Raw genomic sequence first — 144179 nt, 5'->3', positions numbered from 1 at the left:
GAAAGATACTAGAAATGTTAAAGAGAAAGTCCTCTTATGAGGAGCGATTATCCTTTTAAATAGATAACTTTGATACTTCGCAAGATACTACAAATACTTGAGATAAATTATTGTTATGAGCTAGTTCAAATGACGGAGCTTAGAAAATTTGTAGCAGCCAATAAAAGAGGCTACCTAGTGATCAAGTGTGAAACTCAGAGAGCGAACTATCATCTTAGCCAGCAGGCGATTAACTTGAAGAGCGAGTGAACGACAGATGGATGTTTTACTACAACGGTGGAATGAAAGTATTACCCAGTAGACTGACGGCCAGAAGCATCAGGGATTAATTATTTCTAAACTTAAGCAAGTGACAAAAGGAGTAACCTATAGAGGTATAGTGAGGAATTGACAAATAATTACTTGCTTGAATGCACGAATGAGCGAAAATGAAAGTGGATGGGGGTGGCGCTACCTCATAGTGTCCTTGAACCCCATTTCATTAAAGGGGAGAAACGGCATTCGATGTGAAAATAGGCGATTTCAGAAATTATTTATCGCAAGAAGTACTTCAATGCGTTAAGCGGAAGCGGAGTTATTGGCAATGAAGCACGGCCTCCGCTGCGCTCCCGTTGATTTTCATTGCTATGCACTGCGACGGCTACGGCGGCGGGGTCTGTGCCCACAACGCACATGCCGCTGTGACGTGCAATTCAAATTTCCTTTTGGCTGTTAACATAGGCGCCAGTACTTTCAGTTTTGGTGCTTACGACGCGGTAAACGAAAGCCAAACGCGGTTGTCCTCAGCGGGCCTCAGTGCGCTTAGCCAGTGTGGCGGCACCTCGCGGCAGCCGTGGTATCTGCACGGCGTAGCCGACCGCAGCTACCGGTAGAACCCGAGTACGAGAATTCGCTTTATTACGAAATAAAGCGTCCAGACGAGCGTGCGGAGCAGGCTTCTCTTTGTGAAAAGAGCGTTTGAGTGAAAGCGGAGCTCCATACACCGCGTGTGACGGCGAAACTTGGCTGATACGTTCACAGCAGCGTATGCTACCCGCGAACTATGTTATTTCACCAAGCCCGAGGGGTGGTTCAGGGCCCCTTTAACACACGTCGGCGAGATCTCCCTTTGGGTTCCTGAAGTGCCTTGAGAACATGAAAGCAATTGCACAGAGGTGACTACAAGCAGATGAACCCTGCTATTCTCATATTCTCAACTGCAAACCGGCTGTACTAGCAAAGCGTAATCACACTGAGGCCACTTTACGGTACAGGAGCGTTAAGTTATATATATATATATATATATATATATATATATATATATATATGACGATTGAAGAATGCGAAGGCTGGAGAAGCGGACGACGAAGTGGCGCGTGCTTTGGAATAGATGTCTGGCGTCTCAGCCACGCCACATATCTTACTTCTGTTGTTTATACACACACACACACACAAACACACACACACACACACACACACACACATATATATATATATATATATATATATATATATATATCTGTGTTATTTCCAAAGTAATGCTTGGTTCGCGAGCTAGACATCACTGGGTATCAGTAAATATGTATGCCTTTGCATTGGTGGCTAAGGTAGTTAGCAAGATGCTGATGGAGACTACGAATGAATCACAAGAGAGGTTACCTTTGGTTCACTTTCACTAGGGAGGACCTTGTGTGTGGAGACGAGCGTGGCCAAAGTCACCCTCATGAGGAGCTCCGAGTAACGCGATGCGATGCAGTTTCTTGGTCCGGCGCCGAAGGGTAAGTACGCCATGGGATTTATATGAGGCCGGTTTTCGCTGCTGAATCTGTTTTCAAGGAATAAATACGCCAAATAGCTTTATTTCATGCTACATTCTCGCGGTTTTCGTCTCTTGCGATAACTTGCGACACAAAAATGTTCGTTTAAGAGACAAGAAACTAAACTATACACTAGAATTAGTCAACGAAATTACTAGGTAATAGCTATAAGGCACATGTTTCAATTACAGAATTCAAGTCAGTGTGTTCTCACTGCATGTCCAGCTATTTGCATTGCCGAGATTAACATTATTTTCACGATATCTCTCCCTTTCCTCTTCAAAACTACTTTCTTTCCGCCTATTCTGTTTCTCAGTCTTTCCTGCGTAATATGGGACTAAAATAGGTCAAGAATCCATGCATATTTTAACGTTGTGCAGGATAATTCTTTTTAAAGAACCAAGCTAGTGTTAGCATCCTACTTTGTAAGTGGACATATGTCCTAAAAAAAGAATAATAAAAGAATATTAAGGAAGTCGCCTTACGGAGAAATAACCTGGGGAAATCTGATTTTTGTGTGAGCAAAGCTATGTCACCCTATGAAAGAAAAGGCATGTTTAGCGATAAGAAACGCTGAGATGTCTACCTGTGGTACTTTCGTCTAGCTAGCTACTGCTTGCGAAAGGATTACTTGCAGTAAAAGAGAAAGGAACAGGATTGATGATGATGAGAAGAGGGCGACAAAGGGAAGGGTATATCTGTCAGCTTGTGAGCCAAAATACTTGAGTCCCAACACGTGCTCCTCTAAAGATCAACAAAGGCCTTGATGGCTTCAAAACGAGATGTGCAGTCTATTCAAGGCCACAACAACAACAAGACGTGCTGTGACAACGGTGGGCTATGGAGATGAGCATGGGGAGCCACCAGAAAGTTTCTACCTTGCAAGGTTTGAGGACACTGAGTTAGTCATGTAATGATAGACGCACCATCACTTCACTGGAGCCATGCGCCGTGTTATTCGCGAGAAAATTACCACGCCAAAGTCAACTGTCAGCAACGTGCCACATTGCTAAAAGGTGTTTCAGTGTTCACCGAGTGCCACATGAAGTCATACCTGTCGGGGTCAAACTTCTCTGGCTCATCCCAGAACCTTGAGTCGTAATGCATCCTCAGCACGGGCACTCCGATAACTGTGTCTTTAGGGAAGACTTTGCCCTTGTATTCGTAGTCGTCGTCGCAAGCCCGCTGCACAAACCTGCGGTAAGATAGCAGACCGTGCAAAGAGTCAGGGTTTTATACAGTGAATTCCTGTGTTCTTTTTAATTTTCCATGGCGTTGAAGACACTCAGAGGAAGAAAGAGAACAAAAGCGCTGTGTAACTTATCGCTAGTGCATCCATCTTTTTTTGTGTGGCTGTTTACAATTCGTACCGCAAAAAAAAAGAATTGAAAAAATAGCCTATTAGATTACATGACTTCCTAATATTGTGCACTCCTAATTTAAGCGCACCAGATCGATTTTAAATCATGAACAACTACGTTCACTTTTTTTCATCTTTTAAGACGAACATGTTCGTCCTAGGTGCTCCTAGGTGTCCCAGTTGGCCGTATTGATCTCTCCTATCAATCATCATCATCATCATAATCATCATCATCCCGTTTTATGTCCGCTGCAGGACGAAGGCGCCTCCCTGCGATCTGCAATTACCCCGTCCTCCGCCAACCAATTCCAACTAGCGCCAGCGAATTTCCAAATTTCATCGCCCCATCTAGTCTCCTGCTGTCCGCGATTGCGCGTCCCTTCTCTTGGCACGCATTCTGTAGCCCTAATCGTCCGCCGGTTACCTAAGCTGCGCATTACATGACCTGCCCAGCTCAATTTGTTTTTTGTTAATGTCAATTAGTATATCGGCTATACCCGTTTGCCCTCTGATCCAAACCGCTGTCTTTCTGTTTCTTAACAATATGCCGAGCATTCTTTGTTCCATCGCTCTTTGTGCGGTCCTTAACTTGTTCTCAAGCTTCTTTGTAAGTCTCCAAGTTTCTGCCCCATGTGTCAGCCACGGTAAAATGCACTGATTGTACACCTTCCTCTTAAATAATTTTTAAATATGATGACCGCTTCTAAAACCATGCTTGAAGTTGCATAAAGCGATATTTATTGTGGAAAGCATATACAATAAGACGCTACGTGCAGCGATGCATCTTTACGCATGCGTCGGCTGCAATCTTGATACGATAATTTATTCGCATATCAGGGAAACTGACACTGGGCCAATACTTAAACGATGCTAATGGAATATGATATTTTAGAGCAGCAGCTACGAATGTTGCAGTTTTTCGGAACAGCAGAGCTTTGCAATGTAGGCACTAACTACACGCTGTGCAACAGGACGTAAACATTAACGAGCACTGACGTAAAAAAATTAGGTCAATTGCTGCAGTGCAAAATGGGTTACATGGTAGAAAAAACGGGGAACATACAAACTGAAAAAGTTTACGCGGAGACATGAAGGCAAGCCGAGAAAAAACAAGGACGAGCGCTTTCTCTGCTTGTCCTTGTGTCTCTGCGCAAACTTATTCACTACGCCTTCCAACCAACTAGCCCAACAATCTTCTCTCCTAAGGGAACATACAAAACTGGGTTATAACGGAAGGTCCGTGGAACCAGGTGGCACTACGCGTCTCGTGTTTACTTTGCGAACAGGAAGATTGTAGCTTGAGTCCGTAGCTACGGGTGTAAAGGTGGAGTGAGGACAAGAACTTGAGCTTATGACGTCACATTTCGACGCTTCAGTTTTCTATGTAACACTTGACTGGCTTGATCTATTAAAAAAAAAACACACTTGCCATTGCAGTATCTGACTCGCTGTATTGTGATATCATATGGCGCCACATTACTCAATGGTTACCCAGTGACGTCGATGTACTAGAGATGTGTGGTTAACAGCATTTGGCAGTCCAGTGCCCTTGCCTCAGACCCACGCATTTGCCCTCATTCATACATATTCTCACTTGGCCCTCTACGTCATCCACGGTCACGTGCCCTACCACAGTCCTTCCCCGCTCCGTAGCAGATCTCACTGAGCAGGTCGCTCCGTCGATGGCATACCTCCCAACACCACCGAATACGAAGTTTTCCATGTGTTTATTTTTATCACAACCCTTGCGAGAGCACATATCCTGCACTGGTATATAAACCTTTCAAAGCGGCATACCCGTGGGCACCGTCATATTTAGTCACGTGACAGCACCCGCCATTGTGCGCCTTCTGATCGGCGTTTCCTCACTTGTTTACAATGACTAGGGCGGCCGGAGGCACAGCTCAGGCACAGCCGTTATAGCCGCAGGCCTTAAGCTATCTTTGCAATCGGCCTGTGGTATAAACCGAATTGAAACAATTTCGAGCCTTTAGTGCACACATATTAATCAGTGCTTTTAAGATCAACCCACTCACGCTATAACTTACACTGCCTCCATGATCGAATCATTTTGATTTGAGAGGACGCTAAAGAATGAAGGCCGGTGAGTAATGCTGAATAATTGCATTGAAGCCTGTGCTAATCGCAACCGAAGGGCCGCGAATGATCAGCCCGGCTTTGTTTAGTCTGGTTTATGTATATTACTGATTGAAGGTGCCGTTTTCGGACTGGCGGATACCATGCCATACCTGAACTCAACTCTGGAGGGAATGGCAGCTCATTTATCCCTGTGAGTGTTTGTTGCAACATATATAGGAGGTTTCTTTTGCGCCTAACACTAGTCGAAAATGCTATTACCTGTATTAGGAAGGCCTTAATCTCATCGCATTTCTTGGTGCTCAAGGGTGACTGTCACCTTGCATACTTACCCATGAAGTGATGGATACATCCGAAGTGTTTCAGAAATCACCTGGCCGAGATATTCCATGCCACAGATGTTGTCGTACGTGATTTCGCCCTGTGTGTAAGACAATGCATCTACTTGAACAATTGCGTGGCTTTACTTATTAAAAGTAGCTGCGCATTAAAAAAACGCCTCCATTCCACCCTGTGAAAGTGACTGTACAGCGAAGCTGTTGTCGACGTTACACAAGCGCCACCGCCTCAAGCGACGAACCCCACGCGCGCACGAACCAGTACGGAAGTTCGCCATACACCGTCATTCTTGTGGGACCTCCACCTAGCGCAAGCTCGTCATTCAAATAATTGAATGTTCAGAAGTAAACTGCATGAGAAAATGCGTAGGATAGGACTTACACACAAGCTGCAGACATAATAGCTTCGGATTGCAATTCGAATATATGACAATTCGTAATTCTATTACGCGGAGACTCATTCAATCACAAAGCCTTTTTGTGCTGCCGTTTGAGGCTTTTATGAATAGCCGCGGCCGTTAGGTGGCGCTACTGTTCTTGGCTGGCATTTGCCATAATTTCGATTACGGTCACTGTGCGACAGATGCAAGGGACAGAGCGCCCACTTATCAATGATGGGCCCATTTTTCTGTACATGAAGTGTAATTACATGTGTTGTGTGTTTTGGCCGTTCAAAATACCTGCCTTTGTATATGCGTATGTGTACTGAACTCTTGCACAAAACTTTGCGATTCATCTACTGTTGCACTGGTAGTTTTTATTCATCCGGTGTTCTACTGAGTGTCATATTTTGTGTCACTATTCTCCCTTCTTACTCAAATTTGTTTCTTTTGCCAAGCGACAAGGAGTAGCCGGTGCCGCCATAAAGGCACCAACCTCTCCTAATATTCATTTCAATAAAAAATGGGCCCATTATGTGCACAAGTTCGTCACACGCGCTCGCACGTGCGCGGAAGTGCAGCATGTATTCTCATCCTTGTAGGCTCACCGCCTAGCGCAACTGCGTTATTGAACTAATTGAACTTCCCAAAGGAAAATGCTTCAAAAAGATCGTAACATACAACTTACGCACAACCTGCCGACATGATCGCATCGGATTGTGATGTGAATATACACGAAAACATGATTCTGTTACGCGGAAACCTAAACACAAACTCCTTTTTGCTGCCACCGTGGTAGCGATACTGTTAGTTTGGGTGAGCAGAGACCGTAAAATCCCGACCAGCTAGAGGCTATCAGTTTCGCTGTAAAACAAGCAACTCCGCCGTTGTGAATAAGCCACTCATAGTTTTGAAGCATCTGGCTGCGTGAATATAGTTGATAAGTGTGCTTCAAAAAAGATTAATGGTACGGATGTTATTGATGGTTAGCGGGAAGATAAGTCTCGTCGGGTCCAGCACAGAGCCATGCCCAGCAATCCCAGTAGCTTCAGCCAAGCGCCAGCGCCTAAAAGACAGCAACTCCTTTACTTGGGTCTTTGTCTTCCTGACTTCAGTGGCCAAGCGGCAGCAGCGACGCCTGGGATCTTTTCGTCATTACGCTATGATCACTTCGTAATTTTTTTCAGTGCACCTTCCAATTTGTGGCACACAAAAAACGCCATGAGCTGCAGCGATGACCAATGAACACGGGAATAAGTAACGGCGGTAAAATAAGACGAAACATATTATCATGCTAGAATTTAGTGTATCAGTGCTTACGTCTTTCTGAACTGCTTTCCGAACTTCCTCCCTAAGTCTATCTTGGACGTCCTGGTGCATAGCGAGAAGATAGGTTGCAAACGTGAGTGGTGTAGCCACGGCGTCAATCCTGTAAATTAGGCAAAATTACGACAGCGATTTCGTTTGACACATTTTTATACAGGAAAGTCATGATCAGGGACCATTTTACGTATTTCTTGCATAGAATTCCTGCTGAGTAGTAGTTATTGATCGATAGCAAACTCTAGGAGACAAGTTATTATGCAAATAATCCTGACAGCATTGGGGCCTTGGAGAGCGATCCTGCTTGCCCATCGTTGGATTTTCATTTGTTTCTCTGTTCACTTGGCTCTTCGCAATTAACCTAATGTCCTCAAAAAGGTAAGTAGTTCGCGAAGAAGAAGGCCGCGAAGTTCTGAAAAAAATAGCACTAGATATTGTTTTAACAGCATTACGCGTAATTAAGCCTAATTCCCCCAACCTAGTCTGGTGCCGTGTACCATTTTGCACACTTTTCTATAAGGAGCTTGGAAAAGATTAGCATACCTTGACTACTTTAAAGAGTAGTAAAATAACAAATTGAGTGCATGATTTGACGAGTCAACTTTCTCCAGGCTCATGTACCTACCGCGGTGGTGTAGTAGCTTTGGTGTTGCGCTTGTAAGCCCGACGCTGTGGTATCTAATCGCGGCCGCGGCGGCAAGGTTTCAATGGGGGTCGAAATGCAAAAAAAAAAAATATAAAACACTCTTGTACCGTGCATTTATTTTATGCTAAAGAACCCCAAGTGGCCAAACTACCGCGTGCGCAATAGTCATATCGTGATTTTGGCACGTGCAATGCCAGAAATAATTTTTTAAGCTCGTGCAGGTATGTGCGAAAGTGTTACGCCATGGGGGAATATCTTGTCATTGTCCTCAGGTGAAATGAGTTGCATCGCCTTCGCACGAAGGCAGTCGCGCGAGTCTTTTTAACTTAAATCCAATTATGCAGGAATCTCTAGTTTCGTAACGTGGCTTGAGTGATACATCAGTTGGATGATATCGGCAATTTTCGTAACTTTTGACGCCGGATTTTTATCTCATGTGATTATTAAATGAACAGAAAGCAACGTCACGACGAAACAGCCTAGTCAAATAAGCTTGCATTTGGACTAGACACTTGGTTATAATTGTGCGCGAGGATGTCACAGCCAGAAACAAGCATTTTGAGAAAACAGTGGGCTGTAGTAGAAGATATTCGATCAAAAAAAACTATCGCAGAACTCATCTCCCGATAAGGGTGTCGGCATAAAGGCTGTCACCACATGTACATCTCCTGAAGTTTCAACGCAGACGCCACATTAATAATAATAATAATATTTGGGGTTTTACGTGCCAAAACCACTTTCTGATTATGAGGCACGCCGTAGTGGAGGACTCCGGAAATTTTGACCACCTGGGGTTCTTTAACGTGCACCTAAATCTAAGCACACGGGTGTTTTCGCATTTCGCCCCCATCGAAATGCGGCCGCCGTGGCCGGGATTCGATCCCGCGACCTCGTGCTCAGCAGCCCAACACCATAGCCACTGAGCAACCACGGCGGGTCAGACGCCACATTAACCAACGAGATACCACTAGATGAAATGCCATATACTTACGCAGCAATTATGAATAGCGTTCCGTTAGCCAGTGTTCGTGTACGACATGTTAGGTGTACCTTCTTTTTCCCACCTGAAAAAATAAACGAGAACAGGTAGATGTGCCTTATCTGATAACCACGGTTACGATCCCATAGGGGTCGCCCACGTTGAGGATATGCTGCGTAAACTATTGCCTAAATCTTTATATGTGCTTACATGAAAATATAATTCAAAAACATTTCTTCAGTTCTAAAGTAAGCTAGCGGTATTGTGCAAATTGGGCAGTGTGATTAGCTTGGCAGAGTGTGGTCATTAGTTTTTCCCTGTACATTAGCGTAGGCCCAGAGCAAATTATTATTGACTAGTCATTAGTTTTCGTTGCAAAAGCTACCGTAGCCAACACTGATCTTTGTTGAGCTGCGATACTTATTAATGACCGAAACTGCGCGGAGTTCGAGGCGCAATGAAAAGCGAGATGATGTCACTCAGTCGGTGTCAACAAGTTACTTCATTGCAACTCGACAATATACAGAAAAAAGTAAGAAAAAAATAACCTGGAGGAAAGAGAACGAAAGCATATAGAAGTAGTGAATAGCGGTGCAGCAAACTGCCGATCTTGTTTATGTGCACAAAATAAGACACTAGGGGCAACCTTGACTTTGGAATTTATAAAGAATATACGAAAAATTCGAACGTTACGGACAATGCGAACAATTCCTTATTGTTTGAATATCGATATTTCTGGCGCTGATTTGCAGCAGTATCGGCGCCTTGAGAAATGGGGACTGCTGTTTGCTTTGAAAGCGCTAGGCTGCGCGCAAAAAAGACTGTCGCTGTTTTCAGCTCCGACCTTGAATGCGTCGACGCCACCGTTCCGACTATTGGTTTTTTTTTTTCCTTCGCAACCTTTTGTAACACTTACCGTTTTGTCTAAATATAACGTAGCCAGCTGCAAATTTCCTCTGACTTGTGTCCAGGTTTTTGCTTCGCTTTCTTCGCGAATACAAACACTCGCTTTATGATCCCACTTGAGTCAAATGATTTTAAGTGTTAGATTAATGATGGTTATTTCTATAACACATTCAGACATACTAACCTAAACCACTAAATTGAAATTGCTTGCGTAATCTTGCACCTGTGCTGAGTCACAAGCTGCTTGAAGGACCTGCTGTTTTTGAGAGTGCAACAGTACCCGCAAAGCAGTATCACTGTCGTCTGACGGCCCTACTGAGTCAACGTGTTAATTCGTGTGGTCGATGGAAACCTAGGTTCTAGTGCAAGTGCAGTAGCCGCGACGGAACATCAACTGAGTCATGCAGTGAAATCTTCGTCGTATTTCATTTTTATTATTTCATTCCTTGTGACATCTGTTACCGCTGTGAGCCAAGCTCCATAAGGGCCGGCGATTGTTGCAGCCTGTGAAAGCCATACTCATCTGTTGATTGCGACAGACTCTATGAATGCCAGGAGTAACAGCCTTCAAGTACTTGCTTGTTCAGGGTTCGGTGGTTCAGGGTTCAGGGTTCAGGTTCGACGTGTCATCCTTGCTCATCAGCAAACATCGTCTCCGGCAAGCAGGTCAAGAGGTGCTGTCGCAGACCTGTTCTTGCCAACTGCATGATTTGGGCCTCGAAACACGACTTTAAAGTCGACGGGCCACAACCTGCGTAGTGAATTTTCTCCAGTGGCGAAGCCAATCGCTCACTTCTCGAACTTCGAGCGTGTTCACGGAAGTAAGTCGGGGTCACAGGATTTTTTGAGATCTTGGTGCGTGCCTCCAGAAGATGTGGCCCACAGTCACGTTCGTGGAGACATCCGCGATGGCATGTAATGATGTTCGGCGGCCTCCTTTCGTCAAGGACAATCCAAGGACGTGAGAAGTAAATACTAGGGAGAAATCTCGCACTAGAAATAAGCTATCCTCACTTCCGTTTATGAAAGAACGCAATGTTGTTGCCCACGCTAGAGCAAACAATTTTTAAACGCTGATTTCTTTGGCGAGATCTGCCAGCCGCCCAACGAATGCGCAAGAAAAATTTTACGTCGTAACTGCTGCGAGCCACTGTTTTGCAAGTAAATACAGCTAAAACTCGACCTAACGAAACCCGATTTTACGAATTTCCCGATCTAACGAAGAAATTTTATTCGACGCCAGGTACCCACAGGGTTCAATGTTGTCATCAACTCCAATTAAGGAAACTAATTTGGCCGAACGTGATAGAACGTAGTTTTTTTCTGAAATAAATTAGTAAAAAAACGGTGATTTCTTTCTGATTTTGACACAGATGGCTTTTTTTTTTTTCAAGCGTACGCTCTAAAGCTAACGCATTAAAACGCCTAGGCGCCCTACTCACGGCCCTAGCATTATTCCGACGAAGCCACGCCCATGCACGGAACTGCGGACTCAACGCCGCCTCAGGGCGTTGGGGCAGCGTTGGTTCCTTTCGTTGTTTTATTGTTTATGCAACAGGTGGCTGGAGTAGCGGCAAATACGATGCAGCGCTATCTTTTGCGTGTCGCTACGTTGCAATCTAAAATTTCTAAGCACCGAAATATTCCTCTCTCGTTTTTACAAACTTCCCGATTTAACGAAATAATTTGAGCGCGGTCATCCCTTTGTTAAATCGAGTTTCAACTGGTATCCAGACTTTCTGTACGAATACGCCATCGTTCGAACGGGCTAAAACGTATAGCAATATTTCCGCTTACAGCATTAAGATTGAAAAAGAATGCGTTATTAGTCCGCCGTGGTACCTTCGCGTCTTTCATTCTGCCACACACTGCACGTATTGGTAATGACCTGTGAAAGTTTATCTTTGTCACAGCTGTCTTTAGTTTCCGCAAGCATACTAAAGCTTCGTAATTTGGACATCATGAATGCATGCATAGCTCCATGCTTCATTCGCCCATGAGTGGTTGTATAACTATACAAAAGATAACCTGGTGCATGAGCCAATAGCATGTGCTCTTTCATCGTTTGATCACAATAACTTTCCGCAGACCATATATCGCAGATTATTGTTAAGTCTTACAGTTGTTGTTGTTGTCCGGCTGAAAATTTATCCGTGGGCTCTCCTCGGATTCGGCGTTCAAGAGTGTCTGGAGTAGATCTGCCTTTTTTGCCTGCGTTCGGGAGAGATATTTCAATTTATCACCTGCACACCTCCACGCTTATATAGTTCTCTGTCTGCCGAATTTGCCCTGCATTTCATCATTTGGTAAATTGGTATAGCATACCAACCCTACTTATCTGTTAGACTTCCTTTCATATACACTTTCTTCACAGCGATGTTACAGGGGTCTTGCAGCATCTGTCTCCAGTCTGCCTTCTTTCAGGAGAAGCGGTAATGTTGGAGTGCTCGAGAGAGCCTGGCATATATTCTGTAACTATATAGACGAGACGTTTCTGATGTGACGACCACAGTCAGTAATAAAATGCGGCAAATCGTCGTTTGCTACAACGACCAGCATTTCACTTCTTCTTTTTTTTTAATTTTTGACACAGCCGGTACGCAGCCGCTGATTCAGGGCGCAGTACCGGTGACTTAGTTCTAAAACAGAACGCCTACCACAGGCAGCGCGCACCCTCATTCCATGTAAGTAAGTAAGTAAGTAAGTGCTTTATTGCCCATATACAACATACATTTGAATATGGACAGGTCTTGAGGAAAAAAGCTGCGTCAGCAGCTTGACTAAGTCCTAACTGTCGAACTGTTGCTCGTGATACCATCTAACTAGGAACACAGTTCTTAGCTTTGCAAAAAACAGCTAAATTTGTTCTCTCGGCCTTTTGTCCTGCATCACTTTATCAAATAATCATGAATGTTTCCTCGCTAGTGGCCAGGTCCGCACCCCCTACCTTGTCCTGTCTGACCAGAGACACTAACAAATATTCCAAACAATCTACATTTGAAAAAGTTGAAATGCCCATCACTTCATCTTACGCGCTTTGTCTCTTCAATTCTTGGATCACCCCGCAAAAGATGTAGCTGTTACCCCTTGATAATGTTCTTCAGTCTTCTGACTCCGCCTTAAAGAAATAAAGCTAGCCGTCCGGCGAAGTGATAACTAATTGTGGTTTCGAAAATAATGTTCTCTGTTGCATTTGGACACACTTCTACGTGCAAGTATGCAGTCCTATCTATTCGCCGCGCTTTTATGTGCTTAGTTTGTTTTCTGTCAGCTGCTGGGCTATGACACTGACACATCAATAAATATTGCTATCGCAATCGCAATGATAGCACGCATTATTGTGTCGATGACGCATGCAAGTTGCAATATTCTTCAGTGAGGCACGTTTTTTTTTTTAATGATTTTCCTTCCTTTCTCTAAGGATAGCTTTTCTCTTGGCCTGTGGAGGGTAGCAAACGTGACCCTTTCTTCATTAACCATTCCTTTATTCACGCCTCATTTTACTTTTTTATCTCCTATATGCCTGGAATAATCAGTGGAATGTTTCGCGTGAGGTCCTATACGCGAGGTGACTGCTAGCCTAGTCTGTAGTTGTACTAGTAATTATGATAAACACTTACTCCATCCATTTGCCTCCGCTTTTCAAAGAATGGCCCGAAGTAGGCAAGCACGGTGTCCATGGGAACGCCCCTAGAGAGGCCATACTTGAGCAGAGGCTTGAACAGGAATGGTAGCTCCGAAATCGAATCTGCAGAAATGACGATACAAATTTGCTTTTTGCGACTGCTTACAGAAAACGTAAGCTAGCTTAGCACGTACTGTGCCGAATGTCGTAAAACCTGCAGTTCATTGAGTTTATGAAGACGAAGGTTATAACCACAAACGGCTTTGTTCTAGATATCCACCACAGCTGTTGCATGCGTTTATTTCACATTCGCCGCATTTAAAATAAATACATGCGGGGTTCACGGCCTTGTGGTCACCCCATAAAGGACCTCAGCGTTTCGAAAGCTTCTCGCGAACGCATTGGTGTGCCTACACAAGAACCTTGAAATGACGCATGCTATACTTTCAGCCATGGGACAGGCTCAGATTCCGTTTTCGAGGCCTTTGTTGTGGCCGCAAGGTTTGGCAGGATTCGGCAGGCGCGGGCCCCTTCCACACTAAAATTCACCCATTGGAAAAAAATCTCAGTGTCGGGCTTGAGTACCCATCTATGCACTCAGATAACCGGTGGATAATCGGCGGACGGTCTGGGGCAGCGTGCTCTTTAAACCTGCGTCATCCCGAAGCCAAGGTGGACACTTATACCCCGGAGCTGCTGGTGTGGTTAGCCTACACCTGCCAACGGTTCGACAGCATCAGGGTGTCAACTTAACTTCGAAGACTTTGACAGCATAAATCGTGAACGATTCTGCGTATAGAATTTTGCATCTTTGCGAAATAACGTACAGTGCGTGAGGCAAGCGAGGTATAACAGATCTTTGCGTCAGTATCGCCTAGCGCGAGAAGCAGTTTTCTAGCGCCTATGTCTATAAAGATATCTGAATTTGGCTAAATCTTAAATTGAGTTTTGTTACTTTAGCGGGCATACCTACCTTTTTGTCGTGCCTTGGCTTGCAGCCGACGTTTGAGCCTAAGCGTCGCCTCACCGCGACAGCTAAAGTTAAACATGAAAAAAAATATATATTATGGGGTTTTACGTGCCAAAATTACGATCTGATTACGAGTCACGCAGTAATGGGAGACTCCGGAAATTTCGGCCACCTGGGGTTCTTTAACATGCCCCTAAATCCTAGCAGTCGTTCCATAATCCAAGCAGACAAAGCTGATGACGATCACAGTTGCTTGTCTGAGAAGCCTCGGGAGACAAAGTGAATCGCTCTAATCTTAATGAAAACCTAACTTTAACGGGGACTCACTCTCCGTTAAATTGTTTGCCCGCGTTGAAGGCGTGGGTTGGAGTGCTTTACCTAACTATATCCTAATTAAATGTGTCTTAATACCAAATGCCGTTAGTTAGAGGGTAATAAGGAAGTCTATCTTAATTAAACGTGTACCTTAATCAACCCTACCTTAATTATCTGTCTTTTTTCAATACGCCGTCATTCATTTTGCGTTAATTAACTTTGCCTTAACTGACGTCATCAACCGCCTCCATTGGCTCACTTGACTTTGCGGACCACCGTTGGCCACGCCAGCGCCGCCAAGGCCTACTTTTCCGCCTCACGAGCCATACAATGCTCCCGCATTAATAACCACCCGGGTTACGTTTCCTGCACCGCAGCACGAGCGTAGGCGAAATGCAATGGTGGCTGCCTTGGTTAGCCTGGGTAACGTATTCGCCTTCCTTGTGGGCACGCCAACACACATATGTTCATTTCCTTGGAAAAAACAAGCCAAGAGCTGTCAGTGCTTACTGATGAGCACCATCTTGGTTTCCCCGAACATGCCGGTACACTGCCGGCACTTGAGCAACAGTTTGCAGGCAGCCTCGTCTCTGCGCTGTACTTCAGTCCTAGAGCCGTGGAAGACGCCCATGGCTACGTCCATGGCCAGACGAAGCACGTGGTCGTGCATGTTGACCACTCCGCCCTGCTTTCGGGAGGCCGCCTCTATCATTTCCGAAAACAGCTTGGTGCGATCCTTCATGATCAGCACGGCCTGCGAGCAGAGACGGGAAATAGGGAACATCCTGAACGAATGTGGAAAAGTTTCGCAAGAAAGGTCCTTACGACGCTTAGCGCTGCTTAAGCCGGTCTTTGTGACGGGTCCATTCTGAAAAAAGCTGCAGCGGTCGTGCGTACTTTGATAATAATTTTGGTGTAGACAGCGCTTTATTGGATCACCGGGCATCTTAAAAAGCTAGCGGACTAAGTCATCACTGTGTTACGCTCTTCTTTGGCACCATCTCGGCGTCATATTCATCAATTCGTCTTTGTTTATACCTTGCAGTTTCAATCCCCTCGAGGTTGCTGCATTTTCACAAAACACAGGTACAGTCATCTTTAGTATATTTTTAAAACGTGATACTCCGGATGCAAGGGATCAAATATAGGAACTTGATGCGTAACTAAGTTTTCCTGTGGAGCTTTTATTATCATTGAACACTCCTGTGGATGGCATGGCATACTTAGCCCCTATGGGTAATCTTATCTAGTCGATTACTAATGTGCTCCGAGCCGCGAGAAATAAAAATGAAAGAAATATTCCCATTTTCAGCGACGAAAATACTATCATTTTACTAACGTTGCGGCTTGTGGTCTGCCGATAGCCCGGTGGCCCGGACTTCGTCGAAATGAAAGCCGGGCCGCCAGCCACGCTGGTAAATGAATAGTATTTTCGTTGTCGTTAAATGCCAAAATATTCATTTCATGCTATATATATATATATATATATATATATATATATATATGTATAGAGAGAGAGAGAGATTTTACTTAAGCACCTGTAATCGAGTTTTTCTAGCTTTAGCAACTTGGCGCCATACCTCTTCTTTTCTAAAATACCGATTGAACGTCCTCTTCTTTCAGAGGACTTCGTCGAGTCTTTCTGGCGGTGAGGACTTCTGTCTCACATTCTTCTACCAGAAATCGAGTACTCTGCGCTGCAGTAATTCATTCCTTCTGAATTTTCGCTACGCGCTTCATGAACTCGGCACGTAAAAGTAAATTGACATTGAATGAAGTGATGCTAAACACTCAACCGAGTTTCTACAACGTCGACCATATCACCCTTGTATTCAATATCACGTGCAAACCTCGGTGATGATAGTACCCCGCAACTAGCCCAGTTATAAGGCGAGGAAAGGCAGAGATAAAATATGCTTCAGATTTTCGCACAAAACTGCGATTGAAAAGACATACGATAGCAAGTTTGTGCCGCCGACGTTGGTGGTTTTCCTGGGCAATCGTTCATTTAGCGCGCGCTGGTGAACTTCGTTCAACAAAGTGTCGAAATTACGTGACGGATGTGCTTCATGTGACATCTTACTGTGCTGACATCTGTCATTGACGTGTATTGTTTCAGCTGTTCTCTCAATAATTTACGTGTACGCATTGTCGTCTTTTCCAGTTATTTGAGTGATTACTCGCATTACACACGAAATGTTTCAAATAAAGTGACAAAAAACAACGAGAACGCTAAGTATATCTCGATTCATAGTCAAAACATACTGACAGCTAAAAAACGTTATTTTTTTATCTATAATTTACATTTGTTTGATTGATTATTTGTTCTTTCCTTTGATCATGTTCCGAGCAGTCCCATTTGTAGCCTCCTCAGTGGCCAGAAGCCAGCTACCCGTACGGACCCCTATACAAAATATATCCATCGTGCGGCTTTTACATGCCACGAGGCTTCAACAGGCAAGACCATGCATGCCTTCATCACATAAGACTCAACATGGCCTACACAAACTACTTCAGGTGTACAATTCAACTCAGTGTTCTCTGAATCTAACGTCCCTGAAGACCTGCGACATGTTTTACGTGACTGCTACCGCTACGCGTCAGAGAGAGAGAGAGAGAGAGAGGCAGTCTCTGAAGGTGTCACCTAACCTTCAACTAGACTCGAGCTTGGCACTACAGCACATTCTCGGCCCGTGCGTTAGGCGCCATGAAGGCGCTGCTGACGTTCTTGCGGGTCCCGAGCCTTAATGAAACTGAAATTATCTCTATAGTGTATCTATGTGGTGTGTGACTGTACATGCTGTAAAGTGTTTATCAGTGTATATATCATAATCATCACCCAGCACCTGAAGTAGCATGTCAGGTGAACAGCCAGGCTACCATCTCCGGCATAACATTAAAGCTTGTTTCTCTCTTTCTCTCTCTCCTCAGTGGATCAGCTTCCACCATAATCTTATAACTTTTTTTTCTTGTCACTGTCATGCTTGGTTACAGTGCTGGAGAATGATAAGGCAAAGGAATATCACACCAACCTGTTTCATATAAGAACCTTTAAATGTTGGAGATATCAGGCCTCGAAGCTCCTTCCATTCCTGGCCGAACACCCTTGTGAGTCGTACTTTATTAAGTAGCAGTGGTTTTGTGACGTAGGTGAAAACCTGCAATGGTAATACATCAATGCCATAACGTTCTTGCGACAAAGTTAGCCGATCGCAATAAATTACTTACGTGGTGCTTTTTTTTTATATTGCAGACACAAATGCTTTACAACAATAATCGACAATCACAAATTGAGGCTGTTACCAATGCACTCCATAATCCATAGCTTCATTTCTCCTTCATAGGACCGACAACTGTCAAAAATGTGTTTTCAGATTATTGTGTCGGTTTGAAAACTGTGGCTCACAATGTTAACAAAAAGCATAATATTTTTTTATACATTCCTTAGACATTTCGTATGCTTTTCGTAGGGGACAGATATCGTAGGTGACACAGAGGCTATGACGTTCTGTCGTTGGGCGCGAGGTCACGGGTTCGATCGCCGACCGTGCAGGCGGTATTTCGAAGAAAAAAAAATTGTGAAGCCTTACGTGCCAAAACCATGATACGATTACGAGTCACGCCGTATTGGGGGAGATCCGGAATAATTTTTACTATTTGGAGTTCTCTAACGTGCATGTAATGCACGGTACACATGGGTTTTACAGGTCGCCCCCCATATAACGGCAGCGGTCATCTCCGACACTGTCAACTGATGTTTGTCGAAGCAATATTTTCAAGCAGGTGTAGGACCCTTCATTTAGAAATGTACTAGCTTCCTATACACAATTCACTGTGTGAGTGTATCATCACAAGGCTTGCATTTGCTGACGATTCGGCTTAAGTGCAATTGCCTCGCCTCTTTTTCTTATTAAAGGTGTTACGCGTAAATTACAGTATAGGTTTCCACTCTCTTACGGCGGTCTTACATGCAAACATGCACTGTAGTTACTACAGTGATAAAAAGTATATTCATTCTTAAGAACACATACTTTTCTATTTTTTTAATTCTTTATGGACATTCGTACCGTTCATTTAGCTTATCCCTGTTCCTCTCTTCATTAAATCTGTTCAAACTCTATAAAACGATTCGCAGCGAAACCGACATCAGGAACTAACTTTCACATAATCGCGGTTTGCGCACAGCAAATTTCTTTGCTGCAACTATGCAAGCATGTGTCCACTGCATACATTAGTAAAAGCTCCAATGTTCTACGTTGCCTTCCTTAACATTTGACGGTCTGAAATATTCCCTTTTAAGTCATAGAAAACTGAGGAGAGACGGTTTCCATGTTATAGCAAACATCGCAACGCTTTAGTTTAAGCCCATTGGTGGTTATCAAGAAAACGTTTATATGTGCACATATATTAACATATATCCTACCGAGCAGTGCCAGTTCCGCATATGTGTCGCACTAAATGCACTTTTTGCTTACCTGCCTTCCCGTAATTGTCTTGCCATCCTTCACGAACACCTGCTTGATCATTTCAGGATCACTTGTAAGCACCGCAGGAATGGACCCGTGAAAGTACCTGTCACGAGAGTAGCAACATTCGCCATCGCCATACTCAGCTAGTAACCTAACTGTTCGGCTTTCTTATACTCAAATAAAGAGTGCATGGGCTAACATAGCTAACAAAACATAGCCTAGTCGTGAAGCAGTGCAGTTAGCTAAATACACCTACCGGAGTCACACATTCTTGTCCTCCTGCGGTACTGCTCTGCCACCTCTTTCAGGGATGCGCGCTCATGTAATGAGAGGGCAAGTCGTCAGCCTAGTCCACCTCGAGCTACCCTTCCTGACTTAGAATTACCATTCACCATCGAAGAGCTCACGGCAGCAATCGGCGACGTAAACAAGCGATCATCACCTGGCCATGACGGCGTGAGCTATGAAGCGCTCGCAAATCTATGCCACACATCTCGCACACGCCTTCTGGAGTACTACAACGCCTCATGGATAACTGGGGAGGTTCCTACGGAATGGAAGCTTGCGAAAGTCATTCCTATATTGAAACCAGCGAAGCAGCCAACAAATTACGCCTCCTTCAGACCCATATCTCTGCTTAGCTGCGTAGGGAAGCTATTCGAAAAAATGATCTACAAACGACTAAATTGGTTCTTGGAAACTGCAAAAGTTTACCCGGAGGAAATGAATGGCTTCCGGCAAAATAGATCCGCAATTGATAATGTCATTGCCTTGGTCTCATCAATTGAAGAGGAATTGGTCTCTGGAAACATACCTACTGCATTATTTTTAGACATTAAGGCAGCATATGATTCGGTCTATCATAAAGCAATACTTGACGCTTTGGAAACCCTTGGTCTTGGAGGACGGCTCTACGCATGGATTGAAGACTATCTTCAAGGACGCCAACTTTTCATGTGTACCCCGGATGGCCCCACGGCGCTTTATGCCGTCGAGAAGGGAGTGCCACAAGGAGCTGTGTTAAGCCCGGTATTATTTAATTTAGTCCTCATCCATCTGAAAAGAAACCTGCCCCCTGGCGTCAAAATCACACTGTATGCGGACGACATCTGCATTTGGAGTGCGGCGCGTTCCCGCAGTACCACCCAACAACGCCTCCAGAGAGCGCTAGCAAATATATCGGCCTACCTAAATCCAAGGGGTCTGAAATTGTCCCCCGACAAAAGCGTTGCCATGGCTTTCACGCGAAGGTGTATGGAAAAATACCCACTAGTGTTGGGTGGTCGTGCCCTTCCATACGTCAAGACGCAAAGGTTTCTTGGAGTGACGATCGATAGGAACCTCACATGGTCGCCCCAAGTGAAAAAACTGAGTGAGAAGATTTCCTCGGCGTCGCACGTATTCCGATTTTTAGCCGGATCACAGTGGGGCAGCAACTGTAGATCAATGGTGCTCCTCCATAAGGCCTACGTCGACGGAACACTACGATATTACCTCCCGATCCTGCACAAAATATCTCCCACAAGCAAGAGAAAACTCGAGGCAGCACGAAACAACTGCCTTCGCGTATGTCTTGGCCTTCCGAAGGGGTCGTCCCGGTCAGGGACTGTAGCAGAAGCTGGATGCCTGCCTCTGGAAGTGCTACGTTCGCAGGAGACACTTCGGATACACCTCCGCCACGTCATTCATACGAAGACTCACTATTTAAAGGATATTTCCAGAACCCGTGCTACATCTAGCTTTGGGCAGGCCGTCGGAAGCATATCTATTTCGATTCCTGCTCAGGCGTCACAAATTATGCCGCGAAACATTTCACCATGGACACTGTCCCCACTGGAAATCGTGCCATATATACCTGGAATCAGCGCGAAAAAGAAAATGCCTCAGGCAGCGACTTATCAGATAGCTTTAGAATATATGCACAAAGAATACGCAGCCGCAACGCACATTTTCACAGATGGCTCTACAACTCCACATCGTTCATCATGCGGACTTTTTGTAACCTCTACAGGGCAACGATTCTCGTTTCGTCTTGAGCGAGCGACATCATCTACTTCAGCGGAGCTATATGGCATTAAGGAGGCCCTTGTGTATGTACTTCGACAGCAGCCGCCAAAGACATGGGTGATTTTCACAGACTCAAAAGCAGCCCTACAAAGTATCTGGAACAGGCACAAGCGTTGCAATAATCAACCAGCAGCATTTGACATTGCTTATCTTCACCACAGGGCTAAGATTGCTGGGCATTGCATAAAGTTCCAGTGGATACGTGGCCATGCCGGCATTTCGGGAAATGAAAGAGCGGACGAAGCCGCCAGAAATGGACTCCAATACCGCAAGTTCAAAAAAACATATTTTACAAAAGCCGATGCTTCAAACATGGCAAAAAAATATGCCTATCAAGAAAAAGTCCGCATCTTGAATCTGCCGCTTCACCAAGATAACTTCCTACGTTACATTGACCCAGAAATGAGACCGAAAATTCCACGACCACTTCCTCGACACTTAGAGACATTGTACCATCGTCTCCGACTGAACGTGGCATACACGAACAATTATCTGTACCGCATAGGACTTACCACTAACCCATACTGTGATAACTGTCGCAACTTAGAGACAATTGAGCACATATTACTAGAATGCCCCGCGTACCGCGACGAGAGACAATTTTTTGAGCACCAAATGGACATGATTTGCCACGAACCGTTAACGTTACCGAGCATCTTAGGTCCAATGCCCGGCCCTTCAAAACAGCGACGGGTTTTGGATTTATTGTTCAATTACCTGACAGAAATTGGTCAAATAGGAAAGCTTTAAAAATTGCATCCTTCCCATGCAAAAGCTTAAATTTACCCGCCATGTCACCTGTATATATTAATATCAGGTCCACTCGGACATTTCATATTTACTTTTATCCTTTTTTTTTCTCCAACTCTTTTCTGGAATCTTTTAATCCCATTCCCCCTACCCTATACAGAGTAGCATGCCAGCAGTTATATACGCGCCGGCAAAATTCTCTGTTTTTCCAATAAAGAGCTCTCTCTCTCTCTCTCTCCTCCTGCGCATTGTCATACGTGCAGGTAGTCAGTGTTCCCTCTCTTCCTATTTGCCTCTTTTTAGTACCCCTTCCTCTCACCCTGAGTGTAGGGTGTCAAATAGGTCGCCCGTCCTCTTGATCGCCCTGCTCCCTTTTCTCTCCTTGCTTTCTCGCTCTCTAAATCAACCTATATTCAACAGCGCAGGAGCATTAAAAGCTTCTGCAGAAAGCCGACAGGTGGAGAGTTTCCCTTGCTCGCAAACCACTGATACAGTTGTCTACTGTAGCCGTACGTCGTGTTTGGAGGTACACCCAACTACGCAATTTTCAAGATGCGCCGGGTTACGTTAGTTTCTGCGACGCTGGAAAACAACTTGCGTGGGTCGCCGGGCAGTTTTCTTTTTCTTTGCATTTTCCTAGCTACAGGCGTCCGAAGTTATACTTATTTTTTTTTCTAGCAGAGCGTGCGCAGATAGTTCCTGCGTTCTTGCATCTCCTTTCCTCTCAGATACCTCCAAACTGTTCCCAAAATAGCCGATGAACTCGGCAGGTGCGATGATGATGTCTGCTGATATCTGCGATGATGATATCTGCATCTGCTCTGAGGAGAAAACATCACTTTATCCGACAAATATGGCACTCCCTACGGTTAGAGCCGCTTCATAAATGCTGATTTTCTTTTATAAAAGTCTGCCATATGAACTATTTGGATCTTTGAACTATGCAGTCAATTCCTTTCCTGAAAGCGTTGCAATTAATGCACTGTAATAGCTATTTTCACGAATATTTCCCTGTACGAATGACCTGAAGACGCTTTCATACTTTATTTTTAAGAGTAAGAAAATATAACTCTAAAGGACGCGGACAGGAAGTATTATAACTTTCGGCCTACCCTTCTACTCTTGAATTCTACATTACAGAGAGAGAAGAAACTTTATTAATGAATGGCCGGCAGTTTCGTTGTGGTGGCCTCAGGTGGCGGCTCCAAGTCCTTGGACTCGGGCGGCATCTTTGGCTTGCCGGACGGCCCAGAGCTGGTCTGCCAACTCTGAACTTTTGAGAGCCGCCTCCCAGCGGTGGCGACGCCGATGGAGAAGGTCCCCGGCGGGCCCCGCAGCTGGGGCAGCGTCGGGGAGAAGCGAGCTCGAGGCCTCCCGTACTGTGGTAACGGCCGCGATTACGGACGCGTCGCGAACGGATGTGGTCCCATTACCGTGGTTGCCGGCACATTCCCAGAGCATATGTCGCAGCGTTGCTCGCTGTCCGCAAGCTTTACAGGCATCTGTTAGATATAAACCTGGATAGATGTGATGTAGGACCGCGAGGCTAGGGTAGCTGTCTGTCTGGAGCAAGCGTAAAGTTACGGCCTCATTCCTGTTTAACTTGTCGTGTGGTGACGGGAATGTGCGTCTTTGGAGTCTGGAGTGTTGGGTGAGATCTCTGAACGTGGTCAGGCGATCGCCCCACGCCCATTGTGATTCTTGTTGCCGCATTTCTGTTGTAGTGTCCCGATCAGGCAGATCCGATGCCCCGCTCTCGGGGGCGGGGGCGGCGGCCACATAATCTGCGGTGGCTCGGCGTGTGAAACCTCGAGCCGTGGCGTGGGCCGCCTCGTTGCCCGCGAGCGGGACATCGGTGTGTGCCGGGGTCCAGAGGAGGAAGACTGTAGAATTTTGGGGTTGCGAGGGCGATGACGAGTCGCCGTCGTCATAAATTTGGAGTATGCGGACCGCTTCCCGCGAGACGCGACCGCGCACGAAGCCGCGGATTGCCGCCTGCGAGTCGCTGATCACGATCGCAGCGCTAGGCACCGTGGCCAGTGGTAGGGCTATTGCGGCTTCTTCGGCCGCCTCCGTGTGTCCCGTGGTCACTGTAGCGCTCGCGAGGCACTTACCCGTGCGGTCTACAACCGCGATCGCGTGTGCGCTTTTCTCTCCTTCATATCGCGCAGCGTCTACGTACACCGCCTCGTTGCTGTTGCCAAACTTCTTCTGAAGGTCTCTTGCTCGTTTGTTGCGTCTCGCGGCGTGGTGCGTCGGGTGCATGTTTTTGGGAAGCGGCGGGATGATCAGGCGGTCGCGGACCGAGGCCTGAACCGCCATCTTTTCTTCATGCTGAGTGTGGTACGCGATGCCGAGTGCCTCGAGGATGCATCGACCTGTCTTTGAATGAGATAATCGTTCGTACTGAGCGATGTCGTTCGCCTCGATTAACTCGTCAAGTGAGTTGTGAAGCCCGAGCTCCAGAAACTTGTCGGTGCTCGCGTTGAGCGGAACGCCGACCGCCCTCTTAAAAGCTTTTCGTATCATGCATTCGACCTTGTTTTTTTCGCACCCTATCCACTTAAGGTAGGGGGCAACATACGTTATGCGGCTTATCGCATACGCCTGCACGAGACGGATCACGCAGTCTTCACGCATACCATTGCGTCTATTCGTGATGCGACGCAAGAGTCGGATCGTGTCATCTACCGAACGACGAAGTCTTCGCACCGTCTCTCCGTTATGGCCATTTGCCTGCAGGTGTAACCCCAGGATTCTAATTATGTCTACGTGCGGTACGGGAGTACCATCTGCCAATATAATACGTATTTTGGAGTATTCCCGTTCTTCGTCGCTCAGGGTTTTACGACCTCTTCTTGTGGGTTTGTAGATTAACAGTTCGGACTTGGTAGCCGAGCACTCGAGGCCCGTTCCACGCAAGAAATTCTGGACCGCATCTACCCCTGCCTGTAGCGTTCGCTCGACGTGACCGTCACATCCTCCCCCGGGAACCCAGAGGGTGATGTCATCCGCGTATAGACTATGATGCAATCCTTCTACTTCTGTTAATTTCTCGGGTAGACCGAGTAGAACTAAATTAAAGAGTAATGGTGATATGACTGATCCTTCCGGCGTGCCGGACGGACCCGTCTCAAATTCCGGCGATTCCTCGTCGCCAACGACGATGCATGCACGCCTGCACGCGAGGAAATCTCTAACGTAACTATACGTTCTTTGGCCAAGTCTTAACGTTCTAATTGTTTTTAAGATTGCTTCGTGTTTAAAGTTATCGAAGGCCTTTTTAATATCTAGGCCGAGGATTGCCTTAGTGGAGCTGGTAGTGTCGTCTACGATCTGGTGTTTAAGCTGAAGCAATACGTCCTGTGAGGAGAGGTTGCGGCGGAATCCTAGCATGGTGTGCGGGAACGCGTCACGATCTTCGAGAACGTCGGTCACGCGGGTGAGAACTGCGTGTTCCATGACTTTTCCAACGCAAGACGTTAGCGAAATCGGTCTTAGATTATCGAGGGTAACTTGCTTGCCGGGTTTTGGAATCATGATAACGCGGGCCCGTTTCCACGCTTCGGGAAGGGAGCCCCCTCGCCAGCACTCGTTGACGTAGGTCGCGAGGCGGGAGATCGACTCGTCGTCTAGGTTACGGAGAGTCTTGTTGGTAACCCGGTCCGGGCCGGGCGCCGATCGGGTGTTTAGTTCGAACAGGACTATCCGAATTTCTGCTTCGCTAAATTCCGCGTCCAATTTCTCGTTTGCGACGCCGTCGTATTCGGCATGTTGGATGCTTTCGGCCTTCTTAAAGTAACGATCACGTATTGCGTCGAAGAAGTTACCACCTTTGTAATCTCTTACTAGTCTACGAGTCTTGTGGCCTTGAGCGGCCCTAGTTTCCTCCGGATCTAATAGGTGCCGAAAGAGGCGCCAAGTGCTCGCCCCGGCCATCTGCCTCTCGAGGCCGTTGCACGTGTCTTCCCACTGTGCCCTGGATACCTGGAGTGCGTGTCCTTCGACCTCTCTGTCTAATTGTGCTATGCGTTTGCGCAAAGCCTTATTGTGTCTTTGACATTTCCATCTCTTTAGAAGTGCTCGCTTTGCTTCCCACATGTGTAGCAGCCTGCTGTCAATTATCTCAAGGTTCGCCTCGGGCGGAACTTCGCTCGTTGCCGCGTCTACATCCCTTCTGAGCGTCTCGGTCCACTCGTCTATGTCCGTAATCGGCTCGTCGCCTCGCCCCGCTTCTTCTCGTTTCTTGCGGAACGTGTCCCACTTCACAAGTTTGAGTTTACGGCCTTTGCTTACAGGGTTAGTCTCACGACCGCTCGGGCCCGTGCCTATCGTCATCTCGATCAGCATGTGGTCACTACCTAAATCTTCTTGCGTGTTTTGCCAGTGCGCTGTGGTTACATTCGAAACGAACGCGAGGTCGGGTAGCGTGTCGACACTCACGCTGTTCCCTCTGCGTGTTGGATCGGCGGGATTCGCGATCAGTTCAAGCCCGTGGTCTTGCGAGTCTTCCCAAAGGTGTTTGCCTTTGGGTGTTTCTCGGGCGTAGCCCCAGGCTCCGTGGGGCGCATTAAAGTCGCCCGCAACAACTAGAGGCTCGCCGCCGGAAGCCGCGCGCGCGCCCCGGAGCAGGTCCCCGAAGCGGTGCTGCAGCGTCGGTTTACTGCACACGTTAAGGACGAAGAGTCCGCGGCCACTCTTTGGAATTAATTCTACGAATACGTGAGGTATATTTACGGAGTGAAGTTCGCGCTGCGCTACAGTGACGTTACGCCGAACGAGCACGGCGGCGACCGGCAACGGGCGGGGCGGGGGCGACGGCCGGCGCGCCACCACCGCCCCTGGCCCAGCGCCATCTGCCACGTGGGGTGTAGACCGTTTCCTTCTTTGTCTGTTGTCCGTCGCGGTCGCATCTATGGCTTTGTAGCCAGCTAGTTTGACCGGATGGTTTGTCTCCTGTAAAAGAATTACGTCCGGTTTCGTCTCGCGGCTGCGTATGAATTGCTGGAGATTAGCGCGCTTCCTCCTGTAGCCCCGGCAGTTCCACTGCCAGATGGTGTATTGTTGTTGTTTCCCAGTGTTAGTGTGGTTCGTTGCGTGTGTAGCCATGATGATGCCTGTGTTTAATTTAACCCGTCGCCATCGAGGCGACTTGGTTGCTGCTGCGGTCGTGTCTCTACGTCTGTGAGCGTGCTTTGCTGCGGCTGATTGTGTTGTTGTTGTCTAGAGTACGACTTGCTCATCGTTCTTATTGGTCTACCCGCAGCTGGCGGCAGCCTCGCTTCTATGTCGTCTATGCGCGCCAAGTGCGCGGCGAGCATTTGTGTTATTTACTCAGAGAGCTTAGCCACCACGTTATTAAACATTTCGTTCATATGTGCCGTCTGTTTTGCAAAACGTTCCTCGAGGCTCTTCTCGATGCTTTGTACTCGTTTCTCTAATTTCTCGTAACGGCCGCATGGCTGTTTGGTGTCGGGTCTTGCGGGATCTAGTGCGATCCTTTTCGCGGTAACTGGACGATTAACCCGTTCATCCGCCGTCTCCATCGAGCTACCCTCGTCATCCGTGTCCAACCCGGCCGGCTCAGGCCGAGATGGAGTCGGTGATCGAGGCACCGAGGATGGCGGCATCGTCGTGTGACGTTGCTGTGGTTGCTGCGATTGTGGAGGCTCGCTTTTCAATTTGAAATTTTCCTCTCTAAGGAGCGCGTTTTCGCGTTTAAGCTCGGCAATCATCGATTCTAATGGTTCTAGGCGTTGTCGTAGTACTCGCTCTATCGCTCGCTCGAGCTCGTTCCCACCGCCGCCTCCGACGGCGGGCCCGCCAGGGCGGCCCACCGGAGCGCCTCCGCCGCCGGGAGAAGTGGCGACAGCCGCCCAGCTCACCTGTTGCCCAGTGCTCCTGTGACCTTGTTGCTGCTGCTCCTGACTTTGTTGATTGATGTGGCCGACAGCTGCGCTGCCCGGACCGGCACCACCGCGCGCCATCGACGTGCTTCTCGGCCGCTGTGGCCGGTTGCGAGAGCGGGATCGGGATCGGGATTTTCCCACGGCGCCCTTCCCGCCGCGGCTAGCCGAGCGTCCTCTTCGGTTGTCGGTGGCTAAATGACGGTCTATCTCTGGGTAATTCAGGTAGTAGCATCCGTTGCCATTACAGTCGCTGCTGCTGTTGTAACAGCTGCCGTTCTCTGCGGCCGCTTCTTCCTCTTCTTGTCTTTTTCGTTCTAGTTGGCGGCGCTTGACTATGTACGGGGTCTTGTATCGCGCCTTGCACCTGCGGTCTCCCGTGAAGTGTCCCTTGCCGCATAGTCGACAACGCGGCTCGCATCGATGGTCAGGCGACGGATTGTTGCGTCCGCATCCCCGGCAAATCTTGTCGTTGGGGTTGGGGCACACGTCGGCGCGGTGTCCCGTCCTCCCGCACTCGTAGCATACGTCAATTTGCTTTCTGTAGAGGGAGCATCTGACGAGCATAGGTCCGTAATATACGTATCTCGGTACGTGGAATTACATTACATTACATTACAGGGATTACATTACATTACATTACATTACATTACAGGGATAATTTTATTCCGGACAGTAAAGCACCGAGATTGGGAGGGTGCTAAAAAAATGCGTAGTCCTTCCCGAAAGGCCAGGCACCGATAGCGATAGCAAATTATTACACAGCTGTAAGAAGTAAGGATAATAGTTTTAGCAGCCTTATAAGCTCGTAAACGTTCGCTTACTAACCAAATTAACAGATAGAATGTGTAAGCGTGACTCAATGAGGATGTATAAAAAAAGCAAACACAGAGACAGCGCTGTCTTTATGGGTGTGCTTCTTTCTACGTCCATGTTCAGTCACGCTTACACATTCTATCGTGTATTCAAACCAACTAGCCCGTCAAGGTGTTTTAACTTAATTAACCTGCATGGTGTCATGCGCGCACAGGTAAACATGAACATATCTCGCTCAATGACAGCGGAAACTATCTGTGAAAACGTTGGAGTTTAGAATCGTGGAAGATGTCGCGAGCCAATTGACCTCCGTGCATCTGTCCCTTCACCGCGAACGAAACGTCGAAAGCACAGCGCATACGAAGCTACCGACACTACGCGCACTCTGCAAACATCGCAGATCGCTTTAAAGATGAGGCCCGCGTGGGCGCACACTTTGGCCACGTCGCAGATCGCTTTCAACATTACGAGAGTCGGCAACGCGTCACTACGGCATTCGCCAAAGGCGTATAGTATGGTGTCCGCGATGCGCGTGGCCAACGCCGTTGCAGACGCCGCGGTTGTCTCCACACTGTACGGAGCGGTGGGTGGGGAGGACATCGAGGCACCCTAGCGGCCGCCAGAGAAAAACGTCCCTCCTCCCTCGCCTGACCCCCCCCCCCCTGCCTCGCGCGCCACTGGAGAGGGCACGCGTCTGGGTGACGTTCCTCGCTCGCGCACGCCACATTGAACCGCGTTCGCCGGGTCACCCTCACACGCTTTAACCCACACGGAATGACACGGCGACGGCGACACCGACGGCAGAAATACGCCTGGAGTGTCCATATAATTGCTATTGCAATAAAAAGAACGCAAAGAAAAAGGGCGCATAAGGTTGTGCATAAGGTTGTGCGATGTAAGCAAGCAATGAGAAAACGGATTGACACTTTTTTAGGCGCTGGCAGTTGAAGAGCGTGACTATGAAGAGACGCTCTCACTGGACACTGCCTCTTTATCTAGTCGTTTCATGCATTTCTCTTGCGTCAGAATATCTGCGCATAAATAAGACCGTTACGCATTTTTTCTGTAGTTCTAAAGACGTACTCACCCAACGACATCGCCATACTTTGTGATCCAGTCGTCGAAAGCTCCAGCCATTCCCTGCGTATAAAGGGCCGCAAGCTTTTCAGGCATATCTCCTCCAGCTGCTTTGAATAAATTGAGTGCTGTTCCATCTCCTTCCGCCGCTTTTCGTCGGATCATGTCTTAGAAGGCCCTTCTAACTTTCTTGCTAGTTATATAACTATCGTTTATATTCTGTTCATAACTACTTCGAATGAGGTAGCGTGGCTTCTCGGGGTACCCGAGAGGTCAGTATAAAATTATTCTGCTGCTTCTACTATTTAATCGAGGTTGCTGATGACATTACTCTGCTTCCCTTTTAGTGCATACATCTTGCCTTATCCTCTGCCAAGCTTTCTTCTCACTGATTTCATGCTGCGGCCACCTTTTACTGCTTCTAAATCTTTTCCACGTTATAATTTACTTCATAATATCATGCCATTCATTTAAGGTGCCATTATTTATACCAAGACAGCTTTCTGCTATCTTTTGATGGCGTTTCATATTTGTGTTTATTAAGAGCCACTATGGGTCACTGCTTATGTTATTCTTTTCATTATGATGTATAGGAAGCCATTTGTTGATATTTTGGAAGGACAGCTTTTTAGTACTGGCGCTCTGTAAAGAGGACAATACAAGCTACAGCTCTGCTTGGAGGATGCAGCAGAATAGTTTAAGCGTGATTGTAATCTATTACTATTAATATCAGCGGTTCGAAACGCGGGTTACAGCCTCGCCAGAGTAACGTCATTGAATTCTTTCTCGACACAGTCTCATCAGGCTCATCACGCAAAGCCATTTCCGCAGACAGCGCGAGCGCGCATATAGAAAACGCGCACTTAAACCGGCCATGACCTAATTTTCGAGTTTCCAATATTTGAGCCCATTCGCTACAGTCAGAAATTTCTGTTTGAATTTTCTTATATCGCAGTTGAATCGCACGGCTTTATGGCAATACTGAGTGGCGACGATATGCACAGACGCACCCGTAAACGCCTCCCTCGAGTAACAGAATCCGATCTGCAAGGCCAAGCTTTTGCGCGTTCTAAACACCAGAATCGATTGCAGGAGGTGTAAATGCATCATGGCCGCCGTACGTGGTTCTGTTTTAAATGTGCGTTTAGGGCGTTTGCTCAAAGCTTTTTATGGCGAAATGCTTTTTATGGCCGCCTGCAACGGCAACGTCCTAGCTGTGGCGTGGGAGGCCAAATAGTGCGGAGTGTAACGTCATCATGTGGGTCAATCTCTTTTTCAAAGCAGACGACACAGCGCTGGGCCCTCATTTTCGGAAATGCCACAGTGCATACCCAAATAGAGGTCGCTCTCGGTTGGAGGGGTTTAGAGGCAGCGATTTGACATTTAAAGTTTGAGTTGAAATGTGCGTTGAGAGCCCAGATATATTACATGTGTAAACGTATTGGGCTCTATGCACTCATTTACCATGCTAAACTGAGAATATTCCTTTAAAAATGCCGGGGCGCTATAACGTAAAGCTATTGAAAACTTTTCTATTCCAATTCTGCAATCAGCACTCTGCGATTGGTGAAAAACTTTTTTGAACAACCCCCACTTCGCCTGTCTGTCACGTGACGTCCCGAAAACCACGAAAGCTCTCTATATGATGTGACGTGTGCACACTGATTACGCATGATTGGACCGAACGAAATAATTTTTTTTTTATCTCTGATTCGACGCCTTTTCGTCATTAGGCCTCGGCTATTTGTCAGAAGTTTTCGGGCTGCACCCACTTCACCTGCCTGTTACGCGAAGTCAGAAAACCGCGAAAACTGACCTCGTCAAAGTAATGTTGAAGAGGCAATATTATACCGAACAAAACTGAGTTTTTTTTTTCTGAATAGCCGCAGGCTGCCCCGTTCCGAAAGAAATAAAAGATGGATGCCGCCGATCACTCGGGCACTGGCTATTCGCACCTACCGGAGAGCATGGGTTTACTTGCGTACAATAAAGCTTTTTGCGTGGCCGTATAACGTTATCGAGCACATTCGGCACGTTTAGGAGGAAGGCGAGAGCCAAAGCCCTTCACAGACAATATTCAAACCATAAGGAGGCAGTCTGTACGGACGTCGCAGAGCTCTGTGATCACGATGCCTTTTCGATAGGCGTCGTGGGCATGGACCTAAAACCAATCTCAGCCGCCTCTGTGCGGAGCAAAAAGGCACACGAGGCGGAGGAAGCGGCCATCGCCCTAGCCATTATAAGCACTAAAGCAAACCTGATTTTTAGCGACTCGAAGACAGCCGTTCGAAACTTTGCAAAAGGGAGGGTCCACAAACCCGCCAAACAAATCCTAAAACCGCAAAATTTCAACGCCAGACCCATTAGAATCATATGGGTTCCGGCCCACGCGTCGCATCCTGGGAACGAGGCGGCCCACAACTTAGCCCGAGGTTTCGTCAACCGGGCAGTGGGCGAGCCGGTCCTGAGGTCGGCCAGAGAGACCTTGACCACCTACCACGAGATCACATTATACTACAGAAACAACAGAGGCACGCTCCCGCCGCCGGACAAAAGCCTTAATAAACATCAACAAGTGGCCTGGCGGAAGCTACAAACTAACACCTTCCCCAACCCCTATATATACTCCAAGGCCTACCCAGGAGTCTACACCCCCGAATGTAAGCTCTGCGGGGTCACAAAGGCAGATTTAAAACACATTTTATTCGATTGCGACAATCTAAAACCGAAAAAAGAATGGCATCTCTCTAACGAGCAAGAGTGGGAGGATGCGGTGTCTAGCTCGGACCCAGCGGTTCAACTGCAGGCCATCAGCTGGGCTTTGGAAGTCGCCGACAGACAGGGCCTCACTACCATAACAGGTGGCGCTAGAGGAACTGATCGGACGGCCACCTCACGCACCCTGGAAGCCCACTAATGTTAGCCAAATCTTTGCTGTTGACGAAATAAAGTTGTTACCACCACCACCTATGACCTCGCTCTGCCAACTCTTCTTTGCTGAGGATCCGTTTTAGCGGCTTTTTGACCTTTCGTTGCATGCCGCTGCGATTTTCAGTCAGTCACCTCAAGCTAAGTAAGGGAAAGCGGACCAATCGCAGACGCCGGCACAACCCTCTTCATGCGGTTATCGATTTTCAGTGTACTGGCTCGGCCCCATCGAATCCCTCTCCACTTGGACGTGCTTCTCGTCGCTTGTCAGCCATTTACATAAGACAGGCCGCTCACTGTAGGTAACGCTATTCGTTTTTAAAACAAACAAAAGTTACCTTTTATATATGAGGAGAAGGTTTGATTTGTCTGTTCTGACAACCCTGCGGGTCACCGCCCGATGCTTGCGTCGGCGGTTACGCAAATTTGACGACAGGACATTGGAATAAAAACGTATTGGAATAGTTTTACGTTATAGGGCCCCTGGTTACCATTACCTTTCCAAGCAGCTCTCCGAGGTTGCCATATATGAAGCTAGGTTGTGGACCCGGTATTCCGAGCCTCTTGAACAGCGAGAACCTCCAAGCTCGTTGGCCGAAGAACCTGCAAGCATTTAACGGAGAAGTTGCACAATGCAGCTCGGCCACCTCCTAAGAGGAAACATTAAGTCGGATGCTCCTATCTAAATACATGTAGAAGGAAAATTCGTTTTTCTCGGCAACCACTTCACCAAATTTGATTGGGTTTGTTGAATTTAAAAGAAAAACTTAAATTCTAGTGATTCTTTGTTTCCAATTTTCGATTTAGGTCGACAATGTTTTATTAAAAAGTGGCAAACATCGAACATTTTCAGAAAACGAAAGAATGAAGTTTAGAACTCTGTAAATTAGCAATGAAAATTGATATCACAATTCTGTAAATTGCACATAATAGTACATCTACAGCGGACAAAATTGATGTTACACATGAGTCTCAAAAATTTAAGTATTATGGAAATAAGGCTTTTGCAGTACCCTTGTACAAAAACATAACCAATTCAAATAGACATATCGAAGTTGTCCGCTTTGAATGGTGTAATGGATGCCGTTTACAGAAACAAGATATCTGTTCTTGATGAAGAGCTATTAAATTGTAAACTTCGTGCTTCTACCTTTTTCGGGGTTTCGAATTTTTCAAAATATTTTAAACAAAGTTCGGCCCTAAATCGAAATTCTTCTTCTAACAGACACTAGAATTGAACTTACTCTCTCAAATGTAACAAATTTTATTAAAAGCGATTCAAGAGTTATCTCAGAAAAGCGTTTCTATGTTTTACGTGTATCTGAATAGGCCGCGTCGGAGTTGGGCCCGAGCTAAAGCTTTCTCTTAAACAATTTGCCTAGGGATCAAATACATGAATAATAACTGTATTGTTATTACCAAAGATGCTGCAAAGGAATTCTTGAACGCTACGCACTGTCAATACAAGCAAAATATGTATTTTTTCATAGAATATTATACTCGTATGTGCCAAAAATTGTGCCCAACATAACTGATGTCAGTGCTTCCATGTTTTTGTCTATTTAGTAAGTAAAGAAAATATCACACGAACTTTAGAACTACATCAGTTCGAAACCAGCAAAGCAGTGCATGCCGCTGATATGAAAAATGTAAAGGCCATGAAATGAACAAGTTGAGGACAAATATGTTAATGAAACTTTGTCATTCAAGATCCTTGTTTACATTCTTGTACATATGCAAGAGCCAGTGAAAAATCTCAGTGACGCTGTCACTTGTTCCAATGTATTACGCAGGAGCAGCTGTCACCGGTCATGTATCGTGAGTAATTGCACCGAAATTATAGTCTCAACAGAGAGCACGTATGAAAAGCAGGAGTTCTGCAGAATATACGAGGGCCAGTCAAATGAAAGTGAGCCAATGCGAATATATGACAGACGGGGTACTTTATTTAAAAGTAGCCTCCTTGAGCATTTAGACATTTGTCCCATTGACTAACGAGTCGCGTAATTCCCGTCTCATAAAGCTCCTTGGGTTGTTGCTTCAAAACGTCTGCAACTGACTTTCACGTCATCGTCCGAGAGGAATCTGATTTCCTTGAGCTTTTTTTTCGGTTGCCCCAAAATGTGGAAGTCGCAAGGCGACAGGTCTGAGCTGCATCGCGGATGTTGCAGCGTTTCCCGCTTGAACTTTGCCAGTTTTGTGTTAACCACATCAGCGACGTGTGGATGGGCATTGTCGTGGAACAAGATGACCCCATTCGTCAATTTTTCACGTAGTTTGTTCTTGATTGCAACACGCAGCCGATCCGGCATTTCACAATATCGGAAACAATTGATAGCCTCTCAAGATTTAGCAAATTCTATCAGTAATCGCCGCTGAAAATCGAAAAACAAAAGTCAGCAACATCTTTCCGGCGGAAATGACGGCCTTTGCTTTCTTTGGGAGGGGGGGGGGGGTGAATGCGAATGTTTGCATTGTAAGCTTTGACGTCGTGTTTCCGGCTCGTAGCACTGGCATGATGGTTCGTCTCCGATCACAATTGCAGACAAGAAATCGTCACCCTTATTGTGATACCGGATCAGATGAGTAAAGGCAGCGCCGAACTTCTCCGTACTCTGGCGGTGGCTCAAAATCCTGGACATCCATAGCGCACACAAGAGCCGATAACCGAGATGTTCATGAATTATGGTGTGAACGGTGACGGTGAACCGAACCGGGACTGATGTGCACAGGCTGTGCCAGTTCATCGATGCTTATCCTCCGTTCTTGTGTCATCAGCTCATCAACCTTTGCAATTTTGTTAGGAGTGATTGCACGCTGGCTTTCATGCGGTCTGGGATCGTCTTCGCAACTTTCACGTCCTTCTTTGAACCGTTTGTTCTAACGCTTGACAGTGGCCAATGAAACGCAATGTTCAATCTTCAATAGGACTTAGTCAAGCTGCTGACGCAGCTTTCTTCGAAGGCCAGAACATTCCGGAACAGAAAATGATCAGGATCCTCGGCATGTGGTTGCAGGGCAGCCGGAGGTGCAGCCACACCCTCTGCCTGCTGAGTAGAGCAGCTGGACAAGTGGGCCGCATGATCAGCAGAGTTGCGCACAAGAGATACGGCATGAGAGAGGAAGATACCCTCAGGCTGGTCAACAGCCTGGTGGTCAGCCGGGTCACATACTCCCTGCCGTACCATGTAACCATCAAAGCCGAAAGAGAACAAGCCGAAGCAATCCTTCGGAAGGCATACAAAACAGCCCTTCATCTCCCAAGAAACACATCCAATGACAAGCTGATGCAACTGGGAATCAGCAATACGTTTGAAGAACTAAAAGAATGCCAGCTCAAGGCACAAGCGCGAAGGCTCAGTAACACAACAACAGGAAGGGCGCTCCTGACAAAGTTGGGTTGGGAAATAGAAAAACCGCAAAGTAGTAGGGCAATAATACCGGACCTGCTAAGGAAGAAACTACGTATACAACCTGTCCCCCGCAATATGGACCCCAATCTCCATACCAGCAGGCGACAGGCTAGGGCAGAATTCTACGAAAGAACGATGGGGCAGAGAGACAACACATTCTACACAGATGCTTCCCTCTATCCAAAAGAACACAGGAAACACGCAGTAGCGGTAGTAGCTAATAATAAAAGCAAACTAATCACGAGTCTCACGGCAGCGGTATCAGACATAACCGAAGCAGAGGAAATAGCTGTTGCACTGGCAGCAGAGGAAGGATACAGGATAGGAAAATCCCTCAACATCCTAACAGACTCACAAGAGGCGTGCCGAAACTATATCAGGGGTAGAATAAGCAGCACGGCACTCAAGATCCTTAGTAGAGCACCGCTCTATGAAGGACAACCTACACACAACATAATCTGGATACCAAGCCACGCAGGGATTCAGGGCAATGAAGGGGCGGACAGCTTAGCTCGAGGCTTCACCATCCGAGCGGGCGCCTCAGTCCCCCCGGGAGAGCCTCAGATTACTTGCGGGGACAGTTATTCAGAGCTGCTAAACCTATATAGGGGGCGAAGATTCCAATACCCCCCACCACACAAAGCGTTGACGAAGGAGGAAGCCGCAGGATGGCGTAGACTGCAGACGGCTTCCTTTCCAAATCTTTACGTACTAAGCAGGATGTTCCCCACACAATATTGCGGCGTATGCCCGTGGTGCGGAGCAAGGCCAACACTATATCACATCACATGGGAATGCGAGAGAAACAAGACATTCCACAAACATAAAACACCAAGTGCGGAGCAATGGGAGAGCCGGCTCACCAGCTGCGAGCTAGGGGTCCAAAGGGCCCTCATAGCACACGCAAGCGAGGTGGCCCGACTCAGTGGTGCCCTGGACTAGGGGCCCACCCAAGGCTGAAGAGGACCCAAAGTTTTCAAGAATGAAGACTTCGTCCTCAACTCGCTAATATCTTAAAGAAACAATAAAGTTTTCCATTCCATTCCATTCCTCAAGACCTGTCCATATTCAAATGTATATTGTATATGGGAAATAAAGCACTTACTTACTTCACTTACTTTCTTTACTTACTTACTTTACTTGCTTACTTACTTACTTTACTTACTTACTTGCTTGCTTGCTTGCTTGCTTGCTTGCTTGCTTGCTTGCTTGCTTGCTTGCTTGCTTGCTTGCTTGCTTGCAATGTACACGGCAGCCATACGGTCACTAATTTCTTTTTGGGAAACACCTTCAGCTGTCAAAAACCTCACGGCACGGTGCTGCTCAACTTCTGGAGCGTCCATTACCTCTCGCAACCATGTTCAACCCAATGTATGTGCGCATTAAAGAACATTTATCCTCACACCTGCGTGTCACTTTTGTAAATGAGAGGTGCCTGTGTGCTACGCGCAGGCCTTTCAGATAATTAACAGAACCATAATTGCGCAGGATGGGTGGGCTCACTTTCATTTCACTCGCCTTCGTACATTATAAATGCGAAGATACAATGGATTATACAAATGCCGAGATACAGCTTGATAAAGGGCAAAAAAGTGCCACTGGAAACAAAGTTCACTGCACGTATGCACAAAACATCGCAACAAGATATCTAAACGTACGTATAGGTCTCCAATAAATCTACGTATCTAATAAAAAGTCACGGTATATAATGGGTCAAACAAGGCAAATAAACTTGTTGCGCAATTACAGATTCATAGAATCCTAGATCCCTCCCCCATTCCATCCACTCCCCCCAATGTATCGCACGCGACGGAAAGCGGCGCGCTTGCTCCTCACTTTTCCCCCTTGCGCACACAAGACGGAGCCACCATCGTCGTCTCACCCATTGCAGCCCCCCATCCCCCTCCCTACGCGAATCGCACATACAGCATGCGGTGCGCGGTTATGATGTTATCGCCCTTGGGCTTGATGCGGAACATGAGGGCGACGGCAACGGCAGGAATGCGCCTAGAGTGTCCTTATAATTCCTATCGCAATATTATAATAAGAGTATCCGGCAGCTGAAGCGTTCCATGGCCTATTACTTTCCGCAAAAGACGAAGCAACAAAATCGAACTTTCACCATGCGACAATTCGCTGTGCTACAACAATGTATTTTTTTTTTTTTTTTTTTTGTGTGGGGCGGGGGCACCGAAATGCAGAAACGCAAAGGAAAGTATCTCCACAATCGAATCCTACTTTGGGCACCTAATTTGGCTACCGAAAGAATATCGAAGAAATCGTGAGACGTTTGGTCCACCGCGAACCATACGCATACTGCTCGGTATCCTACACCGGCTAGACAAGACTTTCTGGAGAGGTTGCGCTCAGGCGAACGTGGTGCAATCCATCGAGTCCCCACAGTGATGGCGGCGAGCGACCATTGTTTCTTTTTCTCGTCTGCTAGCTAGAAAGTGTCCAAAACTCTGCCAGGCGAAAATGCACTCGGCCAGAGAAAACCGAACGCGCACCGAAGTGCGCCGCGCGGTGGTCGGGGCAACACGAGAAAAACGCATGCGCTCTGGCTGGCTCTGGCAGTCCGCGGGTAGGGGAGCGAGAACAAAAAAATTGAAGAGCCTCAATGTGTCCTCGCGATTAAAAATCAAAGTAGAAAAAATGAATAAGAACGTAGTTAACTTGGCTGGCTTTAGTTCACTGGATACTTTGGCGCAGGTGGAAAAAAAGTTTTAATATTTTTTTATCTGACATGACGGCACGAATGAACCACCACAACGCTTCGTCTCATCGGGCCTCGCTGCGGGCTTTGTCAACTTGTCTGATAGTGTGTTGATTTGGCTTGTCTCGTTGTATGGCCCGATGTACGACTTTCGAAAAGTTAATGCGCCTTTGGCGTCAAATATTTATGGGAACATTAAACTTAGAAAGTTCCGCAATTGAAAATCTAAAGCACACGTTTGGAAATGTCAAAGCATCTTTCACTTCAAAAGTTTATGAGAACTTTATACCCATAAAGTTTAGGAAATGACATCCACGCGCTCCGTAGATTCCATGATAGAGTGTAGATTCCGTGGCATCTGCGAGATGCCCCGGCGAGCCCGTTCGCCATCAAAACGTCCTTGAAACTTTGCTCGGATGGGGCTGCTTGCGCTATGTGACTCCCGGTCCATGGGCGTTGCCGCGGAATCCAGCCCGATTTCGCAATTTTGGCGGTGAAATGGCTTTTCGAGCGTGAAAAAGACGTTCTAGACAAAATCCAGAGTGATTTCCGGCGCCGGGGTTTGCTTTGGTCGGCGGTACATGGACAGCGCGAAAAAATTTCGGGGGGGGGGGGGGCTGAAGCCCCATACCCCCCCCCCCCCCCCCTGGCTATACCCTACCATTCCTCGGTGACCAGCATGTAGAAGTGCCAGAACGTAAGTTCGCGCTGAGCTTGGTGTAATCACCCGTGCCCCAATTGTGAGGCAGTCACGATGACCTGCGAGGGCAGTCGCTCTCTGTCGGTAAGGAATAAGGTAATCTCTAGTGAGTTTCTCCTCTATACCATTCTATAGTGACTTGTATAGCCTTTGCAGGATACTGTCTTGTTGTGTTAGACGTATTATCTGAGTAGCTGTAAACGGCGGTCTCGACAACGCTTCAAACAATAGCACGTCGGCTAGTGGTTATGGCTCATCGGTGCGCTCTGGTAATGGCAATCGGCTCAACGCGTCTGTGTTTTGATGGCTCTTGCCGTGTCTGTAGATAATAGAGAGGTTTACCTTGTCCGGTATTCCGGTAAAACGCAGGCGTTGGGGCGGAGGCGTAAACGCGAGGGGTCTGCATGGTGCAGCCACCTGGTGGCACAGTGCTCAAACAGACAGAAACAGGTAATATTGCATTAACCGAGCGTATTCTTCTTCGCTGCTGGTGTAAATTTTCGGCACTGGCGTAATCGTGTTGCTGCCAAAAATTGTCCAGAAGCTTCTAAACAATTTCGTCATTTGATACGTCATTGATTCCTGTTATCTGTATACCCAGGTGAGGAAACCAATTTTGCCCGAGGAGGTTACACCCTGCTGCCTTAATAACGACAAGCGGTAATGTAAACGTCTGGTCCCTGTACGTTACTTCTATCGTTGCTCAACCGAACCCGAAGGGGCTGGCCTGACCATGTACGTAGGAGAATGTTGTTAGTCTGAAGCCGTGGTGGGTCATGTGTCCACGTGGCTTTGAACATGGCCTCACCGATGAGAGTGCAGGCTGCACCTGAGTCGACCTCATAATTCTAGGACTTGCCTTGTATGCATAGCTGAATCATGACCTTCTGTGTGCTGGTCGCGCCCCCTAATGAGTTGAGTTCGTAAAGTGCGACGTTTGGTGCTGAGGCTCTTGTAGAACTTCCTAGCTGTGAATTTTCGATATTGTTATTCCTCTTAGTTCTTGCTCGTGTCCGCATCTTTACGCACGCTTTTTCAATGTGCCCGCGTTTTTTTGCATTAGTTGCAGGAACTTGTCTGAAACTTGCAAGTGTCCGGACGATGTTGCGCGGGACAAGGCCAACAGCGTTGATTCTTCTTTTGGATGTATGTACTGGAGCTACCTTGTTTTTCTGTCTTACAGATGCTTGTGCTGGCTTCGTGAATCTCTTTAAATTCTACCTTCAGGTTTTTCTGATGTGCGACAGCGTTTTCAGCTCTCAGCGCAAAGTCAAACGCTTTCTTGAACGTAATTTCCTTTTCTGCGAACAGCCATTGCTGGACCTGCTCGGTCCGGAGACCACAAAGGAAATGGTCACGCAACATTACGTCAAGAGGCAGCATTGTCGGATTCGCAGCCGCGTCTGCGCTAGTTCCAAAATTACAACGAGCTGCTAATTTCTTGAGCGCTGTCGCGTAATCACTGACTGTTTCGCCGTGTAGTTGGTCACGTCGTTGGAAGCGTGCCCTACTTAGGACTTCAGAATGTTGCGGATGAAAAGGCACCTTGAGCATCTCGACTATGTCTTCGTCTCTACAGCCGTGGTTGGCTGCCGACGATTTATTAAGTAAAGGAAACAGGTACGGCGTAGCAGGCATTAGTTAGAGCGTAGGAGCCAGCACTGGTGAGGCGTTCGTTCCGTGAGGCGCGCTCGTGTCGAAACCACCTGTGTCTTCGCACGTGTAGTTCACCGTTGTCATCTTGTGGCGACATGTCACCTTCATTACTTTATTTATTGATGCGTTCGAACTCACCGAGGATCACAAGACGAAAGACATTTACAGAGGTGATCATAATGCATCTTGCGTTTATCTTTATAAATGTTAATATGCAGCACAGGTACGCAGTAAATTTACGTTGAAGCACTGAGAGTACAAGTAAACAATAAGATAAGAAAAAGCTAACATAGAGAATAACGCATTGTAATTACATTTATTAATATGAATTTGGTAATGAATGTGGGGCTTTTGTTTAGGTTCTAGCGAGTATATTAAGTGTAACTAAAGAGCCCGATTTTTAGTTTGCTAAGAGCATATGATGCAAAACAGACAATGAAGGCAGAGAAAAAATGGGGGAAATAACTAATATTTTACATAAATATTAGAGTTGGGTGAATACCAAATTTTCGAATACGGGTCGAATACTAACAGTAAGTATCCACTATCGTATGTAATAGTGAATAGCCAAACGCAGGTGCGTATATTTACCTTATGATTATCTCTTTTTGTATAATTTGATGCCACGTCTGCAGTGAGTGGTGCGAAAATAACAGCTCTGACAGTGAGATGATCAGTGTTAAACGGATCACCAAACTTCATTAGAAAAGTGGCATGAATGATTGCCGCCCAATAACGTGAAAGCCTGGTTGCAAAGAATGGGTGTGGTACGACTGGCTTTAAGCGCTAGATGAATGGTTGGGGAAAAAAGACGAGGCCTGCTTAGGGGACTTATTGTGATTTTTTTTTTCTCTGAAATTAGGACGAGGCGGCGTGTGGAAGTGTTAGGCCACGGAGGTTAAGGTAACCAGAAAACACTGTCCTTACCTTGTCCCGAATACGCCAGTGTACGTTCGGAGCCATCTCGCACTAAAGTAAAACTGGATTCTCTCTTTCTTTCTTTTTTTTAGAAAACAGTATGAACTGAAACGCGTTCATTTCAAACATGTGCACTCCATAAATAATGTACTTAAAAAAAAAAAAGTCGTTTCTGCTTTCTGCAGCCGAGTTACAAAGGCTGCCTTTTAAAACAGTCTGATTTATTTCGCTGTACGAACAAAACATCTTTTATGGGAATTTTCGCTTCATACTCGAAAAGCAAAGCAGATTAAGCCGCATATAGTGAGTATAATGTTTGTAAAGGGAGTCATTGTGCCAGTGTGAATCACGGTTAGTCAGTGTGTGTCAAGTGAGTCATAAAGTGAGTGAAAGGCACCTTGAGATAATTTACCTTTGTGTGTGTGTGTGCCTGCTGTTTTGTGCGTTTTCAGCTGTTGTGGTTGTGCTTCTTCTGCACAATTTTGGGGTGCGTCTTTCTTCTGGCGTGGCCCTGGTCGACCATGTGAGCTGGTGCGAAGTCCGGCTAGAAAAGTAGTGGAAGAGGAACCCGAAATTGGATCTCTTGCAACCGCTGGAATAAGGCCGCGAAGGCTAGGAGGAGAAAGTAAACAGAGAAGGCAGGGATGTTAATCACAAATGCGTCTGGTTGGCTACCTTACTCCGGGGCACGGGAAAGAGGGAATAGAAAGATAAGATAGAGAGAGGGGGGAAGAGGAGGAAAGCGGCCGCGAGCTCGCGCAATCAAGAGCTTTAATATGTGCTTAGTAGCCCATAGTTACTGATGACCTGAGCTCTAAAAACGCCTGCAATGGTTCAACGGGGTACCACAGACACCATAAGCTCAGCCACACGCTCCTTCATCGCCAATGACTCTGCGCTCTCGAAAAAGCCACTGCAGGTTTCACCATTTATTTTACTCCAACGCGCACCGCCACATCGCCGTAATCTTGCGATGTCCAGCCGCGTGTACGGCAGTTTCAGGAAAACCGCAATTTCCTAGTGCGGCATACTTCCAGCTGCAAAGTTAGTGATGTAGTAAAACTTCGGAACTGTGTGCGCGTTACTACTATGTCGCTGCCGCAGCAAGGAAAATATACATTCTGCCTTCCGTAGCTGTTTGAAATTTAATCTCATATTTGGTGTTGTATTTCCCAAGCACATCGCTGCGGACGTTTCCACACCGTAACTGTGACTGTAGAGCGCATGGGAAACTTTTTTCGCCTGCGCTGAGCCTATTGCGCTGTTGAAAGATTTTATTATTCCGATGCCCTAGCCCTCTAAAGAAGAAATTAGTCTGAATAACTTGTTCAAATGTTCATGTGTAGGTACTGTTTAATGTCTGCAGGAGACTGCAAGCACCAAATCGTCAATATCAGGCTTTCCGATAGAGTTTCATTTTGTGTGTGTGTGTCACCTTTTTTACATAAACCGCAAGAATGCGATTCTAGTCGTCATCTCGGCCCTGCCTCTGTCGTAACAATAAACATGTATGGGGTCACTGGTATTTTGATCCGGCAACCAGAAACCAGTGCCTGTCTTCGCAATCCGTGTTGCCTCATCCGCTGGCTCGGTGGTGCTGGCGATATAGGACATTCACTGAACCCTAGAGAACTAGTGCAGCATTACGAAATGGGTGGTCAAGAACTGCCGAAACTGTCACTCTTTCTCACATATAAGCAGATCATGCTCTGGCGACACTATGCGCCCTTTGGACGCTACTTTATCAAATGCGCCCTATGCATTATATCTCCGCCTTCGTCTCAGCAACCGCCACCGGATATTGTATCACATCTGATTACTACGACAAATACGCTGTGATGGGGCGCCACAGAGATGAAAAGTGAGGCACGCTTTAAGTACAAACCAATTACAGAACGAAGTTGCCAAGATTACCAAAGAGGCAATAGTGCGCGAAGTACAGGTGATTGTCGTATTTTTCATAAATTCAAGGAAGCCGCTCGTAACATTTAGCCTGTCCTCTAGGCGGAGTTTCTTCTTGGCGCCGATTAGTTACACAAGGAGGTGGTGTAAAAGTAGGGTTTCAACCGCGATATGCACACGACGTCCGAAAGTGCCAAAGTAGACGGTAAAGTACCGTGGTAGACGGTAGACGGTAAGTAGACGGTAAAGTACTGTGGCGGGGTTTCGATCCCGCTCCTTCAGGCTTAGTCGTGCGAAACCGTACGCACGACGTCGCCATGGCGGGTGGTGGTCAAACGGATGAGAAACCGGCGGTTCCTGGAAACAATGAATAGTGTGCGAAATTGAGGTATGGCAAAGCGCTGTACGAGTCACGATGATCGCTATAAACGTACGTCGACGGCATATCGGTCAATGTGGGGTTCAGCCTTTCTGTGAGCCCGTTGCCGGGCTGGAGCGAGGCAGTAGTGAGTTTTACTCCGCAGAAGAGTAGCGAAGAAGGTCGTCAAGACAATTTTTGACGGAAAATGGCGGTTTCGGCTCTTTAGAAATTTTCTAGGGTCACCACGATGAAGAATAACGTCATGAAGCAGTAATTCAGTGACATCTTCTGCAACTTGTCGGTAGTGCTCATGTTATGTCACGCCGTGTACCGTAGTCCGTTGTAATAGCTAACCACCCTGAGCTAGACAAAGAATGGGCCAAGAAGGTCAAGACCGACGCTGTAAAATGACTGTGTATGTGTCATTTGGCAGCAGAAGGCCTTCAGGCTATACAGAGGGCCGTTTCAGTCGCTGACAGAGGTCACGCGCAGTAACGTTGCGAAAAACAGAGTGGTACAGAACGGGCCAGAAAAATCGGTCCCACACGCGGTCGCATGTGCGTGTTACTCACAGGTGACCACTGGTTTATGCAACGTGAAGGCATTTGAGAACAGTAGGACGAAGATTCTTCAGGCAGACAACCAGAAGCTCCGGGCCATCAAGTGTGGTACTGCGGCGGTTGAAGAATGTTGTCGTGAAATTCAAACAAACGAAGCGATCGGTTGGGCTGGCGCTGCTTGGGGCGGCTGCAGAGCTTTTGAGCGACGTCGATTTTCTCTTCCGCGCGCATGTTGACTAGATCAGAAATAGCGTCACCGAGTCTTCAGTGTCACGCTCGGCAAGTGTAGGGCGGGCCGGCAGGACAGCGACATGAACCGTCAGCCTCTTGAAGCACCGGGCCAAATTTGTACACAACCTCAAAGGTGCACTCGAGGAGCCCTGAAGCCCGGCGATCAAGCCTTTTCGCAGTATCTTTGACTGACGAGGGTCAGCGGAGGTCCTCGTGGTCCTTGATGCTAGAAAACGGGCGGCAACTACAAACTAGGTTCCCGAAAAAAAGAGAATCGTAACAAACACGTAAAGCGTCGCCGTAGCTTTCCACAACCATCAACTACAAATCTTATCGCCAGGTATCGCATTCATAGTACGGAACGACGCGCAAAGAGAAACAGGCAAGAAGGCATGCCAGGTATCTTCTTAGCTGCATCAATTTTGTTAATCGTCTGTGGCAGAAAACACCATTCGAAACTTTGAACTAAATTACTCGATGAAGCAAAGCTTACTTCTACAACAAACGAAAACGAATAATCGCCTAATTATAAAGAAATAACTAATTTCATTTTCAATTTTTTTACTTTAAGGTACATATAAGAATTACAGAGTGTGACCCGCAAGCTCGCAAGGCATGCCCACTTAAATTATCAAGGTGACATCAGTCTCGAGATACTAATTTTCATAGAGTGCGACAAAACAAATTGTCGTTCCAGTCGCTTTTGTACTTCATCGAATCAAGCAGCGTTTTCTTTAAGAAGGTAAGTCAAACAGTGAATTTTTGCCACTAGTCTTACGGCGCATATCTCATAACCGGTGCAATCCTCAAAAATCCTTCCAAATCGATATTCCTCGCAAAATCACTACTTACAATTAGCGATGTGCAGCATGCGCTGTAAATAATGTAGACAAATAACGATGCGCGAAATTTACATAATTATTCAACTACGCGTGTCATTGCTCTTGGAAGTGATGTAAGCTTAATCGAGTAAAATAGTTCTAATGTTAGAATTGTGCTATCTGCCTCAGGCAATCTTTAAAAACTTGGTGCAGCCAAGAACAAACACCTTCTCTACGGCGATGCTTCAGTAAAGACGCGCGGCGATATTGTGCCATCAGGAACGTACTTGGGTCATAAACCACTTACCAGCAACAGAATGCCACGATCACACACAGCAGGCCTGTCCACAGTGGACCCATGAGCCAGACGGTCGAGCTTTGCCCACAGCGCGAACACTGCCTCTTCGATTCCTCTACAAAGAGATTTCCAGTCAGCGCACGATGACTTGTTATTCCTTTTGTTTCTCTTCTTCCCAACGCAGCGCTCTAGAGTTAAACGTTGCCTGGAGACTTGCACGTTGACAAGCGCCGCAGCGTGTGCAGACTATACCGGTGCCTACCAGCCTGCAAGCACCAGGGCTACTGCGCCTGATGGCCTCTCGTACGCCAAAGATGTTCGGCCGTTATTACCGTTAGGAAATGCAGTGTGTGTGTGCGTGGGGGGGGGGGGGGGGGGGGGGGGGGCGCTGTCAGCATTATGCTAAGGACACGGGTTGCGGGTTTCTATATTTTTTCTTTATTTACCTGTCGTACCGTTGCAGCCAGCGCGGGTCTCGGTTCATTTTCTGCTGCTTGCTCGCTGTTTCCGGTTGCCTGCGCTTGAACAGCACTTTCTGTCAGTTCTTTTACCTCGGCCGAAAGCACCTACGATGCCACAACGTGCGTTTCCGGCGGAGCACTCGAAACAAAAAACGTAAATTATTTTAGATAGCACACACTTCTTTTCTTTTTTCCGTGATTTGCGATAAATACCGAAATGAATATTTCAATATTTGAATACCTGAGGATTTTAGAGCAGCTCTGTACGGCTCCTCTGTACAGGCTGCTAGGGTTCTTTTAGTGCTTCCCGTGATAACATGGCGGGAGACACTCTCGGGCACGTGCACGTCATCAGTGATGAAGAAATCAACGTACTTGGGTCATAAACCACTTACCAGCAACAGAATGCCACGATCACACACAGCAGGCCTGTCCACAGTGGACCCATGAGCCAGACGGTCGAGCTTTGCCCACAGCGCGAACACTGCCTCTTCGATTCCTCTACAAAGAGATTTCCAGTCAGCGCACGATGACTTGTTATTCCTTTTGTTTCTCTTCTTCCCAACGCAGCGCTCTAGAGTTAAACGTTGCCTGGAGACTTGCACGTTGACAAGCGCCGCAGCGTGTGCAGACTATACCGGTGCCTACCAGCCTGCAAGCACCAGGGCTACTGCGCCTGATGGCCTCCCGTACGCCGACGATGTTCGGCCGTTATTACCGTTAGGAAATGCAGTGTGTGTGTGTGTGGGGGGGGGGGGGGGGGGCGCTGTCAGCATTATGCTAAGGACACGGGTTGCGGGTTTCTATATTTTTTCTTTATTTACCTGTCGTACCGTTGCAGCCAGCGCGGGTCTCGGTTCATTTTCTGCTGCTTGCTCGCTGTTTCCGGTTGCCTGCGCTTGAACAGCACTTGCTGTCAGTTCTTTTACCTCGGCCGAAAGCACCTACGATGCCACAACGTGCGTTTCCGGCGGAGCACTCGAAACAAAAAACGTAAATTATTTTAGATATCACACACTTCTTTTCTTTTTTCCCTGATTTGCGATAAATACCGAAATGAATATTTCAATATTTGAATACCTGAGGATTTTAGAGCAGCTCTGTACGGCTCCTCTGTACAGGCTGCTAGGGTTCTTTTAGTGCTTCCCGTGATAACATGGCGGGAGAAACTCTCGGGCACGTGCACGTCATCAGTGATGAAGAAATCAAAGTTTAGAATATTGAACACTTGCCTCGCTTTCACGAAGACTGGGTCGCACTTCAAGCAGATGCCACCAGAAGAATCAACGCTTTGCTCTCCTTTGCGAAGGAGGCAGGCATCCTTCCTTTCACCTAACCCCCACCTCTATCTTAAGCCACGGGCCATCCCTTCTAATAAAAGTTTCAATCAATCAATGCCTCGCTTTCTGTATTTCTTCTTCTTTTTTGTTATAGCGGCATGCGTTCTAATATTGGTGGCCTTTCCTTCTTTTCCGTTTCTATTGTCCATTTCTCTCTTTATGCGTTTTTGTGGAACTTGTGAGAAATAACTACCTTCTTCGAAATCACCAGACCGTGGTTCTCGCGCTGGTACAAGGACCGGCTGTGTTAGCTAGTATGTATGTTTGGCCAGTATCTCTATTCGGCTTATGCACTCCTTCGTAATCAGCCACGTCACCTACGCTGTTGCCTTCCACAACTGGATTCAGTGTGAAAAGAATAAAATCAACGCCCTGATAGGCCGAGCTTACAAGGCGGCGCTCGGACTATTCGAGTGTACGAACACCAACAAGCTCCTGAGCCTGGGGTACACAATACCCTCGAGGAAATTGCGGAAGCGCAACGGACCGCCCAGCTGGAGCGGCTCTCTATGACCGAAGCCAGCAGGCGCATACTTCAATACTTGGGCTTCACGCCTGGGGCGAAAAAGGCGAGTAGGGACGTTCCTGTCCCGGACGGGACCCGGCGCCGGATTTGGGTAGACCTCATCCCGAGAAGCATGAACCCGGAGTTTAACAAGGAGAGAAGAGCGGCGATTTCCAAGGCCCTCATCGACTTTCACGCCAAGGACGAGCACGCAAGGTTAGTGGATGCGGCAGAATACCAGGCAGACAGCGTGGCGTTCGTAGCTACCGTCATCGAGGCGTCCTCCGGTGCGACGAGGGCAGCGGCGAGCTTACGGGTCCGAGAGGCGTGTCAGGCGGTTGAGGTGGCCATTGCCCTGTCCATTGCCGACCTCCGGTGCCAGACGGTGTCGTGTGATTCGCGAAGTGCAGTGCAGAATTATGCCAAGGGCAAAGTGTGTGGCGAGGCTGTGCCTGTTCTGTGTTCGGCTGACCCGCAACGAGAGAACAGGTATGTTAAAATCAAGTGGTTCCCGGCGCACGCGGGCAACGATGCGTCGGAGAAGCACGATAACCACAACGAGACGGCACACGCAGTGGCGCGAGCGCTAACCAACCGCGTCGCTGCAACCGACCGTCCAACGTGGTGTAGTGCCAAGGATCGCATGACGACGTTCAACGAACTTACACAGTTTCACCGCCTGGCACAAAGGACTTTCCCACCCCCGCACCCGGGGCTGAGCCGAGCGGGGGCGGTGCTGTTCACACAATTACAAGCTGGTTCCTTACCCACCCCAATGTTAATGAATCATCTGTACCCGAAGGTATACGTGAGTGATGTGTGCCACGTGTGCCAGCGGGAGAGGGCCATCCTGATGCACATCCTATGGGATTGCACGAAGTTCCCCGACGAAGCTTCGACAAGTACAACGATTCCGCCGCGACTTGCAGCTGCGGCGGGATGCTACGACCACGAAAGCCAAACCTGGGCCGCCCAGCAGGTCTCGGAGGCTCTTGAAAGACAAAGGCCGAGCGAAACCGACGGAACGTGGCCCCTCAGGGTGACCGACCGCGGGAGTAACACGCGCTGGAGTAGGGTAGAGACCACACGCGGAGAAGACGTTAGGACCCACGTCGTGGTGCCATTTAGTGATGGTGTCGTTCTGCCGTAGACTAAATAAAGTTGTTTCTCTCTCTCTTTCCTATTAGCGGTTCGTGCGAAGCACTAGAGAAATAACTTGTCTTTTCGCGTGCCTTAAACGCCCTTTGCGCGTATATAACACTGAGCGTTTTAACACCTTTAAGGGTGTAAATCTGGTTGTCGCCACACTCTCAGACAAAGGTACACCCTTTTGGGTGTATATCTGCCACACAACAGTAATCGTCATCTGCCTTTTGCGTTTCCTTTCTTGAAAACGCTGCGCCCGCTACTTTCCTGTCGGGAATGCTATGTCATGCTGATAACACACATTCCGTTCGTTACTGGGAAGTACCGGGCTCGCAGCGTTAAAGAAAGGAAATGCGGTATCAGGAGTAGAAAGTGCAGTATCAATAGGAGCCTTATAAAACAAACCACTGTTTATCGAAGTATTCTGCTGGCCACAAGAGGTGGACGAAGTGTTTCAAAACATATTGCCAATCTCCAAATTATTTGTACTCAGCTGCGGTAATGCAAAATTAGGGCTTGCGAGTACATAAATAAGGAAATAAGGTTTATTAAATATTCCATACCGTGTTTACTAAAAGAAGCTTCCAATATGTGAGTTTCACGTGTTTTGAACACAGGCAGTCATGCATAAGCACAAGTTAAACATCACACTGCTAATGTTCTCCTGGAAGAAATGTTTGTATGATACAGTATGAATATGTTGAACATTGTATGTTAATTAATTCAACATAAAAGAAAACTGTAATGCTTCTTCTCTAAAAACGTAATTTATGCGGCAAGTCGCCTTTAGCTTGCGTAAAAGAAAAACAAATACTCTTCACGGTTAACTACGACGAACAGAGGCTTCATTGTCTGGGCATGTCGACCAATAAATGCAGCGCATGGCGGTGCTGGAGTCTTGCCCCTTGCATCAGCAAAATAAGAACACAATCATGAGAGTTCACTCTGCACACTCTACTACGATCATTTACACTGCAGAAAATTCGATAAGGCCACAAGCTCGCCATTAGTTGTTATTACGCGATTTTGTGCTCCGATTGTATGCCGGGATCGGAGTGGCTTTATCTCAAGAAATTTGAGCGAACGAAACAAACGGCCCCGGGCATTGGTAAAAATCACTAAAAGCGCAATCACCCTAGTGTAAAGCAAAGCAATGGGACATTGTAGGGAGTGACAGGTCTCGCTGGTACTACTGTTTTTTTTTTTTTTTTCAAAATTGGCTTTTTGCCAGTTTAATGGTGACTCTTCGAAAGGAGAACGCTCCCACAATCAATACGCTGCGCCCTTATCCGTGCGAACGATAGCAGTGCATTTGTGCTATCGTGAGCAATATGAGCGGAAACACGCGAACGCGTGGCAAATAACCTCGAAGCCGAGTTGGCAGGATATGCGAATGGCGCTGTCGAAAACGGAAGGGAGAGGGGGGCACTCTCCCACTAACTGTTTGCCCTCCCGCCTCGCTAGCGTTGCTATGCAACGGCAGCTGATTGCGTTTCAGCGGCCCCTAGCGATGAGGTGGTTATAGGATAAGGTGGTTATAGCACGCAGAGCGTGGCAATGTGTTGCTTATAGTTCTGCGCAAAATACCTCTCTCTCTCTCTCTCTCTCTATGACACGCGCGGAACACGTCTGGCAGTGATCTCAGCTTGATACTATAGCGCCTGTAATAGCGTTCCCGCGCGGGAGAAAGCAGTATTGTCTTTTACCTATTTTGCTTTATCCTGGTTCTCGTGAACGGAGAGTTGCACGCAGCAGTCGGCTAAAAAGTTTTTATTGAGCGTTTGATGCATGGTTATAAACTTTTAATGCCCATGAAAAAAGTACCGAATGATATCAACATCAGCTTGCCCTTTTATTGCGCGTTTGCTGGGCTAATAACGGGACATGGCTCCGCTGACTTGAATGACGGCCTCCGTTTGTTCTGGTAGAGACCCGTACAGAGCCTCGACGAAGGCTGTGTCACCTTGAGGACATTTCCACTCTTCTTCTTTAGCTTCCCACAGTCATCAGCCATTGCCAAGTCCAAGGAGAGCGTGGATAGATTAGTCTTCAGACGTGCCCAAACATGCTCTATTATATTCATGTTCGCACCCTTCACGCACCCCTCAAGGCGCATTATCCCTCGTTCATCTAAAAGATGTGATACGACCTCTGCTGTATGCCCAGGAGACAATCCCTGCTGGAATAGATGGTACCCATCCAGGCGTAGACCATTCAGTGCATATGGGATCTCGTGCTGCAGCAATGTGCAATACGCAGCACTAGTAAATCTCCCAGAGAAGCTTCCAAGGGAACTGAGGCCGTCACACAAAATAGCCGCCCACGCGTTTACGGACGTGCGTCCGCTTGCTGCCACCTCCCTGACGTTCTGCGGGCAGAAGCGGGTGTTCTCTATGCGCCACACTCTTTTTCTGCTGGTCCCAGCGGCTCGAGAAGGCAGATTTGTCGGAGAAGATGACATATATCCAATAGGCCACCAATCCGCCACTCTTAACCTTCGCTGTTCCATGCTGTAACTTAGATTTGCCAGGTCGGGGTTACGGCGCACGTCCTTCGCACTTTGAAATGGTTACTCAACTGACTGCTGCAACAATTCGTAGGTGTTGGTACATGGACGTGGCGCGGGTTCTCCTCTTTTGCGGTGCATCCTTAGTGCGTCCTTCATCTCGGTAAGCTTGGACTATATTGTTGACGGTCTTCAACTGGCAGCCTGTCAAGGCAGCAATGTTGCGCTGCCTGTAAGCTTCCTTTGACATTTCGACGACTTCTTCCCGCTTACGCAAAGGCACTCATGACATCGTTAGGTGCTGAAACACAGATCGCTGCTACGCACGGACAGCCGGGGCGCTATTCTGGACATTCCGCCATTTTCTTGGGTGCGTGACGTAGGCGCGACGCAAACAAATTGGCGCTGGTGGCCCAGTTTTGCTTACGTAACGTGACGCCAACTTGACATTTCGCCTAAGAAACTGAAATGAAGGCACTGAATGTAGCGTTATCGGTAAAGCAAAACAGTTTTCCTCCGCAGTAAAAATAAAGCAGCTATCTCAAAGCGTATGATTATTCCGTCAAAAACGCTTCTCGCTTCCGTCGTCTGCTGCGTACAAGCCGTCGTCTGCTTTAATAGCTAGAATGCGTGTCGCCGGAAAATGGAATGAGTCATCGCATGTTGGCGCCAACGCGCTTGTTTTCTTGCTTCAGACAACATACGCGACCTACCAGTGGTGATGCGCGCACGTTCTAGGCCACGTTATCGCTATCTCGTGAAACGCAAGTGACTCAGCCCGACTCGGCTGGCTGAAAAACGACCGAGTATCACCGATAGCGTTGCGCGCGCCAGAGATATCCACTAGCGCGACGCAAGCGCCGGCGCTGCCATCTCTTGTTCATTTCGCTGGTTACTCGCACCGCGGGAGGAAACTTCAAGGCGCCGCCTTGCGTACATTTCCTTTTATAAATTAGAAAGAGGCCATTGTCATAACTTTTGATTGTGCGAAAAGGCCTTAATCATTATTATAATACAAATGCAGCAGTGAAAAGTGGACAACATTGCCGAAAGTTTGCTATGTTCAACCAATATTATTTCGTATAAACGCGTTCTTTTAAAAAATGATGGCCCCAAACACAAATGCCAACACTACCCGAGAGTTATGCAAATACTATGAGCACGCGTTATGAACAAAAGATTTTCGTGGCGCCAAACGGCGGGGAAAATGTGGCGATACGCATTCCTCGCGGCTGTCATTGCATATGGCTGCTCATTAGTATAATTCGCGCGGCTCGTCGCAGCAAAAATTATGGCGGAAAATCTCAGCAATGGCGGCCCAGCGCAACGTCACGCATCGTCAAAATGACGTTTACGAAACAGCCCTTCCTATGACGCTCCTCACTAGATATTCCTTCAGCCAATCAGCAAGCTGGCATGGCGCATATCTTGGATCGCCACCACATATTCGCGCAATTGCACATGCATTGCACTGGTTGTGCATGCTACCGCTCACATTCTTTTTGAAGCGCTAACATCGCAATATAGCTGCCAAGGACCAAAAAAATGTATTAGTCCATAAAATTTGCAGCTCCACGTCACGTTTCGTAATCTTGATGAATACGCAAAATTGCATTTTGCAATACTTCCGCTTCCCGGCACCAATTTCAAAACACGTGACCTTTCAACAGCCAATCAGAGAGTAAACATGGCGGATAATGGCGGCCGTGCAGCCGCCATGCGTGTCCAGAATAGCGCCCCCGATGTCTATTTTATAAGCATATTAAAAAAATAACAGGCGTTTCGATGCTCAGCCAACACCACCTAGATATAAGTAAATTCGGCGTATCACGGAAGGCTACGTCACGGCCGATTCCTCAGTAGTTACGTAGCCTGGTGGGTCATTGGATATGGCTGCGCGCACTGATACGAACTCATATCGCTAGCGATACTGGGGATACTGCGTGGCTTCCACTGGGTACCGTGCGCGCCGCCGCAGTTTTGTATTTGCAAACTCTGTATTCAATGATTTATTGATTCATTCCATGTATTTCGTTTGATTTCAGTAAAAACACTGACTACTTACAGCGCAGAACAAAATGATTTTCCGTACGCATCGACAGAAATGTAGCAAGTGGCGTAACGAGCGACTTCCCTGCAGTTTGATTTGCGGCGCAGAAAGCAAACTCGGGGTGCCCCGCCTGCTTTTCGACATTTGAATTCGCTACTATGGAAAGAGAAGACGCTCGGGAATGTAAGTCCGGCATGCGTGGTGAGGGCGCAGCGCCGACTCGCGTGCTTGTCGATTTTCCAGATTCCGTGACATTCTACACCAGCGGTGGCAGCTACCGCTGTGCTGTTTCCGCAGGTGGATGGCGGTAACCTAGCAGTCATTGCTGACTATCGCTTCCCTGTCATTCCGGTAACCGGCTGTACAGCGCATGCGGTAGAGCTGCTTGTGTTCCCTTCACAGAAATGTGCGCATGGCAAACGATCGTAAGTACGCACACTCCTTCTGCACACTCCTTGGCGGATGAAGTTCGCGATCATTCTCCTCCCCTATTCAAGTCTCCGACGCAGTTCTTGAAGCTAACCGCAGAGGGTGTCTTACCTCTCCTTTCCCGCATTTTAGGATAAAAAAGTACAAAGCAGTTCACTGCCTCTCGTTCGAACGTTGCTGGAGCAGCGAGCGGTGGCTTCTGCAAGCATGATTTTGATGCCTAAGGTGTTTAGTGGCGGCGGGTCTTGGTGGTCCCCGGTGTGGGGTGCGCGGAATACTCCGCGTTAAATTAAGGCTAAACTAAGTGTATATTATGGGATTTTACGTGCCGAAGTCGCGATCTCATTATGAGGCACGCCGTAGTTGGGGACTCCAGATTAATTTTGACCATCTGGGGTTCTCTAGCGTGCCCCGAAATACAGGTACACATATAAGTACATATGCAAGTTTTTGCATATCGCCTACATCAAAATGCGGCCACCTGGGCCGGAGTTTGATCCGATGACCTCGTGCTTAGCAGCGCAACACTAAAGTAACTAAGAAACCACGGCGGATTCCCCTCCCCGTTAGAGGTCTGCAAGCTTATTTGTTGTATTATTGTTGTCCTGGGGGGTTTGCCCTATTTGGGAAGACAGCTACTCTGGTAAAAGTTCGCCTACAAAACGTCCCTATAGACTGGAATTCCCGAAGTCAAACACAAGGCATGAAGGAACAATCTGCCCTTTGCATGAGCTGCAGTACGCTGGTAAAGAGAAAAGTGCATGATTTGTTCGCACGTGGAACGCAAAGCCGTATAAGCCAGAGCAGGTTGTGGGACTTGTGGAAAACAAGAATTTCCTGGCAGCGGCACCATGTAGCATGTTTTCCGGGTTTCGTCTGTTCCAACTAAACTGCTACGTTTCATTGTTGCCACACGGCTTTCACATTTGTGTGACCTGCAGTGAAATGCGAAATAAGGGTGTTTTCACGCTTCACAGTTGTAGTTAGACCTCCACGTGTGAGCGTTTTCAATCGTCATCGGAAGGACGCAGCCTCCATTATAGCCTCCATTATACGCAGCATATAATAGAAGCTTGAATGGGCAGAATTTTTTTTTCTACAGACATGTTAGCATCATCATCATCATCATCATCATCATCATCATCATCAGCCTGATTACGCCCACTGCAGGGCAAAGGTCTCTCCCATACTTCTCCAACTGCCCCGGTCATGTACTAATTGTGGCCATGCTGTCCCTGCAAACTTCTTAATCTCATCCGCCCACCTAATTTTCTGCCGCCCCTTGCTACGCTTCCCTTCCCTTGGAATGCTGTCCGTAGCCCTTAAAGACCATCGGTTATCTTCCCTCCTCATTACATGTCCAGCCCATGCCCATTTCTTTTTCTTGATTTCAACTAAGATTTCATTAACTCGCGTTTGTTCCCTCACCCAATCTGCTCTTTTCTTATCCCTTAACGTTACACCTTCTTCTTCTTTCCATAGCTCGTTGCGTCGTCCTCAATTTAAGTAGAACCCTTTTCTTAAGCCTCCGGGTTTCTTCCCCGTACATGAGTACTGGTAAGACACAGCTGTTTCTCTTGAGGGATAATGGCAACCTGCTGTTCATAATCTGAGAATGCCTGCCAAATGCACCCCAGCCCATTCTTATTTTTCTGATTATTTGTCTCATGATCCGGATCCGCGGTCACTACCTGTCCTAAGTAGATGTATTCCCTTACCACTTCCAGTGCTTCACTACCTATCGTAAACTGCTGTTGTCTTCCGAGACTGTTAAACATTACTTCAATTTTCTGCAGAATAATTTTTAGACCCACCCTTCGGCTTTGCCTCTCCAGGTCAGTGAGCATGCATTGCAGTTGGTCCGCTGAGTTACTAAGCAAGGCAATATCATCAGCGAATCGCAAGTTACTAAGGTATTCTCCATTAACTCTTATCCCCAATTCTTCCCAATCCAGGTCTCTGAATACCTCCTGTAAACACGCTGTGAATAGCATTGGAGAGATCGTATCTCCCTGCCTGACGCCTTTCTTTATTGGGATTTTGTTTCTTTCTTTATGGAGGACTACGGTGGCTGTGGAGCCGCTATACATATCTTTCAGTATTTTTACATATGGCTCGTCGACACCCTGATTCTGTAATGCCTCCATGACTGCTGAAGTTTCGACTGAATCAAACGCTTTTTCGTAATCAATTAAAGCTATATATAAATAAGGGTTGAATATATTACGCACATTTGTCTATCACCTGATTTATAGTGTGAATATGGTCTATTGTTGAGTAGCTTTTACGGAATCCTGCCTGGTTTTTTTGGTTTACGGAAGTCTAAGGTGTTCCTGATTCTATTTGCAATTACCTTAGTAAATACTTTGTAGGCAACGCACAGTAAGCTGATCGGTCTATAATTTTTCAAGTCTTTGACGTCCCCTTTCTTATGGATTAGGATTATGTTAGCGTTTTTCCAAGATTCCGGTACGTTCGAAGTCATGAGGCATTGCATATACAGGGTGGCCAGTTTCTCTAGAACAATCTGCCCACCATCCTTCAACAAATGTGCTGTTACCTGATCCTCCCCAGCTGCCTTCCCCCTTTGTATAGCTCCCAAGGCGTTCTTTACTTCTTCCGGCGTTACTTGTGGGATTTCGAATTCCTTTAGATTATTCTCTCTTCGATTATCGTCGTGGGTGCCACTGGTGCTGTATAAATCTCTATAGAACTCCTCAGCCACTTGAACGATCTCATCCATATTAGTAATGATATTGCCGGCTTTGTCTCTTAACGCATACATCTGATTCTTGCCAATTCCTAGTTTCTTCTTCACTGCTTTTAGGCTTCCTCCGTTCCTGAGAGCACGTTCAATTCTATCCATAATATACTTCCTTATGTCAACCGCCTTACGCTTGTTGATTAACTTCGAAAGTTCTGCCAGTTCTATTCTAGCTGTAGGGTTAGAGGCTTTCATACATTGGCGTTTCTTGATCAGATCTTTCGTCTCCTGCGATAGCTTACTGGTATCCGGTCTAACGGAGTTGCCACTGACTTCTATTGCAGACTCTTTAATGATGCCCATAAGATTGTCTGTCATTGCTTCAACACTAAGATCCTCTTCCTGTGTTAAAGCCGAATACCTGTTCTGTAGCTTGATCTGGAATTCCTCTATTTTCCCTCTTACCGCTAACTCATTGATCGGCTTCTTATGTAACAGTTTCTTCCGTTCCCTCCTCAAGTTTAGGCTAATTCGAGTTCTTACCATGCTATGGTCACTGCAGCGTACCTTGCCGAGCACGTCCACATCTTGTATGATGCCAGGGTTAGCGCAGAGTATGAGCGCAGAGTATTTCATTTCTAGTCTCGCCGTTCGGGCTCCTCCACGTCCACTTCCGGCTATCCCGCTTGCGGAAGAAGGTATTCATTGTCCGCATATTATTCTGTTCCGCCAACTCTACTAACTCTCCCCTGCTATTCCTAGTGCCTATGCCATATTCCATGTTAGCAATGGGTGTTTTAAAAGGTAGTCATTAAAAAGGTAGTCTCGAGGTAGTCATTAAAGATGTTAACCGACTGACTTATCGAGCTACCACAGAATAATATTGCGCAGATAATGATCCCCATGACAAGAACGAAGTAAAAGTAAATGGAACACCATCATGAGGCCGACGGGCTGTCATATTGTTTTTATTGCATTTAGCCTTCTCAAGGTAATTGAAGCACCTTCCGGTATCTATGCGTGTGCGTGCCGGCCTCTAACAGTTTTCCCACCCAGTGACCTAAGTTTTCTACAGTTTTGGGCCACTAAGCTCGTGATGTTATCTGATGGACTTAAGAAGAAGCTTTAGCTCGGGGCCAACTCCGACACGGAAAATTCAAATACATGTAAAACGCAAAAACGGACGGACGGACGGACGGAAAAACCTTTAATTGGAAAAGGACCTGCGAGGTTGCCAGCCCGGGCTCAGGCCACCTGGGCATTATGTTCGGTGAGGCATAGCCTTTCCGCCGCTGCCCGGGTCCGCTGGATAGCCCATAGTTGGTCGTGTAGTTCCGAGCTAGTCAGAGCGCTTAGCCATTGCTCCTCGAGAAGGTCCGGTTCTATCTTGTCCTCTACATATACTGATCTGAGATAACCCCTGTACCGATTTTAATGGAATTTGTTGCATTTGAGAGAGAAAGTTAAATTATAGTGACCGTTGGAAGCGGAATTTCGATTTAAAGATTGAATTTTGTTTAAAAAATTTTCAAATATTTGGCGGTGTGAAAAAAATAGAAGCACAAAGTTTACAAATACATAGCTCTGTATCAAGAACAGATATCGCGGTTCAGTAAACGGCATTCATTAGATCATTCAAAGCGGACAAATTCGATGTGCCATATTATATTTTACGTGAATTTATTACGTTGTTGACTAAGGTTCTGCAAAAGCTGTATTTTCGTATTACTAATTTTTTTTTATATTCATGTATGACATATCAATTTTGTCCGCTTTAGATGTACTATTAGATGTAGTTCACAGAATTTCGATATAAATTTTGGTTGATGACTTACGGAGTTGTAAACTTGATAGCATTGTTTTTTGAAAATTTTCGATTTTTGTCAATTTTTAATAAAAAATTGACGACCGAACTAAAAAATTTGAAACCAACAGTCACCAGATTTTAAGTTTTTCATTTAACGGCAGCAAGACTTGTCAAATTTGGTGCAGTGGTTGCCGAGAAAAACGAATTCTGCTTTTACGTGTATTTAGATAGGGGCACCCGAGCTAAAGCTTCCTCTTAACGTCATGATTCTAACTTCGTCATCTGTTTCTCGCCATGTCGTCGCCGTTACGCCATCTTAGTCATATTGTCGTCATGTCATCCTAGCCACACAGCCTTGTTCTCCCCATCGACGCTATTCCTTCTTAGTCAATCCATTGTAAACATGTTGTCATTCAATTTTAAGTATGCCACTGCTGTCCCGCCGTCATCGTCATCTTGTCGTCATGGTGGTCGGGTACTTGTTGTCCTACTGTCATCATGATGCCTCGTCATGTCATCCTAGCCCCACCGCCTTGTTCGCTCCATCGACGCCATTTCTTCTTAGTCATTCTATTGTAAACATGTTGTCATTCAATTTTAAGTATGCCACTGCTGTCCCGCCGTCATCATCACCTTGTCGTCATGGTAGTCGGTTACTTGTCCTACTGTCATCGCGATGCCGTCGGGGTCATTCGATGGTTGTCATTCCAACTTCATTATCTAATTCTCGCCGTAATGTCGTTCGCAGGCCATTGTCGTTTTCAAGCCATTTTTGTCATTCCATTGACCTCATGCCGTCGTCGTCTCACTGTCATCGTTATGACATTATCATCCTTTCAGAATCGTCATCCAGTTGTCGTCATACCGACTATGCCGTCCCATTCGCGTTATTGCTTCTTTGTCATTCCTTTGTCGTCATGCCGTCTTGGTTGTGACCGACCCTGCCGAGAAACGTGTCTTAGCAGAGTGAGCTGATCCCGGATACAGTGTAGTTTACATACAGTCGAAACAATAGAAACCTCACAATGACCACTGCAGATTCCAAAGGAAGACGAATTCAGCAATACGGTGAGTCTATTCATCGCTTGAATGCTAATCGCATTAAATAATGCTAATCGACCGTCATAGTCAGATGGGTTTCGCGATAATTTCTTTTTGCAGCTGAGCAATTTGTTTATTTTACAGCGAAGCTATGAGGCCATTTTCGAGTGGCGAAGGCTGGCATGTGGTTAACAACCAAATTTGAGCAGGAGTCATAATTTTGTAATTTGAAGCATTTTCTTGCTTAACATGAAGGAAAAATCATGAGTGAGCGACGTTGGAATCGAAACTATGCTGTCGATCATAGCAGCCGGGTGCTCTAACCGTTAGACCACTCTATTTTAAAGACAGTCTTTCATAGCGAATTAACCAAACAAGCAAACGGAATAAAACATGCTTAAGCATTTACCACGTGCAAGCCAGTGCGTTGAGGCCCCTGGCGCGATTCCTTGCAATATCAGTTATCTGAACACTCCATGCGATCCTTCGCTGTCGTCGATATTTACACACACACAAAAAGAAAATAATCATACTGTACTGAAGGCACTGGGCAGTGGGCATGGTGCTGGTGTGCTGGTGCAAGAGAAGACGACGAGAAGTGCTTGCTTCCCTGTTACGATATAGCGCCGACCTGTTTACGCCTAGCGCTACAACCTATACCTAGTTACCCTTCTGCTAGGCGAACACCCCCGTTGCATTTGGTGGAGGTGCTGGGTTTCTCTTCGACATCCTGGAACTCCGCAGCCGAACGCTACCACCAGCTGTTGCAATGGATGAACCGGGACAATCCGAGGCTGCTGCTCCCGTGCCTCCCGCCATCGTCTGTTCTGGCGTCATGCGGCAGCGCGATCCGGCTATATTTAGCGGCACAGACGACCACGACGTGGAAGACTGGCTCGCCGAATATGACCGTGTAAGCGCCTATAATAAGTGGGAAGACCGCGCCAAGCTCACAAATGTCATCTTTTACTTGACTGACGTGGCAAACCTATGGTTCCGAAATCATGAAGCCGATTTTACCACCTGGTCGGCTTTCACGGCAACTTTGGCAGAGGTCTTCGGCCGTCCCCCCGTTCGCCGGCTTCGCGCTGAGCAGCGCTTGCGTGGTCGAGTTCAACGCCAGGAGGAGACCTTCACTAGTTATACTGAAGACGTGCTCTCGCTATGCAAGCGCGTCAACTCATCTATGGACGAAGCTGACAAGATGGCCATGTATGCTTCATCTGACCACTCGAATTGGGATCGCATTCTACCTTTCGTCACCTACGCTTACAATACCGCCACGCAAAGCACCACTGGGTTCTCCCCTTTCTTTCTCCTTTACGGACGCGAACCTTCATGCACTATGGACACGATTCTACCTTACCGGCCAGATGCTTCGGAGTGGACGACTGTTTCTAGAGCGGCTGCTTACGCCGAAGAATGTCGCCAGCTCGCTCGTTCGTTCACATCCCAGGACCAGTGGCGCCAAAAGCGGAATTCAAACGCCACGAGGCGACATATGTCTATGCGTGTTTCTTGTTCAAATCGCACCGACTGGCGAACAGAAGCAGCCGTATTCAAAGGCCCCAGGTTGGACAGCTTTGCTCAATTGAACCAATTGTAACGCAGCTATGCAGACTCTGCTACATGATGCCGTCGTTTTCCCCACACCTTGGTGCGTACCTGTGGGTGCGGGCTTTGTGCAGCGAAGCGCCGCATTCCCTCGCATCCAGCCAACATAGATGAGCGTGGCAATCGTCGGTAACCTTCCTGTGAAGCGCTGTGTCGCTCTAAGGCAAGGAGGGCCGGCGTACCCGCCAAGACCACCGCGGGGTTCAGACGCAGGAGTGGCGTTCTGCTGCAGGTGCGCCGCACGCTGTAGCCCTGCAGTTCAAAAGTGCGAGGTGAACGAACATTGTGCCAGCTGCGAGCATGCCGCAGTGCAGGGATGCGAACGCGACGCAAGGCGACAACCTCGACAAGAGCCTGTGCAGTTCTAGCTGATGCTACTCGCGGTCATTGCGTCCTTTCTGGTCACGTGCGTCTGGGCACGTCACGCCACGCGTGTTTACTTAGTGAGCTTACGTTTACTGCCTTCTGTGCTCCTTATAAAATTACGAGCCTTACATCGTGTAGTATTCTAACATCTGGCTATGGCAGTCGTTGCTTCACCCCGAAGGTGAAATTGTGATTCCTTTAAATTTGATAAAGGAAACTGCTCAACGGCCTGATTCGAACAGAGGGCATCTGTCATGAGGCCTGATACTGTAACCGTTAGGCAACGGACGCTTTTCCTCCGTAACGGTGCACCTCATAATCTGATCGTATAGTTTTGACATGGTACAAACCCCGCATTTTATTTACGATAATCAACAGGTAATCGTGCGTCCAAATGTGGGCCTATCGCAAAGCTTGTGCAGTCTCTAAATCTGCGCCGATGCGGAAGATAGTGCATAAAGTATTGCTGTCGCACGCTCCTCCCACTCCCCTCAAGTGAGGAGTGACACGATCAAGTGCGCCGCACAGCGACTCCGCAACTGGGCCTTACTGTTGGCATTAAATATAGTCTTTTTCCTCCTCCTCCGCCGCCGCTCTCTCACTCCAACTCCCTCGCTAAGAGTGTCTTTAATCAACTTCAACTAGAGGTGGAACCGTCTTCCAACATTTCTTTTTCTTTATTTGCTTGTAAAGCCTAACAACTTGACCCTCGTGCCTCAGTGCCTCGAACAGCCAGTCGAGCGGCAATTTCGCGTGTATTCCCAGGCTTATTTCACAGTAGGAAAAAAACGCTTTTTATGAAGCACGTATTGAGCAACAAAGCTGTATCGGGAGTTTTTTGTGTTGCTCTACAATTTTCACGTTGAAACTTTTCATCTAAATGTCATAATTGAGTTCATCAGTTAACACTAATTACCCTATTAGGCAGAATGGAAAAATCATCCGAGTGTCTCCAAGCGGCGGTAAACAAAATTACCCTGTCCGCAAACAAGCCAATTTGCACACTGGAATGTGCAAATTGGTTTGTTTGTGGACGACTGTGTGCTTTTTAGAGAAATCACTTCAACAAATGATCAAATTGATTTAAATACTTCCCTAGCTGGCATTATTGATTGGCGCAAAATGTGGGGGAATGCGGCCTAACGCAGAAAAGACGGTCTTTCTTCGCTTGTTTCGATTGTGGACCGTCACTGAGCAAAGGGCTGGCTTGACGGAGCGTTCGCTTGCGAAGGCCGGCTGCGGGGTGTAATGCTCTTACCTAACTTTTTAATTCCTCCTTGAACGCAGAGTAGCGCATCAGACACTTCCGGCGCCATGCCACACAGCTGCGCGGCGAGCGCTGTAGCGGAGCAGCAAATTACATTTCCCAAAATTGAAATGTATGGTATGCTGCATCTGCCATTTTGAACGTCGCGTATTGCAAAATACGAATAAAACTTCATCGTGCTAGAAGTTACAGCTTGAGCGATGTTATGAACAAACAATTAGGAAGAACTCGGAAGCAAAATTTTGTTTACTTGTTTGGGAGCAACTAGCGTATGCAATCCGGCCCTGTACGAAGGATGGGGGAATCTCGTTCTGCTCTCGCAGCTTGTCCGGATGTTTTCATCCAAGTTCCCGCGTAACGGCTCTGGCTTTTGGTTGAAGGTCGCCGAAAACGAGAGCTACAAGCCTTTCATGCTTAAAACGTAGCCATGCACGCATGTGTTCTCATAAAATTGTCAAAGCTCGTTCAATGTTTACCGTTGTGCTGCTTTCAATGGCCGTGAAATCAACATTTAAAGGGCAACTACGGATATTTTTCACTGTGTATAGGTAATGGTATGTTTAGGTTCCAGAGATCGTCACGCGCCTGATAGTAAAATGATGATGATGTCACGCGCCTGGTAGTAAAATTGTTCAGCGAATTCGAGAATAATCTTATATAAACAAAGAAGCGCAAAAACAAAACCGAAACCTGCTAAGCACCCGAGCGAATTTCTTCGTGTGGTGTCAAGAGTGTCCCAAGTGGGGAAGGCACGCAAGGCATGCCAGCCTCGCCCGCTGAGCCAACGAAACCAGCTAAGACTAGACGCTCAGCTACACCAGCTCTTCGGATCTGTCAAATAATAACAGTTATGATTCGGATGAATAGCCAGGAATCGCCGTTCGCATTCGACCCACCACCACGAGAGCCAGCGCTCGTGCGCTACATATCCTGCTGCAACATGAAGACCAAGGGTAACACCAATCACTGATTTTATACGGGCTGCTTGCTATTTTAGGTGTTTTACCCCGTCTAAGGGAAGCGCTTGGCATGCTCAATGTACGATGTAGAGCACGAGTTTCCGCAATTGTTTCCCGCAAGAACACCGCTGACAGTCAAAAGCACCGACCGGCACATTTGTTTACATCGGCAGCTACCTCAACCACTCCTCGTTCGTTTCATATCAAAGGCTATCCGCTCATCGGTGACATCAGTTACTGTAAGAACATATCAAAACAGGCACATTACTTGCATGTAAGCACGTTGCATCATTCTGAATCGCGTTGATGGGAACGAGGACACACCTTCGACAATATGAAGTGGGAGACCGCATTACATGAGCATTGTTATGCTGCGTACATATCATTCTTCGTATTCTTTTCATGCACAAAATATGTTCCATAAAGTAGACACAGATGAGGACATTGCGCGTATAATCGTTCAATTAGAGAAAGCGTTGGTTCGTCGCAAAAACGCTGATGCTAGTATTGATAACGTCGGCAGCTGAACGAGGCGGCTGTTTACGCTGCTATATCATAGGGGCTGGCCTACGCTTGCTGCCCATTTGGGATATGAGGCAAGCATTGTACCTCGGCAGCTAAACAGCGAGTCTGCATGACAATACGTAGAAATACACCAGGCTCGTAGTCGCATTTAATTTAGGGGAGTGCCGGCGAGGGCGGCTGGCAGGTTTCGTTGAAAACGGCAACGTACCGGTCGATGTCGAGACTGCTCCGTGTCATCGTTTCTCGCTTTTTGTGTGTGTAATTGTACCAAAGTGAGGAATGGTTTATTTCATATCCGTATGGTAAAAACTGGACTGCAGAATGAGTTTCCTTCATCCTAATGACTTAATTAGCTTCAGGTCAGACGCTCAGCTTCGCCCACAGTAGGCGCGTGAACTACGCGACTGTGACGTATAGGCTTAAACTCGGCTGAACGCGATCAGCATCGACTCAAAGTGTGTGTACAGATGGCGAGGGCTGAAGTTCGTGCAGCCAACAACACAACACACTTGCCTCCCATCTCTTGCCCGTCTACAGAGAAGGCAACTTCTCGCGGCAGCAACTTGTCACGCCATGCACTGTATATCACGATCTTTGACTCCTCGACGTTCTCGTCGCTGTCGTCTGCATGATCCCGGCATGCTCTGCATGGAACACTCCTGACGTCACACACATTGTGGCCTGTAACTGAGGACAAGCTAAGATACGGTGTTTGGGGCAATAAATGAAATTCATTTGTAAAAGGTCTCTGCAGCTTTTAAACCTGCTTTCTCGATGACATGACGGAAGTCTTCAGAGGAACGCACCCTGCGAATTTCATCGACATTCGTTCGCATCTAAAAATCGCCGGACTTGCCCTTTAAGTGAGTGATAAAGATCCGTTCGGATCAAGTTTTTAAAGTCCTTGCTGTAATCACCATCTGTAGGTAGCTTATCTGGTGCACTAGAGGAGCAGGTAATTAGCGTCCTCGAACATGCTCATATTCATGGTCCCAGGGCCAAAGAGGGGATGCTGCGCATTTGATGCGCTAAGAGAAATGCTTTGTGTACGCTGTAGCAAAGAGCGGTCGATGAATTAGGGCTTCAACACCTATGATGTGGGCCCACTTCTTGGAGGATCCATTGCTCGGTAGTTTACGCGAACCACATCGACATAAACACCTTTCTTTTTCTTTTAGGGCTTTTTCAGGCGTGACAAGCGTCCACTGCGGCCAATGGAATGACACCTTCCTCATGCTGATGCCTGAGACATACCGGGTTCCTGTGTTTATCAGAGGGGAGTAGAGGGTGCGTGCGTGCGTGCGTACTAATTTACTGGCTTGAGTTTCTGTAAAGGAAGGTCTCCATTCATTTAGGAATGCAATTTCTTTATCACAGCAAGATTTCATGTGTCGTAATTCACGCGTGTGATGTTTCCTGTGTGATAACCCATAATCTTAGCCGCTGCAGTGCCGCATGGTTTTCATTAATACAGTTATGACATTTTGAATGCACTGCAGATTATGCCAACCATTGGCCAATTCTCAACAGTGGGCACGAGCCATAGCTCGAAGTATTCTTTACCTTTATTTTTCTTGAAAGCCTTCGTAATAAATTTATTTGCCTGCACTTTAATTTACAAGTCGTTTTCATTTATTGTGTTGAGTATTGATTCTATCTTTACTATTTATCTGTAATACTTTGACTTACTTGTGCTATTTTTCTCCTCTTACTGCGTACTTCTTCCTCAGTGCCACGTACTGGGTACTGGTAGTTTACTGTGATCCAATACAGCAAGAGGCTAAGATGCCATTCCAGGCCAGCGACTCTCAGAGTGAATCGCACAGACGCCATCTCTCCGGGCCTTTCCTGCTGACTCTGGCGAGTGCGTGGTCCGGTTCTCTGTGCATGGGAATGACGCTGGGCTACACTTCGCCGGCAGCGAGCAGCGACTGGGCCGCGCTTGAGAAAGACGGCACCACCGTGCACTCCGCCACTAGCTCCGCCTGGTGAGCTATTGCGTTACCCAGCTGAACTCTAGTAGCAGGCTAGAGCACCTTAGCTCAGGCCAACCTCTCTGCCTTCTTTCAATTAAATTATCTCTCTCTCTCTCTGGCGCTTTTCAACGCGAGCTTCTTGTTACCGTCGAGTGATTCTCGCACACTCACAGGCGCTGAGACGCCTGCCGCGTTAAGTTATGGGGTTTAACGTGCCAAAACCACTTTCTGATTATGAGGCACGCCGTAGTGGAGGACTCCGGAAACTTCGACCACCTGGGGATCTTTAACGTGCACCTAAATCTAAGTACACAGGTGTTTTCGCATTTCGCCCCCATCGAAATGCGGCCGCCGTGGCCGGGATTCGATCCCGCGACCTCGTGCTCAGCAGCCCAACACCATAGCCACTGAGCAACCACGGCGGGTCGCCTGCCGCGTTAGCCCGATGGCTGTGGCGTTGCTTTTCGTAGCTCGAGCTCGCGGGTTTGATCCTGGCTGCGCCGGCCGCTTATATCGATGGGAATGAAATGAAAAAAAAAAAAACGCTCGTTTACTTCGGTTCAGGCGCCCGTTCAAGAAACCCACGTGATCCAAATTAGTCCGTAGTTCCCCAATGCGGAATGCCTCAAATTGAAATCAGTGGTTTTTGGCGCGTGAAAATTCCAGAATTTGTATATATGCACTGAGCTGTGTTGCAAGAGGGCTGTGTGCTTATGAAGCGCAGTACATCGCCTAGAACACAAAATGGATGTGGAAACTTATTTACGCAAAGGCAGAACGATTGGCCTGTTCTATCGCTAGCTCTAGCGGGCTTATCTGCACTGGGAATGAGGGATGGGGAAGGACGGCGATAATGAGTGTCGACGCCGTTCTATTTGTTGAGTCACACTGTTCCCACAAAGCGCAAAATAATTGAAACAAGCCCACGTGTGCGCAATTTGCGCATGTGTGTGTCTGTTTTGGTTCGTCTGTCCCTTCTGGGAACAGTATGTCACAGTGAACAGAACGATGTCATACGAAACAGCCCCAGTCGAAGCCTCACTGAATGAGTAATGATACTAAAAAGTGAGACGTTGGTACAATAGTGGAAAGCTGAGAAAAAATAAGTTATCTACACAGTCGTCAGTTGCCCAAACCATTCTTCATAACAGTACCGGCAAGCATGAGATGTCAAATAAATTCCACTGGAGATGGTTGCATTTGTCACAAGCAGAAAACATCGTTGGACAATGTTTTGTTTTTGCCTGAAGCTGTTTATGCTTGGCAGCACTTTATACAGTGCAGCCTTGAACTGTTTACCTGTGGAAATTAAAAAGAAGCTATAAATTACGTTTAAGACCTTTCGTATAGCAATGAAAGAATTCTTTAACGGAGCAACGAATAAATTCTGGAATGAGCGTTAATAAATTATGCAGCGTGCTAACGCAGAGTAAAGCTCACTCCCGATTTCTGTTTCTTTCCTTGATTCTTTGTTCAAGCCAGTACAATAATCTGCCATAGTTTCAAGTATTCCTAAATAATTTCTCCAAACAAACACGGATGCAGTAAATAATTTATTCATGACCTGTCAGCGCAACAGCCACACAAAAAAGAAAAAGATAATATTGTATTATGAGGGCTCTTTGCTCTTGAAACAGGCTTTTTTTTTCACGTTAGATGGCAGTGCCCTCGTGATCCTTCATTTATGTTCGTTTCTTTCTTACCTACGCGCATTCATTGGAAATTAGTATCAACGGATTAATACATCATCACTACTTGATGAAAAAAAAAGAAACCGTGTTTTCTACCCACTTGAGGGGATTTTCACGCTATTGTTCCCCCAACTTAGTGCATAAACAACAAAACCATATCATGAAACTAACATTATATAAAACGTATCACACACATTCAGGAACGCTCTTGATAGTCATGTGCTGCAAGTTTCAACACTATGTCTAAAGTGTTTGTTTCAGCGGGTTAACTTTTTTCGTTGCTTTTAAGAATGTTTTGCAGCAGAACTTTATATGTCTACCTTCCCATACGTTTTCAATGTCCGTGCCTCAAAACTCTCGCACCCTATATGAGAAAGCAAAGCAAATCAGTACAATGACACGTGCTGACACCTGCGTACCGAGAGGTAAGCTAAGAAACCACCCATACATAGTTTCTTAAAATAAATACTAGAAGGAACCCTGGCGCTAATGTCTACGGAGGCTGCAATCAGGGTGGTTCAGTCAGCATGGCAATTATGGAAAGTACCTCGATTTGCCTAAACTTCGCCTTTCTGGCTTTAAGCGCCTCTTAGACTTTGTAAATTGGTCATTTTCAACAAAGTGCTATTTCATGAATAATTAAGTAAACATTAATAAATGAACCTGCTGGGAGGATTCCAACACAGAACATCTAGCACAGAGGCCCGACATAGAAACCATTACGCCATGGACGCTTTTTTGGCTCATTTGCAAGTGCACTCATTATCAACACCAGAACTCTTGCCCCAATAATATATATATATATATATATATATATATATATATATATATATATATATATATATATATAGTGTTCCTGTAGAGTGTTGTAACATTGAGTGCACTTTCTGTACAATTGAGAAAAATTGCTTGAAGAACAAAAAATTCGTAAACGGTTCTGCAGCCATATGCTTTTCATGATCCTGAAGATGCAGGCAAGTTGATGAAATGAAATTTTCAGTGGACAAAATTATTCCGCCCTCATCGGTTTCTACTGTACATGCGCTGTGCTTGCCAAGTTAAAACATTTAGGAAGAGCCCAAATGCACTTGTATCATGCAACATGAATATTTCAATTGCTGACTGAAAAATTTCAACGATAACGAAGCTGAATAAAGCAACAAAAATATTTTTGGTCCACATTTTAGGGCGATCGCAAGCCTTGGATGTTGCCTGTTTGTATAGTAGAGCTAGAAGATCTACTCGCCACAGTGTACTGTGGAATTCACAAAGCTAATAGACCAGGATATTTCATTTTACATTCTCTCCATTCCTGCTTGCTCCAATTGCAGCTCCAATTACTACTACTACTACAATTGCTACTACTACTTTATTAAACAATGCCGTTTTTCCCTTCCTTCCCGTGGTTCGTAGAGCCTGCTGGTTGGTTTTTGACCAAATAAAGTGGGCCGACCCCAGATACAGTGTAATCCGAAGTCGCGTGGGTCACGCGTATCGCGTGGATCGTGCGACGGAGTCTCCGCGTCTTGCTGTCGGGCAGGGTGGCCCCGTATGTTCGCTGTGCCGAGAAAGGCAGCCCAGAAGGCGAGCAATCACGTGCGGATAATCACGAGACCAAACGACACAACACTGTCTCAACGGGTCAAGAACGTGAGCAGTTCTAAAATAGTGCATGACGTGTTTGTGTCCACATACAGTTTATTTGAAACCTCTGTAAAAGAGTTTCGTTTAAGACTTGTTTCAACGGGCATCTGTTTTACTTTTCTGTTCATGGGTGTACGTTCGCTCAACGTGCCGTGGGGGACAACAGGTTCATCTTCCTGCTGCCGATCGGCGCTGTTCTCGGCACTGTACTTGGCGCACTCGTCAGTCAAGCAATGGGACGCCGGTTCACCCTGCTTCTCAGCGCCGTGGTTTACGTGGCGGGATACGTCATCATCTTCGCCAACGCCTTCATCGTCACCGTCTTGTTTGGCCGCTTCGTGACGGGCATCGCCACGGGAATGGTGTCCCTTTGCGTACCCGCCTACATCGCCGAGGTTTCCTTGCCTGCTCAGCGAGGATCTATGGTATTCGATGGGGCACAGCGTAGCCTCACAGATGAGCTACGGGTGGGACTCATCTGTGAAGTTCAGAGATCTAGGTGGGGCAATGTCATAGTCGTGCTGTCAGTTACAATTTATCGTCACTTGGAAAAATATGAATTGCTCTTTCATGTCGACGTGAATGTCAACGCATTTCCCTACAGATTTTTTAGGACGCCAGCGCTGAAGCTAAACACAAGATTCCTGCTAAATATTGGCGTTCCATTTTAGTGAACACGTCCCAATTGCGGAATCAGTGCCGAGTTTATTGCTTAGAACCATAAAACGAAATTCAGCATTGCGCACTACAAGAGAAAACATTTTGTTGATTAGTTGTCATAACACCGTGATTTGGCACGGGTGCATCGTGCCCGTTTCCAAGTAATCCAGTTGATGTTGAGGAATAATTGCGTTGGCTCCCAATAAGACTTTCGTTAAGTGTGTCTTGTATAAAAATGATTGCCTGCAGTACACCGTTTTTCTGCAAGAGCTGGTCTTAATGAGCTGTCTAAGTCTCTTTCTCGAGGCGATTCCTCAAACTGAAAAGCCACGTGGTCGCTTACCCCTGTCGGTTCACTGGCCTCCAATTTGCAACCCGACGATCGATGAAAACAAGGCGTCTGATTTCAGGGTTATTGTAGACATCGTGCCGTTCAGTATACTTCACGAAAAACCCTCGCAACGGGTGCGTTTTTCATTGTTTAGCTTGTCCGCACCATTTGCTGCCTCAGCCGTCTAGCTACGAACGTGGCACTTCGGGCTCAGTCGAGGCGCCGCAGACAGCTTTCCTTGGCATGTGAATCATAGCGCTTAGCGGCGTTGACACAGAACAAAGCCTTAATCTTCCCTGATATTTCAACTACAAGCTGAAAATACTTTCACATAATTTTCACTTACCTCGGCAGACCGATGCTCCACAAAAGTCGGAAATGTGTAGAACGGTGTTACAGTAAAAGCATGTTTATTTTTTAATATACACATAAGAATAAATATGTTGAATACCCTTTCCATGAATTAACCACTGGTATCTGTATCAGTGTGTCGAACACGTGTAATTTTTATCCCGAACAATATTTCTCACCCCCTACCTGGAAGCATAGTTCAGTATTTGGGACAGTATGATGCATGCTTGTATGTAAAAAAAAATACCTGGATGATAAGAGGCATTTTATATTTCGTTGCGTAATCAAACACCTATAGAATCTCAGTATAAATTTTCTGTAATTATGGCACTATGCTTTGTCTCGACTATTGTTGGTTTTGTTTGCAGAAGTTACACGTCTGGATACCCAACTTTACCTTTTTCCAATAAATTTATATCTACAGCGTGTCTGTAGAGCCCTCATGTAATAATATTCCCTCCTACAGACTTATTAGTAAGGTAGTCTGTTCTACTGTGGTCTATTTTAGTGCATAAACTTCTAAGCGTGCCTGTGCAGTAAGTCTGCCGTGGTCAGTAGGTGGCCATCATTTTGCGGGCTCATTCTATCAACTTCATAGTGAAACGTCCATAGACGCTCAATAGGCTGTATAAATAAGTATTAGCCTTGGTAGAGACGGCAACTAGGCGAAAGAAAGCTAAAGTCGTTGAATACTAAGGAATCTGTATACTTGCACTATGCAAAAAAGAAGGCTTACTCTCCTCGCTGTATTTCTTGTCCCCAAACAATAACCGCCATCTGTCTGAATAACGCTTCCTTTCTTGAAAACTCTGCTCCCACTACTTTCCTGTTAAGAATTCTACGCAACGCTAAGAGCGTGCTTGCTGTTCGTAGAGCCCCAAGCGCGTAGTATTAAAGAAAGGAAAGGCACGCAAGAGTGATGATTATTATTGTTTCCGGACAAGTTAAGGTCGAAAGATTGGACCTCTTTTTAGATGAATATAGCTGAATCCACGCGTCCTCAAAATTGTAAAAGCAGTTTATGTAAACATTTACGGATAGCTAAGAGGCTCCTCAAACTCCATTTATGAAACGTACGTTCTGAATTAAGGGCCTCTGTGCACATTCGTCGCGACCTATCTAAAATTTGAAAAATGAATCCCACCGACGCTTACATTGACAGCCGTTATAAATTGATGACGCTCGACAGAAAACCATCTGCCGGCCTCGTACGATCGCTAGCGTTCAGAGACCACACGTGGCAACGTCAATGGCGAAAACAGCAGCCTTGAGCGATAGAGTCGTCATCAAAAAAATATATGTCCTCCTCCGTTCACCGCGACCTGGCATTCAAGCTTTTAAACGTTGGGGCGCTAAAAACGCAGAGACCTTCAGCTCTGTGGGACACGTCATATCCTGCCGTAACATACAATTATTTGAGTTACTCTGTACGCATGCGCGTTCTAATTACCATGGCGGCTACCACCGATTACCACGCTTGCCGGCTACTATCACGTTTCCCTTAGCATATAGGCTGAATATAGTCATTTTGTTTATTGCTCCGCATTGGCGCGAGTATCACAAAATGGAAAAGATTGCGCTTTGGAGAGAATGTGCGCGCGTTCTTGTGTCCAGTGTTCCGGTGTGTGTACCGGGGGCTGGCCAAATGGCGTTGCGCCGGTTTCAGCTTCCTACGAGGTCGACCGGCGCCAGCAGCTTGGGCTACGACGAAAACGGGACGATTTTCTCAACAGCAGATGTGCGGCTGTTTAATGTGTTGCTGAGACTGTATGTTTTTTTTTTCTTATTGCGCAATGTAATTCGTGCGGCACACTTAAATGAAACTGTAAAGACCTGCGTCCAGGATAAAATCGAGGAGCGGTCTGTGTAAAGGACCATGTGTCTATTGGCGAAGCTCTGGTGGGTGACCGGGCTGTTGACCCAGGCTTCGTAGATGCAACTCTGGGCTTTCTCGAACCTGATAAGCAATGCATTGCCCGATCCACGTCAGTGTTCGAACGCATACGGCCACGGCCGGTACGGAGCGCACGCCTGCCCATACGCCAGATGCGTGCTGCAGACTAGCCGTGACGTGGGGAGAGAGAGAGAGAGAAACAAAAGGGAAGGAAAGACAGGGAGGTTAGCCAGCGGAAGTAGCTGCTGGCTACCATATACTGGGTGGTAAAGGGAATAAATGGTGAAAGACAAAAATTAAGGCGAGAAAAATTCGCACAATGACGTTATGCTACGCCCTAGAACTTTTTTTTTGTCGCACAGTTCACAAGCCCCGAAGAACTTGAGTATTACTCTCAAGACCTTGAGTCCCGAAACCCGCCTGAACCAGTGTCCTACAATTTCTTCCTCTGTGAAAAGGGGTGATCGTCCAGTTTTTCGAGCGCTGTAGTCGCGAGCATTTGCCATATTGTAGCGGGGAGAGTCACAGAGAAGGTGCTTGATCGTCTCTTCGCAGCCACAGTTGTCGCAAGCAGAGCTCTCGGCCATTCGAATGCGCAAGTAATAGGCGTTCGTGAATTGCCACGCGAAGCCACAGGCGGCACAGAAGTGTTGCTTCCGCTCGTGGTAACCCTCGCGGAAGACAGAGTTGTAGACGTGAATAAAATCTGTGGAGACAGATTGTACAGGAGACAGCATACGTAAGCTCGCATGCGAAGGAGCGAAGCCTTGTGGCTGCATCTGTTCTAGACAGTGGTATTGGTATAAAATGGGCACCGCCGTGAGCCGATCGGGCAGCGTCATGCACACTGGCATTTCTCGAAATTCCGCAGTGACCCGGTATCCACTGTTAGATCATGTTGAGCCCCTTTTTGAATGCGTGATGGGGGAGTAGTCGGATGATTGTGTCCCCATGACACCGGATTCTCTGTTGTACTTATACAGGATGCCCCAAGCAACGTATCCTAACATTTACAAAAGAAGTGCGAGTGCTACGTACCTGTACAGAGGCAAGGTAACGTTTGCCATCGTTTGGAGGAAGTCAGACTATTGCTTGGATATTCTTAACATGTAATTAGTTATTCCTAATTAACTTGTCAAAATTAAAATCAGAGAAAACTTGGCAATGAGAAATTTGTAGGCCATCATGAAAAATTCCTTACCGAACTTCTTGTCGCTGAATACCTGCTACGTAAGGTATCTTTCTTTTTTCCAAGCGTTAAAGAACGCCCGCAAAACACGATTAAGTACATGGTTATATTGCGCTCAGTTTTACAAACACGATATAAGGAAGGACAGGACGTGGACGGATGTAGCGCAAACTAAGTACCTCGCGACGTTCTTTTTACCAGTCTCTAAGGAGCACATAAACAGACAACGCATGCACCTGGTAGTTGTCGCTATGACGTCACTCCCAGTACGGCGCCTCCGAGATGTTGTAGCCTGCCACCGGCCACGGCGGGCGCCGCCTTATCTCGGAGGTCATGCCGATGAGCCACGCGTCCAAGGTTACGCCTCACTTGCGGCGAACGGTATTGAGAGCATTTTTTTTTCCTTTGTTTGATTGTTTCTTTCTTTGTTTAGGTATCGAAAGCGGCCATTTGTGCGAACGTTTCTTGCCGCTTTCGCTCATATTTCAAACATGAGCTTCTTTCACGGAGGCTGACTCGTATCTGCGCTGTGTTAAACTAGGCTTTCTACGCAGTCCAAAATTTTTCGTTGCAGTTGCATTTCCGAGCTCTTTCTCCCTATAAGCTACATATCGCTTCCCAGGGTGGCCTGCTCCAGCTTGCCATCACCGTCGGTATTCTGTACTCTTACACGCTGGGACGCTTCTTGGAGTGGCAGTTGCTCGCTGTAGCCTGTTTGGCAGGCGCCGTCCTGCTGGCTGCTCTGAACCAGTACTCGGTCGAATCTCCGCGCTGGCTCATGATCAGTGGCCGCAGGCTGGACGTCCTAGAGGTTCTCTGGAAGTTGCGCGGTTCCAGCGGAAAGGTAGGTGTGTTCCATAGGCAGGAACACGTGGTTTAAACGAGTATTTTTTTTTGGTATGTTATTTTAGCGCGAAACACATTTAAGATAAGTTTGAGGGGTTCACTTGATAAAACGGAGTGCAACAAAAACAAGTAATACCCGTGCCATTGTCACTGGCGCGATGCCATACGGACAAATCTAATCCCATTCGCCTTAATGGAATTATTATTCAATGCGTTTGCAAGGACTCATTCGACTGAAAAATGCGTGCTCTCGACGCTGTAGCTATGCGAAGCTACGGCGTCGAGGGTACGCATTTCTAAGTATAACGAAAGCGTTTGAAACGTTTAAATCTGTAAGAAAACATCTATGCATAACTTTCAACAGCAAGCGGTACTTTTACGTGGAGATGCATTTTGATTTATTGTAAGAAACCTTTGAGAACAGAAGGCTTGGTTCAGCTGGTGATGCTGCGCTAAAGGTTGGCAACCTGTGAAGCATACAAAAGTCACGTGGGGATAGCATGCATTTCTTGCACAGTGGTCTTTTGTCGTGCGCAGGATGTTCACGTGCAGCTCTTGTCAGCGCGTTTGTTTGTGTACTCCACGGGGTAAAAAAAAAGGCCTAAGTCCCAACAAACGAAACAATAGGACGGACGAAGAAGCTGACGTATTGATCGGGCTGTGGGAACAAAACATGGGCAGTTTTTGTGGCCAGAAAAGGAATAGAAAAACAATCATGAGCCATTCCATTCTATAGATATGGAGGAGAATGACCAGCAAAGCTGTGTGCCACTTCTTGCTATTAAAAGCACGTTACCATCCATCGCTATCGCCTCCAACTCTATTCTCGAATTATTGTGGACTGCATGCAAGACTAGGTCTTCGAATTTACTTATTGAAGTGTGTTACCGACACCGACTGTGGGATTTCTTTCATTCATTATCTCCGGTCGAGCATTTCTCCCACTGTTGACTATTGTTCGCCGAGTGATATCTACTTGTTTGGTAATTTCAGTCTCCCTAGAGCAGACTGGGCTAACTTATCTTCATCTAGTCCTGCTGCAACCGAACTCATTAACCTAACTCTATATTTCTACCTTTTTGAAGTGAATAGCCAGAAGACCCATGGTTCTAACAGACTAGATTTAGTTATAACCGCTGCTCCTGAAACTACAGGGCCGGTTGTGTATCTTGATGGATTTAGCGATCATAAGACATTGCAGTTTGGTATCCTAGTTCCTTGTTCGCAGGTATAACATGTAAAAGGACTCGAGATAATAGTAAAGCAAAATATGCTGAAATTAACGCGAGTTACCACACGTTTCAATTAAGCATTTTTTTCACTAAGAAACCAACAATCTACTGAAGATAACTGCTTGCTTTTCAAACACAAACTGTCTGGGCGGATAGAGAAGCATATTCCTCTCATTACAATATCTAATGATAAAGCTAAACAATGGTTCAACAAGGCCTTACATTGATCGCAGATTAAAAAGTAGTGCCTGTACGGAAAAGCTAAATCTGATTCCTCTCCACCTCTGCTGGATAAGTATAAACAGTGTCTCACAACATGCTGTTCTGCTATTATCACTGCCAAAAAGAAATATTTTACACGCGATCTTCCGTCGCTATTGCAAGCTAATCCTAAGTAGTTTTGGCAAATTATATCTCCCGAAAACAAACAGGGCCCTGTATGACTGCGCAATACTGATGGCTTACCGTTTACTGACATTGAAAGTCCGACTGCGTTTAACAGACTTTTTGCGTACATGCTTACAAAGGAAGATCATTTTAGTATGCAAATTGTTCCTGATTGCGACCACGCATTCATGGAGCCCATCGGGAGCAGTCCTGAGGGGGTATTGGATCTCTAACAACCTTATCCTCATCTACCGGAGTGGACAACGAAAATTCTTAAAAACACCATTTCAATTTTTAGCCAGATATTGCCATAAGTTTGAGCAAGCGTTATTATCGGGATAGTTGCCAACCGACTGGAAAAATAACCAAGGTCATTTATGTCTTCAAAACCGGCAACAAAAACTCATTAACATTAACATTCATTAACATGCATGTGCTGCAAGTTACTTGAGCATAATATCCGTTCTCACATCTACTACCATCTTAGATGAAATTACTTTTTTTCTAGTCAAATCAGCATGGCTTTAGGAAAGGGTACTCGTGTGATACCCGGTCATGTGAATTTACTACACAACTGCATTTTGACATGGATGAAAATCTGTAAAGAGATTATGTGTTTTTTAGATTTCTCAAAAGCATTTGACAGAGTTACATACAGCCAGCTGTTTACTAAATTATCTACGCTTTATCTTGTTTCTCTCGCATTATCCTGTATTCCTAATTTTCTCTAATTGCAGCAAGTCACTGTTGTCAATGGCTTTTCTTCCGCACTATGTGACGTACGTAACATTTCGTGTACGAAAGGGAAGGGTGCTTGGACCCTTACATTTTCTGATTTACATTACCGACCTTCCAAATAACATTTCATTCCGTTTACGTTCTTTAGCACATGCCTGTGGTGTTTACCATAATATCACTGCTGTGACTGACCACCTGGCATTTCAAAATATTCTTAACACTATTGCTGATTGGTGTATAAACTGGTACATAATATTAAACCTCACTAAATGTGTGTGTATATATATATATATATAAATATATATATATATATATATATATATATATATATATATATATATATCATTGACTTTTAGGCTTAAGCACGGCATTTCTTATTTCCAGGACTATTAATAAATTAAATTATGGGGTTTTAGGTGCCAAAACCACTCTCTGATTATGAGGCACGACGTAGTGGAGGACTCCGGAAATTTCGACCACCTGGGGTTCTTTAACGTGCACCTAAATCTAAGTACACGGGTGTTTTCGCATTTCGCCCCCATCGAAATGCGGCCGCCGTGGCCGGGATTCGATCCCGCGACCTTGTGCTCAGCAGCCTAACACCATAGCCACTGAGCAACCACGGCGCGTCTCTATTAACACGTTCCTCACCAAAGCTATGTCGTACAAATATCTGGGAATTCTGTTCACATCAAATCTTTCATGGTCTTTTCACATTTCAACAATCTGCAACAAAGCATCGAATACACTAGGTTTGATACTCCGAAACCTGCGAAACTCGCATAACTCCGCTCGAAAACTAGGATATCTAACATTTATTTGTCCACAGTTGGAATTGTTCTCATTTATTTGGTCTCCCCATCAAAAATAGGTCATTGAAATGCTTGAATCCATTCAAAATAGAGCTGACCTGTTCATTTCTAGTAGTTGTAGTCTCTTCGCCAGTGTCTCCCAGCTTAAAAGCCTTAATGGTATGCAGAAACTTGAAAATCGTCGTTCTATTTCACTTTTGTGTTAAATTCATAAATATTCTCCCGCCCATACTTCATTTTTGTCTCTAAAAATCGGTTCCGCGATCTTCTCGGCGCTTACATAATCATATCTGCTTTAATCGCATATATAGAAAAACTCAATCATTCAATTCATCTGCATTACCTAGAGCAATTAAGCTCTTGAGCGATCCTCCTGATAACTTACCTCTCTTTCTGACCCTTGAGAGTTAAAAACCACCTCTGCCTGCATTTATTGTTTTAGCATTGTTGTAAATGCTCTTTTCTGTTGTACCACTCTTTCAGTAGTTCTAAATCTCGTTTTATTTTTAAAACGGCTTCACTTGTATTTGGTTATCACTTTTTGCTATACTCGTATTTGTTTTGTTGTTTTAACCTTCACGCTAATATGTATATATGCCCGTTTTGAATCAACTTTGTATTGCTGTTGAGCATTTGCCTTCTACCGCGTATGCTGTACCGTTACCCTGGTTTATTATTTCTGTACTGTATTTCTATTGATACGCCGCCCTCATTCAATGCTCTTCGGGGCTTGTGAGGCATAAATGAATGACTAAAATAAATAAATTGTCATTGGGTAGAGGAAGCAAGCCATCACTTGATTAGGACTTTGTCGCCTGCGATTCAATAGGAGCTAAATTTAGTCTCGGGTTGCAGAGGCGTATCGCGGCAGCAGTACCTTTGTCGTTCCTTGCACGATTGCACGCTTTTGAGACAGCTCACTCAGGCCGTGGGAGGCGTAATCTACCAAACTCCAAGCTAATGCGCGGTATGCACTCATAAGGTCTACAAATATGCAATTTCTTACGGAAATGTCTAGCTTGCTGGGTTATGGCGCCCCCGTGTTCTACACGTAAAGTACAGCAATAGCGTGAGCAGACTCGGACAGCAATGCAGAGGGATGCGCACCCACCACTTTTCACGATGGCGGCCCAACTATGAGTAGGCAGCTAGCATGCTTTCCAGATTAGATCGGGGTACCCCTACTAGTGATAACACAAGCATTTTTTTAATGCGAGGATTACTCGCAAGGCAGGCTCAACTGGTATATTGGTAATTTTGCATCCTTGGCTAGCAGCGCGTCCATCTACAAGGGCAGTAAGTTTCCTGCTGTCAGCATTATGCTAAGGACACGGGTTGCGGGTTTCTATATTTTTTCTTTATTTACCTGTCGTACCGTTGCAGCCAGCGCGGGTCTCGGTTCATTTTCTGCTGCTTGCTCGCTGTTTCCGGTTGCCTGCGCTTGAACAGCACTTGCTGTCAGTTCTTTTACCTCGGCCGAAAGCACCTACGATGCCACAACGTGCGTTTCCGGCGGAGCACTCGAAACAAAAAACGCAAATTATTTTAGATAGCACACACTTCTTTTCTTTTTTCCCTGATTTGCGATAAATACCGAAATGAATATTTCAATATTTGAATACCTGAGGATTTTAGAGCAGCTCTGTACGGCTCCTCTGTACAGGCTGCTAGGGTTCTTTTAGTGCTTCCCGTGATAACATGGCGGGAGACACTCTCGGGCACGTGCACGTCATCAGTGATGAAGAAATCAAAGTTTAGAATATTGAACACTTGCCTCGCTTTCACGAAGACTGGGTCGCACCTCAAGCAGATGCCACCAGAAGAATCAACGCTTTGCTCTCCTTTGCGAAGGAGGCAGGCATCCTTCCTTTCACCTAACCCCCACCTCTATCTTAGGCCACGGGCCATCCCTTCTAATAAAATTTTCAATCAATCAATGCCTCGCTTTCTGTATTTCTTCTTCTTTTTTGTTATAGCGGCATGCGTTCTAATATTGGTGGCCTTTCCTTCTTTTCCGTTTCTATTGTCCATTTCTCTCTTTATGCGTTTTTGTGCAACTTGTGAGAAATAACTACCTTCTTCGAAATCACCAGACCGTGGTTCTCGCGCTGGTACAAGGACCGGCTGTGTTAGCTAGTATGTATGTTTGGCCAGTATCTCTATTCGGCTTATGCACTCCTTCGTAATCAGCCACGTCACCTACGCTGTTGCCTTCCACAACTGGATTCAGTGTGAAAAGAATAAAATCAACGCCCTGATAGGCCGAGCTTACAAGGCGGCGCTCGGACTATTCGAGTGTACGAACACCAACAAGCTCCTGAGCCTGGGGTACACAATACCCTCGAGGAAATTGCGGAAGCGCAACGGACCGCCCAGCTGGAGCGGCTCTCTATGACCGAAGCCAGCAGGCGCATACTTCAATACTTGGGCTTCACGCCTGGGGCGAAAAAGGCGAGTAGGGACGTTCCTGTCCCGGACGGGACCCGGCGCCGGATTTGGTTAGACCTCATCCCGAGAAGCATGAACCCGGAGTTTAACAAGGAGAGAAGAGCGGCGATTTCCAAGGCCCTCATCGACTTTCACGCCAAGGACGAGCACGCAAGGTTAGTGGATGCGGCAGAATACGAGGCAGACAGCGTGGCGTTCGTAGCTACCGTCATCGAGGCGTCCTCCGGCGCGACGAGGGCAGCGGCGAGCTTACGGGTCCGAGAGGCGTGTCAGGCGGTTGAGGTGGCCATTGCGCTGTCCATTGCCGACCTCCGGTGCCAGACGGTGTCGTGTGATTCGCGAAGTGCAGTGCAGAATTATGCCAATGGCAAAGTGTGTGGCGAGGCTGTGCCTGTTCTGTGTTCGGCTGACCCGCAACGAGAGAACAGATATGTTAAAATCAAGTGGTTCCCGGCGCACGCGGGCAACGATGCGTCGGAGAAGCACGATAACCACAACGAGACGGCACACGCAGTGGCGGGAGCGCTAACCAACCGCGCCGCTGCAACCGACCGTCCAACGTGGTTTAGTGCCAAGGATCGCATGACGACGTTCAACGAACTTACACAGTTTCACCGCCTGGCTCAAAGGACCCCCGCACCCGGGGCTGAGCCGAGCGGGGGCGGTGCTGTTCACACAATTACAAGCTGGTTCCTTACCCACCCCAATGTTAATGAATCATCTGTACCCGAAGGTATACGTGAGTGATGTGTGCCACGTGTGCCAGCGGGAGAGGGCCATCCTGATGCACATCCTATGGGATTGCACGAAGTTCCCCGACGAAGCTTCGACAAGTACAACGATTCCGCCGCGACTTGCAGCTGCGGCGGGATGCTACGACCACGAAAGCCAAATCTGGGCCGTCCAGCAGGTCTCGGAGGCTCTTGAAAGACAAAGGCCGAGCGAAACCGACGGAACGTGGCCCCTCAGGGTGACCGACCGCGGGAGTAACACGCGCTGGAGTAGGGTAGAGACCACACGCGGAGAAGACGTTAGGACCCACGTCGTGGTGCCATTTAGTGATGGTGTCGTTCTGCCGTAGACTAAATAAAGTTGTTTCTCTCTCTCTTTCCTATTAGCGGTTCGTGCGAAGCACTAGAGAAATAACTTGTCTTTTCGCGTGCCTTAAACGCCCTTTGCGCGTATATAACACTGAGCGTTTTAACACATTTAAGGGTGTAAATCTGGTTGTCGCCACACTCTCAGACAAAGGTACACCCTTTTGGGTGTATATCTGCCACACAACAGTAATCGTCATCGGCCTTTTGCGTTTCCTTTCTTGAAAACGCTGCGCCCGCTACTTTCCTGTCGGGAATGCTATGTCATGCTGATAACACACATTCCGTTCGTTACTGGGAAGTACCGGGCTCGCAGCGTTAAAGAAAGGAAATGCGGTATCAGGAGTAGAAAGTGCAGTATCAATAGGAGCCTTATAAAACAAACCACTGTTTATCGAAGTATTCTGCTGGCCACAAGAGGTGGACGAAGTGTTTCAAAACATATTGCCAATCTCCAAATTATTTGTACTCAGCTGCGGTAATGCAAAATTAGGGCTTGCGAGTACATAAATAAGGAAATAAGGTTTATTAAATATTCCATACCGTGTTTACTAAAAGAAGCTTCCAATATGTGAGTTTCACGTGTTTTGAACACAGGCAGTCATGCATAAGCACAAGTTAAACATCACACTGCTAATGTTCTCCTGGAAGAAATGTTTGTATGATACAGTATGAATATGTTGAACATTGTATGTTAATTAATTCAACATAAAAGAAAACTGTAATGCTTCTTCTCTAAAAACGTAATTTATGCGGCAAGTCGCCTTTAGCTTGCGTAAAAGAAAAACAAATACTCTTCACGGTTAACTACGACGAACAGAGGCTTCATTGTCTGGGCATGTCGACCAATAAATGCAGCGCATGGCGGTGCTGGAGTCTTGCCCCTTGCATCAGCAAAATAAGAACACAATCATGAGAGTTCACTCTGCACACTCTACTACGATCATTTACACTGCAGAAAATTCGATAAGGCCACAAGCTCGCCATTAGTTGTTATTACGCGATTTTGTGCTCCGATTGTATGCCGGGATCGGAGTGGCTTTATCTCAAGAAATTTGAGCGAACGAAACAAACGGCCCCGGGCATTGGTAAAAATCACTAAAAGCGCAATCACCCTAGTGTAAAGCAAAGCAATGGGACATTGTAGGGAGTGACAGGTCTCGCTGGTACTACTGTTTTTTTTTTTTTTCAAAATTGGCTTTTTGCCAGTTTAATGGTGACTCTTCGAAAGGAGAACGCTCCCACAATCAATACGCTGCGCCCTTGGCCGTGCGAACGATAGCTGTGCATTTGTGCTATCGTGAGCCATATGAGCGGAAACACGCGAACGCGTGGCAAATAACCTCGAAGCCGAGTTGGCAGGATATGCGAATGGCGCTGTCGAAAACGGAAGGGAGAGGGGGGCACTCTCCCACTAACTGTTTGCCCTCCCGCCTCGCTAGCGTTGCTATGCAACGGCAGCTGATGGCGTTTCAGCGGCCCCTAGCGATGAGGTGGTTATAGGATAAGGTGGTTATAGCACGCAGAGCGTGGCAATGTGTTGCTTATAGTTCTGCGCAAAATACCTCTCTCTCTCTCTCTCTCTCTATGACACACGCGGAACACGTCTGGCAGTGATCTCAGCTTGATACTATAGCGCCTGTAATAGCGTTCCCGCGCGGGAGAAAGCAGTATTGTCTTTTACCTATTTTGCTTTATCCTGGTTCTCGTGAACGGAGAGTTGCACGCAGCAGTCGGCTAAAAAGTTTTTATTGAGCGTTTGATGCATGGTTATAAACTTTTAATGCCCATGAAAAAAGTACCGAATGATATCAACATCAGCTTGCCCTTTTATTGCGCGTTTGCTGGGCTAATAACGGGACATGGCTCCGCTGGCTTGAATGACGGCCTCCGTTTGTTCTGGTAGAGACCCGTACAGAGCCTCGACGAAGGCTGTGTCACCTTGAGGACATTTCCACTCTTCTTCTTTAGCTTCCCACAGTCATCAGCCATTGCCAAGTCCAAGGAGAGCGTGGAAAGATTAGTCTTCAGACGTGCCCAAACATGCTCTATTATATTCATGTTCGCACCCTTCACGCACCCCTCAAGGCGCATTATCCCTCGTTCATCTAAAAGATGTGATACGACCTCTGCTGTATGCCCAGGAGACAATCCCTGCTGGAATAGATGGTACCCATCCAGGCGTAGACCATTCAGTGCATATGGGATCTCGTGCTGCAGCAATGTGCAATACGCAGCACTAGTAAATCTCCCAGAGATGCTTCCAAGGGAACTGAGGCCGTCACACAATATAGCCGCCCACGCGTTTACGGACGTGCGTCCGCTTGCTGCCACCTCCCTGACGTTCTGCGGGCAGAAGCGGGTGTTCTCTATGCGCCACACTCTTTTTCTGCTGGTCCCAGCGGCTCGAGAAGGCAGATTTGTCGGAGAAGATGACATATATCCAATAGGCCACCAATCCGCCACTCTTAACCTTCGCTGTTCCATGCTGTAACTTAGATTTGCCAGGTCGGGGTTACGGCGCACGTCCTTCGCACTTTGAAATGGTTACTCAACTGACTGCTGCAACAATTCGTAGGTGTTGGTACATCGACGTGGCGCGGGTTCTCCTCTTTTGCGGTGCATCCTTAGTGCGTCCTTCATCTCGGTAAGCTTGGACTATATTGTTGACGGTCTTCAACTGGCAGCCTGTCAAGGCAGCAATGTTGCGCTGCCTTAAGCTTCCTTTGACATTTCGACGACTTCTTCCCGCTTACGCAAAGGCACTCATGACATCGTTAGGTGCTGAAACACAGATCGCTGCTACGCACGGACAGCCGGGGCGCTATTCTGGACATTCCGCCATTTTCTTCGGTGCGTGATGTAGGCGCGACGCAAACAAAATGGCGCTGGTGGCCCAGTTTTGCTTACGTAACGTGACGCCAACTTGACGTTTCGCCTAAGAAACTGAAATGAAGGCACTGAATGTAGCGTTATCGGTAAAGCAAAACAGTTTTCCTCCGCAGTAAAAATAAAGCAGCTATCTCAAAGCGTATGATTATTCCGTCGAAAACGCTTCTCGCTTCCGTCGTCTGCTGCGTACAAGCCGTCGTCTGCTTTAATAGCTAGAATGCGTGTCGCCGGAAAATGGAATGAGTCATCGCATGTTGGCGCCAACGCGCTTGTTTTCTTGCTTCAGACAACATACGCGACCTACCAGTGGTGATGCGCGCACGTTCTAGGCCACGTTATCGCTATCTCGTGAAACGCAAGTGACTCAGCCCGACTCGGCTGGCTGAAAAACGACCGAGTATCACCGATAGCGTTGCGCGCGCCAGAGATATCCACTAGCGCGACGCAAGCGCCGGCGCTGCCATCTCTTGTTCATTTCGCTGGTTACTCGCACCGCGGGAGGAAACTTCAAGGCGCCGCCTTGCGTACATTTCCTTTTATAAATTAGAAAGAGGCCGTTGTCATAACTTTTGATTGTGCGAAAAGGCAGTAATCTTTAGTACAATACAAATGCAGCAGTGAAAAGTGGACAACATTGCCGAAAGTTTGCTATGTTCAACCAATATTATTTCGTATAAACGCGTTCTTTTAAAAAATGATGGCCCCAAACACAAATGCCAACACTACCCGAGAGTGATGCAAATACTATGAGCACGCGTTATGAACAAAAGATTTTCGTGGCGCCAAACGGCGGGGAAAATGTGGCGATACGCATTCCTCGCGGCTGTCATTGCATATGGCTGCTCATTAGCATAATTCGCGCGGCTCGTCGCAGCAAAAATTATGGCGGCAAATCTCAGCAATGGCGGCCCAGCGCAACGTCACGCATCGTCAAAATGACGTTTACGAAACAGCCCTTCCTGTGACGCTCCTCACGAGATATTCCTTCAGCCAATCAGCAAGCTGGCATGGCGCATATCTTGGATCGCCACCACATATTCGCGCAATTGCACATGCATTGCACTGGTTGTGCATGCTACCGCTCACATTCTTTTTGAAGCGCTAACATCGCAATATAGCTGCCAAGGACCAAAAAAATGTATTAGTCCATAAAATTTGCAGCTCCACGTCACGTTTCGTCATCTTGATGAATACGCAAAATTGCATTTTGCAATACTTCCGCTTCCCGGCCCAAATTTCAAAACACGTGACCTTTCGACAGCCAATCAGATAGTAAACATGGCGGATAATGGCGGCCGTGCAGCCGCAGTGCGTGTCCAGGGGCCGAATCTTATAACGGTTCGGAATACGAACCGTTCGCTTCGCCGCTTACGTCACTAGATGTGCCACTCCCAAGCCGGCGGTGGAAGAATGGGAGGACGCGACCAATAGATGAGAGGGTGCCACCTCTGAAGTGTACGTCATTATATGACGAGCTAATCGAGGAATTGCAGAATGTTTCTGCTTGCTAAATAAATGTAAAATATGAATTAAATATTATACGCCAAGTTCTGAAGTATAAACGTGTGGTGCCGGGCGTTTACGCAATGCAGAAGTAATTTATTAATGTCATTCTTTTTTGTTCTGAGCCTACAGGCGGTATCGCAAGCGTAAATGAGTTGGCAGAGCGCCGCGCTATGTCGTCTGCTACCAGGAGCTCGCACGATGCACGCAACAGGAACGCACTGCCGGCACTTCTCAAGTAGCGAGCGCGACAAAACCGTGAACTGGTTCTTAGGGACACCTTTACTAGCCGACTATATCAATTTTCCATCTTTTTTTCGCCCTTCGTGATCGGCTCGGACATGACTTGCTCGCCGCCGCGCTGCCGCTGTCCCTGCGATAAGCCCCACGGCGCGTCGCGTGATAAAAGCAATGGAACTTGAAATCGAACATTACGATACACGGGCCCTGCATTGCCTGCGCGAAGTCAAATCGAAGAGTGTGGTGCGGTGCGCGCTGTGCCGTAAAATTGAGTAACAAAGTGCGGCACTCCCGAACCAGAGAAAAAAAAAGGCAGCCAAATAAGAGATCTCCACAATATATTCCCGTCTTGACTGTATAGTTTTATCAGCCGAACGAAGGAAGTGCTGAGCCAGCCTAGGTTGAACCCTTCTGACTGCTGAACGGCGATATGCGAGCTATTCAAGCTGGCGATAGCACTGAGAATTCGATGTCACCATGCAAATATCTCCTTGGCATTGGCTTTGAAGCTGAGGTCACGGGAAAGCTGACCCAGCCCTTCAACCGGCCAACACATTAATTGCGAGAGCAACTTTGTGGACAGTGTCGGCAGCAGAGATCTAGGTCATTCCGATGAATGCTTCACGTCCGACCGACCTCTGGGAGCTGCAGGCCGGTGGCGATGAACCGCAGCGCGCAATATTCCTTCCTCTGCGTGGAATGGCCACTCGTACGCTTGCACCTGAGTCCCCTCCATTTGATAGCGTAGCCTGCAAAAGGTTTACTTAGAAAGCCAGGAAGGGCGGTGCAACTCATTATCCGTCACTTCTTCGAACGCGTATCGCGCTTCCAGCCGTGGTCGACACCGAAAGAGGAACGCCAAGCAGACGACGAAGGCAAGTAATAGCCTCCGAAGCAACCAACGCACGCGCGTGCGACGCCCGCGTGTCTCCGGAGTCGCGCGACCGGCGCGCGCGGCCACGGTCACAAGCCAAAGCCAAGCCACAGCAACGGAACCCAAAGCGGACTACCCCTTCGCCGGTTCCTACGACCGGTTCGCTTTGAAGATGATTGACAGATGTGCGACGTATTCAAAAATTGCGATACCGCCCCGCTGCCTCTGACGACCTGTGACGTAATCAAAATTTTGGCCAATCAGGTGAGGCCAAAGGAACGGTTCCCCAACCGAACCATTATAAGATTCGGCCCCAGAATAGCGCCCCCGATGTCTATTTTATAAGCATATTAAAAAAATAACAGGCGTTTCGATGCTCAGCTAACACCACGTAGATGTAAGTAAATTCGGCGTATCACGGAAGGCTACGTCAGGGCCGATTCCTCAGTAGTCACGTAGCCTGGGGCGCTATTCTGGACACGCATGGCGGCTGCACGGCCGCCATTATCCGCCATGTTTACTCTCTGATTGGCTGTCGAGAGGTCACGTGTTTTGAAATTTGAGCCGGGAAGCGGAAGTATTGCAAAAGGCAATTTTGCGTTTTCATCAAGATGACGAAACGTGACGTGGAGCTGCAAATTTTTTGGACTAGTACATTTTTTTGGTACTTGGCAGCTATATTGCGATGTTAGCGCTTCAAAAAGAATGTGAGCGGTAGCGTGCAATGCATCTGCAATTGCGCGAATATGTGGTGGCGATCCAAGATATGCGCCATGCCAGCTTGCTGATTGGCTGAAGGAATATCTCGTGAGGAGCGTCACAGGAAGGGCTGTTTCGCAAACGTCATTTTGACGATGCGTGACGTTGCGCTGGGCCGCCATTGCTGAGATTTTCCGCCATAATTTTTGCTGCGACGAGCCGCGCGAATTATGCTAATGAGCAACCATATACAATGGCAGCCGAGAGGAATGCATATCGCCACATTTTCCCCGTCGTTTGCCACCACGAAAATCTTTTGTTCATAACGCGTGCTCATAGTATTTGCATCGCTCTCGAGTGGTGTTGGCATTTGTGTTTGGGGCCATCATTTTTTAAAAGAGCGCGTTTATACGAAATAATATTGGTTGAACATAGCAAACTTTCGGCAATGTTGTCCACTTTTCACTGCTGCATTTGCATTGTAATCAAGATTAATGCCTTTTCGCACAATCAAAAGTTATGACAACGGCCTCTTTCTAATTTATAAAAAGAAATGTACGCAAGGCGGCGCCTTGAAGTTTCCTCTCGCGATGTGAGTAACCACCGAAATGAACAAGAGATGGCAGCGCCGGCGCTTGCGTCGCTCTAATGGATATCTTTGGCGCGCGCAACGCTATCGGTGATATTCGGCCGTTTCTCAGCCAGCCGAGTCGGGCTGAGTCACTTAGGTTTCACGAGATAGCGATAACGGGGCCTAGAACGTGCGCGCATCACCACTGGTAGGTCGCGTATGTTGTCTCAAGCAAGAAAACAAGCGCGTTGGCGCCAACGTGCGATGACTCAGTCCCTTTTCCGGGGACATGCATCCCAGCTATTGAAGCAGGTGATGGCTTGTACGCAGCAGACGACGGAAGCGAGAAGCGTTTTCGACGGAATAATCATACGCTTTGAGATAGCTGCTTTATTTTTACTGCGGAGGAAAACTGTTTTGCTTTACTGATAACGCTACATTCAGTGCCTTCATTTCAGTTTCTTAGGCGAAACGTCAAGTTGGCGTCACGTTACGTAAACAAAACTTGGCCACCAACGCCATTTTGTTTGCGTCGCGCCTACGTCACGCACCGAAGAAAATGGCGGAATGTCCAGAATAGCGCCCCTGGTGGGTCATTTATGGCTGCGCGCACTGATACGAACTCATATCGCTAGTGTTACTGTGGATACTGCGTGGCTTCCACTGGGTACCGTGCGCGCCGCCGCACTTTTGTATTTGCAAACTCTGTATTCAATGATTTATTGATTCATTCCATGTATTTCGTTTGATTTCAGTAAAAACACTGACTACTTACAGCGCAGAACAAAATGATTTTCCGTACGCATCGACAAACATGTAGCAAGTGGCCGAACGAGCGACTTCCCTGCAGTTTGATTTGCGGCGCAGAAAGCAAACTCGGGGTGCCCCGCCTGCTGTTCGACATTTGACTTCGCTATTATGGAAAGAGAAGACGCTCGGGAATGTAAGTCCGGCATGCGTGGTGAGGGCGCAGCGCCGACTCGCGTGCTTATAGAATTTCCAGATTCCGTGACATTCTACACCAGCGGTGGCAGCTACCGCTGTGCTGTTTCCGCAGGTGGATGGCGGTAACCTAGCAGTCATTGCTGACTATCGCTTCCCTGTCATTCCGGTAACCGGCTGTACAGCGCATGCGGTAGAGCTGCTTGTGCTCCCTTCACAGAAATGTGCGCATGGCAAACGATCGTAAATACGCACACTCCTTCTGCACATTCCTTGGCGGATGAAGTTCGCGCTCATTCTCCTCCCCTATTCAAGTCTTCGACGCAGTTCTTGAAGCTAACCGCAGAGGGTGTCTTACCTCTCCTTTCCCGCATTTTAGGTTAAAAAAGAACTAAGCAGTTCACTGCCTCTCGTTCGAACGTTGCTGGAGCAGCGAGCGGTGGCTTCTGCAAGCATGATTTTGATGCCTAAGGTGTTTATTGGCGGCGGGTCTTGGTGGTCCCCGGTGTGGGGTGCGCGGAACGCTCCGCGTTAAATTAAGGCTAAACTAAGTGTATGTTATGGGATTTTACGTGCCGAAGTCGCGATCTCATTATGAGGCACGCCGTAGTTGGGGACTCCAGATTAATTTTGACCATCTGGGGTTCTCTAGCGTGCCCCGAAATACAAGTACACATATAAGTACATATGCAAGTTTTTGCATATCGCCTACATCAAAATGCGGCCACCTGGGCCGGGGTTTGATCCGACGACCTCGTGCTTAGCAGCGCAACACCAAAGTCACTAAGAAACCACGGCGGATTCCCCTCCCCGTTAGAGGTGTGCAAGCTTATTTGTTGTATTAGTGTTGTCCTGGGGGGTTTGCCCTATTTGGGAAGACAGCTACTCTGGTAAAAGTTCGCCTACAAAACGTCCCTATAGACTGGAATTCCCGAAGTCAAACACAAGGCATGAAGGAACAATCTGCCCTTTGCATGAGCTGCAGTACGCTGGTGAAGAGAAAAGCGCGTGATTTGTTCGCACGTGGAACGCAAAGCCGTGTAAGCCAGAGCAGGTTGTGGGACTTGTGGAAAACAAGCATTTCCTGGCAGCGGCACTATGTAGCATGTTTTCCGGGTTTCATCTGTTCCAACTAAACTGCTACGTTTCATTGTTGCCACAGGGCTTTCACATTTGTGTGACCTGCAGTGAAATGCGAAATAAGGGCGTTTTCACGCTTCACAGTTGTAGTTAGACCTCCACGTGTGAGCGTTTTCAATCGTCATCGGAAAGACGCAGCCTCCATTATAGCCTCCATTATACCTCCATTAAGCCTCCATTATACGCAGCGTATAATAGAAGCTTGGATGGACATAATTTTTTTTCTACAGACATGTTAGCATCATCATCCTCATCATCATCATCAGCCTGATTACGCCCACTGCAGGGCAAAGGCCTCTCCCATACTTTTCCAACTACCCCGGTCATGTACTAATTGTGGCCATGCTGTCCCTGCACACTTCTTAATCTCATCCGCCCACCTAATTTTCTGCCGCCCCCTGCTACGCTTCCCTTCCCTTGGAATCCTGCCCGTAGCCCTTAATGACCATCGATTATCTTCCCTCCTCATTACATGTCCAGCCCATGCCCATTTCTTTTTCTTGATTTCAACTAAGATGTCATTAACTCGCGTTTGTTCCCTCACCCAATCTGCTCTTTTCTTATCCCTTAACGTTACACCCATCATTCTTCTTTCCATAGCTCATCGCGTCGTCCTCAATTTAAGTAGAACCCTTTTCTTAAGCCTCCGGGTTTCTGCCCCGTACGTGAGTACTGGTAAGACACAGCTGTTTCTCTTGAAGGATAATGGCAACCTGCTATTCATAATCTGAGAATGCCTGCCAAACGCACCCCAGCCCATTCTTATTTTTCTGATTGTTTCAGTCTCATGATCCGGATCCGCAGTCACTACCTGTCCTAAGTATATGTATTCCCTTACCACTTCCAGTGCTTTACTATCTATCGTAAACTGCTGTTGTCTTCCGAGACTGTTAAACATTGCTTCAATTTTCTGCAGATTAATTTTGAGACCCACCCTTCGGCTTTGCCTCTCCAGGTCAGTGAGCATGCATTGCAGTTGGTCCCCTGAGTTACTAAGCAAGGCAGTATCATCAGCGAATCGCAAGTTACGAAGGTATTCTCCATTAACTCTTATCCCCAATTCATCCCAATCCAAGTCTCTGAATACCTCCTGTAAACACGCTGTGAATAGCATTGGAGAGATCGTATCTCCCTGCCTGACGCCTTTCTTTATTGGGATTTTGTTGTTTTCTTTATGGAGGACTACGGTGGCTGTGGAGCCGCTATAGATATCTTTCAGTATTTTTACATATGGCTCGTCGACACCCTGATTCTGTAATGCCTCCATGACTGCTGAAGTTTCAAATGAATCAAACGCTTTTTCGTAATCAATTAAAGTTTTATATAAATAAGGGTTGAATATATTACGCACATTTGTCTATCACCTGATTTATAGTGTGAATATGGTCTATTGTTGAGTAGCTTTTACGGAATCCTGCCTGGTCCTTTGGTTTACGGAAGTCTAAGGTGTTTCTGATTCTATTTGCAATTACCTTAGTAAATACTTTGTAGCAACGGACAGTAAGATGATCGGTCTATGATTTTTCAAGTCTTTGACGTCCCCTTTCTTATGGATTAGGATTATGTTAGCGTTTTTCCAAGATTCCGGTAGGTTTGAAGTAATGAGGCATTGCGTATACAGGGTGGCCAGTTTCTCTAGAACAATCTGCCCACCATCCTTCAACAAATCTGCTGTTACCTGATCCTCCCCAGCTGCCTTCCCCCTTTGCATAGCTCCCAAGGCGTTCTTTACTTCTTCCGGCGTTACTTGTGGGATATCAAGTTCCTCTATATTGTTCTCTCTTCGATTATCGTCGTGGGTGCCACTGGTGCTGTATAAATCTCTATAGAACTCCTCAGCCACTTGAACGATCTCATCCATATTAGTAATGATATTGCCGGCTTTGTCTCTTAACGCATACATCTCATCATCATCATCATCATCATCAGCCTGATTACGCCCACTGCAGGGCGTAATCATACATCTGATTCTTGCCAATTCCTAGTTTCTTCTTCACTGCTTTTAGGCTTCCTCCGTTCCTGAGAGCATGTTCAGTTCTATCCATATTATACTTCCTTATGTCAGCCGTCTTACGCTTGTTGATTAACTTCGAAAGTTCTGCCAGTTCTATTCTAGCTGTAGGGTTAGAGGCTTTCATACATTGGCGTTTCTTGATGAGATCTTTCGTCTCCTGCGATAGCTTACTGGTATCCTGTCTAACGGAGTTACCACCGACTTCTATTGCACACTCCTTAATGATGCCCACAAGATTGTCGTTCATTGCTTCAACACTAAGGTCCTCTTCCTGAGTTAAAGCCGAATACCTGTTCAGTAGCTTGATCTGGAATTCCTCTATTTTCACTCTTACCGCTAACTCATTGATCGACTTCTTATGTGCCAGTTGCTTCCGTTCCCTCCTCAGGTCTAGGCTAATTCGAGTTCTTACCATCCTATGGTCACTGCAGCGCGCCTTGCTGAGCACGTCCACATCTTGTATTGTGCCAGGGTTAGCGCAGAGTATGAAGTTTATTTCATTTCTAGTCTCGCCGTTCGGGCTCCTCCACGTCCACTTTCGGCTATCCCGCTTGCGGAAGAAGGTATTCATTGTCCGCATATTATTCTGTTCTGCCAACTCTACTAATAACTCTTTCCTGCTATTCCTAGTGCCTATGCCATATTCCGTGTTAGCAATGGGTGTCTTAAAAGAGGTAGTCGTTAAAAAGGTAGTCTCGAGGTAGTCATTAAATATGTTAACCGACTGACTTATCGAGTTACCACAGAATAATATTGCGCAGATAATGATCCCCATGACAAGAACGAAGTAAAAGTAAATGGAACACCATCATGAGGCCGACGGGCTGTCATATTGTTTTTATTGCATTTAGCCGTCTCAAGGTAATTCAAGCACCTTCCGGTATCTATCTGTGTCCGTGCCGGTCTCTAACAGTTTTCCCACCCAGTGACCTAAGTTTTCTACAGTTTGGGGCCACTAAGCTCGTGGTGTTATCTGATGGACTTAAGAGGAAGCTTTAGCTCGGGGCCAACTCCGACACGGAAAATTCAAATACATGTAATATGCACAAGCGGACGGACGGACGGACAGAAAAATATTTAATTGGAAAAGGACCTGCGAGGTTGCCAGCCCGGGCTCAGGCCACCTGGGCATTATGTGCGGTGAGGCATAGCCTTTCCGCCGCTGCCCGGGCCCGCTGCATAGCCCATAGTTGGTCGTGTAGTTCCGAGATAGTCAGAGCGCTTAGCCATCGCTCCTCGAGAAGGTCCAGTTCTATCTTGCCCTCTACATATACTGATCTGAGATAACCCCTGTATCGATTTTATTGAAATTTGTTGCATTTCACAGAGAAAATTAAATTATAGTGACCGTTGGAAGCGGAATTTCGATTTAAAGATTGAATTTTGTTTAAAAAATTCGCAAATATTCGGCGGTTTGAAAAAAATAGAAGCACAGAGTTTACAAATACATAGCTCTGTATCAAGAACAGATATCGCGGTTCTGTAAACGGCATTCATTAGATCATTCAAAGCGGACAAATTCGATGTGCCATTTTATATCTTACGTGAATTTATTACGTTGTTGACTAAGGTTCTGCGAAAGCTGTATTTTCGTATCACTAATTTTTTTTTATATTCATGTATGACATGTCAATTTTGTCCGCTTTAGATGTACTATTAGATGAAGTTCACAGAATTTCGATATCAATTTTGGTTGATGAGTTACGGAGTTGTCAACTTGATAGCATCGTTTTTTGAAAATTTTCGATTTTTGTCAATTTTTAAGAAAAAATTGACGACCTAACTAAAAAATTTGAAACCAATAGTCACTATATTTTAAGTTTTTCTTTTAACTGCAGCAAAACTCGTCAAATTTGGTGCAGTGGTTGCCGAGAAAAACGAATTCTGCTTTTACGTGAATTTAGACAGGGGCGCCCGAGCGAAAGCTTCCTCTTAACGTCATCATTCTAACTTCGTCATCTGTTTCTCGCCATGTCACATATCTTAGTCGTATTGTCGTCATGTCATCCTAGCCACACAGCCTTGTTCTCCCCATCGACGCCATTTATTCTTAGTCAATCCATTGTAAACATGTATACAATTTTAAGTATGCCACTGCTGTCCCGCCGTCATCGTCATCTTGTCCTCATGGTAGTCGGGTACTTGTTGTCCTACTGTCATTGTGGTGCCGTCGGGGTCATTCGATGGTTGTCATTCCAACTTCATTATCTAATTCTCGCCATAATCTCATTCGCAGGCCATTGTCGTTTTCAAGCCATTTTCGTCATTCCATTGACCTCATGCCGTCGTCGTCTCACTGTCATCGTTATGACATTATCATCCGTTCAGAATCGTCATCCAGTTGTCGTCATACCGACTATGCCGTCCCATTCGCGTTATTGCTTCTTTGTCATTTCCGTCTTGGTTGTGACCGACCCTGCCGAGCACAGTGTCTTAGCAGAGTGAGCTGATCCCGGATACAGTGTATGTTACATACAGTCGAAACAATAGAAACCTCACAATGACCACTGCAGATTCCAAAGGAAGACGAATTCAGCAATACGGTGAGTCTCTACATCGCTTGAATGCTAATCGCATTAAATAATGCTAATCGACAGTCATAGTGAGATGGGTTTCGCGATAATTTCTTTTTGCAGCTGAGCAATTTGTTTATTTTACAGCGAAGCTATGAGGCCATTTTCGAGTGGCGAAGGCTGGCATGTGGTTAACAACCAAATTTGAGCAGGAGTCATAATTTTGTAATTTGACGCATTTTCTTGCTTAACATGAAGGAAAAATCATGAGTGAGCGACGTTGGAATCGCAACTACCCTGTCGATCATAGCAGCCGGGTGCTCTAACCATTAGACCACTCTATTTTAAAGACAGTCTTTCATAGCGAATTAACCAAACAAGCAAACGGAATAAAACATGCTTAAGCATTTACCACGTGCAAGCCAGCGCGTTGAGGCCCCTGGCGCGATTCCTTGCAATATCAGTTATCTGAACACTCCATGCGATCCTTCGCTGTCGTCGATATTTACACACACAAAAAAAGAAAATAATCATTCTGTACTGAAGGTACTGGGCAGTGGGCATGGTGCTGGTGTGCTGGTGCAAGAGAAGACGACGAGAAGTGCTTGCTTCCCCGTTACGATATAGCGCCGACCTGTTTACGCCTAGCGCTACAACCTATACCTAGTTACCCTTCTGCTAGGCGAACACCCCCGTTGCATTTGGTGGAGGTGCTGGGTTTCTCTTCGACATCCTGGAACTCCGCAGCCGAACGCTACCACCAGCTGTTGCAATGGATGAACCGGGACCGTCCCAGGCTGCTGCTCCCGTGCCTCCCGCCATCGTCTGTTCTGGCGTCATCCGGCAGCGCGATCCGGCTATATTTAGCAGCACAGACGACCACGACGTGGAAGACTGCCTCGCCGAATATGACCGTGTAAGCGCCTATAATAAGTGGGACGACCGCGCCAAGCTCACAAATGTCATCTTTTACTTGACTGACGTGGCAAACCTATGGTTCCGAAATCATGAAGCCGATTTTACCACCTGGTCGGCTTTCACGGCAACTTTGGCAGAGGTCTTCGGCCGTCCCGCCGTTCGCCGGCTTCGCCCTGAGCAGCGCTTGCGTGGTCGAGTTCAACGCCAGGAGGAGACCTTCACTAGTTATATTGAAGACGTGCTCTCGCTATGCAAGCGCGTCAACTCATCTATGGACGAAGCTGACAAGATGGCCATGTATGCTTCATCTGACCACTCGAATTGGGATCGCATTCTACCTTTCGTCACCTACGCTTACAATACCGCCACGCAAAGCACCACTGGGTTCTCCCCTTTCTTTCTCCTTTACGGACGCGAACCTTCATGCACTATGGACACGATTCTACCTTACCGGCAAGATGCTTCGGAGTGAACGACTGTTTCTAGAGCGGCTGCTTACGCCGAAGAATGTCGCCAGCTCGCTCGTTCGTTCACATCCCAGGACCAGTGGCGCCAAAAGCTTCGCCACGATTCATCCACTACGGCTCCGTGCTTTGACCCTGGCTCGCTGGTCTGGTAGTGGGTGCCCTCTACTCCTCCAGGCCTTTCCTCCAAGCTGCTCTCCAAGTACCACGGTCCTTATCGGGTACTGAAACAAACATCCGCGGTCAACTACCTCATCGAGCCACTCGAACCGCCTTCCGACCAGCGTCGTCGGGGCCAGGAAATTGTCCACGTCTCCCGGCTCAAGCAGTGCCATGACCCCCCTGTGTTCTCCTGTCCTTAAGTCGCCAGGTTGGCTACTCTTTCGGTGGGGAGTGATTGTACTGAAGGTACTGGGGAGTGGGCATGGTGCAAGTGTGCTAGTGCAAGAGAAGACCCGCTGCAATTCCTTTAATTTTATAACGTTTTCCGAACGACTTTTCTCACAATAACTGTGCGCTTTCTCTTGAGTCGGAATTCAAACGCCACGAGGCGACATATGTCTATGCGTGTTTCTTGTTCAAATCGCACCGACTGGCGAACAGAAGCAGCCGTATTCAAAGGCCCCAGGTTGGACAGCTTTGCTCAATTGAACCAATTGTAACGCAGCTATGCAGACTCTGCTACATGATGCCGTCGTTTTCCCCACACCTTGGTGCGTACCTGTGGGTGCGGGCTTTGTGCAGCGAAGCGCCGCATTCCCTCGCATCCAGCCAACATAGATGAGCGTGGCAATCGTCGGTAACCTTCCTGTGAAGCGCTGTGTCGCTCTAAGGCAAGGAGGGCCGGCGTACGCGCCAAGACCACCGCGGGGTTCAGACGCAGGAGTGGCGTTCTGCTGCAGGTGCGCCGCACGCTGTAGCCCTGCAGTTCAAAAGTGCGAGGTGAACGAACATTGTGCCAGCTGCGAGCATGCCGCAGTGCAGGGATGCGAACGCGACGCAAGGCGACAACCTCGACAAGAGCCTGTGCAGTTCTAGCTGATGCTACTCGCGGTCATTGCGTCCTTTCTGGTCACGTGCGTCTGGGCACGTCACGCCACGCGTGTTTACTTAGTGAGCTTACGTTTACTGCCTTCTGTGCTCCTTATAAAATTACGAGCCTTACATCGTGTAGTATTCTAACATCTGGCTATGGCAGTCGTTGCTTCACCCCGAAGGTGAAATTGTGATTCCTTTAAATTTGATAAAGGAAACTGCTCAACGGCCTGATTCGAACAGAGGGCATCTGTCATGAGGCCTGATACTGTAACCGTTAGGCAACGGACGCTTTTCCTCCGTAACGGTGCACCTCATAATCTGATCGTATAGTTTTGACATGGTACAAACCCCGCATTTTATTTACGATAATCAACAGGTAATCGTGCGTCCAAATGTGGGCCTATCGCAAAGCTTGTGCAGTCTCTAAATCTGCGCCGATGCGGAAGATAGTGCATAAAGTATTGCTGTCGCACGCTCCTCCCACTCCCCTCAAGTGAGGAGTGACACGATCAAGTGCGCCGCACAGCGACTCCGCAACTGGGCCTTACTGTTGGCATTAAATATAGTTTTTTCCTCCTCCTCCTCCGCCACTCTCTCACTCCAACTCCCTCGCTAAGAGTGTCTTTAATCAACTTCAACTAGAGGTGGAACCGTCTTCCAACATTTCTTTTTCTTTATTTGCTTGTAAAGCCTAACAACTTGACCCTCGTGCCTCAGTGCCTCGAACAGCCAGTCGAGCGGCAATTTCGCGTGTATTCCCAGGCTTATTTCACAGTAGGAAAAAAACGCTTTTTATGAAGCACGTATTGAGCAACAAAGCTGTATCGGGAGTTTTTTGTGTTGCTCTACAATTTTCACGTTGAAACTTTTCATCTAAATGTCATAATTGAGCTCATCAGTTAACACTAATTACCCTATTAGGCAGAATGGAAAAATCATCCGAGTGTCTCCAAGCGGCGGTAAAGAAAATTACCCTGTCCGCAAACAAGCCAATTTGCACACTGGAATGTGCAAATTGGTTTGTTTGTGGACGACTGTGTGCTTTTTAGAGAAATCACTTCAACAAATGATCAAATTGATTTAAATACTTCCCTAGCTGGCATTATTGATTGGCGCAAAATGTGGGGGAATGCGGCCTAACGCAGAAAAGACGGTCTTTCTTCGCTTGTTTCGATTGTGGACCGTCACTGAGCAAAGGGCTGGCTTGACGGAGCGTTCGCTTGCGAAGGCCGGCTGCGGGGTGTAATGCTCTTACCTAACTTTTTAATTCCTCCTTGAACGCAGAGTAGCGCATCAGACACTTCCGGCGCCATGCCACACAGCTGCACGGCGAGCGCTGTAGCGGAGCAGCAAATTACATTTCCCAAAATTGAAATGTATGGTATGCTGCATCTGCCTTTTTGAACGTCGCGTATTGCAAAATACGAATAAAACTTCATCGTGCTAGAAGTTACAGCTTGAGCGATGTTATGAACAAACAATTAGGAAGAACTCGGAAGCAATATTTTGTTTACTTGTATGGGAGCAACTAGCGTATGCAATCCGGCCCTGTACGAAGAATGGGGGAATCTCGTTCTGCTCTCGCAGCTTGTCCGGATGTTTTCATCCAAGTTCCCGCGTAACGGCTCTGGCTTTTGGTTGAAGGTCGCCGAAAACGGGAGCTACAAGCCTTTCATGCTTAAAACGTAGCCGTGCACGCATGTGTTCTCATAAAATTGTCAAAGCTCGTTCAATGTTTACCGTTGTGCTGCTTTCAATGGCCGTGAAATCAACATTTAAAGGGCAACTACGGATATTTTTCACTGTGTATAGGTAATGGTATGTTTAGGTTCCAGAGATCGTCACGCGCCTGATAGTAAAATGATGATGATGTCACGCGCCTGGTAGTAAAATTGTTCAGTAATTCGAGAATAATCTTATATAAACAAAGAAGCGCAAAAACAAAACCGAAACCTGCTAAGCACCCGAGCGAATTTCTTCGTGTGGTGTCAAGAGTGTCCCAAGTGGGGAAGGCACGCAAGGCATGCCAGCCTCGCCCGCTGAGCCAACGAAACCAGCTAAGACTAGACGCTCAGCTACACCAGCTCTTCGGATCTGTCAAATAATAACAGTTATGATTCGGATGAATAGCCAGGAATCGCCGTTCGCATTCGACCCACCACCACGAGAGCCAGCGCTCGTGCGCTACATATCCTGCTGCAACATGAAGACCAAGAGTAACACCAATCACTGATTTTATACGGGCTGCTTGCTATTTTAGGTGTTTTACCCCGTCTAAGGGAAGCGCTTGGCATGCTCAATGTACGATGTAGAGCACGAGTTTCCGCAATTGTTTCCCGCAAGAACACCGCTGACAGTCAAAAGCACCGACCGGTACACTTGTTTACATCGGCAGCTACAGCAACCACTCCTCGTTCGTTTCATATCAAAGGCTATCCGCTCATCGGTGACATCAGTTACTGTAAGAACATATCAAAACAGGCAGATTTCTTGCATGTAAGCACGTTGCATCATTCTGAATCGCGTTGATAGGAACGAGGACACACCTTCGACAATATCAAGCGGGAGACCGCATTACATGAGCATTGTTATGCTGCGTACATATCATTCTTCGTATTCTTTTCATGCACAAAATATGTTCCATAAAGTAGACACAGATAAGGACATTGCGCGTATAATCGTTCATTTAGAGAAAGCGTTGGTTCGTCGCGAAAACGCTGATGCTAGTATTGATAACGTCGGCAGCTGAACGAGGCCGCTGTTTACGCTGCTATATCATAGGAGCTGGCCCACGCTTGCTGCCCATTTGGGATATGAGGCAAACATTGTACCTCGGCAGCTAAACAGCGAGTCTGCATGACAATACGTAGAAATACACCAGGCTCGTAGTCGCATTTAGTTTAGGGGAGCGCCGGTGAGGGCGGCTGGCAGGTTTCGTCGAAAACGGCAACGTACCGGTCGATGTCGAGACTGCTCCGTGTCATCGTTTCTCGCTTTTTGTGTGTGTCTAATTGTACCAAAGTGAGGAATGGTTTATTTCATATCCGTATGGTAAAAACTGAACTGCAGAATGAGTTTCCTTCATCCTAATGACTTAATTAGCTTCAGGTCAGACGCTCAGCTTCGCCCACAGTAGGCGTGTGAACTACGCGACTGTGACGTATAGGCTTAACCTCGGCTGAACGCGATCAGCATCGACTCAAAGTGTGTGTACAGATGGCGAGGGCTGAAGTTCGTGCAGCCAACAACACAACACACTTGCCTCCCATCTCTTGCCCGTCTACAGAGAAGGCAACTTCTCGCGGCAGCAACTTGTCACGCCATGCACTGTATATCACGATCTTTGACTCCTCGACGCTCTCGTCGCTGTCGTCTGCATGATCCAGGCATGCTCTGCATGGAACACTCCTGACGTCACACACACTGTGGCCTGTAACTGAGGACGAGCTAAGATACGGTGTTTGGGGCAATAAATGAAATTCATTTGTAAAAGGTCTCTGCAGCTTTTAAACCTGCTTTTTCGTTGACATGACGGAAGTCTTCAGAGGAACGCACCCTGCGAATTTCATTGACATTCGGTCACATCTAAAAATCGCCGGACTTGCCCTTTAAGGGAGTCACAAAGATCCGTTCGGATCAAGTTTTTAAAGTCCTTGCTGTAATCACCATCTCTAGCTAGCTTATCTGGTGCACTAGAGGAGCAGGTAATGAGTGTCCTCGAACATGCTCGTCTGCATGATCCCGGAATGCTCTGCATGGAACACTCCTGACGTCACACACATTGTGGCCTGTAACTGAGGACGAGCTAAGATACGGTGTTTGGGGCAATAAATGAAATTCATTTGTAAAAGGTCTCTGCAGCTTTTAAACCTGCTTTTTTGTTGACATGACGGAAGCCTTCAGAGGAACGCACCCTGCGAATTTCATTGACATTCGGTCACATCTAAAGATCGCCGGACTTGCCCTTTAAGGGAGTCACAAAGATCCGTTCGGATCAAGTTTTTAATGTCCTTGCTGTAATCACCATCTGTAGCTAGCTTATCTGGTGCACTAGAGGAGCAGGTAATGAGTGTCCTCGAACATGCTCATCTTCATGGTCCCAGGGCCAAAGAGAGGACGCTGCGCATTTGATGCGCTAAGATAAATGCTTTGTGTACGCTGTGGCAAAGAGCGGTCGATAAATTAGGGCTTCGACACCTATGATGTGGGCCCACTTCTTCGAGGATCCATTGCTCGGTAGTTTACACGAACCACATCGACATAAACACGTTTCTTTTTCTTTTAGGGCTTTTTCAGGCGTGACAAGCGTCCACTGCGGCTAATGAAATGACATCTTCCTCATGCTGATGCCTGAGACATACCGGGTTCCTGTGTTTATCAGAGGGGAGTATAGGGTGCGTACGTGCGTACTAAGTTACTGGCTTGAGTTTCTTTAAAGGACAGTCTCCATTTATTTAGGAGTGTAATTTCTTTATCACAGCAAGATTTCATGTGTCGTATTTCACGCGTGCGATGTTTCCTGTATGATAACCCAAAATCTTAGCCGCTGCAGTGCCGCATGGTTTTCATCATTACAGATATGACATTTTCAGTGCACTGCAGATTATGCCAACCATTGGCCAATTCTCAACAGTGGGTACGAGCCATAGCTTGAAGTATTTTTTACCTTTTTTTTTCTTGAAAGCCTCCGTAATAAATTTATTTGCCTGCACTTTAATTTACAAGTCGTTTTCATTTATTGTGTTGAGTATTGATTCTATCTTTACTATTTATCTGTAATACTTTGACTTACTTGTGCTATTTTTCTCCTCTTACTGCGTACTTCTTCCTCAGTGCCACGTACTGGGTACTGGTAGTTTACTGTGATCCAATACAGCAAGAGGCTGAGATGCCATTCCAGGCCAGCGACTCTCAGAGTGAATCGCACAGACGCCATCTCTCCGGGCCTTTCCTGCTGACTCTGGCGAGTGCGTGGTCCGGTTCTCTGTGCATGGGAATGACGCTGGGCTACACTTCGCCGGCAGCGAGCAGCGACTGGGCCGCGCTTGAGAAAGACGGCACCACCGTGCACTCCGCCACTAGCTCCGCCTGGTGAGCTATTGCTTTATCCAGCTGAACTCTAGTAGCAGGCTAGAGCACCTTAGCTCAGGACCACCTCTCTGCCTTCTTTCAATTAAATTATCTCTCTCTCTCTCTGGCGCTCTTCAACGCGGGCTTCTTGTTACCGTCGAGCGATTCTCGCACACTCACAGGAGCTGAGACGCCTGCCGCGTCAGCCCGATGGCTGTGGCGTTGCTTTTTTTAGCTCGACCTCGCGGGTTTAATCCTGGCCGCGCCGGCCGCATATATCGATGGGAATGAAATGAAAAAAAAAAAGAACGCTCGTTTACTTAGGTTCAGGCGCCCGTTCAAGAAACCCACGTGATCCAAATTAGTCCGTAGTTCCCCAATGGGGAATGCCTCAAATTGAAATCAGTAGTTTTTGGCGCGTGAAAATTCCAGAATTCGTATATATGCACTGAGCTGTGTTGCAAGAGGGCTGTGTGCTTATGAAGCGCAGTACATCGGCTAGAACACAAAATGGATGTGGGAACTTATTTACACAAAGGCGGAACGGTTGATTTGTTCTATAGCTAGCTCTAGCGGGCTTATCTGCACTGGGAATGAGGGACGGGGAAGGACGGCGATAATGAGTGTCGACGCCGTTCTGTTTCTTCCGTCACACTGTTCCCACAAAGCACAAAATAAATGAAACAAGCCCACGTGTGCGCAATTTGCGCACGTGTGTGTCTGTTTCGGTTCGTCTGTTCCTTCTGGGAACAGTATGGCACAGTGAACAGAACGATGTCATACGAAACAGCCCCAGTCGAAGCCTCACTGAATGTGTAATGATACTAAAAAGTGAGACGTTGATGGAATAGTGGAAAGCTGAGAAAAAATAAGTTATCTACACAGTCGTCAGTTGCCCAAACTATTCTTCATAACAGTACCGGCAAGCATGAGATGTCAAATAAATTCCACTGGAGATGGTTGCATTTGTCACAAGCAGAAAACATCGTTGGACAATGTTTTGTTTTGGCCTGAATCTGTTTATGCTTGGCAGCATTTTATACAGTGCAGCCTTGAACTGTTTACCTGTGGAAATTTAAAAGAACTATATATCACGTTTAAGACCTTTCTTATAGCAATGAAATAATTCTTTAACGGATCAACGAATAAATTCTGGAATAATCGTTAATAAATTAGGCAGCGTGGTAACGCAGAGTAAAGCCCACTCCCGATTTCTGTTTCTTTCCTTCATTCTTTGTTCAAGCCAGTACAATAATCTGCCATAGTTTCAAGTATTCCTAAATAATTTCTCCAAACAAACACGGATGCAGTAAATAATTTATTCATGACTTGTGAGCGCAACAGCCACACAAAAAAGAAAAAGATAATATTGTATTATCAGTGCATCTTGCTCTTGAAACAGGCCCTTCACTTCTATTCGTTCTTTTCTTACCTACGCGCCTTCATCGGAAATTAGCATCAAGACATTAATACATCATCACAGAAACCGCGTTTCTACCCTCTTCAGGGGATTTTTACGCAATTGTTCCCCCAAGTTAGTGCTTAAACAACAAAACCATATCATGAAACTAACATTATATAAAACGTATCACACACATTCTGGAACACTCTTGATAGTCATGTGCTGCAAGTTTCAACACTATGTCTGAAGTGTTTTAGTGTCAGCGGGTTTACTTATTTCGTTGCGTTTAAGAATGTTTTGCAGCAGAACTTTATATGTCTACCTTCCCATACATTTTCAATGTTCGTGCCTCAAAACTCTCGCACCCTATATGAGAAAGCAAAGCAAATCAGTGCAATGGCATGTGCTGACACCTGCGTACCGAGAGGTAAGCTAAGAAACCACCCAATATATAGTTTCTTAACATAATTACTAGAAGGAACCCTGGCGCTAATGTCTACGGAGGCTGCAATCAGGGTGGTTCAGTCAGCATGGCAATTATGGAAAGTACCTCGATTTGCCTAAACTTCGCCTTTCTGGCTTTAAGCGCCTCTTAGACATTGTAAATTGGTCATTTTCAACACAGTGATATTTCATAAATCATTAAGTAAACATTAATAAATGAACCTGCTGGGAGGATTCCAACACAGAACATCCAGCACAGAGGCCCGACATTGAAATCATTACGCCATGGACGCTTTTTTGGCTCATTTGCAAGTGCACTCATTATCAACACCAGAACTCTTGCCCCAATAATATATATATATATATATATATATATATATATATATATATATATATATATATATATATATATATATATATATATATATATATATATATATATATATATATATATATATATATATATATATATATATATATATATATAGTGTTCCTGTAGAGTGTTGTAACATTGAGTGCACTTTCTGTACAATTGAGAAAAATTGCTTGAAGAGCTAAAAATTTGTAAACGGTTCTACAGCCATACGCTTTTCATGATCCTGAAGATGCAGGCAAGTTGACGAAATGAAATTTTCAGTGGACAAAATTATTCCGCCCTCATCGGTTTCTACTGTACATGCGCTGTGCTTGCCAAGTTAAAACATCTAGGAAGAGCCCAAATGCACTTGTATCATGCAACATGAATATTTCAATTGCTGACTGAAAAATGTCAACGAGAACGAAGCTGAATAAAGCAACAAAAACATTTTTGGTCCACTTTTTAGGGCGGTCGCACGCCTTGGATGTTGCCGGTTTATATAGTAGAGCTAGAAGATCTTCTCGCCGCAGTGTACCGTGGAATTCACAAAGCTAATAAACCAGGATATTTCATTTTACATTCTCTCCAATCCTGCTTGCTCCAGTTGCAACATCGGGCTCTCGTGGTGTCTTAGCACAACGGGCGCTCGTGGTGTCCTGTCCTATTCTTTGTCCATGTTTCATCGCGCCAAAATTGCTTCCATACAGATCAACCAACTCGCCTAAGAAGAATTTTTATACACATACTGTTTTACTGCATAGGAACGTTGCGTTCGCCATGTTTGGATGGCGTAGTGCTCGGTGTGAATAAACCCTGCAGAAGCCTATTTTCCTACATCCTATTTCTTTTTGTGCCGGAACCAGGTATCTAACCCAGGACTAGGGATGTATCGGAACATACGGGAATTTTAGGGCACCCCCACATGTTCAAGTGAAATTATTTGATATTGGGTATATGTGTTTTTCGATATTGTGATGCTCAAAATTTATGCCCGAATTCGCACGTCACGAGTAACCGTTACTTTAAAAGCAATGAGTTTTCTTCCCTACATTTATCGCATTAGTACGCTGATGCGCGTAGGTACGTACGGTAGGTCCCAAATGTTTGCGGAACACGAGTTCCAGGACCCAAAAGTGAATTTCGCCTCTCCATATAGCGCGGCGCTTCTAGTTTAATGCATCGCATGTGTCTGTCCCAAATACCAAGAACATGTTGAAAATTCAAGGCATTCCATGCCAGGTGTCACGAGAATTCAGCTTTTCGCAGCTCCCGTGTCCCTTAAACATTTGTGGACGACTGTACTTCGTTGACACTTGCCTGTAAGGCTCGCGTGCACCAGTGACCAGTAATCGTCGCTTTAATCAACCAACTGTAGCCTTCCTCATGGACGTGTACAGGGTAAGCGTTAGCGCTAGTTTTGCAGGAAAATGCAAATAACTTGATAGGAAAGCCGCTCACTTACTCGCTTGCTTACTTGGGGGTGGGATTCCTGTCTATATCTCTGCATTTACGTAGTAACTGTAGTGCTCAATTTTAACAAAATAAGTGAATCAATTAATACATCAGTCACTCAGTCAATTTTACTGTGTCTTCAGCTTGGAAAGGGTCAAGCCAGCTAGCCCCGTACCTTCTTAGACGGAGCTTACATTGCGAGCTCTCCCAGACTTTATTTACGCCGCCTGCTATTTTTTTTTTTTGCCACATAGTCCAGTACAGGATAGCACAGGCATAACAAATCGGCTTATTTAATCATTTGCACTACCCGCACAAATCGGCTTGTTTAACCATCTGCACTACCCATACAGTTGTGCTCGGGACCGACCCCGTCCTCTCTGGAATTACTCAGTGAGACAAGTTGTAAGTAAATATAGTCACTGCAGCAGATATGCACCTGAATATGCGTAATTCCTTTATTACTACCAGGCTGGACGCCCAAAGCCGGGCCACAAACGCGCTGAGGAGGTCGCGACTAGGCACGGCCTGACAGTCATCTCCTCATAGGAAACCGACGGTTTTCCGAAATAAAGTTGTTTATTACTACTACTACTACTACTACTACTACTACTACTACTACTACTACTACTACAACTACTACTTCTTCTTCTTCTTCTTCTTCTTCTTTTTTTCTTTTTCTTCTTCTTCTTCTTCTTCTTTTTCTTCTTCTTTTTCTTCTTCTTTTTCTTCTTCTTCTTCTTTTTCTTCTTCTTTATTAAACAATGCTGTCTTTCCCTTCCTTCCCGTGGTTCGTAGAGCCTGCTGGTTGGTTTTTGACCGAATAAAATGGGCCGATCCCCGATACAGTGCAATCCGAGGTCGCGTGGGTCACGCGCATCGCGTGGGCCGTGTGACGGAGTCTCCGCGTCTTGCTGTCGGGCACGGCGGCCCCGTATGTTCGCTGTGCCGGAAAAGGCAGCCCAGAAGGCGAGCAATCACGTGCGGATTATCACGAGACCAAACGACACAACACTGTCTCGATGGGTCAAGAACGTGGGCAGTTATAAAATAGTGCATGACGTCTTTGTGTCCGCATACAATTTATTTGAAACTCTGTGAAAGAGTTTCGTTTAAGACCTGTTTCAACGGGCATATGTTTTATTTTTCTGTTCATGGGTGTACGTTTGCTCAACGTGCCGTGGGGGACAACAGGTTCATCTTCCTGCTGCCGATCGGCGCTGTTCTCGGCACTGTACTTGGCGCACTCGTCAGTCAAGCAATGGGACGCCGGTTCACCCTGCTTCTCAGCGCCGTGGTTTACGTGGCGGGATACGTCATAATCTTCGCCAACGCCTTCATCGTCACCGTCTTGTTTGGCCGCTTCGTGACGGGCATCGCCACGGGAATGGTGTCCCTTTGCGTACCCGCCTACATCGCCGAGGTTTCCTTGCCTGCTCAGCGAGGATCCATGGTATTCGATGGGGCACAGCGTAGCCTCACAGATGAGCTACGGGTGGGACTCATCTGTGAAGTGCAGAGCTCTAGATGGGGCAATGTCATAGTCGTGCTGTCAGTTAAAATTTATCGTCACTTAGAAAAATATGAATTGCTCTTTCGTGTCAACGTGAATGTCAACGCTTTTCCCTACAGATTTTTTAGGACGCCAGCGCTGAAGCTAAACACAAGATTCCTGCTAAATATTTACGTTCCGTCTTAGTGAACACGTCCCATATGCGGAATCGATGCCGAGTTTATTGCTTAGCGCCAGTACCCCAATTAAGAATTGCGCACTACCAGGCAAATAATTTTGTTAATTAGTTATCGTGGCACGGTGATTTGGCACGGGTGTATCGTGCACATTTCTAGGTAATGCAGTTGATGTTGCGGAATGGCATTGCCTCCCAATAAAACTTTCGTTTAGTGCGTTTTGTCTATAAAATAGTGCCTGCAGTACACAGTTTTTCTGCAAGAGCTTGTCAGAAGGTTGCCGTTCCCAATCTTAATGAGTTGTGTAAGTCGCTTTCTCGAGACGATTTCTCAAAGTGAAATGCCACGTGGTCGCTTACTCTGTCGGTTCACTGGTATTCGCCTCCAATTTGTAACCCGATGATCGATGAAAACAAAGCACTAGGTTTCCGGATCATTGCAGACATCGTGGCGTTCAGTATACTTCATGAAAAAGCCTTGGAATGTGCGCCTTTTTCTTTCTTTTGCTTGTCCGTACCATGTGCCGCCTCAGTCGTCTAGCTACAAACGTAACACTTCGTGCTGAGTCGAGACACCGCAGAATGCTTTCCATGGTATGGGAATCACAGCGCTTAGCGACATTGACACAGAAGAAAGCCTATTCCTGATCTTCCCTTGGCTTTCAGCTACAAGCTGAAGCTACTTTCACATAATTTTGCCTTACCTCGGCAGACCGATGTTCCACAAAAGTCGAAAATATGTAGAAGGGTGTTACAGTAAGGGTATGTTTACTTTTTTTGTATACACATAAGAATAAATATGTTGAATATTTTATTCCATGAATTAGCGGCTGCTATCCAGATCAGTGTTTCGCACATATGTAATTTTTTATCCCGAACAATACTTATCACCCCCAACCTGGAAGCATGGTTTAGTATTTGGGACAGTATGATGCATGCTTGTATGTAAAAGAAAATACCTGGATAATAAGCAGGCATTTTATATTTCTTTGCGTAATCAAACACCTATAGAATGTCAGTATAAATTTTGTGTAGTTATGGCCCTATGCTTTGTCTCGACTACTGTTGGTTTTGTTTGCGGAAGTTACACGTCTACATACCCAACTTTACCTTTTTTCAATAAATTTATATCTACAGCGTGTCTGTAGAGCCCTCATGTAATAATATTCCCTCCTACATACTTATTAGTAAAGTAGTCTGTTCTACTGTGGTCTATTTTAGTCCATAAACTTCTAAGCGTGCCTGTGCAGTAAGTCTGCCGTGGTCATTAGGTGAGCGTCATTTTGCGGGCTCATTCTATCAACTTCATAGTGAAACGTCAATGGACGCTCAATAGGCAGTATAAATAAGTATTAGCCTTGGTAGAGGCTGCAACTAGGCGAAAAAAAGCTCAAGTCGTTGAAGACTAAGGAATCTGTATACTTGCACTATGTAAAAAAGAATGCTTACTCTCCTCGCTGTATTTCTTGTCCCCAAACAATAACCGCCATGTGTCTGGATAGCGCTTCCTTTCTTGAAAACTCTGCTCCCACTACTTTCCTGTTAAGAATTCTACGCAACGCTGAGAGCGTCCTTGCTGTTCGTAGGTGGTGGTGGTGAAAACTTTTAATTGCTGCAAGAGAGTTTGGGAGCCACAGAGTGGCCCCGTAATTGGTCGGCGTCCCTAGTCCGGGACATCGCATGACAATGCCCCGTCTCTCGCCCGTTTCACCAGAGCCCTTTGGGACTCAAGCGAGGAGCAGTTGAGGAGGGCAGTCTCCCATGCCTCTCTGGAAGGGGTAGGGGAAGGGGGGAGGTGGGGATTTTGAGTACATGCCCACACCATGTGGAAGATATCACAGGTCTCCCCACAGTGCGGGCATCGCCCATCCGTGTTAGGATCGTAATGCTTTAAGATTGTAGGACAGAGCAGAGTACCTGTCTGCAGGCGCCTTAAAGTTCGCTCCTCCGTCTTACTCAGCCCCTTGGCAGGGGCTGGGAAAAGGCGGTGGTTGTCGCTATAATGCGTTATTATTTCCCTGAATCGCAGCAGCGGCTGGTTAGTCTCCGAGCCAGAAGAGCTGGGATGAGGAGCCCGGTAAGTAAGCGCTCGGGCAGCCGCGTCAGCGGCCTCATTACCTCGTACGCCCTGATGGCCAGGAGCCCAAATGATTCTTTTCGGTGTTGGATCAGTGGCAGTCCGTCTTAGAATGCAAGCAGCTAAGGGGGAGATCTCCCCAGCCAAGTAATGATCACATGCTTTTCGGGAGTCCGTAATGATGATTCTCGAATTGGCGTGGGCGGCAGCAAGCGCTATCGCTACTTCCTCGGCTCGCATTGAATTCGGGGCTCAAAAAGAGAGTCCATCGACGTGCATTTCCTGGTGAACAACAGCGGCCGTGTAAAATCCCGTGGGCGACGGCCCTGCTACGTCTACATAATATACACCGGGTCGGGAGCCGTGTTGTCTCTCAAGAGCCCGAGCCCGCGCTTGTCGTCTGTTTTCGTGCATGTCGGTGTCCATGTTACGGGGGAGTGGGGAGACCCTGAGCATATGGCGCCACAGTACTGGGATACGCTCCGTCTCCTCTGGAGTGCAGTCGTGTTGGATGTGTAAGCGGTTTAGCAGGCGGCGCCCAGGGGCCGTCTGCATGAGCCGGGTGTACTGGTTCACGAGGTGGACCTCCCTCAGCTCCTGGTAGGAGTTTAGCACCCCCAATGCCTTCAGTTTGGCATTAGAGGTAGCCACCGGGAGATCCAGGGCTCGCTTAGTTGCCTTGCGGATGATGGCGTCTATTCGCGCCTCGTCTTGCTTAGTAGTGCGGAGATATGGCACGGCGTAGAGGATCCGGCTAGTCACGAAGGCATAGACGAGCCGAAGCGCGTCCCTGCCCCGCAGACCGCCCCGCTTGTTGGAAACGCGGCGGATCATACGCCCTACCTGTTCGCCTACTCTCTTGAGTTTCACAATGGTGGAGTCCGGTCTGAGTCTGTGGTGAATGAAAAGGCCCAGAATACGGAGCTCCTCCACCTCTCTAATAGGACCTCCCGACAGAGAGATGTGAATTGCTGTCCTATCCTTTGGGTTCGCTCTGACATGCAGAAGCTCTGATTTCGCTGGAGCGCATTGGAGCCCACAGTCCATAGCATACGCATCGACTATGGAAGCGGCCTGCTGAAGGCGGGCCTCCATGTCCCCCAGGCTCCCCTCAGTGGTCCAAATTGTAATGTCATCTGCATATAACGCGTGTTGAATGCCTTCCACCCGGGCCAGTTGGCTTGGGAGGCGCATCATAGCTATGTAGAACAGGAGCGGTGATAACACCGCTCCCTGAGGGGTACCCCGTGTTCCCATCATGTAAGGGCCGTATTCCTCGCCCTCAATCCGAAGGAAGGCCTGGCGATTAGTCAAGAAATCTCTTACATACGCGTAGGCCCTAGCCCCACAATCGGTAGAATGCTGTTCGTAGAGCACCAAGCGTGCAGTATTAACAGGAAGCTTTAGCTCGGGCCCAACTCCGACGCGGCCTATTCAAATACATGTAAAAACGCAAAAACGTTTTTATGAGATAACCCCTGCACCGATTTTGATGAAATTTGTTGCATTTGAAAGAGACAGTTAAATTCTAGTGACTGTTGGAAGCGGAATTTCGATTTAGGGCTTGAATTTTCTTAAACCGATTTTCAAATATTTGACCGTTTGCAAAAAATAGAAGCACGAAGTTTACAAATTCATAGCTCTGCATCAAAAACTGATATCGCGGTTCTGTAAATGGCATCCATTAGATCATTCAAAGCGGACAAATTCAATATGTCATTTTACATCTTACGTCAATTTGTTACGTTGGTTACAACGGTTTCGCAAAAGTTGTATTTCCCTATGAATATTTTTTTTTTAAATTCATGTGTAACAAATCAATTTTGTCCGCTTTAGATGTATTATTAGATGCAATTCACAGAATTGTATTATCATTTTTAGTGGTTGAGTTACAAAGTTGTAAACTTGATAGTTTTGTTTTTTGAAAATTTTCAATTTTTGCCAATTTTTAATAAAAAATTTACGACCGAACTCGGAAAATCGAAACCAACAGTCACTAGATTTTAAGTTTTTCTTTTAAATGCAGCAAACCTCGTCAAATTTGGTGCAGTGGTTGCCGAGAAAAACGAATTCTCCTTTTACATGTATTGAGATACGAGCACCCGAGCTAAAGCTTCCTCTTAAAGAAAGGGAAGGCACACAGGAGTGATGATTATTATGGTTTGCGGACAAGTTAAGGTCGAAAGATTGGACCTCTTTTTAGATGAATATAGCTGAATGCACGCGTCCTCAAAATTGTAAAAGCAGCTTATGTAAACATTTGCGGATAGCTAAGAGGCTCCTCAAGCTCCATTTATTGAAACGTACAGTCGAGCGCGATTTGAAGGTTATCGCGCGAGCGTCGACCGGGAACGCGAACAGCGCCATGGCCCAGAATTCTCTGCCAAGGCGAGGGAGGTATCAGGCATGCTTCCCTCACTCTTTTTGCTGTTCCTTCAGCAGCCGTCACTCCCTGCTGGGCTATCAGTTTCTTTCCTTTTTTTTTTTTTTGGTTCTGCGAACAGGCAGTGATCGTAGTGCGCACGACGTATTCTTCGGTATTATCTGAAATTGGACGTTACGAAGCTGTATCTAGCCTATGTAACGTCATTGCTGCTGAGCCAGGAAGAATGGGTGACCAAGAACATTAGCTTAAGCCCGCGAAGATACGAGGTAACCAAGTCCACTCTTTATCGCAACAAATGGAAAGCTTAGAATAGAGAGAAAGGGCGGTGAGTTTGTCGCGGGGTGATGGTTGTTGTATGTAACAGCGAACGAGGGAGAGAAGAGTGCGAAATCATGATTTTTCCTGTCCCGAAACCGGCCGCCAGGTGCCTGGAGTGCTGGGCTGGTTGACGCTCGCGCGATAACCTTCAAATCGCGCTCGACTGTACGTCCTGAATTACGGGCCTCTGTGCACACTCGTCGCGACCTATCTAAAATTTAAAAAGTGGGTCCCACCGACGCTTACGTCGACAGCCGTTATAAATTGATGACGCTCGACAGAAAACCATCTGCCGGCCTCGTATGTGCAGATTTCAGCAACGCTGTCGATCGCTAGCGTTCAGAGACCACACGTGGCAACGTCAATGGCGAAAACAGCAGCCTTGAGCGATAGAGTCGTCATAAAGAAAAATATGGCCTCCTCCGTTTACCGCGACCTGGCATTCAAGCTTTTAAACGTTGGGCCGCTAAAAACGCAGAGACCTTCAGCTCCGTGGGACACGTCATATCCTGCCGTAACATACAATTATTTGAGTTACTCTGTACGCATGCGCGTTCTAATTACCATGGCGGCTACCACCGATTACCACGCTTGCCGGCTACTATCACGTTTCCTTTAGCATATAGGCTGAATATAGTCGTTTTGTTTATTGCTCCGCATTGGCGCGAATATTACAAAATGGAGAAGATTGCGCTTTGGAGAGAATGTGCGCACGTTCTTGTGTCCAGTGTTCCGGTGTGTGTACCGGGTGCTTCCTACGAGGTCGACCGGCGCCAGCAGCTTGGGCTACGACGAAAACGGGACGATTTTCTCAACAGCAGACGTGCGACTGTTTAATGTGTTGCTCAGACTGTATGTTTTTTTTTTCTTATTGCGCAATGTAATTCGTGCGGCACACTTAAATGAAACTGTGAAGACCTGCGTCCAGGATAAAATCGAGGAGCGGTCTGTGTAAAGGACCATGTGTCTATTGGCGAAGCTCTGGTGGGCGACTGGGCTGTTGACCCAGGCTTCGTACATGAAACTCTGGGCTTTCTCGAACATGATAAGTAATGCATTGCCCGATCCACGTCAGTGTTCGAACGCATACGGCCACGGCCGGTACGGAGCGCACGCCTGCCCATACGCCAGATGCGTGCTGCAGACTGGCCGTGACGTGGGGAGAGAGAGAGAGAGAGAAACAAAAGGGAAGGAAAGACAGGGAGGTTAGCCAGTGGAAGTAGCTGTGGCTACCATATACTGGGCGGTAAAGGGAATAAATGGTGAAAGACAAAAATTAAGGCGAGAAAAATTCGCACAATGACGTTATGCTACGCCCTAGAACTTTTTTTTTGTCGCACAGTTCACAAGCCCTGAAGAACTTGAGTGTTACTCTTAAGACCTTGAGTGCCGAAACCCGCCTGGACCAGTGTCCTACAATTTCTTCCTCTGTGAAAAGGGGTGATCGTCCAGTTTTTCGAGCGCTGTAGTCGCGAGCATTTGCCATATTGTAGCGGGGAGAGTCACAGAGAAGGTGCTTGATCGTCTCTTCGCAGCCACAGTTGTCGCAAGCAGAGCTCTCGGCCATTCGAATGCGCAAGTAATAGGCGTTCGTGAATTGCCACGCGAAGCCACAGGCGGCACAGAAGTGTTGCTTCCGCTCGTGGTAACCCTCGCGGAAGACAGAGTTGTAGACGTGAATAAAATCTGTGGAGACAGATTGTACAGGAGACAGCATACGTAAGCTCGCATGCGAAGGAGCAAAGCCTTGTGGCAGCATCTGTTCTCGACAGTGGTATTGGTATAAAATGGGCACCGCCGTGAGCCGATCGGGCAGCGTCATGCACACTGGCATTTCTCGAAATTCCGCAGTGACCCGGTATCCACTGTTAGATCATGTTGAGCCCCTTTTTGAATGCCTGATGGGGGAGTAGTCAGATGTCTGTGTCCCCATGACATCGGATTTTCTGTTGTACTTGTACAGGATGTTCCAAGCAACGTATCCTAACATTTAAAAAAGAAGTGCGAGTGCTACGTACCTGTACAGAGGCAAGGTAACGTTTGCCATCGTTTGGAGGAAGTCAGAATATTGCTTGGATATTCTTAACATGTTATTAGTTATTCCTAATTAACTTGTCAAAATTAGAATCAGAGAAAACTTGGCAATGAGAAATTTGTAGGCCATCATGAAAAATTCCTTACCGAACTTTTTGTGGCTGAATACCTGCTACGTAAGGTTTCTTTCTTTTTTTCCAAACGTTAAAGAACGCCCGCAAAACACGATTAAGTACCTCGCGACGTTCTTGTTACCAGTCTCTAAGGAGCACATAAGCAGACAACGCATGCACCTGGTAGTTGTCGCTATGACGTCACTCCCAGTACGGCGCCTCCGAGATTTTGTAGCCTGCCACCGGCCACCGCGGGCGCCGCCTTATCTCGGAGGTCATGCCGATGAGCCACGCGTCCAAGGTTACGCCTCACTTGCGGCGAACGGTAATGAGAGCATTTCCTTTCTTTTCCCTTTGTTTGCTTGTTTCTTTGTTTGTTTAGGTATCGAAAGCGGCCATTTTGTGCGAACGTTTCTTGCCGCTTTCGCTCATATTTCAAACATGAGCTTCTTTCACGGAGGCTGACTCGTATCTGCGCTGTGTTAAACTAGGCTTTCTACGCAGTCCAAAATTTTTCGTTGCAGTTGCATTTCCGAGCTCTTTCTCTCTATAAGCTATATATCGCTTTCCAGGGTGGCCTGCTCCAGCTTGCCATCACCGTCGGTATTCTGTACTCTTACACGCTGGGACGCTTCTTGGAGTGGCAACTGCTCGCTGTAGCCTGTTTGGCAGGCGCCGTCCTGCTGGCTGCTCTGAACCAGTACTCGGTCGAATCTCCGCGTTGGCTCATGATCAGTGGCCGCAGGCTGGACGTCCTAGAGGTTCTCTGGAAGTTACGCGGTTCCAGCGGGAAGGTAGGTGTGTTCCATAGGCAGGAACACGTGGCTTAAACGCGTATTTTTTTACTGGTATATTATTTTAGCGCGAAACAAACTTAAGATAGGTTTGAGGGGTTCACTCGATAAAACGGCGTGCAACAAAAACAAGTAATACCCGTGTCATTGTCATTGGCGCGATGCCGTACGGACAAATCTGATCCCATTCGCCTTGATGGAATTGTTATTCAATGCGTTTGCAAGGACTCATTCGACTGGAAAATGCGTACTCTCGACGCTGTAGCTATGCGAAGCTACGGCGTCGAGGGTACGCATTTCTAAGTATAACGAAAGCGTTTGAAACTTTTAAATCTGTAAGAAAACATCTATGCATAACTTTCAACAGCAAGCGGTACTTCTACGAGCAGATGCATTTTGATTTATTGTAAGCAAACTTTGAGAACAGAAGGCTTGGTCCAGAGTGTGATGCTGCGCTAAAGGTCGGCAACCTGTGAAGCATACAAAAGTCACGTGGGGAGAGCATGCATTTCTTGCACAGTGGTCTTTTGTCGTGCGCAGGATGTTCACGTGCAGCTCTTGTCAGCGCGTTTGTTTGTGTACTCCACGTGGTAAAAAAAAAGGCCAAGTCCCAACAACCGAACCAATAGGACGGACGAAGAAGCTGACGTATTGATCGGGCTGTGGGAACAAAACATGGGCAGTTTTAGTGGCCAGAAAAGGAATAGAAAGGCAATCATGAGCCATTCCATTCTATAGATAGGGAGGAGAATGACCAGCAAAGCTGTGTGGCACTTCTTGCTATTAGAAGCACGTTACCATCCATCGCTATCGCCTCAACTCTATTCTCGAATTATTGTGGACTGCATGCAAGACTAGGTCTTCGAATTTACTTATTGAGGTGTGTTACCGACCCCGACTGTGGGATTTCTTTCATTCATTATCTCCGGTCGAGCATTTCTCCCACTGTTGACTATTGTTCGCCGAGTGATATCTACTTGTTTGGTAATTTCAGTCTCCCTAGAGCAGACTGGGCTAACTTATCTTCATCTAGTCCTGCTGCAACCGAACTCATTAACCTAACTCTATATTTCTACCTTTTTGAAGTGAATAGCCAGAAGACCCATGGTTCTAACAGACTAGATTTAGTTATAACCGCTGCTCCTGAAACTACAGGGCCGGTTGTGTATCTTGATGGATTTAGCGATCATAAGACATTGCAGTTTGGTATCCTAGTTCCTTGTTCGCAGGTATAACATGTAAAAGGACTCGAGATAATAGTAAAGCAACATATGCTGAAATTAACGCGAGTTACCACACGTTTCAATTAAGTATTTTTTTCACTAAGAAACCAACAATCTACTGAAGATAACTGCTTGCTTTTCAAACACAAACTGTCTGGGCGGATAGAGAAGCATATTCCTCTCATTACAATATCTAATGATAAAGCTAAACAATGGTTCAACAAGGCCTTACATTGATCGCAGATTAAAAAGTAGTGCCTGTACGGAAAAGCTAAATCTGATTCCTCTCCACCTCTGCTGGATAAGTATAAACAGTGTCTCACAACATGCTGTTCTGCTATTATCACTGCCAAAAAGAAATATTTTACACGCGATCTTCCGTCGCTATTGCAAACTAATCCTAAGTAGTTTTGGCAAATTATATCTCCCGAAAACAAACAGGGCCCCGTATGACTGCGCAATACTGATGGCTTACCGTTTACTGACATTGAAAGTCCGACTGCGTTTAACAGACTTTTTGCGTACATGCTTACAAAGAAAGATCATTTTAGTATGCAAATTGTTCCTGATTGCGACCACGCATTCATGGAGCCCATGGGGAGCAGTCCTGAGGGGGTGTTGGATCTCTAACAACCTTATCCTCATCTACCGGAGTGGACAACGAAAATTCTTAAAAACCCCATTTCAATTTTTAGCCAGATATTGCCATAGGTTGAGCAAGCGTTATTATCAGGATAGCTGCCAACCGACTGGAAAAATACCCAAGGTCATTTATGTCTTCAAAACCGGCAACAAAAACTGATTAACATTAACATTCATTAACATGCATGTGCTGCAAGTTACTTGAACATAATATCCGTTCTCACATCTACTACCATCTTAGATGAAATTACTTTTTTTCTAGTCAAATCAGCATGGCTTTAGGAAAGGGTACTCGTGTGATACCCGGTCATATGAATTTACTACACAACTGCATTTTGACATGGATGAAAATCTGTAAAGAGATTATATGTTTTTAGATTTCTCAAAAGCATTTGACAGAGTTACACACAGCCAGCTGTTTACTAAATTATCTACGCTTTATCTTGTTTCTCTCGCATTATCCTGTATTCCTAATTTTCTCTAATTGCAGCAAGTCACTGTTGTCAATGGCTTTTCTTCCGCACTATGTGACGTACGTAACATTTCGTGTACGAAAGGGAAGGGTGCTTGGACCCTTACATTTTCTGATTTACATTACCGACCTTCCAAATAACATTTCATTCCGTTTACGTTCTTTAGCACATGCCTGTGGTGTTTACCATAATATCACTTCTGTGACTGACCACCTGGCATTTCAAAATATTCTTAACACTATTGTTGATTGGTGTATAAACTGGCACATAATATTAAACCTCACTAAATGTGTGTATATATATATATATATATATATATATATATATATATATATATATATATGATTGACTTTTAGGCATAAGCACGACATTTCTTATTTCCAGGACTATTAATAAATTAAATTATGGGGTTTTAGGTGCCAAAACCACTCTCTGATTATGAGGCACGACGTAGTGGAGGACTCCGGAAATTTCGACCACCTGGGGTTCTTTAACGTGCACCTAAATCTAAGTACACGGGTGTTTTCGCATTTCGCCCCCATCGAAATGCGGCCGCCGTGGCCGGGATTCGATCCCGCGACCTTGTGCTCAGCAGCCTAACACCATAGCCACTGAGCAACCACGACGCGTCTCTATTAACACGTTCCTCACCAAAGCTATGTCGTACAAATATCTGGGAATTCTGTTCACATCAAATCTTTCATGGTCTTTTCACTTTTCAACAATCTGCAACAAAGCATCGAATACACTAGGTTTGATACTCCGAAACCTGCGAAACTCGCATAACTCCGCTCGAAAACTAGGTTATCTAACATTTATTTGTCCACAGTTGGAATTGTTCTCATTTATTTGGTCTCCCCATCAAAAATAGGTCATTGAAATGCTTGAATCCATTCAAAATAGAGCTGACCTGTTCATTTCTAGCAGTTGTAGTCTCTTCGCCAGTGTCTCCCAGCTTAAAAGCCTTAATGGTATGCAGAAACTTGAAAATCGTCGTTCTATTTCACTTTTGTGTTAAATTCATAAATATTCTCCCGCCCATACTTCATTTTTGTCTCTGAAAATCGGTTCCGCGATCTTCTCGGCGCTTACATAATCATATCTGCTTTAATCGCATATATGGAAAAACTCAATCATTCAATTCATCTGCATTACCTAGAGCAATTAAGCTCTGGAACGATCCTCCTGATAACTTACCTCTTTTTCTGACCCTTGAGAGTTCAAAAACCACCTCTGCCTGCATTTATCGTTTTAGCATTGTTGTAAATGTTCTTTTCTGTTGTACCACTCTTTCAGTAGTTCTAAATCTTGTTTTATTTTTTACTACGGCTTCACTTGTATTTGGTTATCACGTTTTGCTATACTCGTATTTGTTTTGTTGTTTTAATCTTCATGCTAATATGTATTTATGCTTCGATGGGGGCGAAATGCGAAAACACCCGTGTACTTAGATTTAGGTGCACGTTAAAGAACCCCAGGTGGTCGAAATTTCCGGAGTCCTCCACTACGGCGTGCCTCATAATCAGAAAGTGGTTTTGGCACGTAAAACCCCATATATTATATAATATGTATTTATGCCCGTTTTGAATCAACCTTGTATTGCTTTTGCCTTTTACCGCGTATGCTGTACCGTTACTCTAGTTTATTATTTCTGAACTGTATTTCTATTGATACGCCGCCCTCATTCAATGCTATCGGGGCTTGTGAGGCATAAATGAATGACTAAAATAAATAAAATGTCGTTGGGTAGAGGAAGCAAGCCATCACTTGATTAGGGCTTTGTCGCCTGCGATTCAGTCGGAACTAAATTTAGTCTCGGGTTGCAGAGGCGTATCGCGACAGCAATACGTTTGTCGTTCCTTGCACGATTGCGCGCGTTTGAGACAGCTCACTCAGGCCGTGGGAGGCGTAATCTACCAAACTCCAAACTAGTGTGCAGTATGCACTTACCTACGAATGCGAAAGACCTACAAATATGCGATTTCTTGCAGAAATGTCTAGCTTGCTGGGTTATGGCGCCCCCGTGTTCGACACGTAAAGTACAGCAATAGCGTGAGCAGACTCGGAGAGCAATGCGGAGGGATGCGCACCCAACACCTTTCACCATGGCGGCCCAACTATGAGTAGGCAGCGAGCATGGTTTCGAGATTAGATCGGGGTACCCCTACTAGTGATGACATAAGCATTTTTTTTAATGCGAGGATTACTCGCAAGGCTGGCTCAACTGGTATATTGGTAATTTTGCATCCTTGGCTAGCAGCGCGCCCATCTACAAGGGAAGTAAGTTTCCTGTCACTCATCTTCCTTCCCATGCAGATCATCGCACTGCTCGCCATGGATGCAACATTAGTGAGGCATGTAAACGTTTAATGCTTGAATAGTGATCATGCGCTTTAGTTCGGCCTCGTTTTGTAGAGGGGAGAAACAATTACTCAATCGTACATATGTCGCGTGCGCTGATTGCACCATTGTTTGGCCACGCATGACGCAATCAAAGCTAAAATAAATCTCGTGCACGGTGTTCAGAGACGCGTAGCTCTGGAGCAACTGTGTCGATTCTAGGAGGAGTGGTCACGTTCCAAAGAGCTCACTACGCCAAAGTAGACGCAGTTTATCAAACTCAAAATGTTACTCATCCGGAGTTATCAGGCCTAAAAGTGTGCAGTTTGTTGGAGAAATGTCACGCTTGTTCGGTTCGAGCGGTGCCGGGCAGTCTCGAGGGCCACCGGTAGGGGGCGGCCGTTTCTTTACCCTAGCTATCAGGGGTACAATCAGGGTATCAGGGGTAAAATCAGAGGTACAATCAGGACTCGACGGGAACCAAAGGTCAGTGGGTCGCCTCGCATTGGGCGCTCACGGGAAGACTACAAATGAAGCTGTGCAGGGGGTTATGGGCTGGACTAGTTTTGAAGTGAGGGAAGCTCGCAGTAAAATTTAGTATGAAGAACGGCTGAGGAATATGGAAGAAAGTGATTGGGCTGGGAGAGTGGAGTGGAGTTGATTCACAGTGGAGGAAAAGAACTAGGAAGCTTATCAGCAAGTATGCGGCCTGTAGGGTGGGCAACACAGCAACAAAGAAGGTCAAGCGGAAAGTCAGAGAGGCTGAAATAATCTCATGGGTGGCGGCAATGGAAAAAAAACCTGCCATGAGTAACTACTTAAGAGGAAAAAAAGAAATCAGGAAAGAAACAATTTATGATAACTCAAAGAGAAGCTCATTACTTTTCGAAGCGAGATCGGGATGCCTTAGAACACGCACCTATAAAGCGAGATATAAGACGGAAGAAGAGGCATGTGCTTGCTGCGGTAGAGCTAGGGAAACTATGGAGCATGTTTTATTAGAATGTGAAGACGTCTACCCAGCGGTCTATTTAGGCACCACTGGCCTCCTTGAAGCCATTGGGTTCAGCGGGAGCAGTGGTAAAGTAAACATGTCTGCAATAGGCATTAGTAAGAGGCGATTGGAGGATTGGTGGAAGAAAAGTAGGGAACGACAAAAGCAGAGTTCGCACTAGGGGATCAGAAAATTTGGGTGTGGTAGTTCATAGTGTTGTTTTTTTATTGTTTAACCTTGGTAGGACATTAGGCAGTGTAATAGCAAGAGCTTGGTGGCGCAACCCACCGACCCCTTCCAAAGGGGAAGCTCATAACATCCATCCATCCAGCTAGTGCCCGCAGCCTCTGCAAAGCAAACGGGCGCACTAAGTATAGGGAGCGTACACGATTCCGAAATTCGAGCGTAGGTCCTCACTAGCCGTAACATAAGACACACGTGTAAGCTTTCTAATGTGGAAACAAACGTAACGTGGGTTTTTCGTTACTGTCATTCCTGCATCCTTGTGCCCATACGCCCTCTGCAGCACGCGCAGGATGTTTCACGTACTCTGCCTCGGCTGCGTTCCTGATACAGCCTACCGGATTTTGCTTTCGGAGCGACGGCCCTGACACGCACTGTTATTCACCTATCCAAGTAGACGGAAAAGTCGCAGCGCGATTTCGCCGAGTCTGCTAGAAATAGTATGCGTGCGTTGACGCTAACGCTATGCTGTTCATACCATAAAGTTGGTGGCCACGTGCCAAGGACAATTTAAGGAGAACTGGAAACGAAATGACATTTCTAATGTCAAAGCCAGAACATCAGTCACTAACGACGGTACATTTATTTTATTTGCCCGCGTACTGCAAAATGTTTACGCACATGGCATACCTTTCCTGAAGCACCATTTCCCAGTGCACGTGCGACCCGCCGTGGTTGCTCAGTGGCTATGGTGTTGGGCTGCTGAGCATGAGGTCGCGGGATCGAATCCCGGCCACGGCGGTCGCATTTCGATGGGGGCGAAATGCGAAAGCACCCGTGTACTTAGATTTAGGAGCATGTTAAAGAACCCCAGGTGGTCGAAATTTCCGGAGTCCTCCACTACGGCGTGCCTCATAATCAGAAAGTGGTTTTGGCACGTAAAACCCCATAATTTTTTTAGTGCACGTGCGGGCGGCGCTTTGTACCAGGAAGACGCGACATCGGCAGGTTCTAGTTGTTGCGGCCAACGGCAGGTTACCGTCGTTGAGGTTATAATCAAATCACGAATACCGACAAAGCTTATAAAACAAGTCGCAGTTTCGCCAGAAAGGCCAAGCATCGAGTGCGATAGCAAATTAGTAGACAGTTATACGAAGTAAGGATAGTGGTCTTATCCGCCGTATAAGCTCGTAAGCATTCTCTTAATAACTAAATTAACAAGCGTGGTGCCACGCGCGCGCAGACACAAACACATCTCACTTGGTGAGCGCGGACACTCGCTGTCAGAATGCTGGCCTGAGGAAGAGCGGCAGCTGCAGCGGGCGAATCGACCTTCGTGCTGGCTTTTCGCTTCAACGCGATCTAAACGGCGAGACCTAAGCGAATACGAAGCAATGAGCCCCCACCGCGTCTAAACTGCAATAATCGCAGATCGCTTTCTAGATAGGGCCCGCGCGGCCTCGAGCTGCGCACCATAAGCAGCTGCCGCCGGAGATAGAACCCCACTCTCTCCTATCTCAAGGTGCCCAGCGCGTTATAGAATACAGCGTGCTTCCTCCCAACTTTCCTGCCTTGCGCGCGCGAGAGTGAGCTGCCATCGTTGGCTCGCCTTCGCGCGCTTTCGCTCGCACATACAGCATATGGAGCACGGCGAGGATGTTGTCACCCTTGGACTTTATACAGACTATCACGATGACGGCGAGGACAGTAATGCGCCTCAAGTGCCCATATAATAAAAAAAGAAGTATTGTCTAAGGTAGGCGTTGCAGTTTTTTCGCTGTATTATAAATTTCAATCTGCCTCAGTTTTTACGCACGTGGCAGTTGTGGTTGCATCAAAAATGTGATCTGTGTTCACCGCCCATAACGCATAGTGTTGGGAAAACCGACTTTTTGCCGTCCATTCATAGATGGCGCTACGAATGATATAGTATCATAATGAGGCATAGAGAACTTTAGGGCTACAGTAAATATGAGGTGGTGTCATGATCCGCCCGGGTTCGTGAACAAGGGAGGACTCGAGGCACCCTCTGTTAGACCGACGCTCCGCAGCCTGGTGGTGATGAACGACGTCTGACTGCCGAGCAGCTGTGCTCGTCGGTGTTTATTGGTGCCGTGACCAATGTTGCCTACCAAGCCTGGCAGGCCATGCAGCCTGGCTGGCCAACGAAGATTATGCCCGAGGAGACGTCACATGCTTGTTACATGTGGTACCTGCAATATGAAAAGGGGTAATGGTGCCAGCGCTGACGTTCTCAAACATCACTGTGTGCATGAAATCAAATTCCTTTTTTGTGTATTGGAAGTTTACCAAAGATCGGTAGGGCGGTTTGTTATGAGCGCCCAAGGTAAAACAAATGAGCCAGTGCAGGGTGACATGTGTTGCACCTCTTTTGAAGTAAGAGAAGCGCATAACAAAATTAGTTTTGAAGAAAGACTCAGGAACATGGATGAAAATAAATGGGCGGCTAAAGTGGCACGATTGTCTGCGCCTGAAAAGCGTGGGCACAGAAAGGAGGAAGAGGTCAAGAAAGTTGGCAACGAAGTGTAGCGTAATTGAAAGGGTAAACAAACAACTAGGGCCTGTCAAAAAGACAGTGGCAGAAACAGAGGCAACGAATTGGATGCGAAGATTGGAAACAAGAAAGGCCATTGAGATTTACCAAAATGGGATGAAAGAAATTAGAAGGGAATATCTGGCAGGACAACACACGGGCAGTGCATCGCTATTTCAGTCTCCAGCTGGTTGACTAAGGCTACCAACAAACCGGAGCAAATGCTGAAAACAAGATGAAGTATCTATACGCTGTAGCAAAAATCCGGAGACCACTCAGCGCATGTCAATTATATCTGAAGAAATTCCCCCAGTGAGGCCCGTGGGTGAGGTACACCTTCCAAAAGCGGACGAGAGTGGACGGAAGAGTGAACTGGTGGGTAGTCAAGATAAGCAAGAGATGTCTAGAGTATGTGTGGAAAAAATGCAGGGAAGAGGTTGATACGACATGATCTGCGACAGACATGGGTACATTTTGAAGGGAAAGAAACGATTAGGAAGATGTATACAAAAATGCCACAATGAAAAGCGTGTATCGCATACCTGAATAACTCAAGAAGGCGAGGGGATTATTTTTTCATCGCCCCGTTTCAAAGGCGATGTCAATAAATTATCATCATCAACCTAATCATCATCATCACCGTGCAAGTGACACCGATCATAACGCCATTCTGAACGTACTCTCTTTCTTCGGTGCGTTTACTCCACTTTTCAAGTGGAAGTATCCTGAACGGTTTGCCACAACATTCTCAACCCAAATACATCTCGGAAACTGTCAGCGAGGCAATTTCCGACAAGCTTTCGTGAAATGTATAAACTTGATTGTTAGATACGAAATATTAAACTAACCAGCATGCGAAGCTGCGACGACAAAGAAGTTGAATGCAATTAGCATGGATGAAGATCTACAAGTTTTAAAATAATGGAGGAAGCAAAGAGGGGAGTAACCGACGCTTATGCTTGTGGAAAAATGGTCGAAGTCAGCTGAACGAACAACAGGCAGATTTGCAAGAATTGCGAAGTCTGGCAGAGTTAAGCAAATCCGGTATAGGCCTTAAGAACAGCATCGTATGAGAGCGAACTTGCCAAGGGTCACATCGACATCTGAACGCAGTCATTCGCTGGAGCTGAAGTCATTGCAGAGTTAGAAATCCTGCCTTGAGGAGTTCATTTGACAAATTTTAAGAAGGCTCCCTTTTGGCTTCTGTGACGCCCGCACTCTCCGCCAGTGTAACGTGGTAATGGTTTACTGGGTTCATTACTTTCTTGCATCCTTTCACTTTCACAAAATTTTTAGTGACTCGGCACCACGGACAGGTCGGCGCCTGCGGTCAACAGTGTTGCTGGCACCTTGCCACGACAGTACGCTCGGCGTAATTGGAGCAGCGCGTTCACAAGTATACACCGACGCACACGGTGCTAAGTCGCGCGCGATCTCACGAAAGCGATAGTATTACCGCAAGTGAAATGCCGTAAAATGCGGTCCCAGTATCTACACCAAGTCTGCTCAGTTCCTGCACAGTCTCGTCTCCACGGTTTGTCATATGCGTCTGGCATCTATGGGCATTGATTACAAGCTTTAGGATATTACGACGCACTTTACCATGCTCCTAACGCAATCTAAGCTGCGCCTTTTAACTTCTTTACACCTCGCGAGGTTGGTTCAGCGCAAGTGTGTCCATCGTCGCTTTAGAAGAAAATACAAACGCCGATGATCCACTCAAGAAGGCCACATAGCAGTTCCCGTCGTCTGCGCCACAACTTAGCCACATTTGTAGCCACTTTAACGAATTAGGCCTATGGGAGCCGCCTATGTTGATCTTCCGGCACACGTGCCGGCTTGTTCGGTCGTCAGTGATGCTGCTACTCGTTCAGCGGCCCGATGGTCGCTAGTTTTAAAGTGCTGCAACGTCGACTCTCCGGAGCATTCAAATTACCGCAGAAGGCCCATGAGACTAGAAAATACGCTGGAAGATGTTTTCGAGATGACCTAGCAAAAAAGCCCACGTAGCTGCTCGTGTCGCCCGAGCTACAACTTACGCACTTTTATAGCCATTTCAACGGATTACTTCAACTTCGGTTGCCTTCTGCGCAGGTGGACGAAGAGTTCTTTGCAATCGAGCAGGTGTTCGCCCATGCCCCCACGCGCTTTGCCCACGTCCTGCTGGCCACGCATGCTCACTTTATCCAGCAGTTCTCGGGCATCAACACGATCATCTTCTACGCTCATTCTCTGTCCATCCAAAGCGGCATCTCAATCAGCACTGCAGACTGCTCCATCATCGTCGCCAGCCTGCAGGCAAGGGGCATGCGCGTCCTGCGCTGTTTGTGTCAGTGATTCATTCGTTGCTTGCGTTTAGAGTCCCTAAGCGACCTGATACTGCGGCTGACGCCGCAGAGGCGGTCTTCGGCGTGTTTTGGCTACCCGCAGTTCTTCGCAGTGCTGCTAAATTCAAGTACTAAGGCAGCAACGCAAGAATGGTGAAGAACTCAAGAACTGAGAATTCGCGCCACACACGTTCTTGTGTCCTTTGTCCGTCCTGCGATGCAGTCGCAGTAAGTCGAACTAACCAGCCCATCAACCCGTGCTCAGTAAATCTAGTATAATAGGGTATAATAATCTATCTATCTATCTATCTATCTATCTATCTATCTATCTATCTATCTATCTATCTATCTATCTATCTATCTATCTATCTATCTATCTATCTAATGTCGAGTGAGTGAGTGAGTGAGTGAGTGAGTGAGTGAGTGAGTGAGTGAGTGAGTGAGTGAGTGAGTGAGTGAGTGAGTGAGTGAGTGAGTGAGTGAGTGAGTGAGTGAGTGAGTGAGTGAAAGAAAATGATTTGTTTATGCAGCAATTGGTTAAATTCAACGGCAAAATCCGACGTGTTCCGTTTAATGTGGTTGTGTGCTGCTGAATCCGAGGTCCACATTTCGGTTGCAGTCCAAAATGGCTGCATCACGTTTGTTTCCGAATAGAAAATATTGCCTAACTTTAATTTCAATGCACATTAATGAACACGACTTTATCAAAATGAATCCGGAAACTACATACTACGGCGTCTCCCCTCTTATAGTGTGACGATTTTCATCCCCATGCCTACTGCCGCTACTATGTCAGTCTTCGATACAATAACCTCCGGAAACCATGCCGTCATCCTGGAGCCTACAAGCAAAACAAAGCATTTGGGTTATATAGAAAACGCCATGTTCGTCAAAGTGCACATCACGACTTGGTTCAGTGGGGTTTACTTTTTGATTGCATGATTGATAGCTGGGCAAGAAGATGGGCAAGAGGCAAGTGTCATGTTGTTTTTTATATAGGTATTCGTTTTTCCCTTCCTTTGCCGGAAAATCACCTGAAAGATGCCGCTATGGAAATAATTCCATTGGGTGTTTCTGAACACGCTCCACAATTGCTTTTCACTAGAACTTCGGCCATTAACAGAATATTTAAATTTTGTGTATTTTAACTATTCTTCTGAATTATTGCACTTTATTTCAAAATTTGTAGGGTAGTTCAAAACTACTGCGACGCATTCTGTCGTTCATCTCTTGCATTTAAAATGTTTTTAACTTGTTTCAATAATGTTTGCTTTATGGAACGTCAAACACCTCGCACATGGGTCCTGTGTACGACCGTAGTTGTGCCACCACTAACGCCGCACAAGTAATTTTCGTTGCGCCGCCCTTTGCTGAGAAAGGCCAAGATCGCTGCTGTGGATGCTCCGACACCGGTGGGACACGTGACCATACATTGTTGTTCCCCAGGTTCACCATCATAGGTGTTTTCCGCCTTGAAAGGGAGCCATCCTGTATTTAAAGCTCTCAATGATTTTCTTTTATGCAATTTTATTCATGGTACCCTAAGGGCCTTATCGACCGCGGGATCGGTTTAACCGCCATATCACCGAGATTACAATCAACAACATGCGACAGAACCAATCTCGCCAAGGCTATCTATGGCAGTGCGTTAGTATTTAATCAAATATAGCCGCACAACGCATAGCTACAGTCGAAACGAGTTACGTACGACGCGTGTACTGTAGTGGAAATTCTCTTTCGCGCTTCCTTGGGAACACTTGGCCTTGTAGCACCGCCGCCACGCAGCCTGGGCTGGCATCCGAAATGCATGGCGCACCGATGCGGCAAACGCTTAGAAACGGCGTCATGCGGCAACTGGACGCGCTTCGCCGTCTATGTGGCACTGCCGCGAAGTGCCCGCTTGGCCTCCAATGGCGAATAGCACGGCTCGCCGGTTCCTGCTAACGCTTAGAATTGTTCCCTCGCTTGTCGCACACTCAGTGGCACCTACTCAGTGACCCAAGTTGGTCAGACGTTCATTGAAGAGCGGTACATACCAGGGATACGTTAAGGGATAAGAAAGGAGCAGATTGGGTGAGGGAACAAATGCGAGTTAATGATATCTTAGTTGAAATCAAGAAAAAGAAATGGGCATGGGCAGGACACGTAATGAGGAGGGAAGATAACCGATGGTCATTAAGAGTTACGGAATGGATTTCAAGGGAAGGAAAGCGTAGCAGAGGGCGGCAGAAAGTTAGGTGGGCGCATGAGATTAAGAAGTTTGCAGGGACAACATGGCCACAATCAGTACATGACCGGCGTAGTTGGAGAAGTATGGGAGAGGCCTTCGCCCTGCAGTGGGCATAACCAGGCTGCTGATGATGATGATGACATACCAGGTGTCTGCATGGCGCAGCTGGTTAAAGCGTCGGCGCGAGAGGCGCTCATACCCAGTGCATCTGTGGCTCTGCCTGCTAATGCATCGGGTTGCTGTCCTTGAGGAACCTTTGTTACGCTAGTTCGATTCCTCTCACTATCGAATAAATTTAAAGGACCTTTTCGCCCTTGTGTAGCGGCACATTCGCGCTGGCACTTACCTAGTTATCCAAGTTGACGCCCAGCCGAATACCGAGCATACCCGAGCACATACCGAGCTTTGGAAGTCGGCGTCAAAGAGTTTCTTTCGACAGCGATCCGACGCAGTCCCGCATCTAGTGACCTATGTCGGCGTGAGTTTCGTTGAAAAGCGGCACGCACGTACGTATTGCCACATACTCAGTCAGCTAAGTTGGTCCGGTGCTTGGTCTCGAGCACTGTTATCCATGCACAAAAGCCCGATGCACTACGCGTTCGACCACTGACTACCCGACGGACTAGGTACATACATACATACATACGTACGTACGTACGTACATACATACATACATACATACATACATACATACATACATACATACATACATACATACATACATACATACATACATACATACATACATACATACATACGGATGTCTGGGTGGGTGGATGGATGAATAGGAGAGAGGGCGGACGGACGGAGGGACGGAGGGATGGAAAGTGCGCGAAGTACCCTAAGAATGCTAAGCACCGTAAGAATAGCCAAGTCAGCGCTCGTCTCCTTCCGTGACTTTTCGCGCTGCCGCCTTCTCAAATATGTACCAACAAGCCCGATTCGCCACATTAATGCTAACGCCTCATAAAATTGGCAGCAGATTCATCGTTTGGAGATCACTTGCGATGTTTATTTATTCATTTATTTATTTATTTATTTGTTTGTTTGTTTGTTTGTTTGTTTGTTTGTTTGTTTGTTTGTTTGTTTGTTTGTTTGTTTGTTTGTTTGTTTGTTTGTTTGTTTGTTTGTATATACTGCAACCCTAAGAAGGTTATCCCAGCAGGGGGGTGCACAAGTTAAAGATACAAGGCACACAGCAAAGCACTAGTGAACAAAATATGAAAAAGAAAAAAAGATGGTCTCAATACATACACATATGCATATAAACATGCTATATAATACATGGTCCTAGGAATCATGGGCATGAACCAGAGATTCGCTCAACAATACGAGATTAGCGATGTGTCTTAACAAGATTAATCTTAACGCGACTAGCAGTGTGTCTTATGGTGGGCTTGTAATTCGATGTATATTGCATACGTCATGATGACTATATGAAAAGCGGGACATACCCAGTGACCCAAGTTACCGTTCAAGACTTTGTTAAAGAGCGCCACACATCGAGTGGCACATTCCCAGTGAGCCAAGTTGGAGCCAAAGAGGTTCACTCAAGAGCGGCATGTAACCAGCGTTCCACATATTCAACCAAGTTTGTGTGAAACATCTCCATTGAAGAGCGGCACATACTAACCAGTGTCCCAGATCCAGTAACGCAAGTTAGGGTGAAAAATATTCGTTTTAAGAGTGACGCATACCCTGTGACACATACCCAATGAGCGTAGTTGGTCCAAGGGTTAGTCTCGAACACGGCTACTTGAGAAGAGCAGCCTGATGCTCTGCCCATTAAGGCCAAACTGCGCGCACGCCTGGCGGCGCGCGAAAGCTCGCGCCTCGCGAGGAATGGCGGCTGGAACCTAGAAGACGCGCGCTTGCGCTCACCCGCTTGGCTCATTGTTTGCGCCTTGGTAGACATAGTTTCGTATGTGCAAGAGGCAGCCAGAACACCCACATTTGTCTAAACGATATCTGTGCTCTGTGCGTGCGATCTGCCCTGCAACATCGCCGCATGCGTGAGGTGCGTTGGCCTGACCTATCGCGCTCTGGCAAGCGTACGGGTAGTTTGGCCTTTACACCTTGAACTACCCAGTGATCGAAGTCGGTTTAAAACGGGTTAGACGTGCCCAGACAGACAGACATGCCGCAAGCTGGGCGAAGCGCCCGAAGACTGTTCGTCGCATTATTACTTTGGCAAGAATACACTGAGTAGCAAAAAGTACAAGTAAAATATGAAGAATTTTACCAGTAAATGAAACTGCACTTTAGTAAGTCACTTTCCCTCGGGCATCTTGAATGCAGGAATTGTCACTGATGAAAACAATGTTTGCGGAAAGGTGGTTCCACTCTATTAACATCCGAGGAAAGAAGGAATGGGAGAAGGTATTTGTGCTGGAAGAAGAGACGTGGTCTATATAAGGGGGATTGATGCAACAGGATACGTAGTGTGGAGCACAAGTGAATATATGTAGAGCTGCGTCATTTGTGCTGCATGCAAATTAACTCTTCCTAACTCCCATATATGCCTTTAACACGTCCTACTTCCCTTACGTGTGCACCGTTTTGATTCGATATTCATCAAGCCTTCTCTCTCGACCAGCGACAATTTCAAATTTTTTTTTTTGTACTCTAAAGCGCGTTTTCATGGCACTCGCGGTAATTCTTCGCAACTTCTCCGAAATTCTAACGTATTTTTTTTATGTACAGTCACATCGCAACACTTTGCGCACACCAATTCTACAAAAAATGTGGATTTACTTTCTGCCGAGGCATCTCATTTAACAAATCACCGTGTAGATGGCAAAGGCAGCTCCACTACCGAAATTTGAACTTAAGGACGACAACATCCAGCTTTTTCGTGCAAAGCCCAGTCCGGTAAACTATCCTGCCTGTCTATACATCCTGCAGTCCTCTCACATGTCAATTAGGTACACTTCGGTATTTATCGTGTGTGCAAACGTTTCGATTTCCCGGTAGCATTAGCCCAACTTTGAGGACGACTACTAGCTCTGTTTATCCATTCTAAAGCTTTAAAACTTTCCCGGCATATTCTTCAAAGGCAGCACTCTAATTCTTACGAACCATCAACGTTAGTTTCCTATCGGGGCTTCTTCAAAGCCTCAATGTGGCTTTGGAAAGCGATTACTGAAAAAAAAATCATTTCCCCCAACGCACTCAATAATTTCCCATCTTTTATGATACCCTCTTTAAGTATATACCTTCAAATTGTTAGAAAGCTACGAGTTTCTTTTCCGCGAATAAAAGCTGGCGGTTCCATATCTCGTATTTTCGGCTTTTGCGCTTATATTCTCAAGCAGCTTTAGTCGCAAGCGCAGCTTCCGTGCCAGATATTATGAGCAGCTTGAAAACTGCTAGCAGTGTTGTCTTTGGTATCAGCCATCATCTCCGTACCGCGGTGTGCTCGCCTTTGGCACATTTTAAGTAGAACTCGTTGTGTCTATATAAAGGCACTTTTATTTTATTTATTTATTTCTTTGCAATACTGCTAGTCTCAGTGAGACAAAAGCAGGGGGGGGGGGGGGGGCACAGTTCTACAAAAAGAAACAAACAGGTCATTATACATGGTACAGTAAAAGAAAGAAAGAAAATAGAGAAAGCTTCCTTAACTACTGCAGAAATCACCATTGACGATATGAAGTACAATACATTTGGTTGGTACAACAATATTACCATAACAATATAATAATATAGTATTACTAGAATTTATATAAACACAACTAAATATATAAATATATATATATATATATACAACTGTGTGTGTCGGCCTGCTCCCACGTTTCATTCGGTTGCTTTATCATTTTACATCTTCATGCAATTGATTGCATTCCGCTCAGCCGAATGAAAAGATCGCAGCGTATGTCACGTAGCATGTGCTTTAGAATGTATCTGGTGCAACAAACTAGTACTCGCTTCGTAGAATTTACCAGCGTCTGTTAAAGTGGGGTAGGTGATACACTACGTCTGACCATTCGTCTCGGGGCTTCTGCAGTATCGGAAGTATCTCAAGATAGGCACGCAAGTGCTGTGCACGTTTAATAGCGTGCACTGCGAGGCACGTTCATTGGCAAGTACCAACTGTCCCTGCTCTCACAAAGCGAATGTCGAAGGATTGCCCGAAGCTACAAGAGGAAGTTCGTATTCTCTGAAAAATGGCAAGGGACAAATTTTCTCATAGGGAGGCTGCTCAGCCTTCTTCAAGCTTTTTCCTTGCGCGTGTTTGTCGAGTTTCGATTGAATTCATGAGTACAGACATGCTCTGAAAGGCGGTTCACACTTCTGAATGACCTTTTGGACTTTCTTGATGACCATGAGAATAATGAACTTGCTTCATCGTTGTGCATGCCTCGTCAAAGTCATCATCATCCCTCATGCAGCCTTTGCCCCCTTTTCCTTCTCCCACTGTGCAGAGTTGCAGGCTATAGTGTGCTAGTTCAAGCCGGCCAATCTCTCTGTCTTCTTTCAAATAAGTTTTCTGTTGCTTTTGGCAGCGTATGTAGGTATTTTAGGCCGAATAATAAAGACACGAATGAAATTTGCAAGCCGTCTTTTTGAAAGACCTGCGAACAGGTGGACTTAAAAGAAGGAAGCACTCAGTTTGCTACGTGTCAAAAAATGTCTCCATTTCACTTAAGAGGTGTAGCATCGATTGCAATAGCAACTTGTTAGACAGCTATACGAAGTAAGGAAAGTAGCTTTATTGGCCGCATAAGCTTGCCAACGTTCGCTTAATAACTAAATTAACTAAATAAGCTATGCATGGCGATGCGTACGCAGGCCACCACGAGCACATATCACTCGATGACTGCTCACATTCGATGTCAGAACGCTGGCGTAAGGAAGAGCAACAGCAGCAGCGAGGGTATTGCCCGACGCGCTGCGTCTTGTTTATAGCGCCACCTAAGCGGCGATAACTAAACGCACACGAAGCCATCAGCACTCGGCTAGCCTGGACTTTTTACCCACTGCAAACTACTTTTGAAATACGGCCCGTGCGGCCTCGGTCAGCCGCGCAATACGCAGTCGCCACTGGAGTAGAACGCTCTTCCCCCTTCCCCCTGCTGTCTCGAGGGCGATGGAAGAGCGCGCGTGGCATCTTCGCCTTCCTCTCCTATGCGCACGAGATCCAGACGCCATCCTTCTCGGCTCACCTTCGCACGCTTTCGTTCGCACCCATTTTTCAAACGCGCGCAGACGCCGTGATAACATGGCGTCTGCGCGCGTTTGAAGATGGTTGCGAAATGGGTACTTTACACGAAACATCAGGTCGACGTCGGAAATGTACCTTGAGGGCTCATTTAATCGATATTGCTACAAAAAAAGTAATTAATTGTGACAACTAAATGGCCAAGGCCAGCACGGATTTACCGACGGTCTCGAAGCGCGTAGCGAACACACCGCACCTGCATACCACGAAGTTGTTTTCGTGCCAAAATTTTCCTGCTTCGCTTCCGGTGACATTAATAATCCTGAGCGTCGTACCATACACGGGCTACTTGCGCATCCTCGAAAGCGAATAACAAAAGCTGTAATGTTTCAAAAACAATAAGTACCTTCCTTAGCAGCTCCATTTTCAGTGCGCAGTTGGCATCGCTGTGTTGTCAGTATTTCAGTGGTATCAACTGGCTGCGCATTTCGCGACCGGAAGCAAGGCGAACTGACGATCGCGGCTCAATCTCGAGCTCGATATGTGGAGGGAAGTGGGGAAGCAGCGTGGGAGGTGGGGAGTGGGGGGGGGGGGGGGGGGGGCGGCCTCGACTTCGCCAATTGGTGCGCCCTTTGCACGACCACGCGCGTGGTATCTTGAAAGGGATCTGCAGACGGCTCATGCCTTTGTGCACGCTGACTTCTAGCCACTCTTGCGTTAAAGCTATAGACCGCACGAAGGTCACTTCGCTCGCCGCTACTGCCACGCTTGCTTACGCCAGCGTTTCGACAGTGAGTGTCCGCGCTCATCGAGTGTGATGTGTTTATGTGTGCTTGTGCGCGCTGACACCACGCTTGTTAATTCAATTAGTAAGTGAATGTTTCGAAGTTTTTGCGGCTGGTAAAACTACTATGCTTCGCGTAGCTCTCTACTAATTTGCTATCGCAATCGACGGTTTGCCTTTAGGGCGAAACTGTGACATTTTTTTCATTTATAATTCAGAGTTTTTAAAAATCTTCTATGTTAGCACAATTTCATTTGTGAAACAGGATTGCGTGAGGAGGCGGACTATTCTTGCAGAAAAAAAGTCAACACGCGCCACTGGTTAATTAACAAAATTTCGCTACCTGGCTTTTGAACTAAATACTTCATGTTACGCATTGAAAGTTACGAATTGTCGCCGTTGAGTTCACACACCATATCCACTTGAAATAAATTTTGAGGGTGACAGCAGTTTCATGAGGGGCATTTCAAGATTTTGCGAGAAAGCGCACTGGTGTCTAGGTTAAATTTCTCCTACAATGTGTACACAGTCGTTTTGTTAAAGAAGTAAGTGGAACAATAATATATGTTACCGCAAGCCTGAGCGCTCGTATCTCGAAACTGGTGCTAGTTTTAAATCTCTTCTCTTGAGAAGATTATTGCTTCAATTCTTGAAGTGCAATAAGTGCCCACAGTAAATACTTAGCAAGCTGTACAGTTCAATTTTGCTGGTTGTTCATTTCCTGATTCGATTTCTTGTTCAAGTAATGAATACTTCTTTCTGAAATTAAGCTCAACAATTAATACTGTGGAATCTGCCACAGGCTACGTTTAAAAATTTTGTTAATTCTAAAATAAGCACACCTGATGTATCTCTACAATTTTCAGTGATATTTAGACAGTGATAATAATATTTTTTTTAATTTTCATCCTTTTGGAAACGGGGGTGGTGACAAATTGTCAGCCTGCTTGAGCTAATCACGTTTTAGTACATATAATGAAGTCAAATTCTTTATTTGTTCCCTTATTATAATTCTTATCTCTGTATTGTAAGTTTACATTTAGTGATCGCGGCTCCGTCCCTTTCAAGGTTTCTTTTTTACCGATGCTCCAAACGTTTCAGTTATCTCGATTGCTGATGATAATGATGACCCTTCTTATGATGAAGTTTATTGACATCGCCTTTGTAACGCGGCGGGTGCAAATAGCCCTCTAGCCTGCAGCTTTATTCTACAAGTTTTGTTCCACCTATCGCTGTCTAACTTTTTCTCTGATCTAGATCTTAACTTTAATGTCTCAAAGCTCTATCATTATACTGTACCCTTATCTACACTTGCAATGACTCCCGTTCCATCAATACATTCTCTGCTTTTCTAGCACCAATACTCTAACTGTTGCCTACTTATCTTGACTGCTGACCAGTTAATCTTTCCATCTTCTTTGAATCCCAATGCTTCTTGAAAGTGGACGCTCCCTACAGATCTCGCTGAGTCATTATCCTGACTGCAGCGCGATATCGCACTCTGGTAATCTCCACCTGAATTTCGATGCCTTTAAAGCGAAGTTTTCTTTGCTTCTTCCTTGCATCTTTCCTCTGCAGCTGCTGCCATCTTCGTCTTCTTCTTTTTCTCCAAGCACGCCATGTCGCGAGGTGGTTCAGAGCGTGCGTACACATGGCAGCAGCATGGTAGAGAGAAAAGGCGATGCGAGCAACTCGTTTGGAGCTTTTCATCGCGTCGCATGTGCACAATGTCATCTTGAGCTCCCTGGGCGTTGCGCAATACCTTCTTGACAGCTATAGTATCCGTGACCCCCCAAAAAAGCTTTGCACCTACTGCAGCACTTTCTTTTCTACTAATGAGCAACAGTCCCAAGGGGAGGTACATAGAATGGTATAGAGAGCAGGTAGCGAGAGAATGCAGAGGATTGTCAGAGTGGACGCAGTCACGAAGCGAGTGAATGACAGCCTTGTCACTCTTTTCTCGCACTTACCGTACATGGGGGGGGGGGGAGCAAGAAAGGGAAAATGCTACGTGAGAAGGCGAGGAAACGCTAATGCTCGACGCGACAACTGTTGCGTACAAAGTGGATAACTTTAGGTTCAGTGTGTGATAGGACACGTTCCTGCTACTTCTTAAAGCGAAACACCATGCAAATTTGTCAGGCGGATAACTGACTCACGCCGTGCAGGCGCAAAGCTGCATTAAATCTTCGTAGCGTCTAGGATGCACTACAGAAGCGGTCGCACGTCGACATTTCTATGTGCACCACGGCTGCTTTGCGGCTATGGCAATACTCGAAATGGCGGGTTCGATCGGGACCGTGGTAGCCGCGATTCGACGGGAGCGAAACGTAAAAACGCTCGCGCACTTAGGCTTAGGTGCACGTTCAAGAAACCCGGAGCGGTCAAAATTAATCCATGGTCCGCCACTACGGCGGGCTTCATTATCCAATTGTGGCTTGTCACATACAAGCCCGCCAATAAATTAAAGTTTAACATTTCTGTTCCGATTCAATTTGCCGAGTGAGGCGATGACAATGCTAACCTTCTCGGATGGTATGAACAACGGCGCGCTACAGCGCCTCAAACAAACACGTCATGATGTGTGCTCTGTGCACCATGCAGACAAACAGCAGTGGCGCACAGCGACATAACGTTTAACATCAACTCACCACTCTCGTATAGGACTACACGCTGAGAATATTAAACACTCGCCGTCGACATCCCTGCTAATTCCGTCATTCTAAGCAAACGGCGCAGAAAGCTTTTTCCCATCATAGATGCCCCCGCTACGTGGGATCCGCACAACCTTTTCAAGGTGTGAGCGTGCCATATCGGAGGCCTGGCTTTGAGGATCTCTCCCAGACGCCGCTATTTTTTCCTATTTTTCCGGTTAGGTGGCTGTCACCATGGTGGTGGTGTCTCTCATGGACGTGGTTGGCAGGCGACGGCTCCTTCTCTTCTCCTGCATCACGTGCGTGTGCGCCATGGTCACCATCGCAGCCCTCAATCCAATGTCGAGCAACGAAGCGCAGCCATCAGGAAGTTCACTCGTTCAACGCTTGCCCCTTCTTTTATTGGGACTCTACATTATCGGTACGCACTAAACACTTCAAAATGCCGAACGCGCGAGTTTTGCCTTAAGGGGTCCTGAAGCATATTTTTTAACGTAGTACAAAAGCATTGCCTATCTGTTAGGGAACGACCTGGGATCATGGACGCCAAATAATGTTAGACTGAATGCAGTATGAAATTTACAATATCCTGTCAAAATCAGTTTAAAATCGGTAGACCTCTCTGTCGCAAGCAGCCGGACCCATCAATAGCAACTGGCTAATTTCGTGTTCGCGATAACATTCTCAATAATACAAATAGTTCGCATCTGAATCAAACGAATTTTAATTTTCGCGAGCCATTCCATTCTGTGAAGGTGGATTACTAGCGAAGCTGTTTAGCGCACGGTACAGCGGTCGCACAGAATTTTCAACACAGGTACGAACATATTTATTGTCCAAATCTGTGGTCCTCGTGGCAGTATAGGTACGCACACACATTCGCGTGTCACCTCTGTTATTAAATATGTTCGTCACGTAAATAATGAATGGGCCCTTAAGCAATGGCTGATAGCCCAGTTAACGCGGCCTCCCCATTACAACTATAGAAGTGAAATTGCACGCTGGAATGATGAGCGGTGACGGAGCCAGCTGAGGAAGAAGACAATGGTGTTCAAGCCATTGCTTATTGACGGTGTTCGAGCCATTGATTTTGACGGTGTTCGAGCCATTGCTTACAGCTTCGCTGTAAAAATATACAGGGTGTTTCAGTGAACACTTCGAAAAATTCTTAAAGGTCGCCTGTGGCAGATACCACAATTCTAGTTCGTGAGCTGGTCCAGTCGAAGAGGCAGACGTGCATAAAACATTGAAATGCATATTCTACTAATTCACAAAAATTCACTAATTCAGCTTTTGACTAATTACCACATGGCCCATATTGAAATTTACGAATTGTAGCCGTGGATGTCGCAAGGCGGATCCACTTGGAACAATTTCTCAGGAGGACACCAGTTTCAAGGTATTGATTCTCGAACTTTGCGGAGAAATGCACTCGCGTTCCAGTTAATTTGGTGCTTGAATGCATAAAAGGATATTTTGTTAAGAAAGTAACTGGAACGCCAATGCATTTCTTCGCAAAGCTCGGGCATTATTATTTAGAAAGGGTTGTAATCTCGAGAATTCGTTCCAAGTGGATCCGCCTCGAGAGATCCACGGCTAGAATTTGTAAATTGCAATATGGCGGGAACACCGAACTTCACTATCATTATCTGATGCTTAAGCCCTGTCAAAAACAAGTCAGGGATTTTGCAACCTCAGTAGTGTCTGTGACTACTCAATAGGTGTCGTATAAGTCCACTAGTAACTAGTGTTCCTGTATATGCTCCCGCAGGGAGCAGAGTTGCGCATACCTTTTCCGGCGCCGCTCGCACCGCTATTGGCCGAGCGCGAAAAATGACGTCAAATGATCCGCGCCGCGGCGAAGCCAACTTTACGGCCGCATCGCCGACTCATGCGAACTCGTCGTTTCCGTCAGTACCATCGCCATTGCACTCAGTGGACCGTCGATCGTGCGTTCAGAGGAGCAGCTAGAAGCTCTTGCATCTTGAATCTTTTTCTATTTGCAGATTTGCTGCTACTAAATAGTAAGCACTACTAAATAGTAAGTACTACTAAATAGTAATAGTAAATAAAAGTAAGCTTTGCTTAAAATGTGCACATGTCAACATTTGAAATGCGCTTAAATCTGTGTCTGCACCGCATGTATCGAAAACGTGCAGCTGTAGTGAACGATGGTTAGTGATAAATGACGCTCTGTTAACGGTCACTGACATAACTGCAGGCACGATAGCTCTCTTGGCGACGGTCATTAATCGGCTGGTTTCGGCAGCCAAAATGCGCTAAGTGTCCACCTTACGTGTGTGAAGTTTTAAACACTCTTTAAAACATTTCTTGCTTTCTGACCATGATAAGACAACTTCATATGCATGCTGAAAATCATTGCACCGCTGTTTGTGGCAACGTACTGCGCGTTTGCGAGCGAACTTTGGAGCTGTTCGAGCCACGGGAGTATTTTATTTTGGGGAATCGACGGCGGACCCACCCCATATTTGTACGTTCGTGTGTGTGTTTGTATATGCGTGTTTACATAGGTACATACAAAGTTTCGGTTGGTTGGAAGCCCACCCCCTCCGGCTGCACGAATGACTCGTTCGAGCGTAGCCTGTATTAACAAGTGCCCTTTGCTAAGCGCCTGCGAACAATTGGCGCTTGTAGCTCGCGACCACCAGAGAAAAAGGCGGAACACCGCGCGGCATTTGGCTCCTGCGCGCGCGAGGAGTGGCTTCGCTGCAGAGCTGGAGCACGACGGCGGACCTATGCGCAACTCTGCTCCCTGCGGGAGCATATACAGGAACACTACTAGTAACGAATTCACATTTCTAGCAGAGCGCTAGCCCATTTACCGCCATCACTTTGCGGGTTCACTACTGCAAATATAAGTGGATTGCGCGACTCGGGTAGGCTATTTGCCGGTCACGGTTGATGGGTACTCCCAAATTAGTTGCCTGCCAATATCTTTAACAGTGTGTCATCCCACCAGACCTGTGTACACTGAGCCACTGGGCTCTGTGCGTTCATCCTGAAAAACCTGCTTATAACGTTTGTTAAACAGACTATTCCTCCGGTGCCGCTTCGTGACAGGCTACTCGCTCGGCCTGGGTCCCGTGGTCTGGATACTCGGGGCCGAGCTGGTGTGTTGCCGTGACCGCGGCATGCACCTAGCCAGCGTGTGCGCGTTCAACTGGGCCTGTGTTCTCCTGATCACGTGGTTCTCCACGAGCGTGCGGGACACCATCCACCTGTCCGGACTGGCCTGGTTTTTCTCTCTGGTGACCACAGTTGGCGCCGTTCTCTTGATGCTTTTCATGCCCGAAACGCAGGGACAGAGTCTCGAGCAGATCCTATTGGGACATTTTCGACAACCCGAGGGCTCGTCTGGCCACTCTCCGAAGGCATCGGTGCTCAAGAGGATGTAGGTCGCAATGAGAACAACACTGTGCACTTCGATCAGCGCACTGAGCTTTGTCGGCGGTCATTCTGCGACGACTGTCGCCAATGCTTCGCTCTCTCTTATAAAGTTCGATGTATTGCCCACTGAGAGTATTTCCTTTCATGTTTACAATACCTGCAAACTTCGTATTCCTTCCCTATGAACAGGCGCGAGCGCCAGTGGTTATAATAAATAGGTTAAGTTGAAACAAGTGCAGCCAAGTTGATCAAGTGCGCCATGTTTCAGGGGCTAGAGGCACAAGTGGCCGATAAAGTACTTTTTCGTGAGCGCACATGCCAAAAAGTCATGTTCACTTGCTTAGGTTTCTTTATTTCTGAAGAATATATAAATATATTGTTGAGGGAAAAAGCACACATAAAAGAAAGGCATGTTTACTTGCCTATGTTTTGGTCGTGGCACGTGTATAACGGACATGGAGAACCATTGTGGAAACATACACACATACGCACGTATACACACACGCACACACACACACACACACACATATATATATATATATATATATATCACTTTGGTGAAGCTCGTGCCACAGCTGCAACGTAAGCAAGTTACCATGCTGGGCTCCTCTCATGGGCACACCTGCCGGAAGCTCATGCTCCTTTCACATATATCTTTATATACATATAGGCTCTTCACGGCCGAAACCTAGGCCAGCTAAAGCGACTTTTTTCTATGGGTGCTTCCTTGTGAACAATATGTTTACAGATATGTAGTTCAGAAGGAAAGAGCACCTATAGAAATAATCCACGTTTAATGGCCTACGTTTCGGCCATGCAACGTGTATACCGGACTAATAGAACCATTCTGTGCGACAATCACATGATAAATGCATCGTTCCAGAGTGCAGCAAACGACGACGGCCGACCGAAACGGGCTAGCGGGCTCTTGTGCGCGCATACTTACGATCTGACAGTCAATAAATAACAAGAGCAAATATGAGCCGCTCAACAGGAAGTGTTGTCAACCCTAGCCCTTTTATGTTTGCAGCTGTCGTAATTTGCGCTACCCGCCATGCTGGCGTAGTGGCTATGGCGTTACGAGGCTAAGCCTGAGGGCGTGGTACCAAATCCCAGCTGCGGCGGCCGCATGTTTTCACGGGAGGAGGTGGGGTGGGCAGTGGGGGAGGGGGGAGGGGGGGAATGCAAGAACTCCAGTGTACGGTGCATATATAGGGTGCACGTTAAGGAAACTCGGGTAGTCAAAATTAATCCTGAGTGTCCCGCTACGGCTGGCCTCATAATCATTTGGTACGCAATATACCGAAGAATTTAACGGAGTAATTTGTGCTAGCATATCTTGTAGTTTGTAGGTACGAACCATGTTCTGTAAAGTATGGGTCCTCTCTTTATTTCTCTCTCTCTCTCTCTCTCTCTATATATATATATATATATATATATATATATATATATATAGGCATTGCCACGAGCATAACAGTTGCCTGTGTAGTGGGTTTGCCGCGTCTGCAGAAGCTGAGGCCAATTACGACGAAGACGCATTCTCAGTGAAGGTGTCGGACGGGAACTATCTGCTTCCATTAGCTTAAATTTAATATGTGCTGTCATATATCTAGTAAAGTTAATATATATATATATATATATATATATATATATATATATATATATATATATATATATATATATATATATATATATATATATATATATATACACCCACACATGACGGGTAACCTTTCGTTTGCAATAACGTTTCGGCCGTCAGTCGTCGTTTGCTACGCGCTGCACGGATGCATTTGTCACTTACATTTCCTGTGCCCCTACTTATTGCACATATTCCAATCGCACAATTCCCGTCAATTAAGGTAGTGCCAATATATAAAGTATTCTGCGGCACATCATCTATCATTTTATTATTTTTACGCAGATTTCAGGTAGCAGCGTTTGCGTCGCACTGAAGCGTATACTTGTTTGGTTCTCCCAGCATTAAATAAACGAAAAGTGCAGTTTTCACATCGATTTCCACCGAGCAACATGTACTAATGTCATAAAATACGCTTGCTTGAATGAACGTACAGACAAGCGAAACTTTACTTCTGCCTTCTAGTTTATTGTTAACACATTCCTTGTTTAATTGATCCAACAGATTGACCCATGTGGCTTTTCCATTTGAGGCGGCTGACTCATTGTGCCCAAGTCAATTTGGTGGGCTTAGTCGTCCGGCCTTGTCTCCCTCTTCCCGTGGGCAACGTTCACGCATTCAAGCTGAAGTGACTTTGAGGAATGTTCTCTTGCTTAAGATGGCTTTTCCAGCCGCAGCCAAAGCAGCATGAAATTTGCGCGGAAGCTGGTTGCCTGTAAGAGATGCAATTCAAGCAGGCTCTTTCACATGACGTCTTGATGTACTTTGTTTTGCGTCGACACTGTCACTTCCACCCATTGTTAGCGTTGTCTGTTCAGCAGTCTGGTTTCCCGGAAATAAACCCTAGTTTTCTTCTAATTTATATTGTGATTTGAATTTGAGACTGCCGCCTAATCTTAATGCTGATCCCTCTGACAGCGTGAACATCGTCAAGTGTCAGTGTTAAACGTCAAGTGGGGTGACTCAAACGAAGGCAACGAACTTATCAACGCTTTGGATGACCAGCATGCTGCGATATTTTGTGTTTGTCAAGCCTACTCAGCTAATTCTTAAAATAGGGTGTCATCCAAAATTTTTACTTGCGCCAGTCTTTGTCAAATATATCGAAGCCAATTCATGCACCAGATTTACAATCATAGGGCCACATTCTGACTTCACTGGAAGGATTTCGTTGCGCCAAATTCCCAGGCGTTAGTGTGGTTAGTACCTTTCATTTCACGTAGCTTCAAAGGGTCAGACGTGCTGCAGAACCCGGCAATCTGCTTTGCCTACAAAAAATTACC

The 144179-nt window shown here is 46.5% G+C and overlaps 2 protein-coding genes and 1 pseudogene across 2 annotated transcripts in view; 1 reads left to right on the top strand and 2 right to left on the bottom strand.

The window, feature by feature from the left end:
• LOC140213996 (cytochrome P450 3A31-like) overlaps window positions 1–46497 on the bottom strand; it is a 47305-nt gene extending 808 nt beyond the window's left edge. Inside the window, exons 1-13 of the mRNA XM_072285211.1 lie at window positions 46334–46497; window positions 33246–33351; window positions 29831–29883; window positions 19211–19307; window positions 17768–17893; window positions 15246–15489; window positions 13446–13573; window positions 11946–12036; window positions 8932–9004; window positions 7292–7400; window positions 5586–5674; window positions 2851–2991; window positions 1639–1804 (exon numbers count right to left, since the gene is read on the bottom strand). Coding sequence (XP_072141312.1) covers window positions 1639–1804; window positions 2851–2991; window positions 5586–5674; window positions 7292–7400; window positions 8932–9004; window positions 11946–12036; window positions 13446–13573; window positions 15246–15489; window positions 17768–17893; window positions 19211–19307; window positions 29831–29883; window positions 33246–33351; window positions 46334–46386 — 1476 coding nt within the window. The 5' untranslated portion in view covers window positions 46387–46497. The remainder of the gene's footprint in view (window positions 1–1638; window positions 1805–2850; window positions 2992–5585; window positions 5675–7291; window positions 7401–8931; window positions 9005–11945; window positions 12037–13445; window positions 13574–15245; window positions 15490–17767; window positions 17894–19210; window positions 19308–29830; window positions 29884–33245; window positions 33352–46333) is intronic.
• A 20272-nt stretch (window positions 46498–66769) lies between these two features.
• On the top strand, window positions 66770–141482 carry LOC126518290 (solute carrier family 2, facilitated glucose transporter member 8-like). Its single transcript, XM_072285210.1, has 9 exons — window positions 66770–67032; window positions 70522–70780; window positions 75403–75624; window positions 103025–103239; window positions 108069–108327; window positions 116063–116284; window positions 126788–127022; window positions 136774–136860; window positions 140931–141482. The coding sequence occupies exons 1-9, from the start codon at window positions 66830–66832 to the stop codon at window positions 141263–141265; spliced, it is 2037 nt and encodes a 678-aa protein (XP_072141311.1). The 5' UTR covers window positions 66770–66829; the 3' UTR covers window positions 141266–141482.
• LOC140214246 (uncharacterized) lies at window positions 110225–111965 on the bottom strand (annotated as a pseudogene).
• Window positions 141483–144179: the final 2697 nt, after the last annotated feature.

The sequence above is a fragment of the Dermacentor andersoni genome, chromosome 11 (genome assembly GCF_023375885.2).
Source record: "Dermacentor andersoni chromosome 11, qqDerAnde1_hic_scaffold, whole genome shotgun sequence".
Classification (NCBI taxonomy): domain Eukaryota; kingdom Metazoa; phylum Arthropoda; class Arachnida; order Ixodida; family Ixodidae; genus Dermacentor; species Dermacentor andersoni.
This window is presented reverse-complemented; position numbering and strand designations above follow the sequence as displayed.

Excerpts from the sequence above, each read along its gene's own strand:
- LOC126518290 (XM_072285210.1), top strand. The coding sequence starts at position 66,830 with ATGCCATTCCAGGCCAGCGACTCTCAGAGTGAATCGCACAGACGCCAT. Across the intron at positions 70,781-75,402 it reads CTGCTCAGCGAGGATCTATG|GGTGGCCTGCTCCAGCTTGC; the intron begins GTATTCGATGGG and ends ATCGCTTCCCAG. Across the intron at positions 75,625-103,024 it reads TGCGCGGTTCCAGCGGAAAG|CAAGAGGCTGAGATGCCATT; the intron begins GTAGGTGTGTTC and ends GATCCAATACAG.